This window comes from Centroberyx gerrardi, chromosome 6, assembly GCF_048128805.1.
Source record: "Centroberyx gerrardi isolate f3 chromosome 6, fCenGer3.hap1.cur.20231027, whole genome shotgun sequence".
NCBI lineage: Eukaryota > Metazoa > Chordata > Actinopteri > Beryciformes > Berycidae > Centroberyx > Centroberyx gerrardi.
In genome coordinates this window covers 21345650-21455127 of record NC_136002.1, presented here as the reverse complement: position 1 = coordinate 21455127, position 109478 = coordinate 21345650, and the positions used below count along the sequence as shown (strand labels likewise).

Genomic DNA, 109478 nt, shown 5'->3' with positions numbered 1-109478 from the left:
ATCCTGACCTGTGTTTCTCTACATGCCGCTTCACTGGCTCCTCTGACAACCCAATCACCATCAGAGCCGCAATGGCTAAGAGTGTTTCTCAGTTGCTGTCATTCTCATTAGCTGCAGTGTAACTGGCTCTCTGCTGCTCAACACTCAGTGGTGTCATGTTGAAAATCAGACCTAGAGGCTCATTAGCATACTTAGACCAGCATGCATCTGTCTCGTTAGGAAAATCTAATTTGACTAATTGGTGGATTTGAGAGAAAAACATTGTTTTTTTCTGTTTCTTTAAGTATTTCCATCAGTCTGTCTCCCTCCCCTTTATATCCTGAGCTCCGGCTCACCCTATTTTTCTTTCCCTCTTCTGTTTCTCCACTCATCCATCTCTTTTTGCCTCTTCATTCATTTAGTTTTTTTCAGCCTGTCTTTCCACCCAGTATATTTCTGTCCTTCTCTGTCAAATTCATTGCTTTCTCTGTTTTCATTCATCCATTTCCAGGCTCATCACACGCCCACAAGAAGCCCATCACACACACACACACACACACACGCACACACACACACACAGGATTCAGATGAGCATCTCCACTGGTATTGATCTCTCTTATCAGCCTTCCCACAGACTAGGCTGGAGAGAAATGAATTATTTTACTCTCTCTCTCTCTCTCTTTTTTTCTCTCTCTGTCTCTCTTTTTTCACTTTCCACCATTCTGTTTCTCTCTCTTCTCTCTGCTCCTTTATGTTTCTCTTGCTCTCCCTCGCATTCATCCTTATTTTTTCAGTTGAAAAATAATTCCATCCACATTTCCTGCCTATTTCCCTGACTGGAAGCATGCAGAGTTGAGGACTTGGAGTTTTACCACATGGAAGCTCTGCGTCTCTGTTTTCCCATGCTCATTCCGTGTTCCCAGCCTAAACACCCATTGGCCTTGCTATTGGCCTCTATGTTGCCAGTCATTTGTTTTGCTACTGAGGGTCTGGGAGACCAAAACATTTACCCAAATTTCCTGTAATAGCACGTCTGATAGCCTGGCTGACCCCGTGGGACTCCACTCACTGTACTTGCAACATTTCGACCCTCCAGGCTCTCGCTGTACAGATGTTGCACGCATCGCTCCGTACCAAACTGAGGAACACGGGATCTCAATGTGTCAGCTGTCAAAAAATATTAATGCTGACCTGAGGGCAGCTGCGCTCACATTCACAATATTGACACGTTAGCAGCTTTCATCTTTGGAATCAAAGCATAAGATTTGTGGCTTCACAGTATATTTCAGGTTTGAATCCAATCCAGACTTATTTTTTGCTTGGTTTGATTACTGTGAAATTGTCATTTGAAAGATGGTAGAAAACATTTTTGTGTAAGCATGCGGCACAAATAAGCGTATCGTGCAGGCCTATCAGTGATGATGCATGCTCTGTTTAATCCACATGAATTTCATCTTAACACTGGTCAAGCGTTCCTCTGCCTCACTCACAAACTCATTCTCCAACTCTCGTCTCTTCTAACAGCCTCTTACAGGTTAATATACTCTGTGTCACTGGAGGAGAACTATCCCACGATTCTCATTAAGTGGGGCGAGCAGTGTGTTTATTCTCAAAGCAATCCACATGAGAAACTGGTTCAAGCACTTTTGATATCAATCTCACAGTTTTAGGATTACTTTCCGACTTGTACTGAAAAGGCAAAGTTTGCTCAAAGATTTACATTTGGACAGATTGTGATGTTATTCGCAGAAATAACTTTGATTAAAGCAGCCCGGGGAAGTTTTCAGTGACATTCATAACTCACTTAAAGTACAAGTAAAGTCCTGCATGCCTCATATCATTTCAGGGGAATGAACACTCAGACAGGATGGACCTTAAAAGAAAGGTCATTTAAGTCAGGTGCACTCTTTAGTTTTCAGTACACAGTACTGGCGTAAACACACACACACACACACACACACTCACACACACAAAGGTCAGGCGCTCTCTAGGGCTCCTCTGACTACAACTGTGATCAACAGGCTAAAGCTTATGACCAATCCCACCTGCAGCCACGGCTCCACCCTCTCTCCTTTTTTATCTTCCTTCTCGCTCTACCTTCCTATCATTCTATCCATCTGCGTTTCTCCTATCCTCCATCTGTTTTTCCGTAAACCACGAGGCAGTGTATCATCCACTCTCGCTGGCCCACGTTGAGCCACTGACTTTTCTATAATCTGATCAATGCAGCTGAATGTCACAGAGGCCTTCTATCAAGCAGAGAGAAGGTCAGTGTGTCTGTTCTGTGTAAATACCACAGTAATGTAGTTCCCAGACCGCCGCTCTGCTAAGCCTTTTATGAAAGTGTGAAAGTGTATATTCCTGTGTTTTTGTAATGCAACACTGATAGAGTAAATACTATTGGACAGGTGTTCTCGGAGAAGAAAGAGAGACGCTTGATCTGTGTTGATCAGATGACGAGGCAAAAGCTGTCCAAGAAGGGAGTAGAATTTGTTTGTAAATTGTGAGTCAGTGAATCAGTTTTTCCAGTGTATAAGGCTGATATCTGTTGAATTTCATCCCCAACAGTCACCCCCCGATTTTACCCATCAAAGTCTGTCTGATCCTCCCTTCCAAAGGTTTCATCGTTTTTTTCCCTCTTCCCTTGTTTATGTTCCTGTACCTTTCTTCTTGCCTCTCTTCATCCATGTCAAGTCAAATGAGATCCTTCTGGACCTCAAAGAACCGGAGAACATGAGCGAGACCGCAATGTTTATGTCACTTCCTCGACAGGCACTCCCATTACACTCAAGTCAAACTGTAAAGTGAACACAAATGCACAATAACACGTGTATGTGCATCCACGCACGCCAACATAAATACACAGTTTTTGTGTTTCTTGAAGTTCTTGAACAATGTTTTTATGTAACCTCAATAAAATGTAAACATCCATAAACAACATAAATGGCTTGCTCTAAGGAATCATCATGGGAGTTTGTCCCTTACACTTTCCCTCAGGAATGGCTGCCTGACTTGTTGACCAAACAACAATTACTCAACCTCGCTCTGGAACACTGGTGCTGTGGAAACGGGCTGCACCATTAGGACTGTGCACTTGACCTGATTTATGTGAGGTGTCAGGTCAAATGCCGAAACCTTTTCCAAAGAGGAGTGCCGAAAGTGTCCAACACCAGGAACGTGGATGGAACGATGGAGAAAAGAGATGCGTAGCGATGGTCTAATGGACGCCGTTGTCTGTTACTCGGTTACTTTGTTACCCCAGCAGCTGGAAGGCAGGATGTAGGGACGCTGAGAGGGTTAGAGAGGAGAAGTGAGGGTGAAAGAGTAGGGGCTAATGATGCACATTAGCGTAAAGCTCTTATGCGCAGACATATAGCGGGGCTAATGCTGACTCACTGATACGCAGGAGCTCCGTGAGACATACAGGATGTACATTACCATCTTTCCGTCTGTCCCCACGGTAGCTGTTTCCAGGAGAGGCCCGCATCGATCTACACTCTGCCAGTATCCCTACAGAACGGAATCAGATTTTAATCCAATATTTCCTGGATGACTTCCATTTTTTTCCCCGACATATACGTGCCTTTGGAAGTGCTGAGTGGAAAGAAGCTGTAATTGTGCATGTGTGTGTGTGTGTGTTTGAGTGCTTTAGTGAAATATCGTATTTTGTGAGTAAGTGGAGAATGAATGGCGCCATCTGAATGTATACTACCCTTACAGCATTAACATTATTGTCCTGTCTGTGAGCCGTAATCGGAGCGGATCTGATTCACTACATCCTTAATGGAATGGAGCGTGATGATGAAACACGGTTGTGACAAATGGAAGAAAGGGAGCAAAGAAGGGAGGAGAAAATGACTTTGTCAAACTTTTCCCATTAGACTACCAAGCAACCGTAAAATTGTTGCAAATTCTGTGGGGAAAAGCAAGCGAGGTTGTGTGTTTCATGAACAATTTGCAGACGTGAAAAATAATGTATGTTTTGAGTGCTGGTTTGAGTGCTAGAGCCCCCTGCATGAGCAGCGAATGATCATAGAGTTGAATCTATGTTGTGTACATTCACATGTCTAAACACGCTGGAAGTGATACTGCCCATTTGGCAGCCATGTCCTAGCCTTGGAGGGAGAGAGAGAGAGAAAGAGAGAGAGAGAGAGAGACTGAGAGACAGTGAGAGAGAGAGAGAGAGAGAGAGAGAGAGAGAGAGAGAGAGAGAGAGAGAAAAGGAGGAGGATGACAGGCAGAAAAAGCATGATGCAATAGGTACACATGCACACACAAACACACACACACACACACACACACACCCACATACACACACACACACGCACACATAAACACAAACACATTTGCATGCAAGCACAGCAACACTGCAATCTACCCCATGGCATTTTCTTAAGAAATCACAGTAGATGGACCACATTTCAAGACTATGAATCATCATTGGAACAAACACGGTCTTGCAGTCTACACTTAACACTCTTATTATGCTCTTACATCAGTTCATTGTCTTTAAACTTTTTAATTGAGATAGGAGCGTGTTCTTTCCATGGGAGAGAGGCACAGTGGATTGTGGTCACACTGTTGGAGGTTTAAGTCCTAATGATAAAATCAGTGGCAGGAGCATGAAACCACAAAACCAATTAAAAGAAGTACAAGAATTTGTTGGCACAAAATTATGGCCTGTGACTGAGAAATACAAGGAAAACATCAGGCGTTGAAGTAAGGGGTTTCTCCTAGTCAGACTCCTGTTTATCAATATTCTGCACCAGGAAGAGAGATGGATAAAGCACAGGCAGGAGGGAGACTTAAAGGTCAGATAAAGGGACAGCACATACAGAGAGGAGAGATGTGAAAATGGGAACCATTAGTGACAGCGAAAGGTTACCAAAGGTTGAATGAATAAAAGACAGAGGAGGAACAGAAGGAGGACAAGGAAAGGATAATTCTGAATAAGGACATAGAGCACAAAACAGGGGGGAGGAATTGACAGATAAGAAAAGAGAAAGGAAGCAATAGTATTCTACATCTGGGCGAGAGGAGAGCGCCAAGAATGAAACAATCCATCCTTTCTTATCATTGGAAGCCAAGAAACAGACAGGAAGGCAGCAAGGCACCATGGGAATTCTGAGGCAGTTTAGGAATGGTAGATGTGAAGTGAGAGCCAGGTTCAAATAGAGCTGCTCTATAGAGTCCAAATGAAAAGAACTTGATGTTTAGGATGACTGCAGACTCTTTTCATCTCCAGCTACACCTCAGTGTGCAGCTGAAAGCGGAAACGGAGCTTGGCTGTATTGGAAAAAACGCCAGATTTCGGCACAACAATGGCTGAAATAATTGCTTCCCTGAGCATGCAGAGCCTGCACTGTACGCTGTCCTTGCTATTTATATATAAACACTCCACTTTCTCCTTTAACTTATAGAAGATTTATGTCTTTGTCTCCTCCTCCTTTCCACCTATGCTCTCTTCACTTTTTACCCTGTCCTACTTTCTCAGGGCCCATTAACCAAAGAGCAGATACAGTACTTTTTTAACTTCATATTAGAAGTTACGGTCTGGCGGGCACCATTTTTCCAAGCCTAATAAGGTGACAAACAGAAAGGATTAGAGGGAGAAGTCAGAGCAACCTAGCACACTTTGCTTTTCCAGTTTCTTTCAACGTACAAATGTTCACAGGCTTGATGAGTAAATCAATATCAGGTCGGCTAATTGACAGATTAGACTAAATGTGATTGATTTCAAAAGAGGATCTGGTGCTATATACCCCAATCCAACAGTGGATTCAGATAGAAATGGGGTGTCCTGAGCACAAGTCTGTGTCTGAGTCACAACCCATTGAGAATTATTCACACTAGGGTTCGTGAGAAACTGCCTGCCTCAGGTTTGGCTGCCTGCATGAATACACTCAAGCTGAAGGTCAGAGTGAGGAGCATGGCAGTGGGTTGGGCACGGCAGCAGGAAATAGCAGAGAAATTAGACTGGTCGGCCTAAAAACAGACTTTACAGAACAGCAACTCACTATTTACCTCCATCGGATTTTGGCCTCTAGCGTGTTTTTAAACGATCTTTAAATGTGTAATGATAACTTAGAGCTGATAAGCCCTTGTTCCCGGGGAGAAGTCACAGCGCTCCATGCTGTGTGACAACAGGGATAAGGGAGTAATCTAAGCAAAGGAGAATATGGTAGAGACACATTTCGCAAGAAGGTAAGAATACGGCAATATCCACACATGAGGAAGAACGTGCATAGTAGTAGGGAGGGTGAAGGAAATGTCAAAAGAAATGTGTTGAGAAAACAGATACAAGTATGTCCTTAGTTCAATCTTAGGTGCGGAAGCTCTTGGGACTGTTCCTCTTTCTAGCAAACTGTGACTTTCTGTTTCTGTGTGCTCCTACAGAACCAGCATTGGAGTGATTCATTTGTTGCAACTGAATCGATACAGAGCAGAACGCAGCATCCATTTGTCTACTGGCGATGAAGTGTATTTTTCGGACACTGGTCTATTCCATGTTGACAGTGTCAGAGATTAGATCTCGGCGAAACCGTTGAGATAACAATACATCTGAGACAAAAGTGAAACGTTGAGAGAGGAAGAGAGCTGCGCAGGTCCTATCTGCCAAACTGCCTGTCTCAGCAGTGGGCCCCTCTCACTCTTTCCTAAATCACTCTGTTAGCACGGCAAATTAATTACACCCCCAGTGATGCAGGCACAAGCTGCCGCTGTGCCGATTGCTCGGTGATAGCCCCAGTGAACAGGCAGTTTTATGAGCTTAACATGGGTGACAGGCGTGGACGGGGGTGAGAGAGGGAGAGAGAGAGAGAGAGAGAGAGAGAGAGAGAGAAAGCTGTTCAGGGAACCTTCATTAAGGAGGGAGTTACACACACATACACGAGTAGCATGCTGATTTACGCTGGGTAGACCCCAGAGTGCAGATTTATATGGAAGCTTCAGATAGGCTATCTTTGGATTGCAGCGCAGGGGCGATCCCCCACCCCCTCCCCTCCCCACCTCGACGAGCCGGAGGGCGATGCTGTGACAGAGTCGAGTCGAATTCAGTCGGGCTCCTCAGTCATGTGTCTCTCTCTCTCCGCTTCATCCTCCTAGCTGTCCGCAGAGTCCCGTCAGAAAGACGTAGTTTCGCAGCTGTTACAACAGATTTCTTCCTCTCTCTTCCTGTGGGCTCCAGCATCACAGTGGGATCTTTCTTTAGACTTTGTCTTTCTCTGCACAGCACAGCCTCACTCTCTCTCAAGTCCCCCCCAACTCCGCTTCCTCAAATAGAGCTATAAAGACAAATGACTGAATAATTAGCTCCCAATAAAGGATATCATACATTGCATTAATTTGACCTACATCATGCCCTCCCTGACCCCTCCTCTCTTTTCCTTTATCCCGCTCTTTGTGTGCCACACGTAACGCCGAGGGGCATCCTGTCGCCAAGTGAATGGCAGCCGTTCATCTCCGGGTACAGCTGTGCCCTCGGTGCCCTTTCTGTGTGACCCACATTCTGTCAGCGAAAATGCCCCGCCAGTCGCCACGTACCTCCCTGACTTGTTTTTCTTCCTCTATCGAAGAGCTGAAGCATTCTATTAACTGTAATCTGCAAAATCCTCCCGGCTCACCATCTCTGTATCTCTTTTCATCACTCCGTAAGAATCTACCTCTCCAAAATACACCAGAAGAAAACCACAGGCTTCTGGTTGCCAGAGCAGCAGCCGGCCGGTGTAAAACTCTGTGATTGAGTTCAGGATCGATAGCTCTCCTCTTCCCACCGGAGATGTGATTAGACTAACCTGCTGCAACTCCCACTCTCCCCTCTCCATCAGCACAGGGGAAACACACGCTTACACACATATGCGGCCTATGCGGGGATGCCTGCATGTACACGCACGCACACACACACACACACACACACACACCCACACACACCCACGCACACCGCAGAGAAAATTGGATGTTTGAGCTGTGTTCCTATAGTGTCACTTACTGAAAGCCGAGAGGTGACTCAGCAGACAGGCGAGATAAAAGGGAGGGTGAGACAGCGAGAGGGAAGGAGGGAGGTGGTGGGGTGTAGAAGTCAAGGTGGGGAGTGTGGTGAATAAAAAAATAATGAAATTACTTTGATGTAAATATAAAAGAGTTTAGAAGATAAACTAAGCTGTCTTTATCTTCCTGTTACATATATCATCTCTGGAATTGCCTGGCCCTCTCTCTGTGTTTGCCACTAAATCTCCCGATAAACCAATTGTTTTACTGCCCGGTCTGTCTCTATTCTTTACGCTCTCTCGCACCTCACCGTCGCAACATCTCGCTCTATCCAGTATCCAGTGATTTGGAGCCTCACTTCTGCCCCCATTTGCTTTTTCTTCATTCTTCATCCGTGCTTCTCCTGTTGACTTTCCTCTCCCTCCCTCTCCCTCCCTTACTTTCTCGGTCTCTCGCGCTCACTTCCCCTTCCTCTCCTCCCTCCCTCTGTTTCTCATTTTGACTTGCATAATGAGGTCAGAGCGTTAGTCCATTACGGGGTCAGTCTTAACGAAGCAAATGCATTTGGCTGCTTATCTCGCCTCCATAATTGAACAGAGCCTCCACATTGCTTTATCGTGCTGTTTTCCGTATGTCCTCCCCACCTCAACGCTTTTTTTCCATTCCGATGCATTGCAATGCACAAATAAAAAAAATGTTTCAGCGCATTCATAGACCCATTTGTACTGTACGACCCCGTCTCCCCCTCCTCTGAGAGGTAATACATTCTGTGACATTATGGTGTAATAATGGACACTTACGCCTGAGTGCTTTCACTGTTTCCCCACATCACAACTTGGCTGGGTGTAGAATGCTTGTATGCACACATCCACACACACACACACACACACACACACATACATGTTTCAACCTTCTGTGCCGTTTTGAGGGTAGTCTAATTGAAAAACTAGTCATGTTGAGGGGGCAGTGGTAAGTGAGATTCATGACGCGTTGCGGGCGTGAGGTCATACATCATACTCTGTGAGGCGGGCGACAGAAGCTGCCATTATTGGATCAGCACTGCTTCATTAAGTCTCCACACGACACAGTCTGCTGCTAACGCCTCTGGACAGAGCGATGGAGGGGAGGGGAGAGAAAGCTTTTGAGAAGGGAAGGATGGACAAAGGCTATGAGGAAAAGAGATGCAGAGAAAGAGATGGAGGGAGGGAGAGAGAGAGAGGCAGCGCAAGGAGGCTGATGACAGAGGGGGAGAGGAGAGAGAGAGACAGAGGAGGGAGAGTTGTGCAAAAGGGAGAGAAGAAGAGGACAAAACCACCGTCATGCCCCATCTACTGTAATTCAGAATAATTGAACAACTTTCTGTGGTGGATAATCTGATGTGTGAATGTGAGAGAGCGAAAACAGTGCGTTAAGGACACTGCCTGTAGCTCCCTTACTCAACTTTTCCACAACAACTCAGGCAGTGTGTTGGTAAACCCCTCTGGCAGCTAACAGGTTCTTCTTGGTCTCATTCAAATCTGTTTGGAAAACATGAAAGAAATGTTTATTTCCACCCATCCATCTCTGTCCTCCTCCTTTTCTCTGACAGAAAAGAGAAGCCCTATCCCAGTTAAATAAATGCAGTGCTCTTATATCATTTGATTGGACTGGTATCAGAGGTTGAATAAGCACAGGAAGACTGTCAACATCAGCAGCTCAGCCTAATCAAATCCTTTCACGATTCAAGAGTACATATTCAAAGATGTGGTGTATGCATAGCACTGATAATGGACAGACAGGTAATATTGCAGCATACTGTGCCATCTCTTGTGATCTGTGTGCCTGAAGAGATGGCGCTATCTGGTGGTCATACTGTGTATCACACTGCTGAGCAGGCAGCATAGCTTTTATTTTACTCAAAACAGACCATCTTACCTATTACAGTAGGTTACTGTGAAGTAACCTAAAGTGTAGGATATTTCATATAGTTTCAAATGCTATACTAACTTGAAACTCTAACCACTCTCTCCTCCACATTGTGTATGCATGTTATTTAGGCTGGTAGACAGCACCAGATATCAGAATGCATGAAATTAAAAGGAGGGATTTTTACTAATTGCCTTGGTATACAACACAAGGAATTCCTCACCCAACTGACTCAATTGATTTCTACAAAATTGCATCTAAATTAAGTCGCATTCTCAATCTGATTTTATCTGTGTATCAATACATGTTTCTCAAAGAAATGAGGCGCACCTCTTCACCCCAATTAGGCTTCCTGATTAGAAGCCTGGTAGCACAAATTGATGCAAAATGCAGAGTGATTCACATTTGAGATACGAAAATAGGGTTTTAAATGAATAATAGGATTGATGTGGAATTGCTGAATAAATTGGGGACATTTCAAATATACCTGTAACATATTGGACTAATATTGGTGATATGATAATTATACTGGGCAGTGGGTATATAACATTGAAGTTACTGAAAAAACACAGTAATTAGATTATAGATACCAAGAGTGTTACAAAACTGAAAATAATGGTGGATAGCAGATCATGACAATAACAATATTCATGTTAAAGTCTGTAAATTACAATTTCCATTCAACTTTACATCCTTTAGGTTTTGCAAACAAAACAAAAAAAAAACAGTCTAAAAGTAACTGAAAGGAAGTAGATAATATAAGAATATGTTACCAAGTTGGAGCAATCCATTCGATTATGCTACCGATTACACATTTTAGCACCTTTACAAAGCTTCCTTAATCCTGGATACATTTAAGAAGGCAGAGATACGGCCTGGTAAGACTGGAGCATGTTAGTATTCAGGTTTAGCTGTTACTGGGATAGGTATAATAATATTATTATGCCTAGGGCATATGGGTAAATTATTCTATAAATAATGCACAATGGTAATACCACAGACTTTTTATGGGTTATATCCATGACTATAATGGCTGTGGTAATACTACAAAGTGCTTTACAAGGAATAGAACAAAAACAGCAGAAGCATAACAATGACCAAAGGTAAAACACAAAACATCTGAGAAACAACTAGAAAGAAAAATGTAAAATAGAGACCTAAAACAGAAAAGGCAGGATAATTAAACTAGAAATAAAAAGCATATAACTGTCAAGTGCTATGAAAAGCAAGAGAGTAAAAGTGTCTTTAGACATTTAGATCTCTTTTAGGGCTATTCCATAATTTCAGGGCTGCACCGGATAACACACTGTGATGCAGTTGTGGTGCAACCTCAACTATTAACACACAGCCATGAATTTTCTTGTAAATATACAGTATGTTGACTTGTTCAAAGACTCACTAATGAACTTATGATTTGCACAGAGTTGAGGAACAACACTGTGATTCAGATGATGGGGTTTGATAGCTTATTGGATCAGTTTCATTATGTGACATTCTTGTTCTCCTTGTTGTTGTTATTCTTCAACTTTACGGTTTGACGGCTGAAGTCTAGAATATTTTTTTCCCCTCATATTTCTTGGTTGAAGATGAATCCATTGCACATATGGATCTTCATTTGCACCATTATACTTTTTTTCTTTCACAATTGCTCCCGCAAAGTTGATCCAATCTCAACAAAATTTTTCACACAGCATATATGCACTTCCTAGATTTTGGCTATTACTCAGATTTGTGAAAATCCAAACCATTTGGCCGTGGTGCACAAATTAAGTTGACAGCGAAGACATGCAAGCAGGAGGCATAAGCACTTGATGCTAGAACAACCAAACTTAAATATACATATATGTATGTATATATATATATATATATATATATATATATATATATAAACATACAGTATATACTGTATATTTGGGATTGACCCCAAAGTGTGTCAGACCACAGACTGGCTGAAGGAATGCCAGTGCACACAATATGATGGGCTAATAAATCGTTACATCCCCATTGTCTATTAACCATTCATTTAATTTAAACCATTAATCACCATTATCTCAAGTGTGAATCTTGGCTTCGGTGAGCTACAAAGAGCAGCTTTTAGTTACAACTCATATAACTCAGAAATGACATGACACCTCTTGAGCAAATTATTCTTTACTTCAGTTCATTTGTATATTTTCATTACATCTTTTTTTTTTTTTTCAAATTCATAACAGCAAGAATCAAATATAGCAATGCAGGCCCCATGAAAAAATGTGTCGATGAGATCTCTTCTCTTAACCACGCGAGTCCACCGGAGTTGGCACAGCACACCGCAGGTTATATTAACTACGTTCAAGACTTCCAATTAGTGCATGATGTTCTAGTCAATATAACCCTCGCAAACAGTTGCCAACGAGCTCCAGACGGTACAATTTCCCTCCTCTTTTTCGGTACAGGTTTATTCACACACATTTCTTTCTGATGAGATTATATTTTATGGCTTTAGACTGTGGCAATTAGTGGTTTCCACTACAAGTGCTGTTCAGAGGAGGTGGCCATCATGCAGACATGACAGATCCCTTCAAGGGGCCTGGAACAGTAAAACAAGCAGAAACAAACTGCAGCAGAAGACAGAATACATCATTGTAGCACTACAAGCAGAGAAAACAAAAAAAGTTCAGTTTACATTATATTATAAACTTAAGCATGCGTGCTTGTAGAAGATGAAAGGTGACATGATGATCAGGACAAAATTCCAAACATTAACTAAGTTAATGACCAAACCATAAAAATAATACTTCAATCCAAAATGATCAGTTTCCTTAAATTCTGCCTGATGATGAACTACATTCCTATTTAGTCAATTTCATCTACTAGAAGCACAGCTTACAAACATAAAGAACATACTTATAGCTATGGTGTTTGTGTTGTATGTATTTTAACTCTCCAAGTGGTGAAACGTTTGTGAGTATATTCTTAGGAATCTTTTTTTTTTTTTAAATAAACCACTATTCTATTTTTGTATTTTTTTTTTTTATATTTTAGTCCATTACATTGATAGAATATTGTATACTGTAAATACATCTTGCTGTGTAACATGTTTTCTTATTCAATATTACTGTGTTGTGATTTTTTTAAAGGTATATGTATTTCCTTTAACATGCATTCCTCTCTGAATAAAGTAAAGAAACAGGACGTGTTGTGGTTGTTTGGGCCTGGGAGGGCGTGGCCATGACACACAGACCTGTCAGGAGGCAGGTTAGGGGACCAGACAAACCCAGTCAGGCCCTTACGCTGGAGGGTAGTGGACGCCTCCTCCGGAAGGTTACCTGGCAAACTACAAGCTGCTGACAAAAAAGAAGAGCAACACTTTGCCTTTTCTGAAAGGGGTAGGAGAGTGAGAACTCAGTGCCCTTTTATGCAAGCAATTTTGTTCAGCCTTTCATAAGATTTTTTTTGTTATCCTAGCAAAATTCCTTGTCGTTATAGACATTTTTTTTATTCAAAATAAGATCTCAATATACATGATTCTCTCTTTTTTGACTATGTACAGAAGTGCAAAAAAGTCAACCTTCATCACCTCTAGATTCCCCCCTCGTTTGTTTGCAGTTGGCTGAGTAAGAGACGAGCGTGCAGACTCGGTTCTCTACTCACCACATTCACCTGACCCCGCCAGCAACGCCCCGAAAAGTGATCAAATATGCAGCTTGTTTTCCAACATGGCCCAATTTCCAGGGAGAGTAAAAATATTCAAACAATAGTTACTATTTGAAATGGATACAGTAGAAAATAACGTCTTTACTCTAAACATCTAAGAACTAGATTTTTATAATAGTCTTTTTTTTCTTATATGACTAGTTACAAACCATACAATCATTAAAATATTACTCGGTTATCGGCGACTGTTGCCACAGTGACAACTTAGCCTCTCTGTTCTATTATTTCCTCATGTAAGATACTCATATAAAACATCTTTGTTCAAAGAACTCAAAAAGACTACAGAAATGAACAATATGCATACAGTTCAACAATATGCATAACGTAGAAAATATTGAGTTTACAATCATAATCATACTAAAATCAACATTACATGGAATTTCAGAAAACTGTGCATGAGGAGCACACAAACACACACTTTTACCTTATATTCATTATAAGAAAGATAAATCTAATAAGACAAAAATCGGAAACTAAATATCAAAATATCATTCAACCAAATGAAGTAAAACACTCTTCTCTAAAGAAAACCACAAGAAGGAAAAGGAAAACATTGACAAAAGAATAACTGTGACAATTACATAGTGCTCTGTGTGTGTTAATATGGTGTGGATTAGGCAACTGGATGGTTCAAAATGGCATGTTGCATTGTGCTGACCCGATGGTGCATTCTAAGGCTTTGGATGAGTAATACAATCGTTATATACTTGCCACTTTCCCTGTACTATCCACCAATTAAATATGCCTGAAGAACACCCAGAACAGAACGAAAACAAAGAGTTCTAGAGATCTACTCTAAACACCCGGTCTTTCATTGGCCCCGCTTAAGCGGCCCACACATTTTTTAAATTTACCCCCACTAGTCTACCCACCATACCTAAAAACAATGACACAAAAAAAAGACTTTGGCTGACTATCAGAAAACAGTTCTCAAGTAGACATATTAGACAAGTTCTCTTAAATATGTCAGACTATATACACTACACTGAATCTACTTCGACAACCCACCTTAAAACATGTGTAACCATATAAATGAAAAACAATCAATCCATACAAAATCGCAAATCATCAGTTGCCCTGTGATCTTAGACTTTTCTTCTGTCTCACAGCAGTTTGGTGACCTAGTGAGTGCCCTGTTGTTTCAAAGCTATTTTAGAGTCTCCATCACGTCTTCATCATAAGAGAGTCTTTGGTCTCCCAAGCAGGCCAAGACCCTACATCCAATCCTCCTGTAGCAAGTCTTTAGAGTCAATAGACTTAATAATCATGGAGAGATCTGTCAGCACAGATCCACTCATGTCCTGCCTTTCCAATTGACATCCGCAACAAAGTTGAAGGAAAACAAAAAACAAAAAACTATTCATCCAACAGAACATTTGGGTAAAGCAGACAAACTGGGAAAGGTAACCTAATCAGCACGGTGCTATTGAGAATCACAAGTAATTGAAAAGACAACGGACACTACATGCTGTCCAAGAGAGAAAAAGACTAGAGACTTATTAAAGGGAATTGTTGATTTTAACACTTTGTAACACTGCTAAAATACCATTCACGTTTTTGAGATGTATGGCACTTTACAGGGACGCCTTCAAGATTAAAGACATGTGCTTAAGAGATAGAAAGATAGGCTACAAAGGTTTGAAAGACACCTCACAGACATTCAGTTGTTATTTTCCCTTCTAACTTTCCTTCTCTCTGATTTAACAGAAAACAAAATCATAAACAAATCATTTTGCATGCATATGTGATTCAGTCAAATTATCTTCCTCAGTTCTTTTATCTTAATCGAAATGCAAGGTGCACCTTTGTGTAAACAAATGAACACATTTAGGTTAAAAAACAACAGCCAATAAACAAACAAACAAAATAAGTCAGAATTCTTGGTCTATGGACGTACCAATCTAGTCGTTTTGACTTCTGCTCCACACATTTACCTCATGTTGACATTCAAAGTGTGTCCGGTGAATAAAGGTAAGTTGCCTCCACAGAGCGAAAGGCAGACTTTAATGTGAATGATGTTCTTTTCAATTCTATTATTGTTGTGTGCATGAAATACACATGAAAACAACCACTAACAAACTGGGCCTCCTATGTTAACATGCAGATTTATTCCAATCCAGTTTAAAAGTGGTTCTCCGTTTTACTCTTGATGTTACAGGCATGAAGGGTGATCGCTAATCTTGGACTGAACACCAGCACACTCCAGTTTGATCTAAAAAGAAGATCACAAAACACAGGAAAACAAAATTGTGAATGAAGAGGCCAAGCTGAAACAAAGTTTAGTTGAGACCGATTTTTCTTATTGCCTTAAACTCTGACCCACTCTGCTTTCACATTGCATGCAACTTGTGAGACGCTCTGACAGCACTGGTGTAGTCAGCTGATGCAGCTACAAAGTTTTCAACAGGGAAATCATGTTATTTTCGCTACTTTGGTGTTGCTTTTTATAACATTATATTGTTTTGATGAGCTAAAAAAGCTAGTTAGCAAGTGCTTTTGAGATGTTTTTTTCCTGTCTTTCAAATAAAAGGTGTAGAGAACTGGGAAGCTTTGAATGTAATCAACTTCTCGTCCATTTGTCATGCCAGGTGGCACTATTGGTCCATGAAACAAGGAAGCATGGAATTCTGATTGGCAGTTGACAGCAATGAACTTTTCACGGCTGATAGGAAATTAATGGATTTCTGGTGGCTTCTTGATTGTGTTGCTCACAGTGTGAACAAAGGGTGAAACCCTCTTGTGTATATGCTGGCTTCTCTTTACTTGACTTAAATGGGGGAGTGGAGATGATGCAAAAAAGCAGAACAACGATGAGTGCTTCAACAGCTGCTTCTGTCAGCTGCAAAAAAATTCAGTTCTGGCAACTCCTTTACATATGAGGTTATGATTGACACAATGGCTATCTGAATGAAAAGTAACAAAAGCAGAGACAGTATTGGTCCCAATGCAGTATGTGAGATGTTAGAAAGAGGTGCAGTACATACTGTTCTGATTGAGACTCCTACATCTGGGTCACATACTTGTGACTAGTCAGATGGTCTGCAGATATTATTGGAATCTGCATGAGAGGGAAGAGCAAGAGAGAGAGAGAGAGAGAGAGAAAGAGGGGAAGAGAGACAGAGTGAGACAGAGATGGAGAAAAGCAGAGACAGAGAGAGACAGACAGTCATCATAAAAAAGCAAAATAATTATCTAAATAATTGCAGTGTCAATCTTTAGATGCTCTCAAAAGCTTGCAAAGATCAGAGATGACCCTCATGCATTCATGCAGTTTTCAGTAAGAGGCACACAGGACTTGTTAAGATAAATAGACTAAACAAACTAATAAATACTAAAAAGCTGATACAAAAAGTGAAAAGAGAGAGAAGGCGGAAGAGGAGCAAACCTGATTGGCTGTTGCAGTTGCAAAGGGAACACTTGTGGCAGATGTGGTGGCTGCAGACACAGTGGCTGGAGTAGCACCGTGCATCATGGGTACTTCAGGGAGGGAAAGATCACACAGGGAGTTTAACCGGAGCAGATACAGAGCTTTCTGGTTGACACTTCATTTTTATGTCTGTCTATAAAATGCTAACAAATATGAAAAAAATCTGTTGATACAGTTAAACAGCTTAGTTAAACACATATTATGCTGCTCTGGAGGCAGAAAGGGCGGAGCCAGAGAACCATCGTTTTTCAGACTGCAAAAATGAAGGGCAAAGAAGGAACTGTGGTCAGAATATAAATAAAAATATAAATGGCAATTACTTTTTTTCCCATTCATTCATGATCACAGCAGTCATGATCATGGGAGGTCAGCCGGCTTGCTAACTTGCTTACCTAGATTAACTAATTCAGCTAGATACTAGCTAGGAGCTAGTTCTAACCAGAATCTAGTTCAGCTAGGCTAACTTGTTAACGTAGATTACTTTGACTAGATAGCATTTTTTCAGTTAGTAGCAATAGTGCTATGCTTCATATTAGGTACTTCCTCTCTTACCTCTTGCCTTTTTCACCTGGCTTCAGTCTAACATTACTTAGAGAGAAAAACTGTGGTTCTGTGGCTCCGCCCATTCTGGTTTCATTAACCAATGAGACTATTTCTGCCTCCAGAGTAGCAATAAGTACAACTGAAACTCCAATCTGTGATTATCCCCATACTAAGTACAATTACCATAATACTGATAATAATAATAGCCTAATAATTAAACTAACAATACTACAACAACAATTACTACTACTACTACTAATAACAATAATAATAAATCCTCATGTTTATATGGCATAATATGGCATATGTGGTATAAGAAGACTGTACAATGAGGTGCTCTAGGGGTTAGAGGACTTGGGTGAAGGGGATTTTAAACTGCAACAAGCATTTGGTGACAGACAGACTCATGTCAGAGCAAAAAGGGATTCATTCCATACCAAAATGATATATTGCAGAGCATGACACAGGAATGGACTATAGGACAACAACATTTAGTTTTTCATAACATAGCTTCCAATTAAAATTACACAATCTTGATTTGCAACTCACAGTCCATCAGACACACTTTCATGGTATGGAAGAGAGAGGCCACATATGCCCTTTTTTGGAGTAACTGTTAGACTCTAGGGCAAATTCACCAAATGGAGAATGAGCTCACATTATGCGGTGAGTTGAATGAAAAGTGAGTGACTAAAATGGGCTCAAAGGTAATCGGTAAGGAAAGCTGGCACCTACCAACACTTGTTGCAGGTGTCATGCACAATATTGAGCCTGCCCATCATGCATTGCAGCAGGGAGTGGATTGAAAAGGGAGAAGGGGAGAAGAAACCAAGAAAACCCATCACAAGTGTTATAAAGTCAGACAATATAGGAGAGAATTGTTATGTGCACAAAATGCTGGACATTTATAACAGATTAAACCAGGATATGAATCAACTGTAGTGCTCTGATTATGTGAATCTGTTGGTGTTAACACAGTGGCTGTAACTAATTATGAAACAATATTGATTATGAATAATTACACAAAGTAAACATTCCACTGAACATATCTGTACATTTCTGCAACCACACATACTGCATATACACAGCATACTGCATAGGAAACATATGCATGGGATAAGAGGCTTTGAGGCATGAGAGTGGGGAGTGTTGTGAAACACTTGGTACTCTACCTGTCCAGCCCCAGCTTACACTCTTATTGCTCCATTAAATGGCAGGGCAAATTGAAAACTACCAGTGGTCTAATTTCTCTCTCAGCAGAGTAACAGTTGTTTGCACCATGGTAGTTATGGATGACCTGCCTTCAGTCTTCACAAGTAATTTTGCTGTGACCTGACAGTCCAATAGTGTGGGGAATATGAGGATCTGAGTATCAGAATCACTCACAGAGGGGGATCGATGGCAGGCTATTCTTAGGCTGTCAGATGAGAATATGGGACATGACTTTGCAGTGGCCAGAGAAGACCAGTTCAAACGAGATCAGACTACTACAGTTGCCAAAACATAACGAAGGAGTGCAGGCTTTGTGAGAAACTTCATGTGATTTGACAGCCAGTGGCGATGGGATCACAACCACAGTCATGTTACAGAGAGGTCAGGCCTTACCTGATGGTATGAAGGCAGCCTGCTGCTGAAACTGCATGTTGGCCAGGGCCTGTTGGTACTGGAATACGCCAGCATTGAACATGGTGGTGGCACCATTGGCTTTTTCAAGTGCAGGTCTCTTTGGTAAAGGAGGCAAGACAGGAGGGAGCCCCTGATGAGGGGACAACATCAAAATAAAGGGATGGGAGTGAGGGAAATCAAAGGATGGTAGCAGTGACATTCAGGACAGAGAGAAGAAAGAATTTTGTTAGGAGATAAAGTTGCCCTTTCAAACAGCTATTATAAACAATGGCAAGCAAGCAGTGGACTACACTACCTCTGTCAGAGCAGGACAGTGGTGCTAGCTGATAAACTGTGATATCTATCTTGCTAGTGACAACAAAAGACAATCCTCAGCATAATGGCATGAACGCATATGATATGACTTTGAATAATACAAAACATACTAATCTTGCAGGCATTAAACAAAACTAGAGCTCTCTGTAAACAGGGACTACCTATAATGACAGTTATAATGCAAGTTACAACAGTAATGATCGTTGGACCATCAACAGAAATGATGTAGTTAGGGAACGCTGCACTGCTAGCTCCATGATAATAGTATAAGCCATGTTAAGACTGTCATGACACCTCTCCCACAATTATACATGCAAAATGGGAAATGATAAGATCATGCAGTAGACTACCACAGTTTATTAGACACTAGAATATTACATTGTCATGCCACCAATTTATTACTGTTGAGATTTACTTGAGGTGATGAACTGACCATGGATAATTAAAAAGGCAGAGCCACTAGGACAGGGTTTGGTATTTTATCCAAATTCATTTTTTGGCCTCTGGGATATTAATTGAAGATGCAAATGGGCAATTTATCTAAACTTTCTGTCACAATCAGTTTATCACCCCCTCAGTGTTTCCTTAGTTCAGTTAATTAAGTATCTACTTGATTTTAGTCAGAGCTACATAGTATCTAGTATAACATAGCTACATGCCAAGCTAAAAGGTGAAAGGTCATAGTACCAGGTCAAAAGTTGCGTCGAGGGGTCGCTTCAGTGATTTGACAGCCGACTGAGTCTTAATTAGCAGGCAGCGAGCACATGATGGCAATGGGCCAATGGGGTTCAAGCGCATTAACATAAACCAGCAAGCGGAGGTGCATCATGGGGCAGCAGTGCAGTTTGGGTTGGTGAGAAAAAAAAACATAAACAAAAAACAAACAAATAAAAAACAAATCATTGGAATGCAATATACAACAATAACAAGACTAGGGCATGCACATTAATGGCTGTAGGGTTACTGAAGAGAATTATGGCCCTTGACATCATTTACTGTCAGAAGAGAATTTTCTTAATGAACTTATAACTTCTACTGCAACGATGTTCTGACAACCGCTCACTGCTAGATTCATAAATATCATCTACAGTACTTGGCTGAGCTGCAAATCACTGTATGCCTTTCAAGAAAATTATAACTGGATTGCAGAAACAAGATCGAAATGAGTGATATTCTGCACAGTTTTCATCTCAGGAAAAGAATGAAATACCCATTGACTGTCAACAACAAATATATACAGCAAAATATAGAACTAACACAGCAGCAAAAAAGAAGAGGGGGAGCAGGGAAGGGGAGCAGTAGGCTCAGTCACATACTATAGCATGATCTCTACAGCTTGCTGCTAATAAAGCACACGTTTACTGTGCGTCTGCTGAGTGCCTGTTGGGTTGGAGCTGAAGAGAGCAGGAACAGTGGAGCCTGGGATGTGAGCTGGGAGCTTGAGTAAAAGCATAGGATCGATGTTGTCTCAAGCAACTCTTCTTCACTTTAAAGTAAAAAATCCACCCAAAATAAACTAGAGACTCAAGGCTCTAATCTCTGAATAAAAGAATCTGGAGCTCCTCCACTGACAGTGAATTGCACAGGCTGACTTTGTGGATTCATGGAGTGTTTGTAATATAAAGTATGTGCTCATACCCCCGTAGAATTACCCAGGGTACAGTTCATGTTCACAAAGTTGAGCCCTCATTCACAATGGAGGAGCTTGAGGATTTGTTTCTAGATTTGTTCTTTTTCAGAAATCAAGGCTGGCCTGTCCAAGATCATCAAAATACTAATTTCTATTCTACATTATATTTTCTTTTTTTAATTTATAGTAATTTGAATCAATTCCTCTGGCTGGGCAGGGCTGAGGACGCCATGACGGGACTAGACTGGGTTCAGATTGTCTCCCTCTTGGTGGTATAACTTCTGGACGGATACCTACCATGGCTGCAGCAGCCGCAGCCTGGTTGACTTGATGCTGGGCGGCTTTGATCTTGGCCTGCAGGTGAGCCGGAGGGTGAAAGTACTTGCACTTCTCCCTAGAGCAGCGGCCCTTGATGTAGTCCATGCACACAGTGACTGTGTTGTCATTGGTGTCAATCATGGTGCTGTCTGAGGGATGGGCAAAGCGACAGTCGTTCTCCCCACGTGTGCAGTTACCCCGCTGGTATTCCCGACATACCTGGTGGACACGTATGGGCGGATACACACACACACGCACACACAGACAAAGACGTGGACACACGAAATAAACAGACACACATGCGCATACACTGTGAAGTTGTGAAGCTACTGTTCACTTTACTTCACACTTGATGAAGTAATCAATCTAGTCAGTCATTTCAGAACTTGACAATCACTTTACCAGACAGAGCTGACCAATCTCTCAGACAGGTTCAGCCATTACTGTTGATTGATACGCAGAATAGACCGTAACCAGTGTTTACAGACTCATCAATCACGCAACATTTAACCATTATTCAAATGAGTTGTTGTGTTGTTCTTCCTGACAAAGGCAGTAGGGGGCAGCATCTGCATGGAGAGCTGGGAAACTGATTGCTTCAGTCTGAATGTAGCGGTTCAATGAGGCCCATGGGAAATATGAGGCTGGTTACTCTCAAGAGAGGCTGGAGCTGACGTAATTACCCAGACACACACAAGGCGGGTGCGCATGTAATCTCATGAGACAGCGTTTTTCCAGAATTAAATTTTGACACTTAAAGAGCAATAACTTAAGATCTCTGTTTGGGAGAGCAGAGCCAGCCATCACTGAGTCTGAATCGCATCCCGAATCTTATCTATTCTAGATGAAAGGCAATTTCATGGTGCGTTGTATCGATATATCAGTTACTGTGATAGAACAAGCCATTTACCAAATGTCTGTTTACCGGTCTGGCTGTCTGCATGCGTAAAGGATTTGACTTGTGGTGGACAGGCTGCCAGACAAAAGGCCACCAGCGCCGTTATCTACTAACCCTCCTCTGTCTCCTGTCATGACAGCTCATCATCCACCAATCACTGATTGGTATGAGTGATGGGCGAGGATTCTCTCTCTCTTTCTCTTTCATCTATCTCTCTCACGCACTCACATATAAATGAGCATCCATGCATGCATACACTCATGCCCGCACACACACACACACACACACACACACCCTCTCTCTCTCTCTCTCTCCCACAAATTCTCCACCACTGCCACTATCACCACTGCTGCTGCTGGTCTTATTTTAAAAAAGAGGCTGCCTTGTTGTCAGGCAGATGTTGGAGAGGCGGGCGAGGGAGGGAGGAAACAAGGGAGAGAAAAGAAAATGTGAGAGTGGGTGACGAATAAGGAGTAAAGGACAAAGGGATGGGAATCAAGGAGACAGAGAGTAAACAGGGTCTTTGGGGACAGAGAGAGTAACACTGGAATAGGAAAAATGGCAAAGAGAGAGAAAGAAGAAAGGGAAATGGAAATGGAAGAGAGCTTGATGTTCTCTTGGTCCTGCTCCAGGTGTGGACCAGCATGTTTCTCTTAATAGTGGTTAATCATGCATAAGAGAGAGCTAACCCAGAGAAAGTGCTTGGTTGGCCAAACAAATAAAGGGCCTGCTAATCATATTTCTGTCCCCATGGTAACTATCCCTCTGGGCCATTTACATCACCATGGTTGCAGGTAAGCAAGATATGATTTCATGCACACTGAAATGCTGCAGTATAGCTACATATGAGAGAGAGAGATAGAAAAGATGGTTACTCCAAGAGAGTATCTGAGGGAAAAAAAAAAAAAAAAACAAGTACAGAGGATCATTTTCTAAAATAGGAATTTCTCCCAGCCTCAAGGAAATGGCCTTCAATATTTCAACTGACTGGTATGTGTGTTCGTCTACAGAATTCCAGCAGTGTTTATTTTGAATGACACACATGATAGAGACTAAAATATGCCTGGCCCTTTTTTGTAAGATATTTTTAGCAAACCTAGTTCCTGACAAATTAGGCTAGAATATGATCTGGCTCAATCAAGAAGCTCCACCAGCATACACTTGCACTATAGGCAGCCTTGACCACTGAGCCTAGATATTTACTGCGTAACAGAAGGAAAAAACTTTGAAAATGAGCTGTTTTTGTTCCTGGACTGTCAGTTGTTGCATTGCATAAATATTTAATATCTGTTTGTCTTAGCTTTTGCTTGTTTACTTGAAGTTCACTGGAGTTGGGCATCTCCAGCTCTGGCTCAGAATGCAATCTTTCACAAGTGCTTGACAACTGTTTCACTCATCGGTCTGAACCAAGACTTGTATGGACTTGCAGCATCAATTTAGCTCCACTGCTATCTGCTAACCACACCTCCTTCCCTCTAACTTGCTTCAACCTCTATAACTTCTTCTGATATGTCACGACTACACTATGAAATCCAATCAACCATTTTCTCCTTTCTTTCCGTTATCCCTGTTTTCATCCCTCCTCGGCCGCCTCCCCTGATGACCACAACAGGTCTACAAATTGATTTCCCATGTCCGCCTCCATCTCTCTTTCCTGTCATTGACCCATTCCCCCGCTCTGCATGTTGTCCACTCGTTCATCGGGCCTGGAGACTTCCCCAGCCTCGCCCCCATTAATTACCCAACTATCCAACGTTACGTTTCAAATGTAACCTTCCTAACGTTCTTGCCCGCCTCCTGCCTGCCTCCAACGATTTTCCCATTATTCCGCTGCAAGTGTTTCCCGGGTGGGGCTGCATAATGGATGAGATTGACTTACTGTCCAATTAATGATTATCTGAACACAGCTAGAGGACCGGCATTATAGATCAGGTTTCAAATGACTGATTGCTTTGATGGAGAAATTAAAGATTTTGCTGAAAATTACACACTGATACAGTATAACTTGAGCTTGTGCCAAGCAGTGCTGTCTACTGTCTGTCGATGGTGTACAGCATTGACAACGGTAATGTTTGTAGAGAGACACTCTCATTAACGTCTCTTTCTCTTTGCTTAAGTCTGGTTAATGACTGTATTATGGTAATGGGATGTAGTTACTGTAACAGAAGCTGTGTACCAGATACATAATTAAAGTCTACAAACAGAGACTGTTTAGGCATGACTTTCTAACCCAAGCCTTTAATATTCAAATAGGCGCAACCCACATCTCAAAGCCCAATCTGTTTGCATAGCTGGGAAAAGATTCTCTGATGCCCTTATTGGATGCAGTATTTACTAGAGTTTTGTTAATCTGTCTTCTAATCTGTGACTGATATGAGAGTGACAAAATAATTATGCAGATCCTTTCTTTCATCTGTGTGTGGTGTGAGAATGTGTGCGCAAGCATGTGTGTGTGCGTGTGTGTGTGTCTGTGTGTGTGTTTCTCACCTCCAGTCTGTCCGTCCTCATGAGTTTCTGTGCAGCGGCAGCAGCAGCAGCTGGTACGGGGACGTTGGGGTTGCTGGTGACCAGTACGGGGGCACTGGGCAAGATGTCAGCAGGCATCAGACCAGGTGACACAGGGCCAAGGTAAGGGTTAAACGCAGCAGCCGCTGCCGCAGCAGCACTGGCATTGGTGGCAAGGCTGGGTGTGACTGAAAACATGGGCTGTGGGCAGATGGATAAAATGGGGGATTCTGGTCAAAATTGATCAAAATATGCAGTATATGGTTGGCAAAATGTTTTTTCACTCAGGTTCCCCCTAAAGTCTATAGTTAACAAAATGTTGAATATTTAATAATATCTGCCAACAAGTGAGATGCCACCCTTCCTCACCTCCACTCAAATTACCCCCTGGAGATATAAATGACAGATGGAGAAATAAGAGATGGTACAGGATTATCAACAGCCAAATAGAGGATAGGAACTGTGGTTGGGGATATGGAGAGAACGGAGTGAACAAAATAGACAATTGATGGGTTTACATCTTAGGAAAGAGAGCGTTTTCTTCTTTGATGGCGGCTTCTGTTTCATTTGCACTAACACATGGCAGGGGTCTAGGCTCCATACGTGGGGTCTCTCACCCGCCCCCCACACGGATGAGATGGGATCACACACCTCGTACGGCAGAGATCACACACACATGCAGCAGTAATGAGGATGAGGGAAGTCAAGCTGTGTGTGTCTGTGGGGGGGAGAGGGGCTACACTGTAAGCGCATGTGTTGTGTGGGAGTCAAGGTTCCTAGCTACAGCTCCCTCCGACAGTCGCATTCTCTGAGAGTGAGACTAAGGAGTCTGCTAGCTGACATAGCGCGCTGCAAGTTTTCCCTGCACGTTCCTGACCTCAGCCCCAGTCTGAGAATCGTCTCTTGAGCCCCTGCCAACATGAAACAGTGAGTAATAGAGCAGAGGCAGCCAGGGCTGGACAGCTACATTCCTTTAAAACTTACTCGCTGCTCTGGGATGAGTCAGAAAATCAGAAACAATGGCATGGACGTTCCAATTCAGAGAGACGTTCCCTGATTTACAGTGTGGCCCTCTGGAATGTCTGATGAATGTCTTATCACAAGGTGCTTTGGAAAAGTAGATGTGTCTCAAGGTTCTCAGATCTCATGCTCTCAGATTGGGGATACTCACAGCCCAAGGTTGGGATGATATAGGGATGATGTCATTGAAAAGACCCACAGTCATTAGCTTGTAACAGTAAAATATTACAGCTATGATGTCATCCTGCGACAAGAATTTTGTGATCTAGCTCAGGACCATTTCTGGAAGGCCTGTTCACTTTCCATTCAAAAACATGCAGTAATGATATCACCGTGGAGATTCTTGCCATAGATCATAATTCCAACAGTCATGATTTAGTCAAGATTTTCTCATGTCAAATAGATTATAGTTCACATGGAAACTGAAAATCTATGCTCTCACAATAGGCAAATCTATGTCAAAATAACCATATGATTTAATTATTAGGCAATAATTCATGTGACACAATGTCACAACAAATTGCTTCCTGAGTATCATTTGATTCAGACTGCATAGCCCACCAATTGTTTCTTTCTTCTTTCTGAACTAACGACAAGGAAGGGTGAACACGATTTTAAAGCCATGGAAAGCATAATTATTTTCTTGGTTTCACTCAACTTGCAGTCTAAAAATTATATAAAGATCAAAAGCAATGTGATCATGTCAGACAATGCACAACCTCAAAAAGCAGAAGACCATGTGTCCAGAGCTCAGTGTCAATATGTAATGCAGTCAAAGTCAGAGAATATAAATATGAGAATATAAATATGTAACCTGGAGATGTGTAGCAAATAACTGGAACACAGTCTTTTAGTTTGTACTATAGGCCTAATGCGCTATTCAGATTTATAGACCCAAACTCATTTACAAGTGATTCTGAGCTGAACTACGAGGCTTTTTTACATTTACAGTATGCTGTTTCTGTTGTGCAATGCATTATTCCCTTATGCCCATATATGTTTTTTTTCTTTTTTAGAATAAAGTAATTGGCCTATTTGATGCTGTTTTATTTCCCTGAAGGAAAAGAGCCTTATTCAGTAATGGATTTACAATTACATTCAATATGCTTGATATTGTTATATTTTGATAGCTGATTTTCTTTGGTAGTCCATGTCAGAATTTTTGTTGAGGATTAATATTATGATTTTAGGATGGTTGATCTTAAAAAGGGAGAAAGAGCTTTTTAATCACTCATAGGCAGGCTCCTATTCACTGGCCTGATCATAATGGGTCTCTGAGAGAATCCTTTTTTTTTTTTTTTTTTAATATTGCAGCTCACTAAACTGAATTCAAATAAACCAGCTCCAACTGGCTGTTGAACATACTAAAGAACGTATACATATGTTTCCATAGGGCAGGTCAGTTACATGCTCAGCATGTTTGCCTAAATGCACAGTTCAGTGATTGGATCAGCCACGACCAGGTTGCTTGCAGTCAAACTAGATATAGAATCATATTATATTTATGTATTTAGCATCTTCAAATACTTGTACTCACAGCCATGACAGTGATATGATAAGAGAAGACAGGTGGGAAATTAATGGAATCTCCCCACTTAACTAGCCTACAAGATTAACTTTCAGTACCAAAGAACATTTACCCCAAAAAGTAAAGAAAGATTACCAAATTCTCCTACTCATGTAGAGTTATTCTTACTTTGCTGAAATTTCACTTTAAGCCCCTACGTGTAGAATATTGACCTCAATATATCATTCTCAAATTAATTTTGATAGCATAGGATATAATGGCTGTAGAAAAATTACTGTGAAAATTAGTTCATTCTTCATGTTGCTATATTCTACTTAGATGTCCTGTGCAGGACTGACTTACAGCACAAAGATAGAGCCTAAACCAAAACAGAAAGAGGACTCGCTTTGAATTGCTCTGCTATTACGTACACAAACAAATGCTGTTATGTCCCACTGAACTTTAGCCTGGTTCCAGACTCCTGAATCGCGACCTGCCCACTCTTCAGATTTGCTCTAGCAATTCAGGTCTGGTGTTGCTCTAGTCAAAGGTGATTTCTCGATCGGAAAAACGATCGGGCCAATCAGCGCCTTTGTGGGCGGGACTAAAGTTTGAACCGTTCGTGCAACGGTTTTTCATTAGCGTTTCGGCAGAATAATATTTGTTGAAATCATTCCTTAACCAACATATTGTCAAAAACGACTGACATTTTTGGTAAAGTTAGTAACTGTGCCCAGCATCAATGTAACTGAAAATAACGTCAGAGCGGCGAGATACGTCAGTGACTAGTGATTGGTTAGGGGAAAATCAACCCCTAGCTCAAAACTTTCTGGCATAAAAACGTTTTTGTCACATGCTGTACATTAGCCACTATATTTAGTTGCAAAGCTATACCTAACACTGGCTGAGAGAGCATCAGTCAACATGAGGTGGGACTGACTGATCGACTGACTGACCTGAACCTGGCTCCTGATGAACACGTCTTATGCCGTGAGAAAAATAACTTGTCTCCTTACACAAGTTTATTCCATTACATTATTCAGTTTGCATTATGGCAGTTTCATGTTACCTCTTCTGTAAACTGTGCTATCTCTGCAGTGGGGTGTGGAGACAAGTAATGTAAAACACCACGATTAAGGGACCAAGTTTCAAATTTTACTGAAAGCAGCTTGAAGTAAATTTACTGGTGTAAAAAGACTATTTGAGTGTTCTAAAAATACGATTTTGAAATTCATGTTATTAGTCAATCAGTGATTTAAAAACAAACAGAAAATGCCCATCCTCTATAATTCAAATACATTAAACTGATCTTTTGCTGATCACTTATTTATTTTGCTATTAGCTAACCCAGTAGCTTCCCAGGCTAGCTAACTAGCTAGACAACAACCAAGCAAATGCAAATCAATAATACTGTGGAGGGATGGATGACTTTTTGGCAAGTGTTAATTAAACTACTATCATGGATGGTTACAGTTGGTTAACTTCAAACCACAGTGAAACACACAAAAAAATGGCCTTTTCACCTTGTTAGCTAATTTGCCATATCATAACAATCTATTTGACAATAAATACAGTAAAAAAAAAAAAGGCTAAAAAAACCTAGAGTAAACTTAGTTAAATTACTGATTTTGTGCAAATACAAAAAAAGGAGTTTGGACCATGTATAGCAACAAATGGTTATACAGTTGTATTTGGTGGTAAAGTCTCTGCTCTTGAGGATGCTCCTCAAATGAATCCAAGCATTATGCAAGAGATTTTGTGGGGAGTGCAATAAACCCCCAAGTCATTGTAGACATATAGCCTAGTATAAATATCATTCAATAATATCAAAACCACATAAGTCAGAGATAGCTTGCACAAGCGTCCTGTGTACAGATAATAGCAGGAGGTTGGGCTGGTGGAGGCAGTTTTTTGCAGCGTGTGTGTGTGAGCTGTCAGATTATGGTGATTGCAAGAGTCAGCTGATATTGATCAGCTGATGTGCTGTTTGGATGGGACAGCTGACAGCCCGTCAGCTGATGGCATGAGCGACTTCAGTGTTCTGCCTGAACTAACGCAATGCTCCATTTTTGTCACTGATTGTCTGCAAGTCTGCATCAAACAAATGCACCAAATCTCCTCTAGCGAAGTTTTTTTTATGTGAATCTCAATGTCATAAAAGAGTGAGTGAGTGAGTGATAGATAGATAGATAGATAGATAGAGAGATAGAGAGAAAGACAGTTAGACTCCTTTGGCTGGTTTCTGCTGCTGTCTCCTAATCTATTGTGACGTGTGCCGTCCGCTGGCGTTGACTCTCTAATAAAAAGCATCATAAGCACCATCACTCAGAGCCAGCTGTAATGGACCCTAATTACATCACCCTCTGCACAGTTCCATGCGTGAAATGAAAGCGCTCTCCTACGCCTGACACGGGGAGGGAGGCGAGGCAGCTATAGACAAAAAGTGGGAGAGCAGGAGACATAATGTAGGAAAAGGGGTAGAGAAGATATCAGGGATGGGGGCAGGAGACGAAACGAAAGACACAAGGGAGGGATGGAGGAAGAAGTCTGAGACAGAGTGATTCTAGCAGAGGCTAGCAGCACCCTGTCTCACCCTTTGTTTCCTTTGTGCACATGCTTCTGTTTGCTTTACTTTCTTTGTACTGCAGGTTTAAAGCCATCTCTCCTCACTGTTGTCTTCCTATCTCCTTCATTTTACCCACCTGTCTTTACTCTGTCCATTTATCTCTTCCTGCCTTGCTTCATCCTCCCTTTCTTCTTCTGCTCTCCGTCCTTCTCTGTCAGCCTGTCTTTCTCCCCCTCTCCTTCCCCTCTCTCTCTCTCTCTCTCTCCCCATGACATAAACAGATAGGGAAGGCTTTGCAGTCTCATGGAGATCTATTGCTTCTTTAAACCCTTTCATGGTTTCCTCTGTTCTTCTCAATGGGCCTCTCCCCTCAGCCCCTCTTCTCCAGATAAGGGTGATAAGCCATTGGCTCTATGTGTGTGTGTGTGTGTATGTGTGTGTGTGTGTGTAGGTGTAGGTGTGTGTGTGTGTGTGTGTGTTTATGTGTGTGTGTCTAAGCATGTAGCATCTGAAGCTCTTTTGAATACTCAAGGCAAATTCACTTCACCGCTCTCCTCGCTCAAATATAAAGGAGCAGAGGAGAAGACAGAGGAATTAAAGGAGACCGGGTCGCTTTCAGGCCTGACTGGCAGCTCTCATTGCTCTCACTTCACCTTGAAGACCGACGGAGCATTCAGCTTACTCACAAAGCAATTTCTGTTGTAATTTGCTATATGTGTGTGTGTGTGTGAGTTTGTGGGTTTGTGTGGACTGTATGTGTTTGCTTGTTTTAATAATAGTGATACTTTATTGATCCCTGTTCTACTTCCTGACACAGGCTTGAACTCATATGTTCCGGTTTAAGTGTGATCTCCCTACTTACTACACCTTGCGTATGTGAACTCATACGTGCATGTGTATGGGTTTATCTGTATGTGTATATGCATGTGTACATATGTACTTAAATTTTTATGTATATATGTGTGTATGCATATGTACACTACCAGTCAAAAGTTTGGACACACAGATCTTTCTTTATTTTATCTATTTTCCACATTTTAGAATAATAGTAAAGACATCAAAACCATGAAATAACACAAATGGAATTATGCAGTGACCAAAAAATGTAAACAAATCAAAACTAGGCATCAACTTCACTATTTATATTTTTCTAAAAAACAAATTTCAAGCATTTAAGCATAAGCCTTTAGATCAAAATGGCTTTAAGATAATGAAATACATAGTACATTTAATCAGGTGTGTTCAAACCTTTCACTGGTAGTGTATACTGTGCATGCGACTGTGTGTGTGTATGTGTTCTCTCACCACTGGCTGTAGCTGTGTGCCGGGCATCATGGCGTTGGCGAGCTGCATCTGCTGGGCCAGCATGGCCATGTTCTTCTGCTGGATCAGATTGTTCCTTCCGTTGATCTCCAGCTGGGTCTTTAGGTGGGGAGGAGGATGCAGGTACTTACAGTTCTCCCTGGAACAGCGGCCCTGATGAGGGGAGAGAGAGAGAGAGAGTAGGAGGAGCAAGTAGGAGGAGACGAGGAGGGGAGATAGGTAGAAGGGGAGTGGGAAAGGGTGGAAGAGAAAACAGGGAGGGATGAGGAGGATAGAGACATCGAAGGAGCGGAATTAGAATAGCTGTTCCATTAACTGTTGGCCAATGTAAAGAAGTAATGAGCCTTGACCCAAGTTGCTGCCCTCCCATTTCGCAGGCGCTGACCTAACATCCCTGACATCTGGGGCTGCCACTTGGCTTGTCGTAAAGAAGACCGATCAGTTCTCCTTTTCTTTTTTTCCGCCTTCATGACCTAAGCTGTGTGCTCACTGCCATCTCCTTTTTTTTGTCATCGTCCCCCATGAGAGACAAATTAGCTCCAAGAGCAGAGATAAAGAGGATTAGCGTCTATCTGCTTCTGCTAACAGATTATAATACACAGAGCAAGAGAGAGAGAGAGCGAGATGGAGAGAGAGAGAAAATGATGCACTGTACCGATGCTGATACGGATACTCTTACTTTAGAAGTGCTGCTCTTTATGCGATTGCTGCACCGCTGCTGCATTGTTGCTGTAGTCCCAAAGAGGAATTGTTTGAAATTCCACTGTACTAATGCAGTATTCGGTGTCGCATAGAGGCAACGATGCTGATCAGGCCATTTGGGGGGTGGGGGAGTGGGGGGTGGGGTGTTTGGACAGGACTGTAGGGTCCGATTCTAGTGCATGAAGGGACATCTACTGCACAATGGCTACCATCTTAGAAGCAAGTGTGCAGATTGTATATCTTGGAAGTCATGCTTAAAGTCAGGGAGAGAAAGGCGGTTTTATTTGATGGGAGGGATGCGGAGGGGCGGGACAGTTAAAAAACCTGATGGTTTTATTGGTTAGAAACGTATATTTACGCCTACCAGTGCAGCATGAGGTCACCATGAAAGATACTGTGTTTTCCAGGAAGTGAAAGTAATGGGAGTTCATTTCATGGGGAGTTTAATGCTGAATGTTTAGCAAGCAACAGCGAATCCCTATTGATCTCCCAAAATGGAGACAAACGAGTTATGTGTCATGCCTGCTCAATTCTATTTTACAGCATTTCAGAAAGACCAAGCTGCAGACTGTTGTAATGCAGAATAGATGGAGGGTCGATGCATGATTGGAGACTTAGACACAAACATACACATACACACACACACGCGCGCGTATGTGCCACAGTGCCCCATCCAATATTCTGCTAGTGTCTATAGACAGTGCAGTGTGTGTCTGGGTGCTTGGTACTGTGGGTGATTATATTCATCCAGCAGTCGGCAGCCTAAGGGGAGAAGGAGGGAATGTAATTTACACTCTCATAATGCCTGCTCCACTGAACACTCCCCCGGATAGGTGTAATATCTTAGATATCTCCTCCTCCCTCTTACTCGCTCTCTCTCTCCTTCATTCCTTCCTTTCCCCTCTATCCCCTGACATCCTGGGCCCCATGCTGATATTTGCTCACCTCATCATGAATACAGAGCAGCGAAAGGCACAGAGGTGCCGCTGTAATGTGTGTATGCATGCTTGCATGTTTGCATATATATGTGCGCAGAATGTGTGAGAGAGAGTGACATAGAAATACACCCCTCTCTCTCTCTCTCTCTCTCTCTCTCCCTCTGTCTCCCTCCTACCATCAAAATTCTTCTCTCCCATCTCTCTTCTATCTCCTCCCATCTTTTGCCCATTACACCTTTATATAAAAGTCTCTTTGCAGGGGATGGTGCGGCCGACCCTGCCACAACTCTACAGTACCACCTCCCATGGGGTATTAAAGGTTGGCTGACACGCTACTGCTTATCTCACTGAGATTACCTGCTGCCCACTGTGGCCCACTATGACACCTGCTTTCACACCATAACATATACACTCTCTCTCTCTCTCTTTCTCCCACTCTCAATCTCTCCCGCTGTCATCCCCCCCACCTCTCCTCTTTCCTCTTCTTTCTCCTCCAGCCTCCCATCCTCAAGCTATCTCTCCATCTCTCCCTTTATTCCTCATGCAGCCTGTTCTGCCTAGCTACAGCAAGAAAGATAGTTTGCACTGGAGAGCAGCAGAATGCCAAGAGTTCTCCCAGCATTTTGATTGGCTGAGAGCAGAGAGCAATAGTATTCCCAGGCCGCTGATTGGCCTAGAGGCAGACATTAGCAGTGTTCCTAGCCTGGCTCGTCCCTGTGTGACTGTGACTATTGATCAGGGCTAATTGGTTAATGTCTCTTGATTTTCAGGGCACATTCCCTCTGGGTGACTGGACCCTGCATGTCAACTCCAACCATGTGTGTATGTTAATCTGTGTGTGTGTGTGTGTGTGTGTGCATGTACTGTCTACTCTCCTCTATGTACCGCTTGTTAAAAATGTTACTTTAAACTCTCTTTCTAGGCCAACATACTCTGCATTGCTCTGCGGTAGTCGACTTTAAATTAAATTTTAAAAATGTAATATTTTGAATATGTCAAGCTATGACGTGGATAATAACTGGCTTTAAAACATCTCCATTTTGAATGGTTATGTAATGGCACTGTCAAAACACAAGTTCACACACAGTCCTAAGTTCCAAATCCAAAATGACATGTCAACCATTTTAAAAACCTGACTCCTACTCTTACAAAATGATGGTTGGCATCAAAGTAAAGCACGTTATGGGTTGCTATTACATAAGTTAGAAGTCATGAGTCATTGTAGGACTTTTGCTTACAAAACAGTTCTGTTTTGAGGACAGATGAAATTTCACTTAACATTTCCTTCCTATAGAGTTTTGGATTGAAACAATAGAATCAGCAGATTGAATATTGGCATTTTCTTGCATTGAAATCTACTTAAGGGGAAGCTGGAGGGAAATTAAACGACAACCGAAACAGATAAAGGAAACACTGGTATAAACATGGTGCAAAAATGCTGTGCTGAGGGAATGTTTTTCCTACGAAGGTTGTGGTCCCTTCATCTCATAAAGGGCAAGGTCAATGACTTTAACATGATGATCTAGCTGCTCGATCTCTATGAGAGTTTTGGAAAAACGCTGTCTCAGAATCTCTTAGAAATGCTCAATGTGGTTCATATCTCCTCAATGGGAAAAGCTTGGGATATGGTTATCAGCATTGTCATGTTCTTGAAAGAAGTACACGACTAACTTGTTCCTTAGTGATAGATAGCACTGTCATCTTGCAAGACACCGTTCCCATCAAGAAAAACTATTATCATAGGATGAAGGTGATCGCTCAGAATTATTATGCTAGTAGTAATGAGAATTTACCTCGCTCTCTTCATGTTTTATCAGCTGCGTTCGTGAGATAAGATAAGCACCTTGACGTTTTCCTACCTTTCTGTTTTTCACCAATAGCCCCATTATCTGTTGCAATTTATGCACTTTTGCTGGAGTCTACCCAGCTCAGTCCTGCGTGAGCCTGAGGACTCCACCTGTCGTCGTACGCCCTATTCTGTGATGCTAATGTCCTGGCTCCCCTCCTACCTCTTTTCCCTGTTATTTTCCCCCTGTCTAAACAGTGTCAGTACAGGTTAATGGTGAGCGGGTCTGATCCAAAACAGTGCTCCCTCTGGCTAGAGTGTGACTACCAGACTCGACTCAAGTTGACTCTGTTCCGCCTTCACCTGTCTGCCTGTCCTCCTCTGAGACGCTAATATGCTAACAGACTATAGCTGCATCTGCCTCTCCCTCTTGCTCTCTTTTTTCCCCTCTCCCGCCTTTATTCCCTGCCTCTCTCTCCCCCTCCGACCCTCCCTTCCAGAGGTTGGGTGAAAGTCTGGGGCTCCGTCTGGACCAGTCTGTTCTCCCTGCAAGCCCTTGCACCGAACAAGTGATATCTTCTTCTCCATTCGAAGGCACAAAACATCAGAGGCGTGATGCTGAGGGGTTTTGTTTTGGCAAACAGCCAGCACAGAGCCCTGTGAGCTGGGTCTCATCACCAAATATTGATTCCGGTACTCCAAGAAAAGTGCTTTTGCCAAGTTTTGGTTGTAGCATGGCAAACAATTAAAAGAAACTGAAGCAACTGTCAGAGAATATTTCAAACAAAACAAATGCCCCCCCCCCTCCCAACTTTTGATGGTGTGTGTGTGTGTGTGTGTGTGTGTGTGTGTGTGTGTGTGTGTGTGTGTGCTAGGGAATAGCACATTCTGCACTTATAAATCACCTTGGCCTCATTACACCAGATATCTTTCAGCCATATTTCAGCTCCTGGAGACAACCACACACACACACACGCACTCACATACACACACACACATGTGCACACACACACACACTGGCATTTCTTTTTAGGATACTATAACAGACAGTTTGAGGGTAGCAGAATATTATTGAGTGCTACTAACAGTCATTAGGGCTGTATATTGGGAGGATATAATATAATATGTAGGCTATCCCTGGATGCTTTACCAGCTTACTATACATACATATGCACGCACACACATATACACCTAACCTTGAGTTACTTCAATTACCACTGCGGCATTTTCACTGCAGTTTCAGGTATCATACGTGTGGCTGGTTACGACCCCGGCAACAACATGGTTTTAATGAGCAGCCCATAATACTCTATGGCCTGCCTGGACTTCAGAGATAGTGTCAGGTCAGCAATGAACAACACTCAGTCAGGCATGAACTCTTTTCAGGGGGGGGGGGGGGTGGCTAAATCTGCAATAGTACAATAAACCAAGACTTACAAGGAATACACTGCTGTTTTGGCCAGTATTTCTTCAAGTTTATATAGACAAGCAGGTAGTTTCTCATTTATTCTGAAAATACGGCAGAGATGAAACTATCTTAACCTGTTTCCATCAATACAGTATGCATAATAAATATAGCTTGACCCTGTTTCCTGATTCAGTCAGAAAAATTCATCCTCTGAGCAGCTTACAAAGCTAAAATACAGGTCATCGTTCTCATCGAGGCACACAAATCTTTTTTGATTCATTCATTCTGTCTTTTTATTTCTTCTTTTCTGTCTTCTTTCTTTCCTTCCTTTCTCTGTCTTTCTTTCTCTCTTTCTTTCTTTCTTTCTTTCACTCTCTGCCCTTCTTATTACAGCCCTGCTACAATAGTTGTCAACTTGACAAGACAGCACAAACACATTTCTAAACCGTAGTTTAGTATTCTTTCTCTCATTGTCCATTATCCCACTGTGCTACTTGATTATAGGAACCACAGAGACGTTTTCTCTTGCTGCTGTTCCATCTGTCAATTTTCTTTGCAACCCCAGTTATTTTCATTCTGTCCTGTCTTTTATGTTTTTTGTCCCTCTTTTCTGTCTAGTCTCATTTTCATTTGTGTGATCCAGATCTCTGAAATGTGAGAATGCATTTAGAGTCCAATAAAAGAAATGTTTAGGAAGCCCCATTATCATCGCCAGTAAAATCACTTGTAACCACATCTGCCAAGCCAATGGCCAAGGCACTTTGGGTCACATGTTTATGATGGGACTGAGTCAATATTTTCTCTCTGGGCGTGTGTGTGTCTGTGTGTGTGTGTGTTGGGGGCCATATGATCAAAAGCTCATAGTCATTCGTTGCTGGTTTAGCAGTGCTAAGCTTTCAGCTTTCTGAAGGATTCATGTATCTGTGGATTCCCTGAGAATAACACCCATACCAGAACTCCTCTCATGGAGAAAAACAAGAGAGGGAGAGGAAGGTAGACAGACAGACACAGAGAGGTAGAGAAAGAGAGAGGCAGACAGAGAGCGATAGACGTGGAATGTGCTTTTCCTATTAATATTAATCAAAGCAGTCTGTGCCAGTGATTTCAGCACCGTCTTTGCTGGCGGATAACTACATCCTCCAAGGGCTGGACGGCGCACCGCTTTCCACCAGGCCTTTCTGCGTGTTCGCTCCCTTAATCACCCATTGATTCTAAATGATCTGTTAATCTACCCGTCCAGAATGACTCATTCTGACTTAACCACACATAATCCAAAAGCCTCTGATCTTTTCCGCATTTTTTCTCTGCTCTCGCTGTCTGAACTCCCCTCGGAGCACGGCTGCTGCACCGTGAACACCGTGACCAGTATGACAACTGTAGAGCTCAGGTCTGGACAGCCACCGTCCCAAACCCCTGTGCATTATTAATTCTCTCTGAATGTCACCGCCTCTCCCTCCTGCTCTGAAAGACAAGCATCAATCAAGAAAGCACCGTCTGGATAAGGGCTGGGAGGAGAATACACAAGCATACACACAAACACACACATACACACACACACACACACACACACACTGTGAGATATGTGGTTTCTTGTCCAAAAGGTTCCTGTTGGCAAGTATACGTCAGACAGATTATGACATCACACACAGCACAAAGAACACCCTGTCTGAGGACTGAGAGTGCTGCCAGACAGGCCAACAACACACACACTCACACACACACAAACACACACACACACAAACTCCCGCGTGTTAATGCAACACATGCATTAAGCAATACACTCCAGCTGCAAGCCTCTGGCCCATCATGCCGCATGTTAGGAAGTACATTTGACGAAATCATGTTTTCTGTTTGCAGTCAACAGAGAAAACATCCTCTTTGTTTTCTCTCTCTCTCTCTCTCTCTCTCTCTCTCTCTCTCTCTGTCTCTCTCTCTGTCTCTCTCTCTCTCTCCCTCCCTCTCTGTCCCTCATATAGGTTCTAGTGATGTGTGCCACTAACACTATGTGTCTATGTCTATACAAGTCCCATTAGTTATTCCCTGTCATCTATCAAATCTGGAACACCCCTGATGCATTAGTATACTGGTAATAGTCTGGATCATTTAATGACTTTCAATTCTCATTTAACTGGGCAGGGGGGGAAAAGCCTTTGAGACACGGACAAAGATAGATATACGGACAAAAGAATCACGGGAAATGATAGACAGAAGTGACACAATATAGTCAGTCAGCTAGCAGAAACTATGACAGGGATAAAATAGCAGACCGGTCCAAATTAAAATGGTGCTCTAGACAGTGAAGCTGCTGCACGTCACAAATGACGTCGAGTCCACTGAAAGCTTTTAGCCTTAGCGCTCAATTAGCCAAAACACCAATTACAGCCCCCAAAAGCACCACTTAGCCTGGCAGTGTGTTAGCATGTTTTGGCTGGCTGCGGGTACAAAATCGTTAGCATGGGAGGCTAATGATGGGGCGAAATCGTTAGCGGTCAAGGCTAATGACGGCACTCTGCCACTGCCGAGCTCAGCTGTTCCTTGTTTGTCATCCACAGTTATACATGTATGGCTGAAAATGACTGGCTCAAGTGGTCCATGTTTAACATTTAACCGTTTGATTCCCTTATGATCATCATGGGAAACAGCCACCGATACAAACAAGTCATTTATGCTTTCAAAAAAACATTAATTTATGCCTTTTCCCTTAAAAGACCCTATCCTTACATAAATGACATCGATTTGATACTATGATCATTTATGTCATAAAGATGTATGTAAAAAGCTGGATTACCTGTGTTTAGGTAGGTGTACCCTCCACTCAGCTTTGCCAACTCTTTTCCAAGGAAAATAACTAATAGATAAGAGGTTTGCTATAAGTTACCAGATGATGTCATGCGCTAATTAGCATATTCATATATTTGCTAGACTTCCCTGTCTTGGTGGAGGGAGGGCCTACACCGTGTTTAGGAAATGCTGTGAAGTAAGTAGCGCAAATTGGCATGAGCCGTACTGATTTGTTGCCAGATGAGTTGGGAGTCAACACATTAACGTCGTTCCCCATGGTCGTAAAAAGTCACTAGATTTGCCGTTAGTTGCTTTTGAGAAATGAAGTCATCCGGGTGGGGGGGGATTAAAAAGTTGCTAAATCTAGCAATAAAGTCGCCAAGTTGGCAACAGCGCCTCCGCTACATCGATACATGGTGACCGGGCTGCCACCATCACACAGTTGAGACTTGTTCATTTTTTCTCTATTCTATTCCAGTTGGGAAGCATGCATGATTTATTCACAGCTTGTGCGGGATGACGTTCCCTTGCCTTTAAAATATGCTTGAAATGCAGGATGAAAATGTCTCTAGCACGAAAAAACAGGATGAAAATGTCTCTAGACCCCCCCCCCCCCCCCCCCCCCCTCTCTCTCTCTCTCTCTCTCTATCTTTCTCTCTCTCTCTCTCTCTCTCTCTATCTTTCTCTCTCTCTCTCTCTCTGGAGGGCACAGTATAGGTGGTATGTGTTGTCCTGGGTCCTGTGGGAATGTCATTGTGGAATTGTGCAGGCAAAGTCCCTAATTAGCTTTGTTCTCATTAGGTCTACAACACTATCTCCCTCCAGACAGACAAACACACACATTCATAAGCACACGCACACACACACACACACACACACACACACACACAGAAAGAGAGAGAGAGAGAGAGGCCACCCCACAGCCCTTGAGATCTGGCCCTTCTTCTCTATTTCTCTTTCAATTAACCCTCCTCCTCCATTCTCTATCTGTTCATCTTTCTCTTGCTGCCTTCATCTCTCCTTCACTCCCAATCTAAGCGTTCTGTATTCACAATCTCTAAAGTTTAGTCTAATTCAGTTTTATCTCCCATTCACTGTGCCAAGGAGGCAGGCAGAGAGCAGACCCATTAAAACAGCCTTAATGGAAGACTGGTGAACGGGCACACAGGATTCAACAGCTTTTAGGCCTAATTATTTTCTGCCCATCTTTGTAATATTCATTCTGCAGATATATGGGCCTCAGTGGCTGCTGGGAATAGACCTCTTTCTTTTTTATATCTAAGCCTCCCCCTTTTTTCATATCTCAATCTCCCCCTATTTTCATGCTCTCCTTAGATTGTTTCATGGCCACTGTCAGTAAGTGTTCATCAAGAGTCGGACGAGGAAGGGCTTTTGTGAAATTGTCTGTCTCTCTATCTGCAGACAGAGGGAGAGAGAAAGTGCAAGTGTGTGAAAAGGGAAAGAATGGAAGATGGAATTGTCCTTGTGAATGAACAAAAGATGCTCGCTGACGACGACTGGCAACTGTCTTGGGTTTCCACTGTGATCTTCAGCAGGCAGGCCCAGCGGCTCCAAGGTGAAAACAAACGATCCCATTGGCAACAGGCAGGGTGCTGCCATCAAGTTGTGATGACTGTTTGAGTACACACAAACACAGACCAGCACTACCGACACACACACACACACACACAGAAACACACACGCGCATGCACAAACGTTGTTGATGTGACATCTCTATATAATCAAAGCGCAACATTTTGTGCTCTCTTAAGGCGGATTTAGTATCAGGTGACAGTAAAAGCTTTTTTTTCTTTCCCCTCATCTCTCCGCACTCCTGTTGAGATGGATCTGGATCAGAATGTAACAGAGTCAGAGTGCTGGAATGTTCTATTCTATTCTACTTCTGATGAGTCAGAGGGGACGTGGCAGATATCACGCTACCACACCCTGAAGCTACCAAGTAACACAGTGAGAAAAATTGAAAGTCATAAACATCTTGTGTACGATCTCTCTGGTTACATTCATATATTGTACGTGTGTGTGTGTGCTCATAACCATGCACACACACACACCACCCATGCTCTTCCAGTGTAGGGTGTCCCCGCATTAAGCATCAGCAGCTAGTGTCATTGCCTCGAGGTTAAAGCAGATAAGAGAGGATTAGCATTCATTACTACATAAAGTGATGATACCAACCGCATGCACACACACAATTACGCACAGACGCTCCCGATGCACACATATGCTGCACATGCACACACACACACACACACACACACTAAATATACACGCAGCATGCAGACCCACACACATACACACACATAGGGCAAGCAGCCAGAGTTTTCTCTCCATAGCCTGCGTGCTGCAAAGACTAACAGTCAAAGCTACACACTGAGGGAAATAACAGTAATAATAGAGAGCTGTGTAATCCTTTGTATCATCAACAATTGCGGGACTAGAAAATCCTCACACTGAAGCCTTGGGATATTCATGATGAGCTCTGACAATGAGCATGGTTGGCGGAAAACCCCCAAGGCTCACATGAAGAACAATGGAAAGCAGATAGATAGGACAGATTTAGATTTCACAATTTGATATAAGATTTCTTAATTCAATGATATTTTCATTCTGACATTATACTTATCCTATCTAAGAATGTCTGGGCTGTTCAACACAAAGAGAAAATTTGTAAAGAACAGCAAGATAACCACAAATCCCTCAGGACCTTGGCCTTCCCACTGTGAAGAATGCAGCATGCTCCATGCCCTTTTCCCATAAAAACACAGAGAAAGAAAAAGAGAGAGACAGCGACAGTGAAAGAGAAAGAGACAGACAGAGAGAGAAAGGAGAGAAAGAGAGACTGAGACAGTCATTTATAGGTGAAGGATATATTTTGTTAGTGTGATACATCATGGAGAAAAGCATGACACTGTGTATCTTAATTCCCTCCCACACACACTGCATGACGGAGCAGAGGGCCATCACCCCCTCCCTCCTCACGTAGCGCCTTCCGGCTGCACACTCATCCACATCGATCCACATTGATCAAAGTCGGCTTGTACCACTTCAGCAAAGAACGGGGGGGTGGTGGGCAGGGTGATCACCTTCACTAAGCCTCTCTCACAATGGGGCCAGCCAGCCTCAGTGATGCCACTACCATATATCAATGTCCACAAAAGTACAGTGCTGTAGCAAGGCAGCTAAAAGCTAATGAAAGAAGACGTCAAGTTCAGCTGAAAATGTAAACAAATTAAGATTAAGCCTCAAACTAAACAATTCAAAACAGTAATTGAAGTAACGCTTTTAAGGAAAAGATCATTTGTTTTTGCATGAACGCCGGTGATCCTGCTGTGATATCCTCGTCATTTTTATCAGATATTTTGTGATATGTCATCCAGACGAGGCTTCAAATGGCCTATCAGCTGCAGGAGCTGCTGAGAGAGACAGGACAGTGACAGACAGCTTGCTGTAGGCAGACCCAACACAACACAGCTGCTGTAACTCTTTCTGATGGCTGAGCCTGATACCGCCGTAATCCAGTTAAAGCCTTTTGAAGTATCACAACGTCCACAGCAGGCCCTGCGACATGCACTATAACAATAAAGGGATATTACAGACATTCTTCAATCTCTGCGCTCCGAACAGCCGCCTGACACGGCTCCCGCTCACTTTTGCGCTCTTCTCTGTTATTGCTTCCTCTCCATCCATACCATCTATCTGCTGTTCTTTCCCCCTCCATTTGTCCATCACTGTCCATGCTACACCATTTGATGTCTACGCACCCATCTATCACTGTGCTCTCTCTCCTTCGCTCTCTCTCATTGTCACACAATCTATTTCCCAGCTCTTTTTCCTCTTTGGCTGTAATGAGCTTGTTGTCATCCGCCTCCTCTCCCTCCCTGTCTGTCTGTCTCTGTTGTCTGGGGATCACATTCATTGCCTCAATTTTGATGGTGCAATTAAAGATGCAGGCATTTCCACAACAAAAATTGGCTTCTTGGGTCATTTCACAGTTGTTTTTGGTTGTGCTGCAGAAAGCAGGGGAATGCCATGCATGTTTCAGGGTGAAAAAGGAGGAAATAGATGGATTTTGTAGGTATAGGAGCGTCGTTCACAGAAGCCGAATAAACTTCTGTGAAAAGAGAAGAGGGAGAGAGAGAGAGAGAGGGAAAGAGAGAGAGAGAGAGAGAGAGAGAGAGAGAGAGAGACTAGGAACGTGCTGTAAGCAGCAAAAAACATCCGCTCCATAATGGTCATGAAGGATCAATATTGCATGGAGACAAAGTGCTGCTAAACAGCGTGGTTTCTGTTAATTAGCACTTCTCTAATGATCTCTCTCTTTTTTCTCTCCTCCTCCTGCCTTCCCCCAATTTCTGTCCTCCCCTCCCACCCTCACACTTTATTGCTCTCTTCCATTAGAAACCCTTTTTTTCTCAGCCTTCATCACTTCTTCATTCCTCTGTGTAAGTCTGTTGATTCTGTCCTCCCAACCAATGTTCCCTCTCTTACCGGAGAAAACAAAGCGAGAGGAGGCATCCGAGCTCTTTTCATAAGCGTGATAAATATCCCACTCCTGTGTTTGTGGCTGATGGCTCTCAAGGATGAGATTTAATGAACCTCTCATCCAACTCTGATTATTTTCTAATTAAAGGAGTGAGTGATGGGGGCGATGGGTGAATTCATGAATGCATGTTGATAACTGCGGGGGAAAAAATAAAACAACAAACACGCAGCCAATGACAGACGCGGAGACACAAAATCATACTGAATAGAACCTTGTTTCCCGGAGTCCCTCGGGAACGGAGGTCGTTTGTCGGAATGAAATGTTTGGGGCTCTTGAACGGATTGAAAATCTAAACCAAAGTTTGTTTGAAATGTGAAATATGCATGCATCCAGGATAAATGCTTCGATGTTTTTAGTTTTAGCATTAATCTAGCAACAGCTGGACACACTCAACAGAATACATTTGGATTCATATTCTTCTACACTATGCATTAGAAGTTAGAGATAGGGATAAACAGGGTTCTGAAACACATATCAGCAATTTACCTCAATCTCCCTGTGACATCTTCACAGATTTTTTTTTTTTTTTGCAACATAATTACACATCTGTTCTTTGTTTCTAATTCGACCTTCGAGACTCTCACCTATCCCATTTTCATTCCCTGCTCATTACATCATGATTTGACAGCCACAGTACAATGGATTCCACAACGGCACATGCATACAAAATCGACCCAAACGTCCAATAAGCACAGCAGTGCGAGACATGCCCCGCCTCCATCTCCTGTCTGTTGCAGACTGGAATAACATTAGCCAGGCACCAAACGCACTCTAACCTGATTATCCCTACCTGAGGTGAATGCTCATGATTCTCCAGGACTCTACTGCTTCACTGAGAGCAGTGTGTGTGTGTGTTTGTGGTGGAAAGCGAATGCTTGTGTGTGTCCTTGTTGTGAGGCTAAGCTGGCGTGTGCATGCAAATGTGTCTCTGTGTGTGTGCCTGTGTGTTGATATATGCGTATTCATGTGTGTTTAGGAGTTCAGGGTTGAAAGTGAAGGATTACTCTTCAGAAGCGCAGCTGCGTAGCACCCGCACTCCCGAGCTAAGATGGAGAGCATGGGGTCAGTGACAGATAGCGGGAAGTGGAGACAGAGGGACGGCAGGACAGGAGCAGACAGACTTAGGGTGCCGCCAAAGAAGAAAAGCGGGGGAGCAAGCCCAAGTTGGCAGAAGACTTGCTGTCCTGGACTGAATTAATGTTCTGTTGCTCCCACTCTCCATCTACCTCCCCCCTCCCCTACACCTCGCTTGTCCGCATTCTAATTTAAATGTTTGTTTTCCCGCATCACTTCAAAGAATTACAAATGGCGTGCTTTAAAGCGGCGGTTGGAGACGGAGGAGATGGTGGGCTCCAGGAAGGAGAGAGGGAGGGGGGGGAGGGAGGGGGGGAGGTGTGGAGGGGATGGGTGTACTTGGAGAAGGATGGGGAGTTAGTTGGCGGGGGGGCGAGAGGGACTAACAGGAATGGATCAGGCCATAACTGATTAGATATTCTGTTCACAACAGCAGTAGCAGCAGGAGCAGCAGGAGCAGCAGTAGCGATGGGACATCACGACTCAGCACGCCAAGATGCTGATATTACCTTCAGGCTGCCTGCATGTCCAGAGCCCTTCAGCCTCATGCGCACACACACATGCAGAGACACACATACGCAATGCTAGAATATTCTTTCAATCACATCAGGGTAGCACTTCAGATGTCTCGCATGCAGAGTATTTTGTAGTTTGAGGTTGTGTTAATGGTCTCATTATTCCCCATGAGTCAGTAGTAAAAGTAAATACATTGCAGAGAGGATACAATGATTAAAAAGTGAAAGAATGAAGGGTGCAGAACGTAAACTGAGAGGGAGAGAAAGTGAGAGAGAGAGGGATTGTATGTGGTGGCGGGGGGTGGGCTAAATGCTCAATGCCCTTGTATGTATTTTGGCTCTGATGTTGTTGTGTCACGTCTCCATGCTGATGCAGCATGTCTAAAGATGGATATGTGTGTGTGTGTGTGTGTCTATGCTGAGACAGCGTATCCACAGATGGATGTAGAAACGGTGGCCTCTCTGAGGACGGAGAGACATTTAGAGGAGACATTTCAAGGGAGGACTCACATGAATAGAGCCAGACAAAGTTAATAGCCGTTGGCTATGTGTTCACCACTTACTTCATCGCGGTGTGCTAATAAAAGCCTCCTTTCATAATGTCCTGTGTAGGTTGAGCTATCTGAGAAATCTGATATGGTATATCCTGTTTAGTTAGGCCCGAAATATATGCTATATATGGATCTGCACAGCGCTGGATGGTAACAGTTAGAAGGAGTACACCCACTTGCTAATGCTGTTTGAGGCTTTTGGAGCATCTCTCTCACGCTAAATAACACCTCATTACAGAAGTGGTCCAGAGGATACTTTGTACACACACACACACACACACACACATACACATATGCACACACACGCACTCACTCAAGCACAGATGTCCCCAGCGCACCCTCCAGACAAGAGGCTGATGATGCACAAGCAGGACAGGTAGATGCGTCCATCATTGAGGTACGATCTCTCCCTGATGGTCGGCCACAGAGAAATACAACCCTGTCAGAGCTGCAGACAAACAAATATCTCCCCCAAAAAAGATGAAAAGCAATAAAGAAAAAGATAGAAGTCACTGCGTGTGAAATGGAAATGAAAGTGTCTGGGATGCCTGGGAGAAGAAAAAAAAAGGGAAGGGGAGGTGTGGGATGGGTTGGGTAGAGACAGATTAACAGAGGTAATGAGAGGAGAGGATGAGAGCGAGGAGCATGACAGTAGCATACCGATACAGGGCAGATTAACACTGCTGGAGTACGTTTCCCTTTCAAAGAGTTCTTATCCGATATACCGCATCCCTCTGTGCACTGCTCACATGCACATGCACGCGTGCGCGCCCACACGCACACACAGACAGACACACACACACAAACAAACACACACATACACCTCTACCTCTACTTTCTACTGGGCTCTCATCTCAATACATATTGCCTTCCCTATTCTCTTGTTATCTCTTCACTTTCCTTGCTCTCTCTCTCTCTCTCTCTCTCCCTCTCTCTCTCTCTCTCCCCTCTCTCACATACATTTTCTTTGTGTCTTTTCAAGGGCTCTGAAATATTTGGGTCACCATATATTCCCAGTGTTGCATAGCTCGTATTTGAGTAGGTATACCTGTACAATATGAAAACGTATGTGTGTGTGTGTGTGTGTGTGTGTATGGTGTACTCTGCAAAATCCAGCCTATGACCATTAATCATTCGGACAGGAATCGGTTTTGTATTCAAGTCTAAGAGTGCCAGTCCTAACTCGCACACCGTGCCCACTGTTAAGTATTAACACATACCACTAACATATTCCCAAGCATATTACATTGACAGAAACGCTTGGATTTTACAAGACATACATTGAAATTACATTTACATTACATTACGTCATTTAGCAGACGCTTTTGTCCAAAGCGACTTACAATAAGTACATTTTGTCAACAGTAGTGAAACCAACTGTGCATCACAGTCTTCATCAGCTAAGACTTTTAATAGGAATAAGTAGCATTTGTTGAATTTTTTTTTTTTTTTTTTAAAGTTTAAGAAGGGTAAGAAGATAGGTTAGTTCAAGAAGAGATGTGTCTTTAGTCTCCGCCGAAAGATGGACAGTGATTCGGCTGTTCTGACAGAAGGGGGGAGCTCGTTCCACCATTGTGGATATTGGTTTAGTGGTTTGATTTTTGTTGAGTCAGGCTCATGGTTTGTGTGTGCACATCAGTGACTGTACAAGAGCTGTTGTTTTGTTTTTTTGGGAATTTTCCATTTTAGGGACCAAATATAAAAAAATCATCTTACATTTTAAATATACTCCAGTGTTGATTTGTGTGTGTGTGTGTGTGTGTGTGTGTGTGTGTGTGTGTGTGTGTGTGTGTTATGAGTCATTATATGCAATGGGGAGTTACAGCTACACCATGCCATTTACCAAAGATATACTCCAGCCATGCTGATAACAAAAATGGATCTGGTTTCCATGCTTTTGTGGTAACTAAGGAGCTAGTTGGTGATTTCTATGCCTCTCTCTTGTTTTGTTTTTTGTTTTTTTATTCTTATGTACACAACTTTGAAGAAAACTTTTCAAAATCACATTAGCAACTGCTTTATAACAGCCGTTATGCCCTTGAACAGGCTCTTTGTGATTATTTTTATGTTTGGGCTTGGCTGCACCTCATACATAGCCGCATCATTGTACATAATGACAGTAAAGAATGCCTTTTCATGTACATCTTTTATTGCAATAAAAGTTCACCACTTCTCAAGGACATGTGGAGGATCAGGCACCATCCCCAATGTATCCACTCTCAGGAAAAAGTAGTGCATAAAAACAGAAACCCAGCATAGGAAATTATCTGCATATATATAGCACTATGGTTTCTGTAAGCTCATTCAGTAACAGCACCTTTACATGCCGGCCCTTCAATCAAGGCCATGGCTGGTTTGCATCTAAACCTGTGGTCAACCATTTGGGATTGGCCAGCATCTTTCAGGACCAAGTGACTGAGTGTTTTGCTGCATGGCCAAGAAGCCTGGAACAGCATCTGTCCAGTCAAGTGCACACTCCTGTTTCCAATTCACCGACCACCAGCCAGTCTTCAAATGACACCTTTGAGTCAATGCAGGTGGACAGGGTCCGAAACTCCCACCCGCCAAGTGCCAATTGCTGGTAACATTTGTCTTTGGCAGATAAATCAATAAGGGTCACCTGCCACTCTGGCCAGTCACTTATTGAAAAAATAGCATTTGAATGCCTCAGTTGTATACAGTGTTTGGTCTTTGTCTGTTCACAAACTTTGTCCCTGCTGACCACCATACACTCTCTCTGACCGTGAGCCAATCAAATCAAAGCAAAACAATGGCTCTGCATCACACAGGCTCCTGATTCGCTGCCTGTTTCCCTGGTTCTACAGCTTCTAAACTTCTGTTTCTCCGCTGCCTCGATGGTTAATTACCCTAAGCTTAGTTGAAACATGTACAATTTGCTGATAAATAAGGCAACATTAAACTGGCAGAATTTGGAGAGACATTCTCCTCAAGAGAAAGGAACGTATTGGGTCTAGTTGCCTGCCAACTTCTAACTAACCAAATCCAATCCAATAAACATCTTATGATAAATACTTAGAGGAGATAAAACATAACTCACTGGGAGCCATGAGGAAGATAAAGAGGTTTGTATGATGAAAATTGTATGTTTTTAGATCAGCAGGAAAAAGCTGCTTTAAGTGACTCTGCTCATTGGCCACACAATTGCTAAAGACCCCCCACCCCCCCCCACCCCCCCACCCCCCACCCCCCCCCCCACCCCCACCCCCCACCCCCACACACACACACACCCCACCTACTTTCTGCTTTTAGTGTCTTGAGGTCACAGGTTTACAAATCACTTTTGCACCAACTGCTCCACAATTAAAGCAGAAGTGAGAGCGTAAAGATTCGCCATATGTGACGTGCAAGATGGCAGCTGAGAGGCAACGGCAGATCGAGAAATTGTAATGATGGAGTTTTCTTCAAAATCAAAAAATATATTCAAGAAAAAAGATAAATTTGAGCTAGTATCATATAACAAGTTTGCAGCTACTATTCCATTCATTCAAATATTGACTTGTACATTTGTAACTCTTTTCTATGATTTCAAACACGGGGGTGTGAATATTTTCTGAGTGTAAATTCCAACATGTGCGTTGTCAGCTGGAGCCCAGGCCTCAACACAGTCTCATCAAATTTCATGAAATGAGCAGGAACTCTGAGCAAACATGAATTATGTGAACATTGTATTCCTCCACTATGAATGTGTCAATACCACAAATTGAATTATGTTAGCCAACGGTTAAGTTTAGGCAAGTAAAACTACTGTGGTTAAGGTTAGGGTAATGTTTTGGTCATGGTAATAAATAAAAATGTAAATAAAGAATGAAAACTTCACAATAGAAAACTTCTTCACGAGTTCATGACCTGGGTCGTCGGAGTTGAAGGGAAATGTTGACGCCCCTTCACCGACACCCTACTTTCCGCCGCACTGTTTTGATGTTGCACTCCTGCCTGGTTCTGTGTCTCCGTCTCGTATTCCTTCCTAGTGGGAAAACATGTTTCTCTCACTTTTCATGCACGGAGCACGTATTTGTATTTTAAGACACCGTGCTCATTTCATTAAATTTTGGGACAGCGGGCTCTTGAAGACGATGTGGAGGAAGTTGAATATTATTAACCAATTGGCTTTCCTTTCCTTTCATGTGGAGAACCCAAATAAACAGTCAAGCCAAGTTCTTGCGACATCTCCTTATTTGTAATTCTCTCTCTTTCTTTCAAATCTCCCAGCTTCATTACAAGAGAGGCAAAAAGAGGAAGATCTAAACTAAATATAGTTTTTTTTAGTGTCACACTGTATTTCCCTCAAGACTATAATGTAATCACTACAAATTTATATCCATGGCCACTTTGAAGGTTTTCATGTAATATTATTTTATTTGAAATAAGTAAATAAGTAAATTGGTTAGTCCTCAGTGGACTTGTTAGATTGCATGTAAAGACCGAATAACAACCTCTATTTAGGGCTAAAATATAAACAAAATGAGAAGGAAAAAAATCCCTGCAGACAGGAATATTGCAGTTTAAAATAACCACTCCCTGCATCTAAAACACACTTTCTCTCCCTACTACCCCTGTTATAGTATTCCTAATATTAATATTCCTAATAAAAATATATAATAATCTGTTGACTTTCAAAAACTTTCCTCACTAATTTACCATTTTAGGAGCTTAGGGGAAGTCTGGGGATTTCCAAACAAATGTAAAATATCTTAAATATGAAATAAAATGCGTTTCTCTCTTACTTGAAACCATGGTAGGTGTGTCAAACTCTGATTTCCCCAGATAGCTTACCTGTTCAACCAGGAGAACTAAATCAGCAGGTTGTTATAAACGCCTGTAGACACAGAAGCCCTGAAACACGACCGAGATCCACAGCAACATTTAAGTGGAGGGGTAGGGGGAAGCTGTGAAATTATCAGTCTTTAAAATGTGTAATAAAACAAACCAATAAAAATGTCCTTATCAATTTTGTTCTTTAGCCATTTTTTTTTATTTTTCAAGTCCATGTTAACAGTATATGTTCCTAAAGTTTCCATCAGATCCAAAATGTACCTCAACGTTGAGGTCAAAAGGGGAAAGTTCCCAGATTTAACAACACTTTACTGTATTCTGTGTTAATTACCCTGTGCCTATCTTGTTGTACATTCAATCCAGTGTCAGAAAATGGCAGAATGTGCATGTGTGTGTATGTGCATCAGTAGCCAGGCCATCTCTTCTACTGTTGTCTGTACTGTATTGGAGCCCCTGTGGCTGTTTGGCTCATTCTCACCTGTTTCCCATCACAGCGTATTGGTGAGTTTATTGTGTTTCGTCAACCTAAATACCCCCAGATTTACTTCTCATTCACTTCAGATGAAACCGGCTTAGACTCCAGCTGCTAATGGCAACAAGCTGTTGAACTTCTGTAGCAGGAGCCAAAAGGACAAGCACATTCCCCTTACTGTGGGTTTTTTTCCTGTCTAATTACAATATGCCAATTGTTACAGTGCATGATATTACCATGGTTAAAATACACACAACTGAGTACAAGCACACAACGATTTTCATGCTTAAACACAATGAAGCTGTTGTTGTAATACTGGGATCATGCACTTTTATGAGAACTCAACCCATTCAGCTGCTATCAACCAAAAGATAACTGATTCTTAATGCACTGTAATGCAAATTCAAAGCTCTAGAGCTGACAGCAACGTTGAGTAAATGAACTCTGTGCCAGTTAATTTTAAAAGTAGTGCTGCAAAAATGCCTATGTGTAATCCAGATTGTTTTCTCCCTCCTTTGTGAGCCTGCTTGTGTTTGGTGCTGGGACGGTTTCAAGCTGAGAGGGTCAGTCTCTCTGTAACGTCCGCCAATCCCGGAGAGCCTCTGCCTCTGACTCATTTCCTGTACGCCTCTATCGCTCCATCCTCTGTTGCTCCGCCTCTCAAATGGAACTTTCCACTATATTCACTGCTAGCAAGCACCTTTCTCCAGATAACACACAGAGAGCCCGAATGAGGTGTATGAGAGAAAATAGAGAAAAAAGACAGATAGACAGACAGACAGGCAAGCCTACAAGCAGAGAATATGTGGGTGAAGGATAAAAAGATACAGAACAAAGTGCATTTATTAGATTTGAGAATGAAGGCCTATTTCAACACACAGAGATAGAGAGAAAAAGCCAGAGAGCAACCAATGTGCCTTTTTATTTCTCCTGCTATGGGCCTCCCCTTCCTCTGCCGGCCTGCATTTAAAAAGGGCGAGTGGTATGACAAATTGTCCTGGAGTGCCAAGCCACGTGTTCCCCCCGTTCCATCCCTTTACTCCCTTGTTGTCTCCATATCCCCCTGTCTGTCCTTCCCTATCCCCTTGCCCCCTCTCTCCCCATCCCTGGCTATGTGTTATGAATTCATCTGCAGATAAAGCAGATCTATCATTCTGTCATGGAGGCAGGGAAGGGAGGCAGACTGTGGAATGCCCTGGCATCGAGAGCGGGGAGGGGGGCTGAGCGCGGCGCTATGCTTCCTCGCACATTCTCTGCTGCGCTTGCTCTTGCCCTCTCTGGCTCAGTCTGCCTGTCTGTTTCCATGATCCATGCGATGCCCCAGCAGGTCCCCTTATCCATTCCTGTCTTACCCGTGGCTATACCAAACCAAACCAACCCATCCTCGCTCCAACCAAGCAGCCCGTAACTGTAATAACACAGCGCCCGGCTCCACAAGAAATCCCCCAGTTATAAACCAAGTGCAGCTTTGGCTTGGACTGGCTTGACTGACTTCCAGCCCTGGGCTCCAGTTACACCGAATAACACCCTGCCTTGCCAATCAGATAGGAGACAAATTACAGGACATGTGCACAACACGGTAGACCAAACTCTGAAATGACTCTCATTACCTGCTCTACATCACTGTGCCCACCTGAGCCAAAACGCCCCGATAAACTTAACCAATATTGTTCTATCCAGCGCAGTTCCAGCATCTGGGACGACGAGAAAGCGGGACAAAGCACCGTGGCTCCATACTTTGCCCAGCTCAGTGGTCTGAAATGGTTATCTGTGTTTATGTGACTGTGAGTGGTAGCACATGTACATGCATATGTATGTGTGTACTTGTGTTTATGTACTATGTGTATCGTGTGTGTGCGTGTGTAACGCTTGCGGCTCCTTTGAGGTCTTGCTTGGCTCCCAGCCATGACACACGCTGCCACAGCTGACCCTTCACACACTATCTCACTGTTGTTGGGAAAATAACAGTGTGACCAGATGTCTTGGTATATGGGTGTTCACAACTGTTTACTGCGTGTGCCGCTATGTTTACGATTGATGGGATAATATGTGCGGTGTGTGCACCATTTGAATGTCTTTTTATTATGATTCCATTCTCTTCTCCCTTTTTTTGACAGAGCTTTATTTGAAGAGTTTCATTCCAAAATGAGATATCCACCATTAAGAAAAAAATGACACCTACCCTGACAAAAAGACTGCTGACATCAAACTCACTCTGAATTATTATTGTAGTTATTACCTAAACTAAACTCAAGCACTTTGCTTACAAAATATTGACACTTTAGACGCTATATTCAGTTGTGCTTTTGAAATATTGGGCAATGAACATCAGGCAACCTTTTCTTCCCAAAATGGATATATAGCATTTTGCAATGAAACCCTTGATTTATTTTTACTTTCTTCGCCACTTCCCAACCTACTCCTCCATTCTATTTTTCTCTCTCTTTCTATCTTCTCTCCTATTTGATTTTTTCTTTCCCCCGTCTCTGGGAGAGAGAAGCTGCATAGTGGGAGTGTGTTGTCTCAGTGCCAGGGCAGAAATAGACAGTAAATTACAGAGCCTTCTGAGAACACCCTACTGTGCTGCATGACCTCAAAATAACACACATACACATACACACACTCGCAGACTCACGCACAAACATGAAATACACAATGTGCTACCCTACTCCTATATTTCCCACTCAGCCTGTTGATGTGACACTCACACACAAACTCTTGCGATGTGCCAACCAACAGTCCTCCTCTAAAGTTATGTACCAGCGAGGGAAACTCTGAGTCTGATTCACAGCTGTTAATGCAATTAATGCCTCCTCTCTTCTTACCAAGGCTTGCACGCACGCACACACACACACACACACTCACACACACACACAGACACAGACACAGACACAGACACACACAGTTATTTATATAGATATGTATTTATCCCCTTGCCGAGGTTTAACCCTGTGGCTACTCTTAAGAAGCAGTACCTCTCTCTCTCCAGCAAAATCACCGCTGTTTCCTTACATTTAGATCCAGAGCTTTACAACTTACTACAGGCCTCTTCTGGGCCGCTCTCCAAGAGGAAGGCCTAATCTTCCCCAGTAACCCACAGTCTTTCCCTTTTCCTGATCTCTTCTGCATCAAAGTGTGAATCATCGGCTACAGCTTTTCGCGAAGTACGAGTCCCGGCGTTCCTAAATCCCTGCTAAAATCAAAACCTCATACTCAGAAAATGCTACTCAACAGCTCAAAACCACAAAGCAAGAACAAAGGGCGGCGATTAATAAAAAATCGGCAGCTTTTGGTCATCCTCACCTTGAGTGAGTCAAAACAAGCGATGACTCTTCCATTTTCCACTTGACAGCTCTTGGCAGGATGGGCGAACTTGCACTCGCTGTCCGGCCGCGAGCACGTTCCTCTCTGGAATTCCCGGCAAACCTCCAGCGTCAGCCACTTTGTGTCCCGGATTGGTGTCACATTCACCGCCATTTTGAACCAGGCAGGAGCGGTCGATTGGGAGTAATAGATATCCAGCAAATACAAATATGCTTGTGGCTCGGTGTGTTTCTAATGGCACTGGGAAAAATGAGAATGGAGAGGGAAATGACATGGGAGAAAGCCAGCCTTGAGAGGTTTTGTCTCCAAGGTCTGTTGCTGAGTTGGAGCCTGTGAGGCCTGGGAGTCGCCTACCACCTACAGCCCATCCTAAGAGTCTGTCTGTGGCTCTAATAAGAATCCTTCACAGCCTGTCACCCAGGGCCGGGGCTGGTGACAGCCACAGAGTTTGCTTTGTAATCTCTCTCTCTCTCTCTCTCTCTCTCTCTCTCTCTCTCTCTCTCTCTCTCTCATACACACACGCACACGCACTCACTCTATCTCCTCTCTCCTCAGCTGAACTGTCAGATGAGACGGATGGCAAAACACATTATCGATCGGGTTGGCCCATGATGAAGGGATGCGGGGCTGGAGGAAAGGAGGAAAGGAAGGAGGAGGAAGAGGAAGAGAAGAAGGAGGCGGAAGAGGAGGAGGAGGAGGAGGAGGAGGAGGAGGAGGAGGAGGAGGGGACGGCAAAAGGACAATCTCCTCCCGCCCACGGAAGGCAATAAAAGCTGTCTGTCCTCGGTATCAGGCTCTGTCTAGAGAGGACGGGGGAGTGGTTGACTTCCGGGGGGGAGGGCTGGGTGGCATGGATGGAGAGAGGCTCGGCTGGCAGACGGGGCAGGAGACGGAGGGAGGGAGGGAGGGAGGGAGGTGTCGGCGGTGTGGAGACGGGCTCAGCGGACAGGCTTGGCAGCCCTGGCAGTCCTGGGGCTCCCGGTGTGGCTGGCACCTCCAGCAGACATGGACAGGCACAGAGGCAGAGGCTGCTTCAGTGGAGCCAAACAGCCACAGGGGTCAGCGAAAGAAGGCACTTCTCTCTGTGGAGCAGGAGGGAAGAGTGTCAGTGGAGCAGAGCTGAACACACACTCACACACACACACACACACATACACACAGTCAAACACACACACACACGCACGCACTCAGACAACAGCGAGGTTACACGTTCACTCACACAGATTCATACACACAGCTTCATTCATACATGTTTCCCATTCATTCTCTCGCACACCCGCTCCCACAGTAGCCCTCACAGAGGCTGCCAGGCTCTCAACTGGAAAATCAAATCAAACACCATATCGCTAACAGTAAAGCTCACGCAGTCAGGCATAGACGATTTGTTTAAAAAGGAGACAGTGAAGACAAGAGAGAACGAGAGAGGGACAGAGAGAGAGCCAGAATGACGGAAGAGAGAATTGTGTGTGTGTGTGTGTGTGTGTGTGTGTGTGTGTGTGTGTGTGTGTGTGTGTGTGTGTGTGTGTTGCGTGTGGCACTTGCAGCTACTCCCAAGCCCTCTCCAAAAGAGAGAGTGACCTGGGAAACAACCAATCAGCTGGCTAGATGGTTGCAGCACTGTTCTGGGCATGAGGCCAGGTGAGAAGAGAGAGATAAGGACTAGATGAGGTCACTCTATCACAGAGAGAGAGAGAGAGAGAGAGAGAGAGAGAGAGAGAATGTGACATATTTTTCCACTTCAATCTTTCGTTACACTTTCCCTCATGCTGTTAAATCCACTCAACCAAACACTCTGACCCCTATGCTCATATCTGGACATCGGAAATACAGACTGCACCCCAAAACTCCTACAGCTACTACGCTTACACTAAGTGCCCTCGTATCTACATCCCACATACGGTTACATCATTGCTAGGCGCCCCACACTCTTAACATATAACGTGTTTGCTGATGAATACGCTATCATGAAGCATTGATGTGATCTATAGATGAGCCAGTAATGCAGATAAAAGTTTATGAGTAACTTCAAAAGGATTTAACCCCTAGCGTCTCCCTGCTAAGTATGCCGGCTGAGGCGAGTGTAACTTCCATTAAAGGAAACATCCACCCTAAAACACTTAAACACTGTTAAAAAAAAAAAAAAACAGCTCTTGGCCATGTGCCTTGCATTTCTGGGCCCATTTTGTCATTTAGTGATGTATTGTTCCTACTACCGCAGAAAACTGGCCAAACATAGACGACACGACGTCACGTTGAGATATTTGCAGTGCAGCTACAACGGCGTTTAATAGCTGAAAATTGTTCAACTCTCTCTAAATGTCACCAGTAAATGAAAACAGCCCCTCACAACTAAAAAGCAAGGGCTTCTTCCTGGACTCACCATTTTGCACCAATGTTCAATAATCAGGGAGATATCTGTGGTAGAAGAGGCAAAGTAGTGGCAATAGACCAGAATGCAATGCGGCCACATTAGAGTAAGGCGTGTTGTTTTTCTAGACTGAAATTGTACTAGCTTGTTACTATGCTATTGCTAGTACTATCGTTATTGCTGTCTGAATGCAACAAGTTCAAGCACATTCTCTGGGGATTGCAGAAAGGCCTTCTGGGAAATGTAGGAATTCACTAACTGAAGTAGTAGTAGACGAGGCAGGCTGAGGGAAAGTGGATATACCAAAAATGTAATTTACAATACTTTATCATAAAATAACTCCTGGAACACACTGAGCATCACAGATTGATGATATTTCATAGTGTAGGAGTATCTGAGGGTGGAATTTTCCTTTAAGCTTGATCTCCAAGCACTATGAAATACCACTGTACATGGCACAGACACGGGAGAAACCACGAAACAGGTGGTTGGAAAAGGAATGGAGTGAGAAAAAACAGGGGAAAGTGAGAAGGGTAGGAAGGAAAGAAGGAGGTAAAAATATGCCGTTGTTCAAACATTGATTGTTTATGTGTCACATTCTCTTCTCCTATTTGGGCCAGTCACATCTGTGGTGAACTACTTTTTCAGCCCAAATCTGGTATTTTGAGCAGTGTGTGTGTGTGTGTGTGTGTGTGTGTGTGTGTGTGTGTGTGTACATGCGTACAGGAGCAAGGGGCCAGTGCAGCCGCTGTATCTGGCAGGCAGATTGTGGTATTGGAGGGAGAATACAGAGAGGGCCACCATTACCACTGCATTAAATATGGAGCGGCAAAATTAGTCTTCTCCTCCATCGCCAACTCCTCCTCGCTTTTTGACCTCTCCTCCCTCACTCTGTCTCTCTCTGTCTTTCTCTCTGTCTTTTGTACTGTTGAAACTGCTCTTTAAGGAAGGCCTAATTCTGCTTTTCATTTCCTTTGACTCAGAAGGGCAAAGAAAAGAGTCAAATCCTCAGCAATGGGTTTTGTGTTTTCCTTAAGACAAGGCTCTGCTTGCACACCTTCATCTGCATTCACACACACACACACACACACACGCACACAGTCTTAGGTATAGACCCCTGAAGAAGAAGTGAGGACCGGCCAAAATGACCTTCCTTCGCAAAAATGTCCAGACTCTGAAGGTTTAAAACTGGTTGTCACGAGGATGGAAGTACAAGAACACACACACACACACACACACTGCCCAAAATACCAGCTTTGGGCCGAAAAGTACTTCACCACAGTCGTGCCTTTGCCTGTCAGAGACCATTAGTCTGAGCAGAAAGGGGTTGGGGGAGCAGGGAGAAGACCCAATAAGTACCCAGTAGCACTGGAAACTCCGACATGCTACAACATGAAAGGGAACTCGCTCCATTTACAATAACTGTGCACGAACAGAAAGGAAGCAAACAGTTTGAGAATGTACACAAACTAATTATATTATGCAAATTTAAACTTATCCTAAAGGCCTACAGGCAATATGATATTGGTTTTCTCAATGGACTTATATTCTCAATGGATTGTTACGCAGCGCTTGTATGATACACCACTGGAAACAGCTGTGACAAAATGAATAGCCTTGAGCTTTGACATCAGATAAGGTAGATTCAATTAGATGGGGCTCCACCTACATGTATTTGCAGCGCCGCCATCACACCGACATGCAAAGAGCTCTCTCATGCCAAAAGCTTGAGCTAAATTCCTATCTAGCCAGTATAACACATTTATCACTCTGGAGTACGGACCTCAGCCTAAACTGGGAGTGAGTGAGACTCATTAGACGAGGCTCACGTCAAAACAGGGGACTGAAACGGCGAGGTAAAAATGTGAGAAATGACTGTGGCGTTGAGGAAATATATAAATAAAGGAGTCATCAATAAGCATCTTAGCATGTGTGAATAATGCATGTGGCCATTTCCCGTAGCCAGAGGCAGGAGATATTATTAAACCATCAGATCAGCTAGCCAAGGTAATGACTGTGGGTTGGAAAGGAGAGAGAGGTGGAGAAGGCTGGGGATATTACGCACCCCCTCCATCCCCAACCCCTAATACACACACACACACACACACACACTTCATTGAAAGTATATCGAGGGCTTGGATCCAAAGGGGCATAAGTGCGTTATAGTAGATTTTACAGGAGAGCCAAAACTAATTTTGATCAAACTTGGATCAGCTGTCGTTACCACATACTAAGCACAATATTTTAACTTTATCAGATTGAGCATTACTATAAAAACAATACTGCTACAGTTTAAGTTGAATTATATGTGTTAACTTTTTTAAAAATGGCAAAAGAGTGAAATACACCTTTTTGGCACAAACATTGTCCCAATACAGCCATGCAGAATATGGGCGTATGTAAGTAAACAATTGTAAAACATATTCATTTTAATACAAATCTAGCAATTACACTTCAATCAACACTGAAATATAAAACAAGATCAGAATGAATCAAGGCCTTTAAAATTGTGGGCTACATGGAACATATCAAATTGATTGATATATTTTTTCTGTTAAAACCTTTTAATAAACCTTTTAATAAACCTCTATAGACATAAGAAACTACTTTTGATTCTAAACTACTACTTTTTTTTTTCTTTTGCTAGTATAATACATTTTTGTATGTGTCCCAGGACACATCACTTATTGACGTGTCCTGGGACACATTCAAAGACCTGTAAAACTCCTCATAACACTGAGGGATAACTTCAGCTACCAGCAGTCTTACTATCAGAGCTCATCTTGACCAGTTCACACTTCTAACATTATAAAATAATATTTTGAATCTATAGGCCTAAGTATTTCATGGGAATATTAACATATTTACATTGATCTAATATTGACCTAGAATATTAATTAGGATATGAATAGGATACTAAAAATGATGTGATCATGCTGCCATGCTAGCATTACTTACGTCAGCATGCATTTTGAGCTGACCTAAGTGCTGTTAGAATCCTCTACCCACAATGCTTGTTCAGTGTCAAAAGTGGGGTTTTGCTTGGTGTCAAAAGGGCATAAGTGCAGTTACGCCCTTTTGGCAGCAAACAAAACCCTACTTTTACTGTTACGGCTTTCAGTTTTTGTTTAATTAAAACTTATGGGTCATGATTTCAGTTGTGTCCTTTTGGCACTGAAAAGATCTCACTGAGACCTTTCAATTGATATATAATACTCATATTCGCCCAAAATCGCACTTTGGCTCCAAGCCCTCGATATGACGACTACTAATGCTTAACACAATAAAATCTTAGCCAAACATTTTTTCTCACTCATGACCAGCTTGTCGAAGTTGTTGACACACAGGCCGCACAGAGCACAGAGTGCGATGCTTCGTCACCAGGGTTTATGTATCTCCTCGTTTAAAGAAAGCCATCTGATCCTGTGCTAATCTGCCTGCTAAAACGGTGCCAGTCCTTTGGCCAAACTCTGTGATCATTTTATACCTATGAAAACTCTCCAGGAAAAACACACAGACTTAGCCTACCGTGACACCACCGCTGCTGAATTACTGCCTATCAAGACCTGGTTACACACGCTCTTATAGTGTGTTCTGAGCTGCAATAGCTTCATAATAATATTGGCATACATGGACATGCTTGTTAAATTATGGAGTTTACAGTTAAAACTGGATTACATTCATCATTAATAATATCGATGAAATAATAATGATTGTACATTATGAACCGGCACCACGTTTTTGCTTGATGTAGATGTGCATCGTGACATTAATGTGCCATGTTCAGTGCAAGCCACATGGAAATGTAGTTTCTTTTATAGAAAGGCCTCTCCACAGTTAACACAAGCCACACTCAGCCGTACATCTGAGAGCAATACAGAGAGAGAGAGAGAGAAAGAGAGAGAGAGAATGAGGAAAAAATGGAGTGAACAGGAGCCAGAGTTGGAAGCCATTTATTCACCTTGAATGACTTCCACAGCAGGGGAAAATGAGGGAAGGTGAAAGAGAGGGAGTAAGAAAGCGTGTTCCTCCGTGCTAGGTTCCCTATGGCTGACCTTTGAAACTCAAACACAACAAAGAGAGAGAGAGAGAGAGAGGGAGAGAGAGAGAGAGAGAGAGAGAGGGAGAGAGAGTAATAATCTACCCTTGTCGGAAAGTGAGAGGAAACAATTTGCTTCAAAAACAGCATAGCCCAATCGTCGAGAGAGAGACACGCTACAAACTCTGATCTGCTAATCTGAAAAAGCGCTCGGACTCGCTGTCCAACAATCATAGGCTGCTGTTTGTTTAGGCTGCAAGCTGACTTTTGAGACATTCCTTAACTATCCCAAATTCCAGTCGAGGACTCAGAATCACAAACTCTGCTCTCCATTAGCATGCTGGGAAATGTAGTTGATTATAACACAGGGCTTAAATTGAGATTAAATGGCATTACGCAGCAAGGTGATGCAATAGGTCAAATGTCAGTGGTATAGATGGTGCGCCACCAGAAAAGCGAGAGAGAGAGAGAGAGAGAGAGAGAGAGAGAGAGAGAGAGAGAGAGAGAGAGCGGGAGCTTGAGGGAGGGAGGAAGATCGAGGGAGGAATGGAGGGAGGAGAAAGCCAGTAATGCGAGAGGTTAAAGGGCGCTGACTGCAGCAGCAAAGAGCAGATGCTAGAAGCTTCGTATTACACCGCATCACCGGGTGGTCAGGATATCATCTATATACAACCTAAGCTGCCCTTTATACTGATAGGGAGTGTCGGGAAGAAGGGGGGGGTGGGGGGGGGGGGGTGGTGGAGTGAGAGACAAGCTGAGTAAAGGAGACCAGAGGTGGTGACAGGGGAAGGAAAGAGGCTAGAGGAAGAGTGATGGGAAGCGAACAGCAGCAATTAGTTAAAACTTGCGAGAGACAGAGTCTGTGGTCTGGGAGGAGGGAGGAAAAGCCAGGGATGAAAACTGCGAGGTATGAAAGAAGATATAGGAGGGAGGTGGAATCAGAGGGGGAGAAGCAGAGAGGACAGGAGAGAGAGTGGGAGAGATTGTTGTTCCATTTCAAAGCTCCACTGGCACACCAATGTGATTCCATCTTGACACCTCTCATCTCTCTTCATTCATCTTTCTCTGATCCCCTCCTGTTTTCCTTTTCTTTTTCTATTTCTCCTCCCTGGCATGCTTCACTCTTTTCCCCTTTATTTCTCTCCCCCCCCCGAAATCTTTTCTCTTCTTAGAAATCTCCTCTCCTTCTGGTAAGTTGCACTCTGAGTATCATGTGACAAAAACAAGTTTGTGAATGTGGCTCGTCTTTTAATAGTAGCTGTCCTCATTTTATTTTCCCACTATCTCAGCCCCCTCCATCTCTCCCTCTCTCTCCCCCCCCCCCCCCTTCATTCCTTGTTCACACAACACCTTATGCTGCAGTACCACGGTAATGTGCTGCAAGGTCATCATCGCCACGGCAACTAGAGAAATCTTGTTCAAAGCAAGGACGACTTGGTTAATGGTGTCAGGTCCAGCCTGATGTCATAGCGGTTTGCGGGAAATCATAGGAAAAGGCAGGGCACCGAGTTTTCAAATGTCCTCTGTGAGAATCTGAACAGCGTCGCTTGTTAGACCTTCAGTTAGCCAGGCTGGAGCGGTTAGCTGAGGCTCTACAATAGCTACAGACAATGCTGGTGACTCCAAATGTTTTAAGTTACAGCCTCATGCTGGGAGAGTTGCAATAAAATATGAAACAACTAGCAAAGTTATTTTCTATAAACCAAATTTGAAGCTATGACCCTGAATGAATCGTAACACTCCCCTCAACCAATTAGCCTGACCCTGTTGAAAGAACAGTGAAATAAGTCTTATAAGTATAAATCGCAGTGGGGGAGACTTCTGGGGAATTATTGGGCATACTGTAGCTTTTTGTAAGCATTCAGCTAAACCACATGTCACTTTTCATAGGCGTCCCACTAGTACGATAATCAAAACCAAGGTTTCTGGATTATTGGGCCTAGACAAAACTGGCAAGACGAATAACCTCAGTTGACAACAATGCAGAAGTAGACTTGAGAAACCGTTAGCGTTAGTCACATGACTATGGATGATGGGTGCTGGATGAGGTTCTCGTTTCACTTCAGCCAGTAAAGTGCAAGTGAAGAGAAGTTCAGATGTTGGATTTGGTTTCATAAAGCTACTTCTATATCCGAGTCACACAGTGTAAACTTTCTTCTCTCCGCACATGAACTGATTAAGAAACAGTGAGTGATGGACATCTCTAGAACACTAATGAGCTGAAACACTTTGCTCAAGGGGACAGCAGTATTCATGGGGCTCGGGCTTGAACCCCATCAGACAAAACGCACGGTTCCACCCTGATAAGTGCTGTAGCTTGAGATCCAAATCAACAAGCTTTCAGTGAGTGTTGGTCATTCTGAAATGGTCCTCCATTAAGCTGATGTTTCCACAGAATGTACAGTCAGGGTAATGTTAGACTTCACTCCATTCCATATCTTGTTCCACAGATACACACACACACACACACACACACACACACACACACACACACACACACACACCAGCATTAGTATTGACCACAAACCATGAGACAGCAGATCTGCATCATCTACAGAGGATACACCACTATACTGATGAATGGAAGGTCAGTCGGTACATTGATATTCAGGACACAGGCATATGAGTAATATGTATGCATATGCACAACATCAACTCTCTCTCTCTCTCTCTCTCTCACATACACACACACACACACACACACACACACACACACACACACACACTCTCTGAGCCCCTCCTTCTTCAGCTGTAAGACAAACAGAGGGGAGGGGAGACGGCGCGAGGGCAGTCAAGTGGCACGTGTGCAAGCTGTCGTCTGCACTGTGATATCAGCGCAAGTGTTTAAACAGCCTGACATGCACAGAGAGAGGAGAGAGAGAGAGAGAGGGAGAGAGAGAGAGAGAGACAGTAGATACCCACATGAACAGAGATGTGTAATGATGTATTTGAGTGCCTGCGTATTGGTTTATTTGTATCTGTGTGTCTGTGTGTGTACGTTAGGGGTAACTGCATGTACTGTGCATATATGTATATACATGTTTTCTTCTATACACACGCATATTTATGTGCGCTGCAGGCTTTCTCCTGCTGCCATATACCACTGCAGTGGGCAGTGTGGCTACCTGGCTGTGGCACTGCCAGTGTGGTGTAATGCAGCGGCAGCGATGGTGTCAGTGAGTTCATGGACATATACTAACCCACTGCCAGACCAGTCTCCTCCTCTCAGGAATAGCAATGGAGGTGTGTGTACGTGTATGTGTGTGTGGGAGGGTAGAGAGAGAAAGATTGGAAAGCAGGGAGAATGAGAGAGACAGAGAGAGAGAGAGAGGCAGGGAGACAGACAGAGGCAGGGAGACAGGGAGAGAGACAGACAGAGAAACACAGTGAATGACAGAGAGGAGACAGTTCAGGGGAAGAGATACAGATGTGAGGGAAATAGGTGGAAGGGAGGCAGACAGAGGCCAGTGAATAACTAGCCTGCCCACTTTGAAAATGCTCCCTGGTGTAAATTTACTACCTCCGCATGTGGCATTTCAAGCACCGGGCCTTTATCAGACATGAAAAAGACAGACAGACACACACACACACACACACACACACACAAACACCTACACACAGACTCTCTCTCTCTTTTTTTTCTCCACACACAGACATAAACAGACCTAGACAGACACCTAGACAGAAAAACAGGCAGACAGACAGGTGAGCGGGGATGGTAAAGGACAAAAAAAAGAGAAAGGCAGACTGAAAGACAGATGGGCAGGCAGACAGACAGACAGGCAGACAGAGGGGAGGTGGAGACATGGCCAGAGAAAGAGGGGCTCAGGCAGAAAGACAGAGTGGAGGTATTCAGCCTGTAACGAGATGGAAATAGAGAGCGAGGGAGAGGTTTCAAACAGAATCGCCAGCATGCATAGACACAGAGGGGTACGTACAGCAAGACAGGAATAATTTATGGCAAATGGAAAATCCTCGAAAGGAGGCGGTTCAATAACAGCAAGATGATCGAATAGAAGTCTTCAAACGAAGCTGAACAGCTGTAGCTGTAATGATTATGCAGCTGAATAGTTAAGATGATCAATACTAATAATGATTTTGGCCTTTCTCTGAGTTTTTTTTGAATTTCGCAGCTTTAGACGGTATTTTGGATCAAATCAGGAAATACCACAGGAGTGGACGTTTCCCAAAAGAAAATGATGATCATTTTTTCCAGATCACAGTCACACACGCGTGATGAGTAGAATCCCTGACTTGTCATCGGAGCAGCATTTGGCCAAACAGAGGATAATCTGTACTCTTCAGCTGTCTATGACCAGTGATTTGGTTTGACACCTTAATCTGTGGAAATCACAGAGGGCTCCTCCGTGGAGCCAACTGTATTTACTATAGATTACATCTTCCACTAGTGTGCATTAGTCCAGTGACAGCTTTGCAGACTGCAGGGAAAACAGCGATCACACACCATTGACTGACTCACTGTGATTTTGCCACTCGCCAGCCACCCTGTAATAAAAGGCCTCGCAGGACTCCCCCGAACATTTGTCTGACTGTCTGTCTGTCTATCTGTCAGTTACACGCTCTGCATTGAAGATCTCTATTTCCAAAGTCTCCTCCCATCACACTGTCTTCCCATCATCTCAATTAGAACCCCCCCTCCCTCTTTTCTCTTGATAATTGAATAATGTAAGTCAAGGTAACGGCTCCTGTCATTATATACACAAACACACACACACACACACACACACACACACACACACGCACGCACTACTCATCTGCATTCCACAGACGGCCCTGTGCCTGCTGAGGACAGCAGGGAGATGACATCACTTCTAAAGGACAGATCAGTTGAGGGATGGGGAGGGAAGAAGGGAAGAGAAGGTGGGGGAGGAGGAGAGAAGAGGACAAATTCACAGAAAACAGAAAAACGTTTCTCATTTTTGTAATAAACACATACTGGCATTCTCTCTCTCTCTCTCTCTCTCTCTCTCTCTTTCCTTCTCTCCCTCTCTCTCTCACACACACACACACACAGTTGTTTCGTTAGAGAGTTGGTCTTGTGTGCCGAAATCCAGTATGTATCTGAGAGGTTCTGTGCTCTAGCTGTTCTATACTCTAATGACCTTGTAGATCTGCCTGCTCTGATCTGCAGAAAACGCTTTTTCAACCCACTGAGTGCCGGCTACACAGAGAGAGAAACAGAGAGACAGAGAGAGAGAGAGAAACAGAGAGAACAGGAAAGAAAGAGACAGAAAGAGAAGGGAAAGGAAGAAGGAAAGGGAAGGAAGGAAGGAAGGAAGGAAGGATGGATGGAAGGGAGAAAGGAAGGTAGGATGGAGGACTGAGGCACTGACACTGTTAAAAGATAGGTAGAGGTAGAGGTGTTGCCAAAATGGGTGAGAGGAGAGAACGCTCTGGAACAAACTGTGGATAGATAACATGGTGTCTATGGCAGCATCAGTTTGGTAAATCAGGATATCACACATCACAGTCCAATTAAACAATCACTTTTGTCATATAGAATAACTGTGCCAACAAGAATAAGCGTACAAGTTTACCACACACACACAAACTATACTGAGAAGCAATGTTAATTCACTTTGATCAGCTATTTCAAATTTTGTTGAAACTAACAGTAATTAATTTCTGTTTTAGCATTTCTTCAGTGTGTGAATTTCAGTTACAATTCATTCTGTGTGTGTGTGTGTGTGTGTGTGTGTGTGTGCGCGCCTGTGTGTCAGACTGGTGCAGACGGCATGGGTAACGCGGGAGTTTAATCATTTCCTGAGGGCAGCTCTAGTGTAAACACCAGGAGTCCTGTCATTATACAGAGGAGTGTATGTGCGAATGTGTGTGTGTGTGTGTGCACATGTTCACGTAGATGTGTTTGTTCCAGAGTGTGCGTGTTTGTGTGTTCATTCATTCATCCATAAATATGAGTGTGTATTTAGTTATAGTGTTAACAGTAGGAGTCAGACAACAGGGGTGTCAGCGAAATCCAACAAAACGCACGACAGCATGTGAGAAAGAGACAGACACAGAGTAGTCTGCCAGAGAAGAGATGTGTGTCAAATGTGTGTGTGTGTGTGTGCGTGCGCATGTATGTGTGTGTGCGTTAACTACTCTGCGGAACATTAAACACTAACGGTACCCACTCTTTTGTCTGCTCGGCCCTTTTCCACATTAAAACTGTCCCGCCTCAAACAACAACACATTAGCAGCAAGGCACAGTGGCCATCTGCATATGTACGAACACACACACACACACACACACACACACGCACACACACATAAAGACGCACGCAACACACAAAACACACAGACAAGCACATACAGAAATCAACACATCACGCTTATGCCCAGATGGTGTATAAAAATTCAAAAAGCGTTATGGCAGAACAAAGGAGAATCTGTAAGAGGGAACAACTCAGTCTACTGTCTAAACAAAAACAAAGTCACACGTAGACACACACACACACTCACGCACACACCTACACACACACACACACACACACACACGCCCATGCACACACACACACACACACGCACGATCAACAGCAAAGACTTACTGTATCTCTGCAAGGACTCATCTGACTGCTGCTGAGCGGAGAATGGAAAGTGAAAACCTCATGCTTGCTTCGCGGCACTCCTCTCTTTCACTCCCTCCGTCACTGCCCCCTCCTCCCTCCTTTTTCCTTCTCGTTCTCCCTCCCCTGCCTCTTTCCCTTCCTCCTCCTCCTTCTCCTTCTATTCCTCCTCCTCCTCCTCCCTCCCTGTCCTTCACTCCCTCGCTCTTTCTCCCTCCCTCTCTCTCTCTCTCTCTCTCTCTCTCTCTCTCTCTCTCTCTTGGCAGAGCCCTACTGTACTCGGATACACCGCTCTCCATATAAGGCAGCACGGCTAAACATGTCACACATAATTTATCCACAGCAGGCTGCGAGTTCACCTTTCACAGCTCGCGCTTGGACCGTATGCAAAAGAGGGAGGGAACGAGGGAGGGAGGAGAGGAGAGGGAGAGGGAGAGGAAGAGGGAGGAAGGGCAAGTCAGGGGAACTTAACTCAGACAAACTTCTGCTGTCAACAGACACGTTCCCACATTTTCACACTGTGTGTGTGTGTGTGTGTGTGTGTGTGTGTGTGTGTGTGTGTGTGTATGTTAACAAATGCTGACAATCAGACCGTGAAAATGCTACCAGAGACCAAATGCAATTCACCTGTACTGTTCCAACACCCCCCCCCCTCTCTTTCTCCTTCACCCTCTGTCTCTCCCTCTCTCTCTATCCACCATCTGTATCTGCAGGCAGTAAATCTCATACAGATGCTGTTTGTGAGACCTGTCCACCTGCGTTCCCACCTCCACCCCCCCCCCCCCCCCCACCCGTTCTCTCTCTCTCTCTCTCTCCCTTTGCTTGCCTCATCCCACCTTCATGAAACAGCGTGCAAAAGCGAGAGAGGGAAAACAAAGAAAACTAAGAGTTAAAAGCAGAGTGAGTAAGAAAGAGAGAGAGGAGGAGGAGGAGGAGTACCAGAGGAGTAAAACAATTTATTCTCTGATTGAAACAGGGGTGACGCAGCGAGCGAGGAGTGCAAGAGGGGTGAGATAAAAATAATACGTCAACAAATACGACGCCGTCCGGGAACGCTGTCTGGTTGCAGCGGTGAGAATCAACGCGATCCCCTCTGATGATGTGTCAGCTTCGCCCAATCGATGGCTTTAAAAATACATGCCTATTGACCTCTCCTCTACCTCCTCTACCTGTTTTTTTTTTTTCCCCCAACACACTGCCTTTACATCACAACCAAAACAGAGGAATCCACAGAGCAGCAGGGATTGCGAGGAAGGGAAAGTGAAAGAAAAAGCAGAGGAACTAGAGAGAGAGAGAGATTGAGAATAATAATAGCTGCACTTGAGTAGCGGTGCTAGCCAGTAGCTATCTCCTCCCACCTCCACAGCTTCAGTCCACTCACAGGACAGCAAGAGTCACAGCTCTGTTGCCATGGTGTCTAACTCCATCAAACAGTACGTCAGGTGTGTGTGTGTGTGTGTGTGTGTGTGTGTGTGTGCATGCATGTATGTGTCAGGTGGGTGTTACCAAGTGACTCAGAACCGCACCGCTGACTTGTGGCAGCAATATATCAGGGTGTTAGGAATGTATCAGTATATTGGTTCATATTTGTGAGTGGGTGTGCGTGTGTGTGTGTGTGTGTGTGTGTGTGTGTGTATGTCTATGGGAAAGGTGTTGATTGAGCAGCGGTCTGCAGCCTACCCTCTAAAGCTCCTATGATGGATCTCTGTGCCGCTCTAAGTGTGAATGTTTAGCTTAAGCTTCTATAAATATTTATCATTCGTTCACAGAGCCAAAGCAATACACTACAGACGCTGGTAATATGGAATTTCGATTTTAGAGTCGGCAAGTCACTGTCCTGTGCCCAAAAAAGGCCCTGCGGCCCTCTTCGGGATTAGGTGGAAACGGTAGAAGGTTGAGGGACGCTGATGGTCTTCACGTTGTGTTGGGATTGTCTTGTTTCATAAAGATGCACTCGATAGCGCAATTTTCTGCAAAAAGATGTGTGTATGTGTGTGTGCGATGCTTTATTGATCCCTGTAGGAAAAGTTTCTTTTCACTTGCCTCCCTCCAGGGAGGTCAGAGCACAGAGGTTCAGCTACAGAGCAGCGTTGATCTCGTATGGATTTGATGTCTTGCTCATGGACACTTGAGCAGGTCAAATGCTCTCCCACATGGGGCATTTCCACTTAGCGATGTTCCTCTAGTCTAAATGTTAGCAACGCACGCAGAGAACACAGGGATGGAGAAAGAAGGGATAGAGAATGGTTTTGGACAGGCAGATGCAATAGAGTTCACCGCACACTAACGCTGCTGCCTGCTGCTCCAGTGATGACCGTAGAGAGGAAGGAATGAAAAGGCATTCTGAGCCGCTGCTTTCTAATACAAGCCAGAGTCCTCGGTTCTCTGCCCGCCTCGCGGCCCGGCTCGTCCTGATGATATCAAAACGAGGCCGCGGAACCATGACCATGTGTCGCTTGTGTTCCAGATCATTAAAGACAGGAATGAGAAAACAAGAAAAAGACAGGACAGAAAGAGCAGGAGTTAAATTTGGAGAAGGAGATCTGACTCCATATATCAACTTTGATCCGTGCGGCTGAGCAGAGCCAAGGGCTGGACCGACAGCAAAGAATATCTACAGGAGAACCTCATAGATCTTACCAAATGGAAAATCCAGCAGGCCGAGCCAGCGCGTGTCTGAGAGGCTTTCTTGTCATAACAGGTCTCTTTGTCGAGTATCTAAGGTCAAATCGTTACATGGATCGTCTTCAGGCAGTAGCAACGACAGCCACTTCAATCTGTTAAAACCCCATAGCCTCGCATAGCCTCTGTGTGTTTCTCCTTAGTAGGAACTGTTCTGTGTACTAGCGGTGACACATTCTGGGGCCCAAGATGTGACCTCACCACACAACAGTGGAAAATATGGCAGTGTGTAGACACAGAGCTTTATAACAGACCAGCAGTGGAATAACTGACTGACCATTGTTCAGGAAACCTCCTAAACTCTCAAACTCACCACTGAAATATCTAGGATGGGCATTATTCTATTATTTATTATATTATTTATTCCCATGAGCTCTGTGATCTACGAGAGCCTGCATTACAAACCAAGGAACCACTTTTTTTTCCTACTTTTTAACTTTTTAACCAAAGTACACACCCATACATCCTCCTCCTCTTTCTTCCTATATCTCTCTGCTCCATCTTGAGCCCCCTAAAACACATACACACACACACACACGCTAACACACACACACTAACACACACATTCACTCTTATCAGGCAGCTTTGAGTCTCCAGAACACCAACACTGAATTATTACTGAGCACAGGCAGAGATATAGATGCTACTGTCAGTCCTTTTAAATAGGTCTCTGGTGGATAACTCTATCAGGCAACAACACAGATAGTGAAAGGGGGCCCTTAATGAAAGGATTCATAATGAAAAAGAAGAGCCTCTCCATTTTGAGTTGGTTTTGACAGATGGATTTCTGCAGGGAAGAGTTGATAGAAGCGGTGCTCTGTCAATGCTGAATGGAGACAACTGAATATGCAAAAGATTTTTTGTTTGATCTGCATTATTGCTTCTTTGCATTTCATTCCCCGAGCCGCAAAGCTCTTTGCATAGTCCGTTACAGTGTTCAGCACAAACAGCTTCCCAAGTCCTCCTAATACACACTGTCAAAAGGTGCAAGATACTCCAGTAAAACAGCTAGATTTTATTAGGGTGATTGTGGTGATAATATGCGTGATGATATAAGGGTGATTGTGTGATAATATAACTTAATTTGTGAGAAATCTTATTTTTTTAGGGATTAATATGTATGATTGATGATGTTTAAATGATGTCCATTTGGAATAAAAAAAAATAATAATTTGCTGTTTGTTCCTTGCTCATCAAGTTTCACTTGCTTGTTTCAGCTGCCATGTTGTGTACTCGAACTCGAAGCCCTCACTTTTTACCCTCTCCACATGACAGAGCAGCAATATGATGGTGTCCCAGGGCGGAGAACCTAAATTCCCCATTTGAGTCCTAAAAAAGTTTAAGAGCCCCTGCCCTAAGCTGTTGCAATCATGCTTGCCAGGCTGTCTGCATCTCTGGTGCAATAGATATGGTCACAAGGCTCAGTGGCCGTTAAACCACAAAATGACCTGTAATGGAGGAGCCATACTTACACTACTGTCGCTTGCCACAAAATGTGGCTACCGCAACAGGCTTCAAAAATAGGCTTAGTTTGTTTTAAGAATATGTAGTGTTGTGGAGCCTGCTATATTTGAATCTGGAAAGAAAGAAATGAGTGTAATCCCAAAATACCTCACCTAGTTTGAAAAAAAAAAAAGATTGTTGACATGTAAGTTATTATTTAATTAGGGACATTTGCTTGCATTTTAGATGATGTATTAGTTGCACTTTTAATAAAGGTATATTAAGCAAAATCATGTAACATCATTCCTAACTGTATATTTTGGAATGAAATCTTTAGAATTGTACTTTTGGACTTTACTGTCCAGTTCTTATAACTGTTTTTATTATTTTTCCTTTTTTTAAATAATTCAGTAACATAAATACATTTTAAATGAAGATCTAACCAGCCTTGAGAAAAACAAAGTAAATGCTGTGCAATTTCATGACACCAATAATAATTTCCTAAAAGTTACACATCAACGCCCCCACATTGTGTTTGACTACATGCAAAACCTTCACAGCATATTCAAATCATTCATGGTTACTTCTGTATGCTGGGAGAGGCAAAAACTGTACAAAAAACAAATTTGCTCATGGACTAACAAGGATGCAAACTAACACATGCAAAACAGCTATTACAAATCTCCTCTGCAAAATATATCCTTGTTTTTGAAAAATCCCAAACTCATGTATTTCCATGTAAAACAAATATGGCAGCAATCACTAGCAACAGGCAGGGAAGTTGTCGGCATCATAACATGTCAAATATTAATGACACCCTGTCGTTGTACAGAGGAGCTCTCCCCTCTGCTGTTCTCAGAGGGAGTAACAGACAGAAAAACAGAGGCATGGAGCATCACAGAAACCCAGCAGCCGTCCAGACAGAAAGAGAAAGGCTTCCTTACCTGCTTGTTTGTCTGTGTCTCTCTTGCACTCGGTCTGGCTGTATGAGTGTGTGTGTGCTCACACACAATCCCTCCGAACAGGAACTGATGAATCTGCACGACTTCAGCCCTGCACCGTGCAGTGCATTATGGGGTTTCGGTCTCTCTCTCTCTCCCTCTCTCTCTCTCTCTCTTGCTCTGTGTCTCTCTCCCTTTCTCTCTCTGTTGGCACAGTGTTAGAGGGGGATGTCCTCTCCTGTCTGGAGAGAGGAGGGTGTACACACGCACTGTGTCCACACACACACACACATACACACACACAATGCAGAAGAAGCCTCGTGATGACGACCGCCGCGGCTCGGGTTGCCGTGGCAACAGCCTCCCTCTCTCCCTCCACCTCTCCCTCCTCTTGCTCTTCAGGCTCTCTCAGTGCATTGTGTTTAAACAGTGAAATAGAGTGGAACAAAAAAACATTTTACAAACTGCATTCACTCCACTTGCCTCGACTTCTCCAATTTAATGTTCACTTTGAGCCTGAGCTAACAGGCGACACAGAAATGAGGAGAGACTCCTCCTGGAGTCACGTGAGCTCTAACTGTTGCTTCTGCCTTCAGAGATAAAGAAAGGGAGGTGTGTGGCGAGAGAGACAGAGAGAGAGTATGTGTGTGTATTTGCGTACATGTGTTTGTGTGTATTCATATGCGCGTGTGTGTGTGTGTGTGTGTGTGTGTCTGTGTGTGCGCGTGCTCATGGGTTGATGTTGTGGCCCATGCTGGTTCCTGGAAGCAGACTATAGTTCCTCTCTGTGGTTTCTTTCCTCCTCTCCACCGCTACTGCTAGTGTGCTGAGGCCTGCAGCCCTTTGATAACGCCCATTTACTAACAAGGGAACTACAGACAGACTGACCAACCAACCAACTGAATGGCTCACAGACATGCACGCAGACAGACAGACAGAAACACACTGTACCTCTGCCGTAATTATTTCAATTTTCATAGTTATTCACCTTTCTAGAGGTTAGTGTTGGTGTTATTTAGTGGGGTGAGACAGAATGATAATAAAGAACCCACTGAGTCATCGAGAGAGAGAGAGAGAGAGAGAGAGAGAGAGAGAGAGAGGGAGACAGAGAGAGACAGAGGGATGAGACGGAAAGGTAGGGAGGAAAAGAGAAAGGCAGGAGACAGAGAGAGATAGAGGGAAGAAGAGAGAGTGAGGTTGAAAAAACAAAGATGAGACCTCCTCTCCAGCGTCTCCCATGGTGACAGAGTGGGTGGAAGGCCATGGCTCTCCTTCAGGCCCCGTAAATCAGCAGCTCACAGCTGAGTCCTACTGCGCAACCATCGCACCGGCAATCCCTATCACTCCATCCTTCACTTCTACCCTCCCTCTCGTCTCCTCTGCCAGCTGTCATCCCTCTCCCTCCCTCTCTGTCTCTCAATCTTTCACTCCCTCCCAATCCTATCTGACTCTCAAAGAATCCTCACTGTCCCCAGGTCAATAAAACATTCATATTGCATGTTCGCTCTTTGATCCAGATCAGAAATTCTGAGCGTGCCACCAGAGCGAGGAGGAGGAATCTTGGCTAAGCAGCCAAGAGAAACAAACTACATCTCCCACATCGCCCTGTTCTCTGTCCTCTTCCCAGTAGCCATGGGAACGGGTGCAGGACAGGAATAATGGCAATTGATGATTGGAATTCCTGTTGGGATGATTTAATCAGCGAGCTTGGCGGGGGGAAGGGAAAGGGGAAGGATGGAGTACAGACAGGCTGGGCTGGAGGGCAACAGGTGGTAATGTGTTTGTATGAGAGTGTGCCTGCTTGTTTGTCCATGCCAATCTACAACACTCGCCCTCTACTTTATTCTTTAGGTCTGAGGAGAATGCCACCAAGGTAAAGGTGCTGTTCCAGCTGCTCAGTGTGGAGAAAACTGCAGTGTATGATTGAAGGGGACCTTTCAGTGGAGTCTTTACCTGTGGAACAAGCGCGTATGTGAGCGAGCATGCATCGCCGCCGCACACTCATGTGCTCCATGTAATGAAGGGTCCTTGAGTTCAAGGGACACTGAATAACCTGCTCACATTAGAGAGTCGAGGTGATTAGGCTGCTCTCTGGGACTAATGGCAACAGCAGGTGTCCACAGGCTCTGTATGCCACATCTATTCATTAAAGACATTAACACTAACCGCTCGCACATGCACACACACACACACACACACACACAGAGCTCACTGTTCATTGAAACTATTCATTAACAACATCGCAGCTCCCCTTAAGCGCAATGACCATTGATTAGGCTTATGCATAATGACGGTGGTGAAACCTCCTGTAATTATTACTACCCTTAGACTTATGTTCAATTGGGCATGCTTTCTCTTTTTTTTTGAGTGCACTATAGGCGTCGTGTTTCTTACAGATACTGTATAGCCAATGTAGTCCTGCATTTGACTTTTTACTGTGAATTTTGTTCCTTTCTCAGCCATCAGAGGGTACGAAGAATGGTGTGGCAGGTAATTTGAACGATTTTGTGCATTGTGCATTACTTTATTCATTGAGATACAGATGACATTTCTGACGACTTCCACTGTATATCCATATTCATAGAATCCACATTTAAGTTTTAGGGTACACTATCATATCGTATGAAAGTGAAAGGAAAGTCAGAACAGAACGGATATTCCGCATCATGAACTCGCATATGGAGGCAGGCATCCTAAAAATTCTAAAAGGTTCTACTGAAGTATTGCGTATTACCTCCTATCACTTACGGCGGAAATATTTCTAAGGGCTCAGTTTGTTGATTCAAGCACAGAACCACTTCACAAATATTTTGCATTGAGCGTCTAAACAGTATTGCATCTCAAACCGCAAACTAAAGAGTGAGATTCTCTGTGTGATCTGTAAACAGCAGTACTACAGTATTAAAGGTTTGAGCTCCAGTTGGCGGTGGCAGGTTGAGCAGGCTTTTTAAATGGTGCATCTGACAGCTAAATAAAATTTACCCATTTATTTTTAAACACATCTCCCTTCTTCCCTATCTCGGAGACGAAGGGGGGGGATGGGTGATGGGTCAGATGTCTGTTTCTGTTATAATCAGTCTGTTCCCGCAGAGAGAGAAACTCACACCAAACAGAATGGGCAATCATCATATCCCCGGATTCTTTTTAATAATCCTTCACATGCAGCCTATCACTGACAGTCTCTCCAGTATCATCCTAACAATATACGCTCTCTATTTATTCAAGACACTGAGAGTTTATGAACTATTAGTAATCTCAAATAATGCATCCTCTGCTCATAAAGATTTAACAAACAGTCTAATGGAAGTACAACAAACAACCACAACAAAGAGGACAGCAATTGTGAGGGTGTGTGAATATGCTATGAAATGTTCTTTCTTTCTGTCTTATTTTTGTAGATGTACAGAACTGAAAAAGAGATGTATTTTTAAACGAAATTAATTTTTTAGTTTTTGCTCATGGAAAAAGCTTTCGTCTGAACGAGATTACATCACCTCTACACTCACCCTTGCTCTTGGCAAAACCATAGAAAAGCATAGCATGATATTAGCTACGGTAAGAAATATCAACTTTGTACGGACCCGTAGAAACACTAACCAGTTCTCTGTTCCCTGCCTATATACCCGGTTATATAGTGTATATAACCCTAAGACTAAACAGAATATCAAAATGTTGTCGTCACCTTCAAATTAAAAGCGGGGTGGTGTTAGAGGCTGAGAAACCTCCACCACACAACGCTGATGTAACAGAAAGAGCAGCTTCTTTAATGGCCAGGCAGTTCATGGAGGCGCACAGCAACAGTTCTCTGAGCAGTTTGGCAAGTCAGAGTCTGGACATGCCGACCCACAAATAGTAGGCCAGCAACCCCCTGCTAAATAAACCTTGCATACAAGAAAGTCCATGATGTGGAGCCCCGTGTGTAAGCTACAACACTTTATCACTGCAAATAACTGAACTTGGAATGGCAAGCAAGGCCTGCAATTACAAGATAAAACACACATGATTTAGAGGGTACTGAGTTCAGACACCAGTGGTTCTAGTAATCTAGGTGGGCTTTCACTTTCAGCCGTGAAAGGACAAGGCCAGCCACCAAACAACATTCCACTGCTGTGGCTGTAATTCTAAAAGTCTGTGTGTACAACCAAGTATAAACTAGGCAAAGGCAGAAAGCTAAGCATAGAATAGACACCATATGACCCTTATTTGGTCAAGTTAAAAGCCGTTCACTCAAATCTGCCAACCTGATAAGACCCTCCCCCTGCTCTGAGCGTGACAACTGGTTCAGCACTGCTGGTCTGACTGCGTTACGCAGATGAATGCTGCTGCAGCATCGGAACAATAATGTGAAGTGTTGAAAGCGTTGGATAGAAGAAGACTCCTTGTTAACAACATCCAGGCAGAATGGTGCAATGTTGCTGCAACCTCGCCTGTGTGTAGCGGCGTCTTCCTGGGGGTGCAGCGGGCAACATAGAACTGTGCTTACTGCTGAACCAGAGTTCATATAGGTTTGTATTGTAGGTTCAGTCATTTACCTGACAATGCTGTAAAAACAGCCTGCGTGTCATTTTTATACTGTACACTGAATGTGAATGTGAAGCATATACTCACGGAAGCACATTTCCCTTTCAGAAACCCAGGGGCCAGATGCAGATGAGAAAAGAATGGGAGGATGCTAAGTCGCTCTTCTGCATAGTGAATCCACAATAGGCCAGCGGCTGTATGTGGGAGAGATCTTGACATCGCTGATAGCATAGGTTACTCTGGGGTTTGATCCATATACCTGACCCTGCCGAGAGGAGTGTCAGAATATTAACACTAAAAAACCAATACGCACACGCACAAACACACACACACACACACACACACACACACACACACACACACTCATGCATGCATTCTGAAGCACACAGCCACACACATGCATACACATGAAACAGAGTGGGAGAGAACAAATCTCAGCAGATTGCCCTTGGTAACTTACTGTTGGTAAATATTCATAAAGACAATCTTTCGACTCACCATAACAAGCAGATAGATGTGTAAATGCGTGAGAAGGAGGGCGAAAGATGTGGAAAGATAATGAATACTGGAGAGTGTGTTAGAGAAAGAGAAGAGATGCCGATGCAGAGAGACAGAAGGGCTAAGGACAACAAAGTAAAAAAAGACACATTGGTTGTTTTTTTAACTTAGTTTATTGGTTTTGCATTTAGATACAGACAGAATGAAAATGCTTCAATCTCAAAGATCTACATATAAAAACTACTTTGCCACTGTGGTGGTTAACGGATGCATAAACAAAACTAGATCACACTTTGTTTATGTGGAGATGAATAGCTGATTAGAGTTTTGTGAAGAAAACCATCAAAGAACATTATAAGATATAACTGGCTCAGTAATAGGTGGCAATTGTAGGGAAGGAGAACAGATGTACAGTATATACGCATATATGCACATGTGATTATGTCCATAGACGCACACACAAACACACACACAGGTACGAATACACACACACACACACAGACACAGCTAAAGCTATAAAGACCCATGGATGAGAAAGATATGCTTTGGAAATATACAGGAGTTATGAGGTCCTCCCAGGATTCCTAGAATACTCAAACCTAATGCTTCACTTTCTGCTGCTTCAGAAATATGACTGGGAATATCAAACTGTTAGCCTTAGCAGAGGGGGCAAACTTCAAAAGATCACCCGCAGCAAGCTACAGGCAATGTGAAATCTAGGTTTAGTGTTTGATTGGACAAACAAATCCCTCATGTAATATCGCCAATGGTGAATATGAGTCCTTAACACACCGTGCATATTCATAAGGTCATGTTATTCAACAGATAATGTGCATGACATTTAATGATTATGAATAGTTCCTCCATTTAATATGACATGATTCTTTCCCTGAATGGCACATACAGTATACTCTTCTTCACCATGTGGTTCTGGATACACAATCCATGGAGGGTCAACCCAGAGGGCAGAACAGGGAAGTCCTGGTGGGCTGAGTGGATCATGTTCACTAAGCATCCCACATACAGTATTCATTCAGCCTGTCTTCCACACGCTTTTACAGTAGTGATAAATAAAGCCACCAACACCTTGGCCTTCTGAGAAGAAGACAGCACTTTAGCTTTCCTGTAAGAAAAGAAATGCTGACGTACTGAAACTCTGCCTTGGTGTGAGAGGACCTGGCTTTTCTGATGGTTGGATCATGGTGTACTGTATTCTAGGTGGGGATGATTCTCATTTCCCTCCTGCATTGATCTCAAGCAGTGTATCTGACACACACACTGCACAGTATGCCCACTTCTCATTCCACAGAGCTTAGTAATATCACTTACACTGTCCAGAGGAAGATAGAGTGGTCTGCAAGGCTGGAAAAATAAGAAATGCCATGTACCGTCACGATATGCTGCTCTCCATAATGCTTGGTATTTCAAATGTTGCTTTTTGCGCAGTTTGCTTTCGCTTACGCATTGCTGTGTCAACATGTCATGCAATACTTTTACGGGTTGTTCTAACATGAGAGAGGCCAAACAGATCACCCCTTCACTTCTGTCTCATATTTAAACTCTGGCCTTCTTGAAAAGGAATAATCACGACATCTATCTCTCCTTTAGCTAAAAATAAGTGTATGAATCTGAGAGGTGCTGGCCAGCTTAATAGACTAATTAACTCAACTCCCAGGAGCACTGTAACAGCCAAATGAAATTTAAAAAAAAACAGCTCACACAACACTTTGCATTAGTGCCGATGACTTAGTACTTTTGTTTGTGTGCAATAGTTTGTGTGAACATTCGCTGTTTTAATCTCTCTCTCTTTCTCTCTCTCACACACACACATACAAACATGCAAATCTCTGTCACACACATACACCCCAACGCAGTGATTTTTCACTTTTCATGCCCCTTTCCCCTCTCCTTTTGAGACAGTAATCCCCAGCTGCAGCACTAATAGCATTAGCAGAGCATATCCAATCCCCTTAGTACACCGCCAGGGAGCAGGGAGCCCAGACCTACACTGAGACACACACTCTGGGGACTACACTACCCATAGTGCCTCAGGAAAGGCATGCGTGTTACTCAGCTCATTAATGATAGAAGTAAACTCAGACAAAGATTAAATAAAGATGTTACGGCATACAATCGTGGCATATTTATCGTTCTGATTAGAGTGTTATTACCATAGGAATTAGATTTAAAAAATGGACAGACACAGAGTCACAGCAGAGTGCTTTTGGGAGGTTGGGAGCGTTGTAAGAGGAGAGACAGAAAGAAATGAGGGTGTAAAGAAGGTTATCCAGTGAAGAAGGCAAGCCTGAAGCACTGCTGACCTGCTTTATCAGTCAGCATTGTGTGTGTGTGTGTGTGTGTGTGTGTGTGTGTGTGTGTGTCAGAGACAGAATAAAAGAGAATATGAAAGAACATAAAAAAACCTTTACAGAATATAAAGTATGCTCATATTGGATTAGTAAACAATACAAATCAATGTCAGCATAATGCGCCAGATTGGAATTGCCTGTACAAAGCATAAACCCAAAGCACTGCTGAACTGTCCTATCAGTCAGCAGTGTGTGTGTGTGTGCGTGTGCGTGTGTGTGTGTGTGTGTGTGTGTGTGTGTGTGTGTGTGTGTGCAGAGATGGGCAATAATCAGTTAAATGTATTTGAATTAGGCCTACTGTATGTATTTAATTCTGTGTAATTCTGTTTTGTAGTTTGTATTTGGCTGGAGTAAAAAAGATGTAATTTACTTTTGGAAGCAGTATTGTTGTGTTTCAAAACACTCAAGCAGCAGTACTTTCTAGAATACATCAGTTCTCTATTAAATAAAATCGACACTATCAAATTTAGATTTTGTACGCTTGGCTACAATTTGACAGAGATGAATATGTTGCCAAAACAAGTCAAACGTGTCACATGACCTGTCCTGAACCCCGACCCTGTGGATCTGAACTGTTCAAGAAACTTTTTGAACAAGCCCGTCTGTCTAAAAAATATGCAAATATTGAAAACAATAAGCAAACGTGTGCCTGTTGCTAGCTGAAGCCACCATCTGGCTAGCTAGCTAGCATGTTTAGGTTAGCAATTTGATTTAGTCAGTAGCCTAACTGTAGGAGACAAGAACAGGAACAGTTTCCTAACAGGAACAGTTCATTTTTCAAATATAGATACAAATTCATAGCTTCCTCAAAAAAACTTCCATTCCATATAGACAAGTAGTAGGCTACCTCATTAGCTAAGGTAGACAACTTTGTCATTGATTAGGTAATAGCCTACTAGCTTGATAGGCTACACTTTACCTAAGCTAACTAGTGCCCATACATCACTTAAGCTGCTTTTCCACCGCATGGTACCGGCTCAACTCGCCTCGCCTCGCCTCGCCTCGACTCTACTCGACTCTACTCGGTTTTGGTAGTACCACTTGGTTTTCCACTGCAGATAGTACCCCCTTAATGTGCAGACTCATTTGGTATGAAAGTAGCCTATTTACTGAGAGAAAACCATTATAGTAAAACTGTTTTGGAAGTTGAAAAAAATATCAAAGTAGAAAGAATGCCGGCTTCTTCGCTGTATTTTTTTGTATTTTGAAAATTTCATGTATCTTAATCAAATTGATGTGCTTGTATTTGTAATTTCTAACAAGAATGTATTTTTGCCCATCTGTGTGTGCTTGCTTGTGTGTGTGTGTGTTGTTGGCCATACAAAGTATGTTCGTATGTATTGGATCAGTAAACAATGTGAACCAATGTTAACATAATATTTCAGATTGGAATTCACAACAGCGTCTTGATGTGTTTGTAGTTTGCTGCATTGTTCCTGAATTATTCATTTACACAGAGAGCAGACAAGCATTTGTTGTTTGCTTATGCAAAAGTGTGTGTGTGTGTGTGTGTGCGTGTGTGTGTGTGTGTGTGCGTGTGTGTGTGTGTGTGTGTGTGTGTGTGCGTGCATGTGCCTGTGCATATGTATGTGCTTTTGTGTTTGTGTGTGTGCTGATGCACCATCCTCATTGTCTATACACAGCTCTTTAACCATATTGTGACAGAATGGATTAGTTAAAATGTTTTCCAGAGAAGACGCGTGTACAACACAGAGCAAGCTGAAGAGAATAAGAAAGAGCAAGCTAAGAAAGAGAAAGTGAGAGAGAGAGAGAGAGAGAGAGAGCACAAGAGCATATGGGTATCTGTGAAGTCGTCTCTGAATGGCCCATTAGCCCTGCAGCGCAAACAAGCAAGCCTTTTTCCCAAACACAGCCTTCTAAGGCAGAGCAACACCAAGCCAACCAGCGGAGGACTTGTCTTCCTTCCTCCCTGTCCCCTGTTACCCAGCCTCCCTACCAGTCTGCTTCTTGACGCTGCCGCTGACAGAGCCGCTCCATCTCCCAGCCGTTAAACACTGCTCACAGTGAGTCATTGACTTAAACACAGGCTGCAGTCTGCGAAGGCATCAGCTCATAAGTAATCATTCTGCTACGCAGAGCCAATATTGTGTTTTTTTGTCGCGCTGCGCGTGTGTGTGGATATAGACAGAGGGAGGGAGAGAGAACGCTAGAAAGGGATGAAGGGGGAAAAAAACAGAGCCAGTTGTGTGTCAGGCCTAGGAATGAGCTGTAACCTAATGAGTCTAGATGAAAGCTGACTGTCTGAGCTAACTCAATTCTTTGCTCTGCTAGTCACAGTTCTTAGCTTAATGATGTTTGCTCCAGACTACTGATGCCACAGCCAATACTGGATTGCCTGCTTTTGGTCATATGTTCCCTGTATGCGTTGACCCTCTAAGCCGTTTGCATATGCAGAATGTTGAACTTGGCCTCGGCTACACACAGGATGACATCACCCACACTGTGCAGCAGACATCCGTTTAAGAGATGTTTACAGTTCTTGACCACCGGCATGCTTCTATCCCCACTCGTATAAACACAGAATGTGGCTGACCATGTGCACACTTGTGAGTATGCACTGTTTATACAGAAAAGATAAAGAAATATCACCAGAGGAAAGCCAGGAGGTAAGGCAACAATCAGGGGTTTGTGGTTAAATACAGAATAGGAATGAAGAGATACAGGGGGAGGAGATGTTCCGGGGGGGTTCTTTGTAAAGGGTATCAGAGATTATGAGGGGCAAGGTGTGTAGTGTGCATACAGGGGTGAAGAGGAGGCAGGATTCTTGCTCAGGAATGTTGTAAAGCTGTTTGTAGAGTCAGCAGGCCAATGAAAAAGCTTAAGCACCCAGTGTTGGAGCTCTGCCAAAGCAGTGATGGAAAAAAGAAAAAAAGGATAGAAAAAATGGGGGATTGGGAATGAAAGAAAAGGATGGGACCCATAAAGAGAAATCTCAGGCGTGTTCATTGAGGAGAGTTTTACACTCTCAGTTAGAATGCATCCTCAGGTAATGAAATCTGGGAAGGACTCCTTAGAATTGGATTAAAGCACTTCTGCCCTACTGCACCATTTCTATTCATTTCCATCTCCACTGCAGCCTGCATTGGTCCTCTTTGTTTTCCTGCTGCCTATCAGCAGCACATCTGTTTCACACATCACTGTGGTTCCTGAGCAGATTCCTTTACTCATCTGAGCCAGGTGTGTGTGTGTGTGTGTGTGGTGAAATGAGAGCACATATACTGTATATGATAAAAATTCTTCCCCCTGCAGCACATTCAGAACAGAGGGAGTGAAACAACAATGAGGGCCAATAACATTGTGATAATAAAAAGGAGTCTAGCCAAGACTCAGAGACACTATCCAAACACATTCCAATGAAATATAGCATAATAGAGAGCCTAAGTCCCTCCCCTTCCGGTGGACCACCATGGGACCTTATTTCGGAAAAAATATGTACGGTAGTGAACGGCGAGAGACAAATAATTGTTTGATCCCGTTTGAATTGTGCCATGAATTACACATATGATGTTTTGTCAATTTAAATGATAATTTTGCAAGTCAAGAAAGTCGCAGTTTGTCGTAAAACTGTTGAACTATAAGACTGTAAAAATACGTAATTAGAAAGACTACACACCCAAAAGTCGCGCAAGTGACGTAACTTCCTCTCTCCACAAGCTACCCAGAGCCGCTGAAGCTAAGTCCCTCTCAGATAGCAGGAGTATTATACACAACCTGGAAGGTAGACAGTAAGAACGGATTTAAACTGGTTTAGGATAGTTTTAGTACAGTGGGGGCTAACGTTAACGATGCCTGTGTGTTTCCTATGTTTCGTTCCATGTTGGTGTCGGTGACGTATATTGTGCGAGACGAGAGATGTAGTTCACTGAGCGGTTTCACACAAAACTAAACGTTACTGTACTGTTTTACAACAAACTGCGACTTTCTTGACTTGCAAAATTATCTTTTAAATTGACAAAACATCATATGTGTAAGTCATGGCACAATTCAAACGGGATCAAACAATTATTTGTCTCTCGCCGTTGACTACCGTACATATTTTTTCCGAAATAAGGTCCCATGGGGGACAGCGGAAGGGGAGGGACTTAGGCTCTCTATACACACCAATAAAACAAAAAGGTATAATTAGGATTATTTCTCATATTTCAAACTTTGATAAAGATAAAGATCTCTTCATACTGATTCAGTGTTTAAAGGTTTAAGGTTTTAGACAGAAACAGGTTTCCAACTTAATCCTTGTGGCCTGAGGACATGCGGGCCGTTCACAGCCCAGCTGTATGTGGGATAGAGGTCAGAGAAGCTAATGCAGGAGTCAGAAAAGAGGCGGAGTGTAATTGGGATGGTGGGGTAGAGATATGAAGAGCTGCCTGCAAGGTGTTGACAGAAAAAGGTTAACTCGACAACAGAGGTGGAGAACGTGAAGGAGTGAGAGCAGGGAGGCTGGGAGGAGCCACAGATATTGTATTAGTAGGAGAGGCAATAAAAATCAGACCATCTACACAGCGATATAACCACTAAATGAAAGTGATGAAATATGAAAATGTAAAAGCCGAGGTAATATGTTTAATGAAAAGACATGGTAGAGTTTTAAGTTACAGAGGAAATGAGGAGCTGCGGCAAAGAGAGGGTAAAGTATCTACGCAGGTTCATTTCAGATTTATCTCCATCTGAGTAAAAATCCAATTTGGATCCACCCCTCCTTGACCACATACCCATGAAGGCTCCCCTTGACGGCACAACATAACTCAAGGACAGTGAGTCAGCCAGCCAATATGAGCTTAATCTAATCCGTGGTGCTGAATCTGAGCCGCCATGAGACAGGTAAGGATCTGTGATGTCAGAGGGCAAGACCTGCACCCTGTCCACCTGCTGAGACAGACAATGAGAGAGAGGAACAGGAGAGGAGGAAATGAAAAGAGAAATGGGAGAGACTGTTTCTCCTCCATCCTCACATTGATTTTCTTTTTTTTTTTCTCTTCGGCTGGTGTGCAGCAGAGCGCCAAGTTGAGACATTAGCATCATGCCACTCATAATCGCCACCTGGGGAGGAATGGAGGGAGAGGAAGACAGAGAGACTGACCAATGAAGGAGGAGGGAGAAAGAGAGGAGAGAGAGTGGAGAGGACAGTTTTCTGCTATGGAAAGGAATCAGGTGCTTCGATGGGGAGGAGGGATGGATGTGCATGCCGCCACATGCACAAATAAACAAACGCACACAATCACGCATACATTATACGGTATATTTGACCTCTCACTGTTTTTATGTGACAGATGTCCCCATAAGAGAAAACAAATAGGATAACCCTGCTTCGACCACAGCAGAAACATTTAGATAGCAGCTCTAAGTGGCTCTGTTCCTCTAGTCCTGTGAGCAACTTCAATTTGCTGCGCCAAACACACTCTCTCTTTATTTCCTCTCTTTATTTTCTTAAAACCAAGCAGACTGAGACAGATTCCATTGGGTGTGTTTTTTAGGAGAGCTGCTGACCACTTCGACAATCGCTGGCAAAGTGTGTCCTGTCCCTCTGTGCCAACGCATACAAACCAGGAAGTGAAAGACCCCACAAAGTAAAAAAAAAAAAAAAATCATCATTCTTTATCTCTCTCACTGATATCTGATTAGAATCTGGGCATTCAAGAGCAATTTGGGTAATTTTTTTGTCCATTTTGAGGTAAATCACAGCTAACCCTCCTTCTGTATCAAATCATCTTAATGTCCATCATCTTCTTTTCATCTAACCCGAGTTGTAGTGAAATCAACCAAAATGATGTCACAGTTGAATGCATTGTTTTGCTCCATGCGTCTATTGCAAACTCTCTTTGCTGTTGTGTAGAGACAGATTTCAGCGACGTCCTCCCTGGTGCTATGAGATTTCCCCGGTCCCCTGACACCCTGTGACACCAATTAGGAGGCTGCGGATATGACAAGCCATTGGTCCAGACGGTGTAACTGACAAAAACCCTCCCTTGCTGTGTGTCTTTGTGTCTGATATCATAGTGCGAAGTGAGGGAGCAAAACGGAGACAACCCAAGAGAATTACGATGATGAGGGGGAAGGAAGAAGAACCCCGACAGAAAGGGGGGAAAGGGAGCAAGGAGAAAAGAGAGAGGGAGAGGGGATGGAGCTGAAGCAGAAAAGGGAGTCAGACTGGCTGATGTCAGTGTTGCATACGGAGGTTTTCTGTCATCAGCCCACACTTGACTGTCAGCTGACAGAGCTGCCAATTCAGGCCCCACAAAAAAGGAGTGACAGGAAAGCTGATGTGCTGTGAGGGAACCTGGAAGTCTGGGAGATATAAAGGATGCTTCCCCCCCCCCTGCTGTTCAGGGCAATGTACAGTACTTTACTCACAAGAGGCTTTCTATGTACTGCTTCACCATCCCTAGTAACCCAGCTTAACCATTACAATACGTGTTTTATATAAATAACCTGTTTCACTGCCCCCGAGGCTCCTCAACAGCAGCCGTGTGATGTCATCAAGCCAAGACAGAGAACAGGAGGGCCATTATTTGCTCTGCGGTGCGGTAATGTTCACATCCGTAAAAGCTGGTGATGTTGGTAATGAAACAGGAGGAGACTTTGAAAAGGCCCTGAGGTGTAGTGTGTGTAGCGCCGGTGTGTGTGTGTGTGTGTGCGCGCGCATGTAAAAGCAAATCCTGCACAGAAAACTTATAACTGCCACCTGCCGAATGAACAATAGTAATTCATGTGAACTCGACTCAATTTGTCAAGGACGCAACAGGCAAATCACACACAGATGTTGCTAGTAGGAGCGCACCTCGGCGTGTCACACAGCTGCCAATTTGATACGGGAAACAAGTTTCATAGCTTGTGCAAAATCCACAAAGGCTCATTCAAGCTACTGTTTAGGAAAATGAAATGCTAATGAACAGGCAGCTGCTCACTCTGCTTACATTTTGTGACTGTTCACCTCCGCTTACTATACGAAAAACTGTGTGTACGCTAACCCAACATTATGTTGAGAAGAATTACTTGGAGCCACAGTGTCCTTCAGCTCTTCAGAAACCACTGCAAGGCAACATCAAAGCAGAGTTTTTCTACTAGCTACCCACACTTGAATGTAAAGCATCTCAATATAAGCCGTGGCGTGGCATTAGTTGTGCTTGACTGACCCTGAGAGCTGCCTATATCAGAGGTTGAAGTGAAACATGGCAGGGTTTGATTTGAGCCCCTGCTGAGGCCGGTCTTTAAGCCCTGCGATGCGTCGGCTGACTAGCGCAGCGATTAGCTGACGGTTAGCTGACCTGGCCGTGGTTTTGAATTTATGCGTCCCAGTAGAGAGTGCAGGCAATCATATCAGTAACGCTGAGAAAGCCTGACACAGCATACACCAGCAGCGTGTGTAAAACAAGTCTTGCGTTCTGCCTCTGGAGCCACTGAGCCTGAAAATGAAATGTATCCACAGCAGGGGACAGAATACGCACAAAAAAAAGATATGTAGGAGGTATGTGTTTATGCGTCAGGAGGGGGGTTATTATGGGCTATATGCTCAGTTTTGACAATGGCATATGTTTACTTCTTAGAATTACTTCCTTCATTGGGGTTGAGTTTAATTCTCGTTCTCTAACTGAGGGGAAGAGTGAGGGGGAACTTCATCCAACAGTCTCTCTGACACACATAAAACATGGGCTGCCTAACTAGTTCTCTGTATGAAGTGGAACTGAAAAACCAAGCCAAGCGGCAACAGCTAACTGTACATTTTCACAGCTGATGATCATGTTTCATTGAGACGGGATGATCAGGCACATTAGAAAGGCAGAAACAAAAGCTTTCGGGGGCTTTTAAAGCTTCTTTCAAAGCTATTTGCATGGCCATTCTTAGCTGTGACCCCATCAAAAGGATAGGAGCAGGTGAAGCCCACAGTCTCACCTCTCTCTGGGCATGGTCGTCTGACTGCTGCTCAAACAAACATCGAATGAATTATTGAAACACTCTGACTCGGGCCTGATCTATGGCAATATATTGGAATTTGATGTTTGGAAGAAAATAAAGAAGACAAGAGAGAGAACAGAGAAAGAGAGAGAGAGGGACAGAGAGTTGAATAGCTGAGGAGGGTAGACAGAGGACTATGGAAAAACAAGATCTACAAAGAAGAATGTAGGGAAGAAAGGAGCGAGGTAATGTAAGACAGGAGAGAGCAGAGGGAGGACAGAGGGTTAGAGGAGGGGAGGAACTGATGCTGCACTCACAACACCTGGCGTTATGCAGTATAAAAATATGCTACCGATGTCAGAAAATCTCCATCAAATCTCTCTCTTTCCTGTCTCCCTCTGTCTCTCATGTCACCCCTCCCTGCACACACACACACACACACACACACACTCACTAATACACACACAAGCCTACATGCCATATCAGTTTTTGATCCAATTAACTAGCCGTTGAGTGTGAGCCATGTTGATAATTAGTGCAGAGTTGTGGTGATAAGGCTCTAAGTGTGTCACCTTCCAGAACTGGGACAGTGTAAACTACAGGGGCTAATGGGAACACCCTCTCACAATGGGGCCAACATACGACACACACACACACACACACACACACACTCACCCACACCTCACATACAGCTCACATGTGTGAACATTACAATCTACTTAAAATAAATCCATCTATCAGGTACGCCAAATGATTTCTTCTCATTTTTATCAGCAAAATCTTATCTATGTTATGCTACTAGGTCACTCAGTTGTGTGTGTGTGGGTGTGTGTGTGGGTGTGTGTGTGGATCAGGGTACATCTGGGACAAATTGCCCTTGTCCGTCTCAGGGAGGCCTGAGCGCGAGTAAACGTAGCAGACTCAGTCCATCAGCTTTTCATTTCACCCACAGAAAGGCAAACATGCACACACACATACACACATAATCACAAATTATGAGGACACTGTGACATACTGACTGGCTCCAGATCCGTTTTTCCATTACCAGTCCATCTCAAGCTCTGTTATCTATTTCTCCTCCATCTCACTGTCTCTCCATCACTCCCACTCTCTCCGTCAGTCTCCTTTATTTCCAGCTCGTCCAACTGGCAAAAGTCTGGAGTTCCACTATTCTCCTCTTCCACTGTTGGTTTTCAGACAAATCCATCCGGTCCTGACATATCTCCTTTCATTCTTCTTTCTATAATTCAATTCATTTTATTTAACCTGAATGTTTTTTTTTTAGATGTAATTCCATTAATGTAATTTCCATAAACACCAGCCAGGACTCAAGGCAGCTCATGAGTTTAGGGCTCATACTGCCCTCTGCTGAATTAAAGTTGCATCACAGGAGGCAATGGCTCACATGGATGCATGTGCAATATGTGGCTCTGAAAACTAAAATACCCATGACATTTATGATTTTGATCAATTTACCATCAATCACAGTTTCCTCTTTTGGTGGATTTCACTGTATTCATAGAAGGAATGTAATTTGCATAGTTAATAATAGTTTCTTTTGGCATACAAACACATCATTGACATGTTAACATCTCCCACCCTCAGACATACATACACACACACACATACAGACACAGGTGATGAGGGAACTGTGGCACCTTAATGATGTACTGTATCTACTGACCACATATACTATACTCTGACCATTATGAAGGACAAGCTGATCACTAGAAATTACAGTAAGCGGATTCAAATTCAAATCATATAGCACATTGACAGTGGCAGCTTGCAATTCTTAACAATTCAAATCAACAAACACACACACACACACACACACACACACACACAGTATGCCTCTTTGGTTGTAAATTAATCCACCTGCTGAGGTCATGCCCTACCAGTTTGAAACTGAGAGATTAAGGAATATGGCAGCAGTAGAGGGAGCGGGAGGAGGGAGAGGGGAGGGGAGAGCAGAAATGTATCACCTAGTAACCAGGCTTCCTCTGCAGGTCTGGAAAGTCTTGAAAGGTTGGGAAAATAAATGTATTAATTTAATTTGCTAATTTAATTCAAAAATATTGTTTTTCCTTTCTGATAAGTATACATTTTATGTAATTGTATGCTGAAAGGTATTGCATATACTGTATGTATTGTGATATTTGTGGGGATATTTATTGGTATGAATTATATTCTTATAGCTGTAGAGTTATATGACCAGTTGGGCAGATATTTTACCCAGCCACTGCAAAATCTTCAAACCCAGTCGAGAAATTAAGGCCTTAAGGAAAGGGAATGTAAATTTGAAAATGCGTAGAAACTCTGAATGATGCATTCCTACTGCATGTGCAGACCTTGGACACACGATGGCGCTATCTAGCTATGTGGACCGGACCTGTGTGAAACGACAACTATCAGTGAGCAGCTGGCACCACAGACCCAGATCAGTGGTCTTAAAACATATAGACCTTAAAGGGTGATGAAACAGACAGAAAATGCGAGTCTCTGCCCACTCCCCAATTTTGAAAAATCCAAAGATGTGGATGGCGATAGGATGGTGGTGGTGGTGGTGGAGGGGGGGGTTAGTTACAAGAAGGATGGATGTGTTTCGTTATAAAATTAGCCTGAACATTTATTATTAGCTGAAAAAGTAAGTTTAGGGTTTCATCCCCTTTTAGTAAGTACATTTATATCTGCTACCTAGACTTTTCTGTAGCCTGGGCCTGGGGCTCTTTTTACCGGGCCCATGGGACGGGCCTAGAAGAGTGAAAGTAGCTAACTGACTGACTGACTGACTGACTGACTGACTGACTGAGTAACTGACTGACTGACTGACTGACTGAGTAACTGACTGACTGACTGAGTAACTGACTGACTGACTGACTGACTGACTACCCATTGTTGAAAGTTGTGCAAGAAGTGGCGTAAAGACCTACACAGTCATGGTGGTATACGTGATATTGCGATGTTTGCACTATTAAGGCCCATTCACACCTAGAGCGACAACTATAAAGATAACTCCAAACTATAATGATACACTGTTGCTCAAGCATTCACACTACAACGATATCGTCGGCGCCGAATATTCAGAGAAAAAATGGAGCATGATTACTTTACCGATGTGCTTTTATTTTACTCGTTCTCCAACGTTCATTTCTTTACCCGCAGGTGATTCTGAACACCATATCTACTGTGGATCTAAGAGGCTAGTCTCCATGTTGAGAGAAACACCTGTAAACACTAAACGTGTTTTCAATAGGCTACTCGTTACCTTCTGGTCATAGCCATTAAAAAGACAGGATAATAACGCATTTGCCCTCAGCAGATCAGGTTGGCCAAGACATGATGCTATTTTGTTAGTTAGCAAGGTAACTAGCAAATACTCTAGTTAGCGAGTATATCCAGGTCAGTAAACAGCCTTACCGCTAATCCCAAGAGCTCTTCCCATCCCGACCGGTGTGTCACGTTTCTTTTCAACATTTTTAGAGGCGACGGTCTTTGTCAAACAGCGCCGGGTTCCTCTGGACTTCTCTCATATGTTCCGCAGCAAGCAACGTCATCACTGCAGTGAACTACCGAATTCTTTATTTTGATTGGTTGAAAAAGTTTTATCGTTGTCTCTACATCCAAAAAAATCACTCTGAGATGGAACCAACAATATAGTTATAGTTGTCGTTTTGTAAGGCAAGGCAAGGCAGCTTTATTTGTATAGCACATTTCATACACTGAGGCAATTCAAAGTGCTATACAGAGTAATAAAAAAAAATAATAAACATAAATAAAATAAAAATAAAGACATAGATAAAAAGACAGTGCAAGAGGATTAGAAAAGTGAAAAGTGCATTAAAATCACATTTAAAAGAAAATAAAAAAAATAAAAAGATATAAATAAATAAATAAATAAATATTACAGTGCAGATGAGTGTTGCCCTAGATTTATTAAAAAGCCTTAAAAAATGCATACGTAAAATGGTAGATAGCCCATTAGTTTTAGCTTTTAACAGACATTTTGAGAAATTCAGTGTGATATACTGATTTTGGCAGTGAGAATTGGTTTGGATTTGGCTTGTAAACTTTTTCATCTGAAAAAAACTTTTTAGAAATAAGCAAAATAAACAAACTTGAAAAGAGTTTAGTTGATCATCTTTGTAATAATATCTTTGTAATAATATCTTTGCAAGTTAAAGGTAGTATTTGATTTTCTTCAAGCAAAAGCCTCTTATGATCATTTTTTCTCCAGGCTAGACAGAAATGATGTGCTGAATATCTCTGACTTTCTCCTAGTCTGGTGTAAACTTATAAAACATACTTTATAAACTGTGTACACCAGAGGAAACAATACAAAAGTAACCCAAGTCAGTCTTAAGTACAGACTTATGTCAGTGCCCCCCTGCTGGGCTCCACTACATCAAACCCTTAACACTACCAAAGCACAGGAATGCTGAAAGGTTATTATTATTGGCCGTGCAGTAATATAACTAAACAAAGCGGTGTCAGTCCCAGGCTGGGTTTCTTAAGGACAATCTACTCTATTCTCACCTATCTTACTTTCTCTGCAGGGCAAGGTAAACATACTCTTTTACCCTCACTCTCCCTCACACTGTTTCTCAGCAGTAGATCATGTGCTTTCTAAAACCAGACCAACATTGTAATCTCTGTTGCCAAAATATACTGTACCATTAAGATCCGGGTGTGTTATGCAACCAGAGCTTGCTGTTTGTGTTGAGGCGTCCCGTGGCTCATTGGTTCTCAATAACTAACATGGTGAGAGTTACTGAGACTTTCTTCAAATGTAGAGAAAATAAAGATAAAACAAAGCAAAATTATTAGAAATCACCATTTTGGCCTGAATTGGTATACATATTTTACATGTAAATGTATAAGTTAAAGCAGCATAGTGTTATGTTATCCGTAATTACATTATCATATAAGGCATTACAACTATATACAGATTTCCACAGAATTAGCAACATTGTCTACTGTGAGTGTTGAAGGCTACTATGCTAAAACATGATGATTTTATTAAGATTAAATGTCTTTTCCTTTTCCGTACTTATTCACCATTATTTATTTTTCTTCTTCTGTGTGTGAGTAGTTTCCGTACTTATTGACCATTATTTATTTTTCTTCTTCTGTGTGTGAGTAGTTTCCGTACTTATTGACCATTATTTATTTTTCTTCTTCTGTGTGTGAGTAGTTTCCGTACTTATTGACCATTATTTATTTTTCTTCTTCTGTGTGTGAGTAGTTTACGTGTAATTACTTAAAAACTTCAGTTTCTGTGTAATAAATGAGACAAAAGTCCAAAAATAGGGTGTGATTGTGTTTTTAATGTTAGCTACAGTGTAAGGGTTGACTTTAGTTTAACCCTTTACTGCATGGTGTTGCCAAATGGCCAAAGTGTTGCTTCACATTCTTGTTAAATTGTGATAAGAAACTTGTTTTTTCTATGTGGTTGCTTCACCTCCCTGTTAAATAGTGACAAGAAATGTATTTTTTTCTATTTGGTTGTGAAAAGGAAGTTTGATTTTATCTGGGCACATTACCTTCCACTGCAGCTGTTATCCCCTACTTTCTCCATGAAAGGTAGCTTGGTGAGAGTTAGCTCTCTTAAAACTTTGTGTTTAATACAACAACTGCTGTCTGGCTCCAAGCAACAAAATTAGGAACACAATTGTTGGTAAGTTAAGATTAATTCTTCATCATAAAAACAAGCATAGTTATTAGTTTTTAATAAATTGATAAAATGTGTTTTTTGCCAAATGGCAACAACATGCGACAAAGGAACTGTTTGGAGGTGTTCATTCATCAATTTTCTTCAATGAACTTAAAGCCCTGAGACAATATCTTCAAGGTTTTGACACTTTTCAGTGATGTTGTGATTTTTGAACATGACTTAATGTTCCAATATTTGCATGTTGTTATCCTTTTTTCATATCTTGGCCAGTGTTTCCCAATCCAGTGGGTGGATGGTTGGCAGGGAGGTTGTTACTGTAAGTGAGGCAGTTGAAAATGAATGGAAAATTATTCAAGAATGAGTTGAAAATATTGGCAAAAACATGTGTCTTTGTGTCTATCTGTATACTGTTTCAATGACATTTTGTTGTGAGTAATTTGATAATAATATATGAGAGTTTGATGAATTCTGCTTATAAATCTTCAAAGTGACAAACTGCAGCAAATAAAATAATTAAGGTTTTACAATAAATAAATAATTCCTAAGGAAAATAGGATTGCACAGTTTTTTACATTGTCACACATTATTGCTGTTTGGCTACAGTTTACCTAGTACCCCTCTGTTTTTTTCTCTTTTCTTTCTTTCTTTCTTTTCTTTTTTTTTTTTATATTATAAACTAGAGACATGTCAACAATTACTTGAAGTCATTTTTTAAGAATAGAGAAGTGAGGAAGAAGTGAGGATTACTCATCAGTTCCAGGAAATGAAGCAGGACATTACTTTATGAGGTTAACACACATCTCAAGCTTGATCACCCTCAGCTGGGTCGCCTGGGCCAGGATGTCTGATGTTGAAAGATCCGAAACACCCAATGGCCCCAGGTTCCATCACTGATAATGTGTCCAAGTCAAGCGGCCAAAACTCGGGTGAATTTTGAAACCAATAAAGAAGTGGTGGCAAGTTAGAGGCAGATAGATGCAATTTTTGGCCTGAGACCACCTGGGATTCCAATAGAGCCCCATTAGATGGCTCCGCCTGTGATCATAGAATTAGAGTTACCATACATAACTATTGATACTATCCAACAAGAGCTCTTCCATTTCAAAACCATGGGCTACTTAACTTTGGACACCTGCTGACAGTTATGTTTTGTTTCCAAAAGACTACTGGACATGAAAACACTTTAAAAGACATCTATATATATGAAAAAAAAACAACAACAAAAAAACAGCATAGAGAATACATTTTAACTCCTCTAGTGGGTTAAATAACTTTTAATTTTGTTCTGCCTTCTGTTGAACATTGTAATGAATTGTTTCCTGTATGTGTGGAGCATATGGCTAATATTATGTTAACAAGCAGGCATCATATTTAATTTTCCATTTTGGCCCATATAATGTTGCAAAAGTGTAATTAGATGTATTGTACTTTGCCCTGGGTACTGTAGCCCAGGCTATAATTTCCATGCAGGTTTTCAATGGCTCATAATCATGGCTAACCTTAGTAACTGGACACTATCCAGAACAGTTGCAAGACAAACATATTCATGTGAATATGTAAAGATACACGACGCAGGCTGACACATTTATTTTATTTTATTATGATTTTGTTATTTAGGTGCCTTATTGGTTTGCATCGCCTTGTATAATATGCAAATGAAGCTCATAGTGCCTGTGTGTTCTCAGAGCAAAGAGAATTGCCATTGCTTTCAGTTTTTCCAGCCCTGTCTTATTAGACACACCAGCACCCTCACCATTCAGTGTTGGTGTGTCAACAGGTAGTGGCTTCACCTGCTGTTGGTCGCCACAAGACCAGCACCCCTTCCATTTCATTGCTACTAGCAACATAACAGCATGGTAAGACTTCTTCTAACATCCGCACTATTTACGATATACTGTAGAATTGGATTAGATTTGAATATAATGTAGAATTGGACAAAAAAAACAATTACCATATACTGTATCAGTTACTGAAAAAATTGTGAAATTCTTCTATTACAGTATTAGAAAATAATTTTAAGTCTTTGAAGTTCACAGCTCCTGGTCAGAAGGTTTGTCTCACTATTATTGTTCCCCCTCTCCTCTCGTCTGCCCCCAACTCTCCCCCTCTTCTCTTCTCTTCTCTTCTCTTCTCTTCTCTTCTCTTCTCTTCTCTTCTCTTCTCTTCTCTTCTGTCTCCTCTCTAGATGTCCAGTTGCCCACAGCTAGATGAGATACTGGAGCTGTACTACCTTCCGCCATTCTATGGTATCGAGTTCTGCGTCGGTTTCCCTGGCAACCTGTTGGTGGTTCTTGGTTATGTGCTTTGCTTGCCTGAGTGGCGAAGCATCAATGTTTACCTGTTCAACCTGGCCGTTTCGGACCTTATTTTCCTCTGCACACTGCCACGCCTTTCCTACCTCTACTCAAACAGACAACCAGAATCCAGTCCCTACGCTTGCGTCATCAACCGCTACGTCCTGCATGTCAATCTCTACTCCTCCATCCTCTTCATGGTCTGGGTCAGCATGGACCGCTTCCTGCTCATTAGACATCCAACACGGAACCACTTCCTGCTGAGACCACGGGCGGCGCTGGTGGTGACGGGGCTGAGCTGGCTAGCAGTCAACGTGCAAGTGGCTCCGCTGATAGCGCTGATGCTCCAGGACCTGAAGAGGGGAAACTGGAGTCTCTGCCACGATTTTGCCAGCCTAAAAGGGGACATCAATACATTAGGCTACAGCCTGGGGCTAACCCTGACTGGTTACATTCTCCCTCTGCTTTGGCTTTGTCTGTCCTCCTACAAAATAGCGCATCTCCTACGCGCCCAGGAAGGGGCTCTACCACGCCGGACCACTTCCTACAAGAGGCCTCTCCGGGTTGTTATAGCAGCAGCTGCCATGTTCCTGGTTCTCTACACTCCCTACCATGTGATGAGGAACATCAGAATAGTGTCAGGGCAGGACTGGGCAGGGCTGGAGCGGTGTACGAAGATTTATATAGAAGGGCTGTACATCTTCACCCGACCATTCGCCTTCCTCCACAGCGTTATCAACCCTGTCTTCTACTTCCTCATGGGGGATCAGTTCAGGGAGCTTCTATTAACTAAACTCAGAGAGCTGCTGAGCAAGACAAGACGGCACAGGGACCCAGCATGATATCACAAACACACACACACACACACACACTGCTGACTTACATATGCACACACATACCCACACAAGCTCTGCCTTTATTGTATTTTGTTTTTCACACTATCTATTTCTGTTGTTTTGCATTATAGTTCAATTCTGCTGTTTTGTATTAGTTCAATTCTAAATCACTGAAATAAATGCAATACATTTATTAAAGACTGCTTAGATCATCAAAGTGTCCAGGTATTTTCATCCTGACATGACATCTCTGGTCCTAGCACAGTATGTTTGTCACTCTTACTAATGATGTGGACCATCAGTAGCAGTATATTACACTTAAGAATAATAACATAATAATAAGCGATAAAGACAAGGCAGGATTTTCACAACATCAGCTATGACCTTGTTGAACAGGGGGACCTGTAAGGACTAGGGGACCAACTATGTAAAAATGTAAAAATGTGATGGTCAGAGGCTTTTGCAATTGTGTCACTTTTTAATAAAGCAGACCGAAGTATAAGTGAGCCTTTCTCTTCTGTCTGTTTCTCTCTCTCATCTACCTTTCTCTTTCTCTATATCTTTTTCTACCAAAGTTGTTTTTGAAGCTAGCAAGTAAAGCATTCTGTCAGTTTAATGGAAAGCAGATATTATTATGTCCAATATCTTTTGACATTAATATGTCAAAACGATGTCATCATTTGTTCTTTTTGCTGTTATTTGTAGGACTTGGACCCTAGAAGCATTTCTGGAAATGGGGAAAAAAAAAAAAGGTTTTAGAAGATGATATTCTGTGTAAGAATAAGTATGTGGTTACACAGTATAGGAAAATACTGTTTTTATATACACTACCAAATTGTAAAACTATTACTAAGTGAAAGCTTTTTTCTTCATTGCAAGGCTTGTTCATCAAAAACAACGCTGCCCACCTATGGTTAGTCAGTGCAACTTTGGCCAAAAACACTGGATTGCAACATGCTCAGGAAATTATCCGCCTGAACTATATCCCCTCTCCCAAGCCCTCTCCAAAAACTATTACCAATGCTTTGGCTTTGGTGAAATTTTTCCTTGACCCTGTAGCATAAAATTATTTTGTATTTCTTGGTATTTATGTGAAAGACGAGGTGATTTGTCTGATTATTTCTGAGAACAGCTGTGTTTTCACTACAGCTTCTCTACGTCTTGGCCATGTGCATGTTTTGAGACAAGATTTTATACAACAACTCAAACATTGGGAAAAGTGCACGTTTGTTATCCTTCACACATACTAAAGGAGGACGCTAACACCATGATGAAAATCAGACAAGGAAAACAAAGTGTGATTATTTGATATCCTTTGTCTTTGTTTCTCATGGATTCAACTGCTCCCAGCTTGCTCTGACCTTGTATTACATTGTTGTTATGATCTTTTCAACTAAATCATCAACAGCCGTCACCAAGATTTCCATAACTGAAGCTCTTCCATGTTTTCCCAGAAAGCTTTCTTTTGCCGTTCCCTGAGTAGTGTCAGCACTTCAGGGAAATCAAATGGAAATCTCACACACAGCTAACAGACATGCAGAGTGTTAGATAAGGGAAGGTCTCTCCAGACAGAGAGAGGCGTAATTGCATGTCATTCATTTTGTTTGCATGAGAGTGTGTATGTGTGTGTGTGTTTGCAATGTATGGATGTGTGGTAGTGTCAGCCTTGAGATACTTACTTTCTGCTCCCATACACACAGACACCACTACCGCCATCACAGCAGTCCTTGTTCTCTCATACTGCTTTTTGTATTTGCAGTATTGAAACACTGACCCTATGGGACCTCAAGAAAAATATCTAATGAAAAACACACTTTTCTTCACTATCTCTCTCCTGCATCCCATCAATCACTCTTGACCTAGGATTAGAAACAAATCCATACCTTGGAAAAATTTCATCTGTTGAAAAAATGTACTGAAAATATTGACTTAGGCTCCTGTTTTGACACAACATAAAATGCTTTTTCCACAAAGATCATCTTTCTTAAAGTCATCATGAGGTCCCAGCCCCCACTTAAGGTTCCTTCATGTTGGACTGCTTAATGCCCTGAATCTTCAGTACACACACACACTTATCAACAACTTCATAGTCATCGGACTTTAACACAACAGAACACAACAACACCAGCTTTCTTTCAACCCTGACTGATCGGTTATACCGCACCATGCCTGATCCATCATTTCAGTTACATTGGCATCACTTGTATTGTCCGGGATGAATGAAGGAAAGAAAAGAAGGAAGGATGAATCCTTTTGGCAGTATTTGTTGTGTGTGCATTTCAAGTTTTATAATCAAAGCCAAGAGGAGCTGGATTGAGATAGAGCAGCAGAAAAGTACATTTGGAATAATGCAGAATGTGAAGCTCTGTATTACACTATAATAGTATAGTGATAAAATATGATAATACATCGGGAAGATAATTCAATAAGGTAACTGAGACAAATAAGGCAACAGCAAGGACAATAGAGTGCACATGCCGAGGATGATGATCGTTGGTTAAGGTGGTGTTGTGTGTCGTGCGTGACAATTTAATCTTTTATGGTTCCTTAAATAAAGTGTTTATTCTAAGCAGTAATGATGTTGTAATGTCAATCTATTAATCTCTGAAAATGGATATGTGAATGATGGAATGATAGTCATCAACATTATTCTGGGACGTAGCATTCATAATGAAAATAAATCTATCTTGCCTGACTACAAGTCTAGCCAAATGTGTATTCAAACTTGCCATGGAAATGACATGGTTTATTTTCAAGCCCTTGCTACAGTGGTGGACTAAACCTAAAAGCAAAGTGTTTATTTGCATGATCTCTGTGCGTGTGCGCGTGTGCGCGTGTGTGTATGTGCATGTGTGCGTGCTTATTCGTGTGCACATTCCTGTACGTGTGCAACACGCTTAAGTGTTTGTGCACATTCTATACTGTATGTAGGTGTAATCCTTACAAAGGCACCATACATTATCATGCTTTTCAGGAATTGTCTGTCTTAATCCATTTCACGCTGCTGTTATTATCCCTCCATAGAATTGTAGGAATTTGGGAACAGTGCCACCATTTCTTATAGGATCTAGCTTTCATGTACAGAGGGATAAATACACGCATGTAGACACGCGCACGCACGCACAAATGCACGCGCAAACACATATATAATATCCTTGCTCCCAACTCTGCCTCTAAAACCAGGATACAGCAGAATATGTTGTTATTCACTGATCAGCATAGCATAGTAAGTAGTCCACTGTATGCCCAGAAGGGGAAGGCGTGGAGTGGTTTGTGTATGTGTCCTGATGAAGGAGGTTGGCCTATTTGAATCATCTCTTTATATAAATGGTCTGTTCGCACTCATGCATCATCCTCTCTGCTATCTGGAAAAAAACAACATGGTTTTTCCAACCTCTTTAGAAGAATGTGTGTAGGTGTGTGTAGTGGTAGACACACAGACTCTAGTACCTTTGCAGATCAACTGTGCTCTATCTTTTTCTCTCCCTCCACTCTCTGAACCGTCAGACAACTGATCCAACAGGAAATGCTTCACCTAAGCGGCGCCAAGAGGATTTGGTTTTTGCCTGTCTGTCTATACAGCATATCCCTCTCAGCCAATCATTCTGTTCACATCCAGTATCATATCTTATACTAGTTACTATACTGTGTCTATACACTTGTATTCCTCTTTCTCCTATTTGTTGTTTGTCCTCCACTCCTTCCTCTCCACACACACGCACACACACAACACACACACACAAACACACACACACAAATAAGATTAATCAGTCGTGAGAGGTTGGGTCAATTTATTGTCAGAAAATTACACATATCTTATGCTCTTCATATCCAGAGGGAACCAAAGACATAAAAATAAACAATCATATTTACAAGTAAGGAGTATGGAGCAGTGCTTAAGCAAAACAGTCAGGTTTCTGAGATGAATAACAGCTGTGTTCGTTTGAAAGGTTAAATGTAGTTTCTGAGACAGCGTGTTTCCTTGGTACAGATGGGGAGCGGATAGCAAAGAACACTCTGGAAGACATTCAAAGAACAGAATGGCTGAAAGCTACGACTGTTTCATATCAATGCTGACTTTTTTTCAACCTCAAGGGTTGGAAAAGAGTACATTTTGTTAACCACAAACACTCAAACAGGCATACGAAGGGGATTATTTTTCGTAACCTCTCCATGTCTCTGTTATCTGTTAGATAGTCATCCCATGTGCAGGGAAGTCACAGGATGAACTACAGAGAGAGAGATGGAGGGAGAGAGAGAGAGAGAGAGAGAGAGATAACATATGACATTAGAAAGAGAGAGACTGAGACACGTGAATGGCTTCAATCCACCTCACATGATGGCTGGGCCTTGGGGCAAGGAGATCAATGCAACCTAACCTCTATCACATATTGTATTATAGAATAGAGGACGAAAGACTAACAGTCCATAGTCTGGGAATCACAAAGACTTGTTACTGTTCCACAATGTTCACAAACATATTTCCTCAAAATGCAACTGTTGAAACTCCAGGAAGTGCCGATGCACACAGCCTTTACAAAGCATGCGTAGACTTGTCATACATTTGTTAGTATGAGTATTTGGAAATGGAAATGAGATTAGATGCAAGAACCTGTTGTGGACATACAGACACCATTCACACCGCAATTTTAGTCATCTTTGTGAGCATAGCCATACAAGTTTCTTCGTGCCACATTTGTATGGATTGCGTAAGTAAGCAAGTAAGGCTAATTCTTTCCTAGAAAATAAATGCTGTATTTAATAACCTACCACATGCCATTATTTGATGTAATGGCAGGAAGAAACCCTTTGAACAAATTAAACAATCATCTAATATGAAAAACATGACTTGAACAATCAAGCCCTTTTAGGTTTCATTATCAGCTGCAATGATTATGTCAACTTTGGCCTAACTGAATATCATCATTTGCTTCTCTAAAAATGTCAGGGGAAATTTTCTGCTTTATCAAGATTTATTCTGGATTCCAAAACCCCTCAATACTCTAATACCTCTGGTGTGGTGCGATGCAAAAGAGTGGAAAAATGTTAAATGTGTGACTTTAATATATTTACAGAAAAATAAAAGCATAACCAAAAAAAAAAAAAAAAAAAATCAATGAAAGATTAAAAAGTTGAAAACCAAAGGACAGGGGGAAAAAATGAAGCACCCAAACAACCACTGGTGCATTGTCTGCAAACACAGGAATGAACATTGAAAGTCGATGACACTTTTCCTCCTCTTTTTTCTACAAGTTTTCTTTGAGCCACTTGACATAGTTGTCCGTCATGCGGCGTGCAATCAGGAAGTCGGTGGGCCACACCGTGAACATCAGCGCTCCGTGGAATCCAGTGTCGTAGTGTTCGTGCGTCACCTCGACGCCGGCAGCCCGCAGCCGCGTGACGTACATAATCCCATCATCCCGGAGAACGTCGTACTCGCATGTCAGAACGTAGGCCTTGGGCAGAGAGCGTAAGGTTGCGTCTGGAACCAGAAGGGGCGATGCCCTCGGGTCGCCGATGGATCGAGATGGCCCCTCCGGCCCCGCTCCCTCGCCTCCCGCTCCCTGCACCACAGTGGGAGCGCTGTAGTTGTACTTCCCGTGGTAAGACTCGGGCAGGAAGGCGCTCCAGTTGACGAACTTAAGCAGGCTGGCAGACTCGGGGCTATTGTGGGTGTTGGCCATCATGGCTCTGAAAAGAGCCTTGTCGCTGGTGAAGTATTCACTCCAGAAGCGCACCATGAGGGTGCGGGGCAGGATGGGCATGTCCTGATTCTGCTGGTAGGATGGGGTGTTGAGGTCCAGAGCCTGCAGCACGGGGTAGAGCAGGGCTTGGGCCTTCAGCTGAACCTGCTGCCCAGGCTCCTGCTGTAACTATGGAGAGGCAGGGAGAGAGAGAGCGATCAGGAGAGAGAGAGGTGGAGGGAGGGTGAGAGAGGGGGGGGGGGGAGGGGGAGTGAGAGAGAGAGAGAGAGAGAGAGAGAGAGAGAGAGAGAGAGAGAGAGAGAGAGATGGGCTTACGTATGTGAAAAATGAGCTGAAAAATTTCAATGATAAACAAGCATAATCTGATCTCATGGATCAGTTATGGTTGCTTTTGGAGGCAGTCATCCATCACCCTCAGTCTTCTTATTTTGTCTTTATAGTCAATGAGCTGGTGAATAAACATTCAGCCCTGTAGGCTATGCTGAAGTTACAGTGTCAAGGATCATTACACTTATCATTTAAAATGTTCCAAAAGATGCCAGATTTAAGAGATATGTACTCTTTTGCCAATCCAGTCCCATGCTTTTCTGTTTAGCTGCATGCCCTGAAATCACAGAATGTGCCAACTCTTTGAGAAACAAGGTTTTGAACCATGGCATTTTTTTGGCTGTTTACTAGTGTAGGAGATTTCTATATTCTATGTGTTATAATACATTTAAAATAATGAATAAACTCATAAACTGTCAAGTATCTGATTTTCTGTGTGGATCTGATTAGAGAACCTTCAGGGTGGCAAAGGCACTTGGCACATTACTGAGTTTCCGTTTTTATTTTAATTGAATACATTTCCAGCCAACACTCTAGTATTTGGTGATTAATTTTGATATGTGCATTGTGTAGGTAAGTAGCGTTTGTAATTTGTGAAAAGGTACTAAACATTTTCATATAGGTCTGACCATCTGTGGCCGCTATCAATGCACCCACCCATAACCCAAAGAAATCAATCAGGACAGATTCCATTCCAAAGCTGTCATCTTCAGAAACCCCTTCTCCCTGCTTTGCTCAGGCCTTCTCTCTGCTCCCATATTGTACCTGTTCAGGTGCCTGAAGCCCACGGCACTGAGAGTCAATTTTTCAAACTTTTTACCTTTCATCCGCTTCGGTGGATCTCATGCGCAATGAAATGCCAGCTACTACCGATCGGAATGTCAAAGAATATGGTGGGGATTTTTTCATGCCCAAAGCGCCCTGCACACAGATTCACTCCCTGTCCTTCACTGTAACCTAAAAACTCATCTCTGTAAGAGCCACTTCATTTCCCCCGCCCCTGCACCATCACATAACCCTCTCCCATACCTTCCTCCTCTACTTGCACTAAAAATTAAACTCCTGACTTACCTAATTTAATTTCTTTGTCATTTCTACCAGGCTTTTAATTCTTTACAAGTAGTTGAGAGAGTGAGAGTGAGAAAGCCTATCCCTACCCCTGCTGAGCCATGACCTCACACGCTTGGAACTGTTGGCACATGGAAGCAGTTTTATAGTCTAAGTGGTTTGAGAACCCACAGGCACTTTCGTCCTTTTCTTTCATCGCTTGTGCGTGAATGACTACCATGTAAGTGCTTTCCAACATTATTCTGTGTCTGCAGCAGTCCTTTAATGACATATTTAGCTTTCTCATGATTCAAGGATTAATTGATGTGCAAGTCGGGACAATGTTTGCTAGCGTGCAATGTGGATTCTAATTCATATGCATTTTCGGCTGATTACCCCTTTAGCGTAAATGCTAGCACTTGTCGTAAATTCATGTTACATTGTAAAACCTATTCTCATGCCTGTAAACTGAACACTGATATTGTTGTATTTGTACATTTCTATGCAGTTAATGGGCAGCTAAGACTAATGGGAATATGTAACCTGTTGATATGCAGAGCTGGTCATGTTGAATGTTAATGACAAGGCATCCTACTGGAGTTAAATCGCTGTTCTTCATTGCAGTAATACCTGTATACATTCATATTGATACACTTGTAGCTCTTTTTCTTTTCTGCCATTGCAGAGCATGCACACACTTCCACACACCCACACATACACATGTGTTTGCCCAGCCACTGGTTTCCTCCGCTCACCACAGGTTTCAATAAATCTCCTTGAATAAAGAAGCTTCTCATCTATTGATTCTCTAACCAGAATCAAGTCGATATCTGCCGACTCAACCACTGTTGATTCCCAGAGGCCCTAGCTCTTTTATACGCTTCTATATCATACACTCTGAGAACACAGAAATATCTGTGAAATCTGTCAGATCACGGTGGTTTTGACGCTTGCAATCCTTACTACTGGTCACTAGTAATGCTGATGATCTGAGAATTTAAGCTCATTTGGCTGGATTAGAGCAACTTTAAACAGTATTACACATGATGGGCCAATGAGAGGTCACTTAAGGTCACCCAGCATGGTATGTTCTTGTGGCTCAAGGGAATACAAGGCGTACAATGTAATCCAAACTCCTGACGTGGGTTTGAATCCAGCTCATGAACTTTGTCATGTCACCTCCTCTCTCTGACCCATCTTTGCTATCTCTCTCTACATGATGTGAACCAGGAGAGCAGAGATGACATTAAAAACAAAAAGGTAAAAGAGATTGAGTACCTGCTGGGACACTGCAGCTGCCAGGTTCCCCCCCGCGCTGTCCCCAGACACAGCGATGCGTCCTGGATCCACAGAGTACTGGGCCAGCACCCCCTTCTGGAGGAAATGTTTGACCACATGGTAAACATCCTCATATGGGACAGGGAAGTGGTGTGCAGGGGCCAGGCGGTACCTGGCGAGGATACAAGGGAGCAGACAAAAGGTACACCATAAATAAATGGGAGCTTTGAAGGCCATGACACACAAACAGCATTTTGAGCCGATGGAAATGGCAAGAAGGCCTTCACAAGGGATGACGATTGGCAAATGGAACAAAATCAAGGTGGATAACATTAAGGGCTTTAAGGATAAAATGTAATGAAGATTGAACCAAATTTCCCATTTGCATTACTTCAAAACATTGCCTGTGTAACATGGCCTTCAGGGTAGAATGTCACTAATCTATCACTGAAATTAGTTTGTTGACACAGTTAGAAACAGTAGTTTGTAATTGTGCTTTCAGCTTTGTGATTTTGTCTATATTTGGTAGTACTTGGGCTAGATTCTAAAATCTGATCTAAATCCCTGATGGAAGACTATTAAATTATACATAAAAGCAGCAGATATGAAAAATAATAAAGCATGCTAACAGAAAACCACTCGTTCAGGCTGTGGAGTGTAAAATAAATGGTCGTTATCACAGTTCATTTGACAGTGTTATTTATGGGGCCCTGCACAGGCTACCTTCAACACATTATAAATAATCATCTTTTCAGAGAAATGTTTCCACTTTTCTAGAATACGTGATAAATCAAATGAGTGGGGAAAATTAGCAAACATAAAATAGTCATTCTTTAAATGAACATTTGGGGACATAAACCTATCAGTGAGCTGAAACAGTGACTGGCAAACAAAATAAGTTTAAGTTAAAGTTTCATATCAGTAATGTTTTTATATATCATGACCTAAAGAGTGGAGTGATATGCATTCATTGTTAAAAATGAATTTTTCAGGGGATGTGAACCATTAATACTTATGTTGGCTGAGTGATTGGATTTCAAAGGTCCCGGATATGGCTTTTCACCTGAAGGCTTAAGTCACTCCACCTTTGTTCCAAATATAAACCTTACAAAGTTGCTGACATCCAGTGTTGCAACTTTATGTTGCAAAATTGTGCTTATCCTGCTGAAATAAGGTCCTATATACATCAAAACTTAAAGATAACTTGAGTCTACAGTATTTCACAATATTAGTTTTTCTTGTTTTCCAGTGGCCTATGACCTGCTGTCACAACCCATGACCATCAAACTCACAGGAAACTCCACAGGGACTCAATCACACAGCTCTCAGCAAACTCATGAGATGTAAGTATTTCAATCTATAAGCCAAATATTACACATGGTTGGCTTTCAGAGCTCAGAATATCAGAATTAATCATTGAAGCCTTGAAAAATTGCGTTCAGGAATTTGGATGAGGCAGATAAGGCAATACACACAACCCACCCTAACACACACTCACTATGGCAACTAACAAAGTTACTTTACACTGACAAAATAGAGAATCTGACTTTATAATTGATAGGATCCCTAAACCACTCTGCCTTCTCACCCAATTATTGATTGCTAGAGCTGAGAAGGGAGTTAGAGGAGGAGGGGGGGGATAGGCAAGAAAGTTACAGTATTTGAGGAGCACAGTTAAAGACGGACACACCAAAGAAACAAACCAGTGAGTCAGTGTTGCTGTGACAGGGAAGGCCTGGCGAGACCCTAATAAAAACCTGTCAGCTCCACTCTACTGTATCTTCACTTCCATCTGGCCTGTGACTAATGGGGAAGGACAGGCTCACTGGAACATAATAATAATAATAGAACTCTGCACTTTGTGTGTGTGTGTGCGAGAGAGAGAGAGAGAGAGAGAGAGAGAGAGAGAGAGAGAGAGAGAGAGAGAGCATGTCTTAACTATCAAAACTCAATGCTCAAAAACCAGAGAAATGCATTGCCAGTTATTGACCATTATACAATATACGTACCGGTCCTGCCCCTCACCTCTTTTCACCTCTTGTTGACATGCAAATGAAATAATTAATAGTCATTTTTACCCAGACTGGACTCTGAGCATTTTGTGCAGTATATTAGCTGTACATAATGGCTGTACAGTATGAAATACTCACTCTACAGAAAGGACCACTGCGTTTAGCTCAGTGACTATTTCTCTGGCCAGGAGATCGTACGGACTCATCCCTGCATGGACACACAGGACAGACACATATCAGAGTCACAATAATTACCTCCATCCATTCCAGTTATCACACATAATTTCACATGAAGGGAACTCTAGACTAAGAGAGATGCACCTGCCATCTCGTCAAGCGCTACTTCCTGGCTGAGACACAAATACCCATGATCACCGTTACTGTAATTATTATAGCAGTCCCAACAGATTGCAAGGACAGCATGAGATGTGTCAAATCGCGTGTCAAGTCTTTAGTATTGGGTTAGCATGGGTAACCTCCCTCTGAGGTCCCTACTGCTCCAGCAGACGGTGTGTTATTTCCTCAGGAAACTGTTGAGAGGAGGGCTTGTGTTTGACAGGAATTTATTATTCGTGTTATCTCTTGCAGGGAGTCTAACGCTATAAAATCACTTGTCATGTCAAATAATTAATACATTTCGCAGTGCTTTCTCATGGCAACAGAGGGATTACTGTGCCCATCCATCCATCAAACTCACTTCTACCCCTCTACTCACGGGAGCTGCCCAGACACCATCCTCCACCATGCAGGTATATGACAGCTCTCCTGAGCTCAGTGTCGCTGGCCAGCTGCTTGGGCTGGTACAGCACCACCTCCACTCCATCAAAGTGCTCCTCTGTCACCTGGACACGCTCGTCAGATACAGGCACTACCCCTTCTGCCAGGGTAATGAAGTACATCACCCCCATGTAGTCCTTCAGCCCTACTAATTCACTGAAGTCTGCCTGGAAAGAGAGACAGAGAGAGAGAGAGACAGGGACGGACAAAGAAAGACAGATTACAGAATGTACCATTGTTCACACCACCCAACCCATGCCAGCATTGCTTCTTGTGCATGCAATAAAGTTAGCACATATTCCAATTTGCCCTATTTTAAAACAATGGCCACCTTGACCAAGCATAGTTAAAAGTATATAATATTCACAACTGTCACTAGCCTCAGAGAAAGCTAAGATGCTAAATTGTGTAACCACAATAAAGGAGGGAGGGAGAGTGTAGTCATGTGAATGCTGTACAGTAGAATGTTAATAGCCCAGTAAAGTCATCTGAGTTGTTTTCAGCAGTCATAACTACATAATAAGTCATAAGAGCATGACTCAGGTCCAGTGAGCCGGGCGGTCACCAGCTGAGATAAGGCAAATCAGCTGAGAGCTGACATACTGTGTGACCACAACAAACTGAGGAGAGAGGCATCTATTGTAAGCTCCACCGGCTATCAGACTGAAAATAAAAATTGGAGTTGCAGCTGTGGATTGGTCTGAACTCAAGCATTCAAACTCTCTTTTGCTTAAGTAAACATAGAAAAAAAAAACAGAACAGTAGAATTTCACTTGTCTAACGTTCAGGTTGTCCTTTCTATCTAAAAGTCAGTGTATCCCTAAGACTGATGCAGCAACTCTCTCTCTCTCTCTCTCTCTCTCGCTCTCTCTTTTGTGCTGCATTAGATGTTAAATTATAATTTAACAATAAATAGTAGGCAGAGCCTAGCCTAGAGTATTATAACGGAATTAAAGTAAAATGCATTCACAAAGGATATAGACCTGCAAACCTAAATGGTTATATCAAAAACAGTACTTACCTACAACTCAAATAAAAACGTCTTACTAGGGATATTAAATTTGTACTTTGATTTTTCATACTTAGGCGCATTTTACATTCAATAGTAGGTATTCCAATCCTTACTAAGGTCTTGACTTTTTGAATGGAGTAATTTTAGCAAGGGAGCCTAACGTCCTAACGCTATTTCCACTTTCAATTAGGTATGCTGAGGTTTTACTAGACTGACAAAGGTGTGAAATTAAAGCCAACTGTATAGGCTAATCGTATAGGTTATTCTAAGTTTTCTAACCATATAAGTACCTAGAAATAGCGTTTTAAACCTACAAAGAGTTGTATTAGGCGCACCAGGATGGGCTACAGTAAACCAGAGGCGTCTAACGGCCATAAACAAAGAGTCGATTTCCTTAATAGGTTCTATTCTTAGAACAGGTGAGCAGGACTATACAACACATGGATTAGCATCTGACATAATCTGGTGTAACCAGCATGTCTATCGACACGCCAACCTCAGCAAAATACATTAAACGTTTAACCTGACAAATGAACTAACCTAAGAAAACAATTGCAAAAAGCAAAACTAGGCTACTACACATAATGTGCTCATACATTAATCTGCATATAAAATAAAATAAGAGAAAAAAAGATCTATATCCTATTTTTATTTTTGCAACCTAGGCATACTATGAATAACATAGCCAAACTAATAATCAGCAATGCCAGTATCCTACAAGGCTAAGGTTTTGGTCCTTACCAGGTGGCTGAGACTTCTGAAGAAAGAGTTGGTCAGCATAAGTTTCCATCTCTCCTCTATCTCTTCAGGAATGGGCTCATAAATATAATAAGCGGTAAAGGAGCCGAGAGCGACGAGTAAAAAGATGCCTCCCAACCTCATTTTACAACGTGCGTCCCCAGCAACTGCAGGGTGCAGAGAGAAATAGGGTGTCAGCTGCGCTTAACAAGTCAGTCCGGTGCGCGGCAAAGCTTAATCTGGGTATTAATTTTGGATACAGGCCA

At 42.8% G+C, this 109478-nt stretch overlaps 3 protein-coding genes across 7 annotated transcripts in view; 1 reads left to right on the top strand and 2 right to left on the bottom strand.

The window, feature by feature from the left end:
* Positions 1–12005: 12005 nt before the first annotated feature.
* LOC139933732 (muscleblind-like protein 1) lies at positions 12006–72284 on the bottom strand. Of its 5 annotated transcripts, none has more exons than XM_078284304.1 (11): positions 72217–72284; positions 54133–55235; positions 31227–31397; positions 24811–25029; positions 21405–21644; positions 20165–20218; positions 19142–19292; positions 18272–18307; positions 16952–17043; positions 16551–16624; positions 12006–15778 (listed from the first exon to the last, which is right to left on the bottom strand). In XM_078284304.1, the coding sequence occupies exons 2-10, from the start codon at positions 54304–54306 to the stop codon at positions 16568–16570; spliced, it is 1194 nt and encodes a 397-aa protein (XP_078140430.1). In that variant the 5' UTR covers positions 54307–55235; positions 72217–72284; the 3' UTR covers positions 12006–15778; positions 16551–16567. The 5 variants fall into 5 exon arrangements, with proteins under 5 accessions (XP_078140430.1, XP_071784023.1, XP_078140432.1 ...); XM_071927922.2 differs by lacking the exon at positions 72217–72284 and adding an exon at positions 67130–67249; XM_078284306.1 differs by lacking the exon at positions 72217–72284 and adding an exon at positions 67130–67249 and having other exon boundaries at positions 20165–20212.
* Positions 72285–95019: 22735 nt separating this feature from the next.
* On the top strand, positions 95020–96805 carry LOC139907720 (succinate receptor 1-like). Its single transcript, XM_071894216.2, has 2 exons — positions 95020–95042; positions 95372–96805. Exons 1-2 carry the CDS (start codon positions 95040–95042, stop codon positions 96320–96322), a joined length of 954 nt encoding a protein of 317 aa, XP_071750317.1. The 5' UTR covers positions 95020–95039; the 3' UTR covers positions 96323–96805.
* A 3296-nt stretch (positions 96806–100101) lies between these two features.
* Positions 100102–109478, bottom strand: part of aadac (arylacetamide deacetylase) — a 10184-nt gene continuing 807 nt past the window's right edge. The window contains exons 1-5 of the mRNA XM_071927817.2: positions 109216–109478; positions 107401–107629; positions 106824–106893; positions 104674–104845; positions 100102–102189 (exon numbers count right to left, since the gene is read on the bottom strand). The exon at positions 109216–109478 is cut by the window's right edge and continues 807 nt beyond it. Of these exons, the coding sequence (XP_071783918.2) occupies positions 101563–102189; positions 104674–104845; positions 106824–106893; positions 107401–107629; positions 109216–109356 (1239 nt within the window). The 5' untranslated portion in view covers positions 109357–109478 and the 3' untranslated portion in view covers positions 100102–101562. The remainder of the gene's footprint in view (positions 102190–104673; positions 104846–106823; positions 106894–107400; positions 107630–109215) is intronic.

What these genes read in the sequence shown, in the direction of transcription:
- LOC139933732 (XM_078284304.1), bottom strand. Translation starts at nt 54,306, where the DNA reads ATGGCGGTGAATGTGACACCAATCCGGGACACAAAGTGGCTGACGCTG. An exon ending in TGAGGACGGACAGACTGGAG is followed by an intron (nt 21,645 to 24,810) that starts GTGAGAAACACA and finishes CGTGTCCACCAG; the next exon opens with GTATGTCGGGAATACCAGCG. An exon ending in GGCTGCCTTCATACCATCAG is followed by an intron (nt 18,308 to 19,141) that starts GTAAGGCCTGAC and finishes CATGATGGGCAG; the next exon opens with GCTCAATATTGTGCATGACA.